At 47.4% G+C, this 144179-nt stretch overlaps 1 protein-coding gene across 4 annotated transcripts; it reads left to right on the top strand.

The window, feature by feature from the left end:
• The first annotated feature begins 25137 nt into the window (after nucleotides 1-25137).
• MORC2 (MORC family CW-type zinc finger 2) lies at nucleotides 25138-138381 on the top strand. 4 transcript variants are annotated; one of them, XM_073313587.1, is made up of 26 exons: nucleotides 25139-25558; nucleotides 34489-34542; nucleotides 35618-35652; nucleotides 37096-37164; nucleotides 49426-49516; nucleotides 59474-59582; nucleotides 59985-60144; nucleotides 60249-60360; nucleotides 61820-61945; nucleotides 83744-83823; nucleotides 93017-93099; nucleotides 94149-94234; nucleotides 109463-109603; nucleotides 110586-110740; nucleotides 110891-111019; nucleotides 111853-111958; nucleotides 122042-122174; nucleotides 123039-123113; nucleotides 123236-123622; nucleotides 124190-124333; nucleotides 124431-124485; nucleotides 125517-125658; nucleotides 125988-126176; nucleotides 126279-126372; nucleotides 127382-127570; nucleotides 138047-138381. In XM_073313587.1, the coding sequence occupies exons 1-26, from the start codon at nucleotides 25491-25493 to the stop codon at nucleotides 138113-138115; spliced, it is 3081 nt and encodes a 1026-aa protein (XP_073169688.1). In that variant the 5' UTR covers nucleotides 25139-25490; the 3' UTR covers nucleotides 138116-138381. The 4 variants fall into 4 exon arrangements, with proteins under 4 accessions (XP_073169689.1, XP_073169690.1, XP_073169688.1 ...); XM_073313586.1 differs by having other exon boundaries at nucleotides 25140-25558; nucleotides 124187-124333; XM_073313588.1 differs by lacking the exons at nucleotides 127382-127570; nucleotides 138047-138381 and adding an exon at nucleotides 126898-127360 and having other exon boundaries at nucleotides 25138-25558; nucleotides 124187-124333.
• The last annotated feature ends 5798 nt before the right edge of the window (nucleotides 138382-144179 follow it).

Here is a 144179-nt window from a genome sequence, read left to right as displayed (position 1 = left end):
ACACTGGACCAGAGGAAATCAGGGACACCATCTCTCCTGTGCTCTCAATGCCTCCCTGCTGGTGTCCGGACAGTGAGGAGGAAGAGGGGAAGGAAGAAAGCCCCTTATTCAAATGCAGCGGGGTGAGGGGGGTTTGGGTTGATAAGGGTGGGAACAGGAACCAGAAGGCGGGACAGAGGCAAGAACAAGGGGGAAGAGTCAGAGACAGAGGAGGGAAGAAGATCAGAAGGGGGACAGGAGCAAGATTGAGGAATGGGGGAAGGAGAAGACTGGGGGAAAGACAGAGACAGGGGTTAGGGGAACCATGGGCTCCACCCCAGAAGGGGGAAACATGCACAGTGACCTGGCAGAAGGGCCAAGTCACAGAGAGGGAACACCCTGTGCCACAGAGAGTGAGAGAGAGCGCAGCAGCAGGGTGTGCAGTGAGCAGCAGAAGATGGTCTTGGGCCTGGAAAGAACTAATCCCCAGAGCAGCCAGGAAGAGGCACCACCTGTGATGAGTGGACCCCGTGGCAGGGATCAATCTGTTTCCATGTGATATTTTTTTTTAAAATGTTAAAGTTTTATAAAAACCTTAGGTTTCAGAGTAGCATCCGTGTTAGTCTGTATCCGAACAAATGACTGGAAAGCTTATGCTCTAATAAAAACCTCAGAAAACTACATCCAAAAAATTTACATTAAAAGAACATTAAGGTTTCAAAGTCAAACATGCAAAAGTTAGTTAATACCAGAATTAAGGTTTGCCCATTCATATCCCTCCATCTTCCTTCATTTTCCACCTCTGTCCCATCAAAAGAATCTTTTGGTGACCATTCCCTTTGGTCACAATCTGATTGGGGTTCCTGAATCTCTCTTTCAGTGACTTCAATTTCCCTTCCACCTTTCCTCCAGAACAAATACCACTCACATGTTGTATTTATGAAGCCCTCAATCTTTGCTCATAAACAGAATACTACACACATACTACCCAATCAGATTGCCTTGGGTTTCTTCAGGAGTGTCACATTGTGAGCTCTTACATACCCAAAATAAAGAGCTGCCCTTCCAGGAAACAAATCTCAAAATACTCAGTCTGAACAGCCCACTCTCCCCTCTGGCCACGGTAGCGTCTTCCTCACTCCGCTGCTGTCTTCCTCCTTAGCAAATGAAGCAGCTGGGCCTGGTAGACTGACATATTCCAGCTGCCTTGATTTTCCAGGCCTTTAACTCTTCCTTGCCTGGCCCATAAATAGGGCAGACAAGCCCAGGAAAGATCGTGAATCTGACTTCTCCCAGGTGGTCTTAGCTCAAGGTCATCACACAGGGCCATTCCACATAGCAAGCACTTTGCAGAAGAGTGAACTCCCCGTTGGTGTGTCCACCCATGGCAGGGTGTGGTGTAGCAGATTTGCCTCATCTAGCACTCCCCTGCCAACAGCCACTCCGATTGTGCAGTGGTCTGTCTCTTCTCATGACTCAGCCTTCCCATCAGGTCACTGGAAAGTCTCAGCCCTTCTGATGTAACAATAAATGCCAATAAACAGAAGTCCAACGACGTTGTGTCAGGTCTTTGGTCCCTGACTCTGGGCCCAGATTCTCAGGTACCCCCTTGTCTCAGGGCTTCATGACTATCCTCCCAGGCTCCAAGGTCTGTCTAGGTTCATCCTTCTTTCAGGGATCCTGGAATACCCCAATAAATCCCGAATGAAAATATAAATTTTAAACCATGACTACCCTTCCTCAGTCTTGAGCCTTCATCCCTCTTGCATTTCTCCCATGCTCTGCTCCTCAGATGAACCGCTCCCATGGGTTCTTGCCTGGAGGCCTGGCCCCTGCCCTTTAATCAGGGCTCACCACCAAAGGTTGCTTCATCTCAGTGGCTTTTCCCTGTCTACCCTGGCTCCACTCTCTACTGCCAAGGGAAGCACTGAAGAGTTCTTTCCCCCTCTCCCTGCAGCTCCCTTCTGTTCCAGGCTTCCTCTCTTTATAGTAACCACCCAGCTCCCCCCACAGCTGGGATTCATCTTTAATTGGGCCTTATCCCCTAGGTGTAGAGTTGCCAGTTTTGGTTGGACGTATTCCTGGAGGTTTCATCACATGATATAATCTTTAAGTAAAGATTAATCTTTAATTCCTGGAGAATCCAGAACAATCCCGGAGTGTTGGCAACCCTATCTAGGTGCCAACAGGAGTGCTAATGGAGCTCTGTAATGATGCTGGTTCTGGCAGGATCCAACTGAGAGTGCCAATTCAGGACAAATTGCTTAAAGCAGGGCAGTTACAGCCCAACGCTGGGGTTTCTATGCACACCAAGGCAAACCAAACCAGCCAGACAGGGAAGACTTTGGTTTTACCCCACTGGCTAACCACAAGTCGCACAAGCAATTCCCCCAGACACTCCAGTTTCCCAGTATCACCACCAGTGCCACTTGTTATGGGGATGACGGGTTATAAAAACCAATACCCCAGTAAAAGCAAAAAGGTTTTCTAGATCCCAAAGGACTAAGCCCCAGACCCAGGTCAATATACAAATCAGATCTTTCCCACAAATCACGCTGTTGCCAATCCTTTAAAATCTAAAATCTAAAAGTTTATTCATAAAAGGAAAAACATAGAGATGAGAGCTAGAATCGGTTAAATGGAATCCATGACATACAGTGATGGCAAAGTTCTTGGTTCAGGCTTGCAGCACTGATGGAATAAACTGCAGGTTCAAATCCAGACTCTGGAGAACATCCACAGCTGGGATGGGTCATTCAGTCCTTTATTTAGAGCTTCCATTTCTAGTGAAGTCCCTCCAGAGGTAAGAAGCAGGATTGAAAACAAGATGGAGGAGCTGCAGCAGCTTTTTATAGTCTCTTGCCATGTGGTCCGTCTTTCTTTGTTCCAAAGACAAGCCGTCCAGCACGTGGCCTGGAAACACCTCAGAGTTCTGTCCATAGGCATGTCCTCGTGTCTGCCTTCTCTCAGTGGGTCAGTTGAATAGCTGACGGTCCTTAATGGGCCATCAAGCAGGCTAGGCAGAGCTGACACCAACTTGTCTGGGGTGTCACCAGGGGTGAAAGGAAGGTGGTACGGGCCAGTACGGCGTCCCGATAAAAAGTAGCCGCCAGTACTGACCCGTACCGTGACTTTAAAGCACTGTCACAGCAGCGCTTTAAGGACTGTGGCAGCGCTCTAACGCTTTAACTGGGTTCCTACCGGCAGGGCCACCGACATGGGGCGCAAAAGGCGCAGCGACGTTAAAGCGCTGCCATGGCAAAGGACCCCGCTGAAAGCGCTGCTGTCGCTTTAATGTCGTTGCCCCTTTCAAAAGAAGTAGCTGCCCCAGGCCCACAATTTAAAAGGGTGCGGGGCTCCAGGCCCTTTAAATCACCACTGGAGCCCTAGGTGGCGTGGGCCAGATGGGCTGGCTGGGGGACGCTGACCCCAACCCTGCCCCTTCCACCTGAGGCCCCGCACCTTCCAGGGAGGGCGGGGGGCACAGAGCCGGCCCCATATCAGTAAGAGCTCAATTTTACTTTCACCCCTGGGTGTCACCCAGAATCATAGCATACATTTGAAATACAGACAGTATAGAGCCAATATTCATAACTTTAACTACAAAAACGATGCACACATATAGATAGCATAGTCATAAGCAGCAAACCATAACCTTGTCTGAGACACCTTATTTGACCCCCTTTATACAAGTTTTGGTGCCATTACAGGACCTTGGTTGCAACAATGATCTATATGGTCCCAGATTATGTCAATGTCACAAGCTCTCTCAGCCTTTTGTGCAACCCTCTCACTCTCTCAGCTAGTTCAGATTAGCTCGAGATCAGTGGTCACTGGCAAAGCTGAGCCTCATTCCCCTTAAAGGGCCAGCCAGCGACACACTTCTTGTCTCTTACTACATGATGTTGCTTTGCTTTATTGGGGTCTACAAAGTGTACTAAGTTAACCTGCCTAAAGGCACTTTTACTATGCAGTGAATGTCCACACAGGAACTTGTAACAGGGTGGGACTCACCTCTTGCAGTGTGTACGTGAAGCACAAACCAAAACACCACTTCTGGGATAAACAGTCCAAGTTCCCAGATAAACAGTCCCAGTTCTGGGGCCTATCCTAGTACCCCTCAGTTGGTGTTGGCCAGCAACCCTCTCTGGGCTCAGGTTCTTAAATAGTCCAACAAGGGCCTGTCCCAGTACCCCTCTTCCATTGGTGTCTTCCTGAAGCCCTCCCTCGGCTCAGTCCTTATTCAGTCCTGCAGCCCCTTCTGGGCTAACCTTCTAATAGTCCCTTGACTTTGGTATGGGCTATGCCCACAGGGCTTCCTCCCTGGAGACTCTTCACCCTTTCTGGGCCTTTCTGGCCCCAGCTCTCCAGGTAGGACAATAAATAGTTCAGGGCCCCTTCCCCACGGCCCCAGCACCTTCACAAACACTTCACCTTTACCGTAGGGCTGATGTCTTGTACTCAGTCCCAGCAGCCAGCCAGAAGCTCCTTCTTGCTCCCCGGTCCCTGCCAGCAACTGCTCTATTCACAGTCCTGCCACTTCTTCAGACAGCCAGCCAGGAACACCATCCTTGCTCCTCTGGCTCTAGGCAACAACTGATTATCTCTCGCCCTGCAGCTCCTTTTATGTGAGTTTGCTGGGCCCTGACTGGCTGCTCCTCACAGCCTCTCTCTGATTGGCTGTTTCTCCTGCAACCTCTCTATGCAGCTTGGAGGACTTACCTCCACTGCTCCTTTCTGAGACAAGGTGTGGCAAGACCAGAAAGCTTTCAGCAGACGGCTTCAGAGGGCCTGGTTCACCCCATCACAGGAGTTCACGTGGAGAAACTAGTGTGCTGTAAATTCACACCCTAGCCTGCTCTGCACTAACTTCCCTGTGAAGACAAGCCCTAAGTGTCCAGATTCTACTCCACACCTACAGCTCTTATCTGCATTCCCCTGTTGACTTCCATACAAACTTCAGAATACTCTGCATTTCCTAACACTCACTTTTGGCAGCCTCTATCTCAATTTTCCATTCCTAGACCAACACTTTCCAACCTGGCTGAATAAAGTTAGGCACTTACATACCTCTTTAGGGACCAAAATCAGTGACCTGACTTTCAGAGGAACTGAGCACCTCTAGCTCCTAACTAAGTCCACACTCAACACTGTGGAAAAGGCCCTCAGGCTTTTATTTAGCTGCTCAGATATGGATTTAGCCATCAAGTTTGTACATTTTGAGCTCAGTGTCTCATGGAGAGAGGTTCTCTTACCTCTTTGTTAAATCAGGCTGTTCTAGAGAGTAGTAAAGCACAGGAAAGAAGCTCCCTGAGTAAGAGAAAAGAAGACAGTTCCATAAAAAGGGGGTTCATGGTATTTCCCCTTTGAACTAACCTGCAAATATAAACTGCTGCCTGAGGCAGGTGAGGGCAGCAATGAGCAATGTTCTTTAGGGAGTGGCTGGGCAGACATGCCTACAGATAAAAGGAATGGGTCCACATTCACCCAGCTGGGGCAAAACACCCCATTAGCAACAATTAGGGGGAAAATACTTGACTCTTCAAAATTTCTGGGCTCACATGCAGCAAATCAAACAAATCCTCAGAGATTCCACATATGTCATGTAAACTACAGAGTGTTTTCACTGAATGCTGTGGTTCATTTATGGGCAGGAGGGATGAGCACTGCCCATTTAAATAATACAAGGCAATCTGGGGTGCTTTGTGGAGTACAGAGAGCTGAGTTGCATGTTCCACTCTAGAGAAGAGTCAGATTCCAAGAGGAAAGCACCCAGAGGGAATCTTTCAGTGAAGAGCCTGGAGTGTGGCATGACATCACTGGAACAAGTACAGCCAGAGCACTGTGAACCAACACAAGGCTCTCAGTCTTTAATTATGCTCCTTATGGGAGACTCTTTGAAGTTCCTTGTAAAAAATCAGGGCAATGGAAAAACAGAGCCCTACTACTGAGTTGCCTGTGGCTGTGCTATAATTTCTCATGGGAAGGACCTTGTAAATGAGGTCAGCACAAAAACAGTATGGGACCGTAACTCTTGCAACACCTACCCAGGTTCTTCCAGGGGCTCTTACGCCCAAAGCCAGAGGCAGAGTATTGCTCAATAATCACACTTGTGGAGAATGTTAAGTAATGTGTTTACCTAATGTTATTTTACATAGGGGGTGCGGGATGTAAAACCTGTGGTTGGCTACGAGATGGTGATTTAACATCGGGGGATTCTGTAAAGGCCCATTTGGTTGCTAGGAGCCACCATGGAATGTCTGTTCAAATGCCAGCAGCTGAGTGAGGATTGTTGGAGGGGAGAGTTGAAGCCAGCTGGCTGGAGGTGGGTTGTTCCAGCATCTCAGTGAAGGTGCCAGGAATGGGGTCTCAAGACACCAGAGATCATCCAGTGGCATTGGGGACTGTATGAGTCCAGGCTACTGGGAAAGTGGCTTTGAAATTAGTCCAGAGGAAGCAGGACTCAGCAGCTTCTGCGAAGGAAGTCTGAATTAGGATCTGCAATAAAACATTCCTGTGCTTGAGAGGGTAAAGAAGGCACCTCTAGATGAACAATAACTGATGTCATTCATGGGTTTATCTGTAAGTAACAAAGTAAAGAGTTTGTTAACCAAGTCTTGCTTTTCCTGCAGTGGAAGAGCACCTATCATATGTACCAGTGAACACACACTTCTGGGGACCAGCTCCTTGGAAGAAGTGCATAGAGTGAGTGGGGACATGATATAAAATTTCAAAATATGAAGCTTAGTGGTGGCAGCAGCTACCCAAGCCTGGGACACTAGATACCTGGAGTTGTGACCACACTGTGTTCTCTTTCTGGAGAAGTTGTGGGTCACTTGCCAGGGAGGTGTTCCAAGACATTTTTACTTTCCTAACCATGCTGCAGGTTTCTGAGTGTGTTCGTCTGTGCACATACACAGCACAACAGCATCTGTAAACAACTCAGGAAACACTGTACCAGGGTTGGACACACTTTTCTCAAGATTAAATATGAGTCTCTTAAGAGGGTCTGGTTACTCACTTGCAGGCTGAGACTTCTACCTCCATGGGATTCCCACTTGAAATAGCTCCTCTGGGAGATACCTAACAGAGGGTCAGCTGTGACAGGTTCAACCCCCTCATTGGTTTGGCTCACCAGCCTACAAGTAGTAACATAAGGTGAAAAACTAAAGTGCTGGTGAATCTAAACTAAATCTAAACTAAACTAAATCTCCGTTACCTGAAATTGCCTTTGTCAAGTGGCAATGAAGCCAACCTTGCCTACTCCAATACTAGGCCTTGGGATAGGGCCTCCATCACGCAACCAACCCCCTTGACTGCTTAGGCAAAGCCACTCATAACAGTGGCACTCAGATGGAGTGCCCTGACGTTACCAAAGGCGAGGGGTGTCCCACCATGGGGACCCGGCAGACAATGAACACTGCAGGGCCAGGCAGTAGTGCTACTATAACACAGACTAAGGCTGTGTAGTTCATCCCAGTCTCTTTCATGGCGATTTACAGCTAGGGGTTTGGTGAGTCTGCGAGGCTCAGCATATATCCTAAATCTTGTGTCCAAACAACTCCTGCCATGGAGAAGGAGGGAGCTATGGGCTGTCCTGTAACTGTGGCAGACAGAATTGATGACAGTATCCCCACAAATTTTAGCAGTCCCTGTTCCACCCTCATGGTGACAGGAGAGGAACATGAGAAAAGGGCACAGCCAAAGGTTCTGGTGCATTTGCCTGATCATAACTGAGTGTGCCCCTTCTGTGGAGAACACATGGAAAGACAGCTGCTCTGAACAGCCACCTCAAAGTAAACATGGTAAGGAGGGTGTGGAATTTCAATGCTCCCTGACTGAGATGACTAATAGAAATGTTCACATCAGCCTCTGTAACATCCTAAAATACCATGGGGTGACACCACAGGTGCCAGCCAGCAACTGGATCTGAGAGGTATGTGCAAACAATTTGGTACCAAATCTAGTCTTTCCCAACATAAGAGATGGCCCATCCAGAGGCAGAGCACATCGAAGCCAGTCATCCTAAACGAAATTCGCAATGTGGAATGCACAAAGTGGTCAGCTGAGGAAGTTTCCTGATCTCAACAAAAGGCTGCAGTGTCAGAGTAACATTAGTATCTTGATTTCAAAAGAAATCAAAGGCAAGATGCCAAAACAAGTTAGTGACAAATGAAGGGAGCTGAGCCTGGTGAACAACAAGGACCAACCTGGAGCTCATCGACACGGGATTCAGAGGGAACACGCACGCAGCCGACTGTTATCATCATTGAACAAGAGCAGAGCACCACACCGGTAGCTACTGACAACAAGGAAGATCACCTCTGAAGGACTGGGAGCATCTAGAGTTTGAAAGTGAGGTCCTGCCCACGTGGGTTCAGGGAGAGCCAAATATCAGGTTTAAGGAGCCTGAGTCCACACAGGGACTCAGGAATGCTCTAAAGTGAAAAGGGGTGTAGTAAGAGGAGGCCCTGAAACAAACTGTTGTATCAGAGGCCCAGTCTGACGCCTGAAGCCTGAACCAAAGTACTTCCAGGCAGTGATAAGCAAAGCTGGGCTGTGAGCCAGAGGCAGGTCCCACCCACAGAAGTTGGCAAGAAAAGGTTGTTAGAAGCACGTGCACACACACATAAGGGCTAATGAGAGGAACTTGCACCTAGACGGCATCAGAACACTCCACAGACATAACAAGGAACAGGCAGGTGCATCTTAAAGACAGGGTCAAAAGGACAACATGATGGATAGATTCGTTTGAAGTATGATGAGTAATCTGTCCTGCAACGGTATAAACGTAGGTCCAGGAGTGCACATCCTTGTCCAGCCTAGGGGGCAGTGAAGTGTCCCACCACTGACTGAGCTGTGTCCATTGCCAGGGAGCACAAATTCGTAGTATGCCCTGTAGAGTCTATATGGAACTATCACTGTGCTTCATTTGACAATAAACCTAGCCGGGTGCCTTCATACCTTACTAGAGTCTGTGGTCATTGGGGGTTCTCTCAGAGTCTGCTGTGCCAGTGATCTGCGAAGAGCCGGGGGAGCACACAAAGGGAACACGCATGCAGCCAACTGTTATCATCATTGAACAAGAGCAGAGCACCACACCGGTAGCTACCGACAACAAGGGAGATCACCTCTGAAGGACTGGGAGCATCTAGAGTTTGAAAGTGAGGTCCTGCCCATGTGGGTTCAGGGAGAGCCAAATGTCAGAAACTTTGATGACACTGTTTCCATTTCCTCTCAAAAGATCCCAAGCCAGCTAAGAGACTGAATGAGAGAGCCAGCAGGGTCAAGGGTGGAAAGGAAAAATCTTGGATGAGAAAAATACCAACCAAGAGGGGCACTTACCTGCTACTGTGAAGGAGCATGACCTCCCACTGGCCAGGAAGGAGGCTAATGAGCTCCTCTGGGCCTGTGCTGCACTAACTGCACCTTCACAGCTTGTTCAGCCTGGAGGGGTATAAAAAGGAAAGCTTACCATAGAAAGGGTGGTGACCAGGAAGAAGACTGCTCCACACAGAGACTGCTAATAACAGAGGTAGGCCAGTCGAACAGGAGATAGCTGTCATAAATATAAAGGGAAGGGTAAACCCCACAAAGGGGCATTGACTTTCAGAGGCTGAGCCTGTGAAGTCCTATCCAGGGGCTGTCTGAGAGGCAGACCCCTGTTCCAGCCAGACTCTCCTCTCCCGCAAGAAGGAAGGAAGAACCAGTCCTCTGCCAGGGTGCAACTGCTCCAGAGAACTCCCCCAAGTGCAGACACTGGGGAAGTAGAGGGTAAAGGGCAGACAGTGGGACCTAGGGACAAGTGGCCATCTCTGTCTGTACAGTTAATGACAGTGGTCACCAGACAAAACACTTAAGAGTGGACAAGACACGTATGGGTCAGACAAGCCACCCAAGACAACCAGCCACAAATAACTCAAAACACCAATTTGCAGAAACAGGGACCTGCTATCTATTATATCAGTTATCTCAACAGAGCCACACGTCTGACTGTCCCACATTCCAGACATTTGGGAAGTTATTCTGCCTTAACGCTGCTGAGGGTACTGCTAAGGATTTGCGTTAAGAGTGCAAGTTGGATGAAGCTGGGGTAAATATTGCTATTGGGTATCTGTTGGAGATGGAAGTACAAACCCTGCAGAGTGCTCGAGTGCGAAGTCAGTACATAAGAACAAACATAAGAGCAGCCATACTGGGTCAGACCAAAGGTCCATCTAATCCTGTATCCTGTCTTTCGACAGTGGCCAATGCCAGCTGCCCCAGAGGGAAAGAACAGAACAGGTAATCATCAAGTGATCCACTCCTTGTTGCCCATTTCCAGCTTCTGGCAAACAGAGGCTAGGGACACCATTCCTGCCCATCCTGGCTAATAGCCATTGATTTTATATGAATTTATACAGTTCTTTTTTTAACCCTGCTATAGTCTTGGCCTTCACAAAATCCTCTGGCAAGGAATTCCACAGGTTGACTGGACGTTGTGTGAAAAAATACTTCCTTTTGTTTGTTTTAAACCTGCTGCCTATTAATTTCATTTAGTGACCCCTAGTTCTTGTGTTATGAGAAATAATTAACACTTTCTTATTTACTTTCTCCACACTAGTCATGATTCTATAGACCCCTTAGTCATCTCTTTTTCAAGCTAAAAAGTCCCACTCTTATTAATCTCTCCTCATATGGCAGCCATTCCATACCCCTAATAATTTTTGTTGCCCTTTTCTGAACCTTTTCCAATTCCAACATATCTTTTTTGAGATGGGGGAACCCTAGCTGCACACAGTATTCAAGAAGTGGGCATACGATGGATTTATGTAGCGGCAATATGAACGTAAGAACGGGTCAGACCAAAGGTCCACCAAGCCCAGTATCCTGTCCTCTGACAGTGGCCAATGACAGGTGCCCCAAAGGGAATGAACAGACAGGTTATCATCAAGTGATCCATGCCCTGTCACCCATTCCCAGCTTCTGGCATCAGAGGCTAGGGACAGCATCCCTGCCCATCCTGGCTAATAGCCACTGATTGACCTATCATCCATGAACCTATCTAGCTCCCTTTTGAACCCTGTTATAGTATTGGCCTTCACAACACCCTCTGGTAAGGAGTTCCAGAGGTTGACAATATGATATTTCCTGTCTTATCTATCCCTTTCTTAATGATTCCTAACATTCTTTTTGCTTTTTTGACTGCCGCTGCACATTGAGTGAATGTTTTCAGAAAACTATCCACAATGACTCCAAGATCTGTTTCTTCAGTGTGTAACAGCTAATTTTGACCCTGTCATTTTATATTGTGACGGGGCAAGGCCAGATGCCTATAGTAAAGTAGTGGGAGAAAGATATATTAGCCACAGTCTAAACAAATCCCTGTTACCAGAATAAGCAAATGGCAGCTTTCCAGGTCAATTAAGACACCTAGGGCCAATTATGATCTTTCCAGAAGGCAGGAAAGACAGCTGATTGGGACACCTGAAGCCAATCAGGGGCTGGCTGAAACTATTTAAAAGCCTCCCAGTTAGGTGGATGCGCATGTCAGGAGCTGTAGGAGGAAGCCGCGCTGTGGGAGAAACTGAGCAGTACCAGCCATGGCAGCCCAGCAGGTTCAGGTAATGGCGCAACAGGAGTCTATGAGGCTACAGCAGGAAACCAATCAATTATTAATGGGCCAGGAGACCCAAGATCATGCCCCCTTTGAAGAGGTGATGGACCAGCTGAAGATCCTCACCAGTCAGGCCCGGGGGTCCGGCGAGATGTGCACCCTGAGGGCCACTGGCTATCTGCCAAAGATGACATTGGAAGATGACGTAGAAGCATACCTCCTCTCATTCGAAAGGACTGTTCAGTGTGAGGCATGGTCCCAGGAGCAGTGGGCCAGCATTCTCACCCCTTTTTGGTGCAGAGAGGCCCAGAAGGCCTACTTTGACTTGCCTGCCACAGATGCCACTGACTATAGAATCACAGAATATCAGGGTTGGAAGGGACCTCAGAAGGTCATCTAGTCCAATCCCCTGCTCAAAGCAGGACCAATCCCCAATTAAATCATCCCAGCCAGGGCTTTGTCAAGCCTGACCTTAAAAATATCAAAGGAAGGAGATTCCACCACCTCCCTAGGTAACGCATTCCAGTGCTTCACCACCCTCCCAGTGAACAAGTTTTTCCTAATATCCAACCTAAACCTCCCCCACTGCAACTTGAGACCATTACTCCTTGTTCTGTCATCAGCTACCACTGAGAACAGTCTAGATCCATCCTCTTTGGAACCCCCTTTCGGGTAGTTGAAAGCAGCTATCAAATCCCCCCTCATTCTTCTCTTCTGCAGACTAAACAATCCCAGTTCCCTCAGCCTCTCCTCATAACTCATGTGTTCCAGTCCCCTAATCATTTTTGTTGCCCTCCGCTGGACTCTGTCCAATTTCTCCACATTCTTCTTGTAGTGTGCGGCCCAAAACTGGACACAGTACTCCAGATGAGGCCTCACCAATGTTGAATACAGGGGAACGATCACGTCCCTCGATCTGCTGGCAATGCCCCTACATATACATCCCAAAATGCCATTGGCCTTCTTGGCAATGGCACACTGTTGACTCATATCCAGCTTCTCATCCACTGTAACCCCTAGGTCCTTTTCTGCAGAACTGCTGCTGAGCCATTTGGTCCCTAGTCTGTAGCGGTGCATGGGGTTCTTCCATCCTAAGTGCAGGACTCTGCACTTGGCCTTGTTGAACCTCATCAGATTTCTTTTGGCCCAATCCTCTAATTTGTCTAGGTCCCTCTGTATCCTATCCCTACTGAAGGCAGAGATCCTAGCATGATCAGGGGTGAGAGCAGCAGTATGGGCCCAGAGGTTCAATGAGTGGAAATACCAGGAGAAGAAACCCCCAAGCTCCCATCTATTCGACCTCATACACCTTGTGTGAAAGTGGTTACAGCCTGAGGTATGCAGCCTGGAGGAGATTTTGGAGACCCTGGTCATGGTCCATTACATGCGGGAACTACCACCAGATCTCCAAAAATGGGTAGGCCAGAACGAATCGTCCACCTACGACGAGATGATCACGCTGGTACAAAGATGCATGACAGCCAGGGAACTGACCCGACTACCCAAGGAAGGCCCCTTTCGAAGTAAGCACCCGACCCTAGTCCTAGAAGGTCCTAGAAGGCAGCCAAACGCCCGAGGAGTCCTAGGTGGAAAAAGGGAGAGGGGAGGGAAACCAGCGGGGACCCCAGAAGGAAGGGATTGGCCTGAGTGGGGGGAACCCTGGGACTAAACCCCCTAACCCCCGTGATAGGGGAGTAATTAGAAGCAGTTATAGAGGTTATGCACCTGGGGAGTGGGTACACATAGCAGCACAGTGTCCCAGCACCGAGGAGCCTATGCAATGTAACTTGGGGTATTGGGGGGTCCCATGCTCCCTTATCCACCTTGCGGGGGTCGCATTAGCCCCGCATAACTACACCAGGCCAGTGAGAATACAGGGAGCAGAGACTACAGCACTTTTGGACTATGGGAGTGCTATCACCCTCATATTGGGTAAGCTGGGAAAAAGTAGCCAGCTTCTACAAGCCAAACACGTAGCAGTGACGTGCATGCATGGGGCCATGAGCCATTACCCCACAATCCCGATGGAGACAGAGGTTCAGGGGAACTCCATTGACGTGACCGTGGGTGTAGTTCCTAAACTCCCATATCCTGTAGTCATTGGGAGGGACTATCCAGGATTTGATTGTTTACTCCCCCCCGGAAAGGCTGGAGGGAGGTGAGGACCCTGAGGGGAGCAACTCATTGCCGGGGGAATGTCAACCCCTGATGTTCGCTGAGATTTCTCAGGAACTGTTCTCAGCCCCCCGAAAGACAAAAAAAAGAGACGAAGGCCACAAAAGCCTTGGGAACCCAGATCCTGGCCCAGGGCCAGAAGGCTGCCCTAGTAGGCAGATGGATACAAGCAGCCATCAGAGAAACCACCACAACAGAAGGTGAATCAGAGACTGGCCCCAGCTGTGACAGTGGCGAGCCGTTGGAAGGAGAAGCTGACCCCTGGGAGCTCGGGCAGGTTAGTCCCAGAAGAGAGATTTTCAGGTAGGACCAGGCGGAGGACCCCAGATATGATAACTCCAGGAAAGAGGTGGCTGAGATAGATGGGATACCCGTGGATGGGAAGGTCCGGGGTCCCGGACCTTACTTTATAGTGAAGAAAGATCTGTACCGCATGGTGCAAATGCAGGAGCAAGAGATACATCAACTCCTGGTGCTAGGAAAACATCAAAAAGCCATATTGAGCCTCGCCCACAGTCACCTATTTGGAGGACACCTAGGGGTAGAGAAAACCGAGGCACGGATCCTGCGGAGGTTCTTCCAGCCAGGAGTACATGAAGATGTCGAGCGATACTGCACCTCTTGTCCGGAGTGTCAGCTACATAGCTGTCGCCTGCACTTGCAGGCCCCTTTGATAGCTGTTCCAATAATAGAGCTATCATTTGAACGCATAGCCATGGATCTGGTAGGGCCCGTAGAGAAGAAAGCTCGGGGCCACCACCATGTGCTTGTTGTACTAGATTATGCAACCCGACCCCCGGAAGCTGTTCCCCTACGCAACACAGCTTCCAAGACAATAGCTCAGGAGCTAGCACAGATCTTTGCCTGGGCTGGGCTACCCAAGGAGATATTGACTGATCAAGGGACACCTTTCGTGTCCAAGTTGATGAAAGATCTGTGTTCGCTACTCCACGTACAAGCCCTACGGACCTCTGTATATCACGCACAAACAGATGGCCTTGTGGAAAGATTAAATAGGCCATGATCAGAAAAGTGGTGAGCCGGGATGGGAAAGATTGGGATACCCTATTGCCTTCCCTCATGTTCGCCCTCCGGGAGGTTCCGCAAGCCTCCATGGGTTTCTCTCCATTTGAACTACTATACAGGTACCACCCTCGGGGCATATCGGATATAGCCAGAGAAGCCTGGGAGGAGGAGCCAAATCCCGAAAGGAACATAGTCGAGCATGTACTGCAGAGGAGGGATCGGATAGCCCGAGTTACGCCCATTGTATGGGAACACTTGGAGAGAGCACAGGACACTCAACAAACCCGTAATAAGCACTAAGCAAAGCTCTGATTATTCCAACCAGGGGATAGAGTGATGGTACTGGTTCTCACAGCAGAAAGTAAACTGTTGGCCCAGTGGCAGGGTCCCTATAAGTGATCAAAGCCGTAAAACAGATGAATTATAAGCTGCGGCAGTCACGCCGCAGGAAACCGGAGCAAATTTACCACATCAGTCTTCTAAAACCTTGGCACGTTGAGAGGCAAGCTTAGTCACCTAGGAGACCCTTCCCCAGGAGAATAATTTACACGAGCAAATGAGGATATCACCCGACTTGATGCCGATCCAAAAGATCGAGGCAGCCGACATGATTAGTTGCAACCAAGATATGTTCTCCACAAAACCGGGGCGGACAACTGAGACCTATCATCATATCTGCATGATCCCCGGAGCCAAGGTAACACTGAGACCCTACCGAATCCCAGCAGCCAAAAGAGAAGAAATCAAGGCCAAAGTAAAGAAAATGTTAGAATTAGGGGTTATTGAAGAATCTTACAATCAGTGGTCCAGTCCAATTGTTCTAGTGACTAAACCTGACGGTACCATGAGATTTTGTAATGACTTTCAGTGATTGAATGAAGTATCCCAATTCGTTGCATACCCCATACCACGCATCAACGAACTGGTTGACCGACTGGGTAGAGCCCGATTCTTGACTACACTGGATCTGACAAAAGGGTATTGGCAGATTCCCCTGACCAAAGAAGCTAAAGAAAAGACAGCATTCTCCACCCCGGACTCGCTATTCCAGTACTCCGTCCTCCCTTTTGGACTACATGGGACCCCAGCCACATTCCAGTGCCTCATGGATAAGCTGCTGTACCCCCATTCTAGTTATGCAGCCGCGTACCTAGATGATGTCATCATCCATATGCCAGACTGGGGAACCCACTTGGAGAAAGTTGAAGCAGTACTGCACACCTTAAGGCAGCGTGGTCTCACCGCTAATCCTGCTAAATGTGCCATAGGGCTAGCAGAGGCTAGGTACCTGGGATATATTGTAGGAACGGGCATAGTGAAACCCCAAACCAATAAGCTAGAGGCGATTCAAAACTGGCCCTAGCCGATCCGAAAGAAGCAGGTTTGCGCATTCCTAGGCGTGGTAGGCTATTACCAACGTTTTAGTCCCCATTTTGCCACTAAGGCAAGTCCCCTAATGGACCTGGTGAAGGCCCGACGGCCAGACATGGTGAAGTGGACCGACGCAGCAGAGGGGGTGTTCACAGACCTTCGGACGGCCCTCTGTAATGACCCTGTACTCATAGCCCCACACTTTAACAAGGAATTTATTTTACAAACAGACGCTTCCAAGGGGAGGTTGGGGGTGGTTCTATCACAAATGGTGGGAGAAGAGGAACACCTGATCCTCTACCTAAGCAGAAAGCTGCTCCCAAGAGAACAGAAGTATGCAGTAGTTGAGAGAGAATGCCTTGCCGTCAAATGGGCCATGGAAACACTGCATTATTATCTCTTAGGCCGGCGATTTACTCTTGTGACATACTGTCAAGGTTCCTTCCCCACTCTGAACTCCAGGGTACAGATGTGGGGACCTGCATGAAAGATCCCCTAAGCTTATTCTTACCAGCTTAGGTTAAAAGCTGCCACCACCAAAGTGATACACAAAGAACAGGGGACATGCCCACTTGGAAACATCTCCCCCCCAAAAATATCCCCCCAAGCACTACAGCCCCTTTCCTGGGGAAGGCTTGATAAAAATCCTTACCAATTTGCATAGGTGAACACAGACCCAAACCCTTGGATCTTAAGAACAATGAAAAAAACCAATCAGGTTCTTAAAAGATAATTTTAATTAAAGAAAAAGTAAAAGAAAAACCTCTGTAAAATCAGGATGGTAAATACCTAACAGGGTAATCAGATTCAAAACATAGAGAATCCCTCTAGGCAAAACCTTAAGTTACAAAAAGACACAAAAACAGGAATATACGTTCCATTCAGCACAACTTAACACAAGCACTGCCTTCCAGGCCTCCACAGGCTCTCTCCACAGGCTCTATATAGCGAGCATTTAATGCAGCATCCAGCCCCTTATCCACTGAATACTCACAGAATTACCAGATTTGCCATTCCCAAATGAACAGTACACACCAGTTTGTAAGATTCAACTCAGGCCAGCACTTAACACCACAGCACTGAGGTATATTTATAGTGAAAACAAGAGTAAGTTTATTATCAAAGAACAGAGAGTCAAGTGATAGTGAATAAGGATATTGGAAACAAAAGGTTACATATAAAACAAAATCATCAACACACTTCGTAGAGAGTAACTTTAACTAACAGGTTAACCTCCTGTCTAAGGAAATGTATCTCACCCAAAGTTCTCTTCAGTATGTTCAAACAAGGTTGGCTGAGGCCCCACTTTCATGAATGCAAACACACTGTTTACTTCCTAGATGCTGGGTGCCAGGATGTCTGCCTTCTAGAAATATCTCCAAAGTTCATTGTCTACTTACAGACAGGATAACCTCCCATGGATTGTTTTTTTTCCTGTGTTCCTTTCCTGTTAATTCACATCTCTACATTAACATTTGACTTTGTATGTAAATGGATCTCTATTGTGTAAGCTTACCATGCGTAATTTACATATCGACAGAGATCAGTAAACATTTTTGTCTGACAGAATACCTGTTTTTCACCTCCGTTCGTAACTAGTACCATGATACAGACTCTAAGCACATATTTTAGTCTCTTTCTCTCTCTCTCTCTTCTTACTTGGTACCTGTATGTACATTTCACAATTATATTCATAATCAGCATGAGCCTGGCTTTCATTTGCGACCTCACATGACATTCTGTGGTGAACCGGAATGTACATGCCAGCATCAGCATATTCCTGTAACCCCCTTGTCAACTGGTATTAAGAGATTCTTAAATTACACAACCTTTGGACAAGTGTTAGTATCAGTGAATGAGACTCCACTAGAACCTGCTAAGACCATTGACAGACTCCTGCCTTGGCACTGCCTGTGTGTAAACTGAAAGGCAATAAGTATCAGATCTTAGCAAAAAATTCAGAATTTTTCTCATCCCACCTGCCACCAAATTCTTTAGTTGTGCAAATGGTTAACGAATGTGGCAGGCCACACCATGCAAAATCTGTGCCTTACTATAAAGGCCAGAAATGAATTGATCTCTTTGGGTGTAAGATCTACTCCTCAGCAATGCTGTAATTCAGGATTGCAAATTATCAAGTTCTGATGGTGAAGTAAAACCACACTAATTATAGTAAATTCAATAATTTTATTGAACAACTTCCCAGGAACTTCAAGAGCAGTTCAAGTATATCATAGCTGAGAGTCAGCTCTTAGCGAGGATATCATTGCAAGCTTTCCTATATAAAGTTGACCGTGCAGCTCAATCAATTTCCACTGTCAACATCATAGATTCATAGATATTAAAGTCAGAAGAGACCATTATGATCATCTAGTCTGACCTCCTGCACAACGCAGGCCACACCCACCCACTCCTACGAAAACCCTCTCACCCATGTCTGAGCTACTGAAGTCCTCAAATCGTGGTTTAAAGACTTCAAGGAGCAGAGAATTGTCCAGCAAGTGACCTGCGCCCCATGCTACAGAGGAAGGCGAAAAACCTCCAGGGCCTCTTCCAATCTGCCCTGGAGGAAAATTCCTTCCCGACTCCAAATATGGCGATCAGATGAACCCTGAGCATATGGGCAAGATTCACCAGCCAGATACCCAGCAAAGAACTCTCTTTAGTAACTCAGATCCCACCGCATCTAACATCCCATCACAGGCCATTGGGCCTATTTACCATGAATATTTAAAGATCAATTAATTGCCAAAATCATGTTATCCCATTGAGTACATTAAGTGTCATGGCTGCAGCTGTCTGGTTTTCCTAGGGAGCTCCAAAATACCGTGGAAGAATTCCCCTTCAATGGACTTGAATTTTTTTTCAGTGTACAGACAAATCTCTTTGTAAAGCTTTAAGGACTCAAGGGACACACTCAGGTTGCTCAGTATCTACATACCTGCAAATAAGAGTAAATGTAGTAGATCTCAAACTGGACAGAGATCCTGACTGGTTTGGTTCTCTAACTATCATAGATCTATTGAACCATGTAAAGAAAAGCTGAGGTTTCAAAGGAAAAAACTTCCTATCCATGCGTGCTACCACCACCCAACCATCATTTGTGACCAACTATCAATTTTGATGGTTTAGTCAAGGGCCTAGAACATATCTGCTTTAGGAATCTTCAGCTGCAGTCTACCCACCTTCCACCCTTTGGAGATCAATTTTCCCATGGGAACAGATTATGTCTGATAAATGGTTTCTGGAAGTTATAACATCAGGTTACTCTGTCCATTTTACCTCTATCCTTCCTCCAGGACCCATCTTGCATAGAAGGGCAGACGTAGGAAGTCATCGCCCTTCTATGCAAGGGGGTCATAGAACCAGTTCCAGTACAGCACCAGGGGAAGCGATTCTATTCCCAGTATTTTCTGGTCCTCCAAAAGAACAGGGAATAGAGACCGCTATTAGAGCTCAGATGCCTAAACACCTTTGTGAGATCACAGAAATTTAGGACGGTAACTCTTGCAGCTGTAATTCCTACATTATATTCTGGAAATTGGTTCATGACCCTCGCCCTTTGGGATGTGTATTTTCATGTTGCAATTTACTGGTCTTATAGGAGGTTTCTTAATTTTACTGTTAACAGGATCACTTTCAGTATCGATGCCTTTTGGCATCTCCTCTGCCCCCTAAGGGTGTTCTCAAGGGTCATGGCAGTGGTATCTGCTCACCTACACAAGCTATAATCATCTTCCCTTACCTCAACAACTGGCTGCTCAACAGCCGGTCGTAAGATGAAGTTCCTTCCGCAGTACAGACATCCATGTCCCTATTCTACAGGTTAAGTCTTCAATTTAGTATAACGGATAGATTTCATAGGGGGCTTCTCTGCAACCAAGGCTTACCTACCTGTGGACAAACTTCTAACAAACTTCATTTCCAAGGTTCAAATAAGCACCCAGATGTTGACAAATTGTCTTCAACTCCTAGAACATATAGTAGCTTGTACTTTCATAACACAACATACCAGGTTTCATCCTTGCTGCTTCCAGGGAGGGCTCAGAACAGTCTATCACAAACAAACAGACTGGACAAGCTGGTGTCTGATTCAGGCTGAGTACTGAACTCACTCAAGTAGTGGACAGACTTGTCTAAAGTCTGTGTTTTTCACACCCTCCCCCCATTCGTTTCACCCAACCTCTTCCTACCATAGCTATAATGTGGGATGGGGAGCACACCTAGCCATGCACAACGTTCAGGGCAAACTAACTGCCCAAAAGCCTGTTCTGCGAACCAACCCCCTGAAACTAAGAGCAGTCAGGAACACATAAACCTATATATATATATCTTTCTTCCATTAATCAGGGGAAAATTTGTCAAAGTCATGACAGAAAATATAGCCTGCATGTTCTACATAAATCATTTGGGGGCGAGGGGGCAGGCAAGATCCTCCTCCATTTGTACTGAAGGAATACAACTATGGAACTGGTGTACAGCCAGTTACATCCTCATCTCAGTTTCTTACCTTCCAGGCGTACAAATCACCATAGCTAATGATGTTAGCAGATGCTTCTCCCAGGATTATATGTGGAAGCTGGACCCTTGCATTCTGAAACCTATTTTCCTGACCTGGGAACTTCCAGAAATTAATCTCTTTGCCACCACCATCAATAGGAAATGAAGGAAATTCTACCTGAGAAGAGGGCTGGATTGCCAGTCCATGCCTTCCTCATTCCTTAAACAGTCTTCTTTATGCATATCCACTGACATCATTGGTCCTCAGAGTGTTGAACAAGATCAAACAAGATAAAGCCAGGGTCATTCTCGTTGTATCAACTTGGTCAAGACATGTATGATATCCTTACCTGATTCATCTACTTCTCGTCCACCATTAAGACTTCCACCCATTTCCTATCTCCTGTCTTAGGACCCTGGTCGGATTCTTCACCCCAACCTGAGAATTCTTCAGCTCAGAGGTTGGCTCCTCAATGATTCTCACGGACACAGACTTCATATTCAGCAGAAGTGTAACAGGTACAGTTAAACATCAGGAATATATCTATGCAAAACACCCTAACAAATGGAAGCAATTCCACCACCGGTGTGTCAGGCAACAGTTTTTGCCTGTTGGGATTTCTCTCTCTTTGCTGTTCTTGATTGCATGTTGGAATTAAAAAAATCAGGTCTTTCCATGAGTGCCGTCAAGGTTCATCTGGCCACTATCAACACTCTTCATTCACAAGTAGAAAGATCCTCAGTGTTTGCCCACTCCACGACAAGAAAGATTCGTCAAGGGAATGACAACCTTCTTTCCTCAAATTAAAGAGCCCACCCCAGTATAGAACTTCAACTTGGTTCTTAATTGCCTCCTTTTGAGCTATTGGCTATGTATTCCCTGCTTCCACCTATCTGTGACTTTCTGGATGGCCATCATTTCTGTCTGGAGAGTCGGAGAAAAGCGGGCTTTAATGGCAGATCCTCTCTTTACAGTATTCTTCATGGAAAAAATTTCATTGCAGCCACATCCTAAATGTCTACCTGAAGTATCTTCTGAATTTCATATTAACCAGGTTATTCATCATCCCCCAAGCCACACCCACACCTGGGAGGAAGCTGCTTGCCATACCCTGGATGTCAGAAGGACATTAGACTTTTGTGTGGATAGAACCAAATGCTTTAGAAAGTTTCCCAGATCTTTTCCACCCAAAGACTCTCAAGGTAGATCTCTAGTTGAAAATCTCTTATTATGAGGCTGCCAATGTTCAACCTCCTTCTAGAGTACTAGCCCATTCTACAAGGTCACAGTCTACTTCAATGACACTATTGAAAGATGTTCCAGTTGTTGAAATTTGCAGAGCTGCAACCTGGACCTCAATACATACTTTCTCTAAACTTGATTATCTTGATTCATACTTTCAGATCAGATCCTATGGCTGGCAATTCAGTTCTCTCTTCTGTGTTAGATACAACTCTGAAGCTCCCTCCTCCTCCTGGGGATACTGCTCGGGAGTCACCCAAAGTGGAGCACCCACAGAAACACTTCTTGAAGGAGGAGAAATTAATAATCTTGTGCGGTAACTGGAGTTCTTTGAAACATTATGGGTCCCTATGGGTGCTCCACTACCAGTCCTCATTCCCCTGAGCTTTGGAGTTTCGGCCTATGGGACTTTGAAGTAGAGAAGGAAATGATGGTGGTTTGCTGGTGCACCAGTATATATATATATATATATATATTCTGTACTGGGCACAAGGATATCTGGAGTACAGACGTGGGCCAAAAAGGCATTGCTACTGAAAATCTCCGAACAAAGGTACATGGGGTGCATGCGCACTTGAAGTGGGGCACCCAGAGAGCCACATAACTCAAAGAACTCCAGTTACTGCACCAGGTTAGTAGCCTCTCCTTTCAAAAACTTATTATTTGTCTTGGGATCCGTTTATTTTTTTTATCAAACCACCATGAAAAACTCAAATAATGCTCAACATATGGTATAATTTGCTTTTTGCCCTTTTGGTGAGATATTTACAAAACTGTGAAAACTGAACTCTGTGACAATATTAACTATAGTTAGGCTTGGCAGAATTCAATTTTTTTTTTTTTACAATTTTGATGGATGTTTATTTTTAGGCTTTTTTCAAATTTTTATCAATTTAAATTTTCACAGTTGAACAAAATTATGGGCTTTAAGCATTTTTAATTTTTAAATCTTCAGTTGTGAGAAATGATGGGCGATCAGACAATTATTTAACAGCAGACACTGAGATTCAAAAAGGTAAAGCTTTATAACCATTAAAACACAAATTGTCAACTAAACATCACATCAAAATATACAAAGTAAACCTCCTTACATAAAACGCTAATAAGTTCTCAAGCAGCATTCTTCTTACTTTGCCTAAAATATGATTTATTGGTGGAAATATTTTTTCATCAGTTTGGTACATACAGCAAATTTGACATTTACTGACAGAAAAATTGAATCCTTCCAGACCTAATTATAGAGCAGGTACCAGTAAGGAGTCACCTTTGTCTGGCAAAATTTGTTCTTCATACATCTATGCTGGCCAGAGTTCCTTTACTCTCCAAAGGTTTAGTGATTGTTTTTATGATTTTACTAGAAGTAAGCAGTTACAGGAAGAGAACGGCCAGAATCACCCTGCCAAAGGTCATTACGTTTGACTTTCTCTTATCTTCTTGTCCCTTTCCAGTTTCCTACCACTTTTCAAAAAATTATTAGTAGGGCAGTAGTGTTAATATCTTCAGATTCCTGTCATGGGGCTGATCCATGTATGCTTAATTTCTTCAATTATGTCCTTACCATCTCTTTCTCAGTAGTTTTTTTTAATAAAAGGGATCTTTCACTTCCTAAATTATCCAAACTCTTCATTTCTTGTTGCAGACTGAATGACAGGAGCCATGGGGTAGGGGGTGATGCAAGTGAAAATGTTTTGTAGCAAAAGTTGATCTCTTCCATCAAAGATGACAAATAAATGAAAACTTGGTTCCTTGACTAGTCTGGACCAAGCTCTTTTCTGTCCTTTGGCATCTCTCTCCTATTTGAATGGCTGTTAAAATCTGTTTTTACAGCAGTAGATTCATTAAGCGATAAGGCCCAAAACTTTTGCCATTAGATCCATGGTAGCTTTGTCCTGGACTTCAACAGTTGGTAAGAGCCATATAGAGAAGAGACACTGCAGCCGATGAAGTGAGCTGTAGGTCACGAAAGCTTATGCCCGAATAAATTGGTTAGTCTCTAAGGTGCCACAAGTCCTCCTGTTCTTTTTACTGTTTTTAGGATCAAGTTTGCACATTGTAGCCTGCAGAAATTACTATAGTGAGGGTGGCAGCATAGCACCAGGGGTGGGAGGCATTTGCAGAGGCAGCAACACACAGCAAGGCACATGGGTGTGTGTGTGTGTGTGTAGGGGCACCAGCATATTGCCAAGCGTTGGGGGGGGGGGAAGTTGCAAGGGCAGCAGCGAGTAGCCACGCATGTGTGTGTGTATGGGGGGGGGGGTGTTGCAGGATACCAGCATACAGCCAGCCACGTCATGGGAGGTTGTAGGGGCAACAGACTTTGGAGGCAGATGCAGAGAGGGTGTTGCAGGGGCAGCAGCTCGCAGCCAGACACGCGGCGGGGGGGTGGGGGCAGCCAGACACGCGGTGGGGGGGGAGATGGCGGGGGCAGCCAGACACACAGGGAGGGGGAGGGGCAGCAGCGCGCAGCCAGACACGCGGGGGGGGGCAGCCAGACACGCGGCGGGGGGGGGCAGCCAGACACGCGGCGGGGGGGGGAGATGGCGGGGGCAGCCAGACACACAGGGAGGGGGAGGGGCAGCAGCGCGCAGCCAGACACGCGGGGGGGGGCAGCCAGACACGCGGCGGGGGGGGGGCAGCCAGACACGCGGGGGGGGGGGGGCAGCCAGACACGCGGCGGGGGGGGAGGGGCAGCAGCGCGCAGCCAGACACACGAGGGTTGCAGGGGCACGCGCTGGGGCGGACGGTATACGGGCGGGGGGGGGCACCTGCGGTGGCTGGCGCTTGATCCCAGCCAATCAGAGTGCAGGAGCGGGTGTCCCCCCAAGCAGAGGCTCCGCTGCCGCTGCTACGCCCCACAGCCCCGTGCGCGCGCCAGGCGGCCAGCCCCGCCGCCGCGCTGTCTCGAAAGGACGGGTTCGTCACGTGACGTGAGCGAAGCCGTTACGGCTGGCGCCATGCCTCACCTGTCACGTGCTTCCGGGCCCGGCCAATCATTGCCGAGCGGCGAGGCCCCTCCCAAGGGGGAGGCGGGGCCGGTGCGGGCGCAGCCTGCGAGCGCGGCGCGCGCGAGCGAGCCAGCCCAGAGCAGACAAAGCGGGACCGGCGGCGGTGGCAGCAGGGCCTGGCCCGCTCGGCGAGGAGCAGGCGGAGGCCGCGGGGAGGGGCGGCGGGGGACTCGGGCACGTGCTGCCGGGGGCGGCGAGCGGGAGCGGGGCTCCTACGCGGCGGCGGGGGCAGGGGGGGCGTTGGCCCCAATCGGCGGCGAGGCGCGGGCTCGGGGTCCGCAGCGGCGTTGGCGTGGGCGGACCCCCCCCCGCATGGCGGCTCCGCCCGGGGCAGGTGGCGCCCCCTGCGACGGGCCGTGACGGGCGGCGGGGGAGGGGCGGGCGCGGAGGCCTCGAGGTTCCCGCCGAGGTGCGTTGATCGGGGAGCGGGAGTGGGGCCTCGCCGCGGCGGCCGGCGCAGGGAAGCCCCGCAGCTCGCCCCGGCTGGGAGGCCGTGCCAGCGGGCTGGGGGCCCGGAAGAGCCCGCTGGGCGCTGCGCTGTGCCCGCCTGAGGTGGGGACCTGGGGCAGGGGCTGCCGGGCAGCCCGGGCCAGCCATGGCTTTTACCAATTATAGCAGCCTGAACCGGGCCCAGCTGACCTTCGAGTACCTGCATACCAACTCGTGAGTATCCTGGCGAGGGCAGAGCCCTTCCTGCCATTGACCAGCTTGGGCCTGGAGGTTTCTTTTCGCCTCTCGGTTGCCCTGTGGCGGCCCACCCACAGCCACTCGCGGCCAGTCTTGAACTTTGGACACTCATTTTACAAAGAACCGATGCCAAATTGCCTTGCTAATCCAGAAAGGGTCCCCAGAGTCTTCCCGTCTCCAGGCTACTCTACAGTGTTTGAACACAGGCTTCAGCTACATAAGCATGATTTGTATCTTCAGTATAATTCAAGTCAGCTGGAGCCATTTATATCAAAACCAGATGAAACTCGACGGTGGATCTTAAGGAATGAAATATTTATGCTGCTGCCGGTTACTCTTCTTGATCAAAGAATCTTAACAGCAACAGAAAGGCAGAATCCTTTAAAGGTGTCTTCAGGAAAGGAAACCAAACAGTTGAAGGCAGTTTGCAAGAAGGATGTTCTTTGTGTTTGGTTTTCTCCCAAAAATAACTTGTCTGCTGAGGAAACTGATATTTGTCTTTTCCCTGAAGGATCTGTAGATCACAGGGTAAGGAAGACGTGCAATAATTTTTGCACATGCATTGTGCCTTTCACTCAAGGATCACAAAGCACTTACCAATATTAAGTATTACAACACCTCTAAGAGGTAGGTAGGTATTCTACCCATTGTAAAGATGAGCAGACCGAAAGATGACATGACATGTCTGAGATCATACGTCAGTAGCAAAACTGGGAATAGAATCCAAGAGCCTTAACACCTAGGCCCCTGCTTTAAATACAATATGCACTCTCTCACTGGAGCATTTATTAACAAAGGGACTCTTTTTGTGTATCTGCTCATGTGTGCATTGTTTTAGAAAAATATAAGCACTTTACCTAAATATCTGATATTGTAGGATAGCTGTTGGAAAGTGTAATACGTGGAGAGAGATTGGAAAAAAGTGGACTTCCTAGAGTTTATAGAATGTGCTTTTGTGTAGAGTAATTTGAATATGAGAAGTCATTCTCTTGTTGCCTCTTTCTTGATAATGGCAGTTTTTCCTTTAGAACGTTTTGTTTGGTTAACACTTGCATGTTTTATTCAGTTGTATTTTTGAATATGCTAAGTTTCCTTTCTGCCCCCAATTGGCTTTCAGGGATTGTTGTGTTTTGGTACAGTGTATTGGAAGTCCACAAAAAGGAAAATGTTCTGATAGAGCTGATTCAGCTATTTTGAGTTTGGCTATTTTCATCTAAGTGTCAGAACAGTGGTTCTCAACCTGTTTACCATTGTGTGCTGCAACCAAATACTACCTCAATGGCCCTGAGGATGTCACATGGGTCGCAGCTCTGTGCTGATTGGGCCGCAAGTGGCCCGCGGGCTGCATGTTGAGAACCACTGGTCTAGAACTGGTTCTCAAAGCTGGTCTGCCGCTTGTTCAGGGAAAGCTCTTGGTGGGCTGGACCGGTTTGTTTACTTGCTGCATCTGCAGGTTTGGCTAATCGCGGCTCCCACTGGCACGGGCCAAGGGACGTGCTGGCCGCCCTTCCTGCAGCCCCCATTGGCCTGGAGCAGCAAACAGCAGCAAGTGGGAGCTGCGATCAGCCGAACCTACTAATGTGGCAGGTAAACAAACCAGTCCGGCCCACCAGGGGCTTTCCCTGAACAAGCAGTGGACCGGCTTTGAGAACCACTTGTCTAGAACATACGCAGTGTTGCTCCTGGAGTCAAAGTGACATTGGTATTTTAGGAAAATCAAATTTGGTATACTGACACCTGTCAGAAATCTGCAGATTGCAAGTAATCAGCTGTGTAATGCTGTCTAGGAGGGAGGGAATTCCATAAAGCACGAGGTTTTGTTATCCTTACAGTAATGTTTGGGCATAACAATACAAACTAGTGATGGATTCTCTGCATTTTGGTCAGTTGGCCATTGGAGGAACCATACCTCTTTGTCTTTATGGCCGCTTTGTAGAAGGGGGAACAAGTAGAAGAATTGGCTATGTCTGCTTGTGTTAATAGGAGAAATATAGTGCAAACGTAGGTTTTGATGGTTTGTCTCATCTGTTACCTTTTTTCAAATACTGAGGCAAAATGGGAGTGAGGGAGCCTCAATGGTATGCTATGGCATCATCTGGCTCCTTTAGACGTCTACGGATAGAGCCAGAGCACAGAACCTTGACTGACTTTTACCTTAAGTTTAGTTCTAAATTAAATTGTGAAGTTTTTTATTAATAGTACTAGATATAGAAGAGAGATGGATTACTTGGCAAAGTTTTGAGTCTCTATAATGATTGCTCTTGGCAAACGGTAATTATTTCCAACCCATGGATTGAAAAAAATAGCAGTTATACCTCTTGGGCACAGGAGAAGATAGTGCCACTATGTCATTTGAGGGACAATGGTGCTGTGGTTCCAGTCATTGCTTTGCCCTATAAGTGGTACAGTTACTTTAAATGTTGTGTTAGGTCTTCTGGTTGGTGTATGAAGACCGGGAGTTGAGACTCTTGAGTTCAGTTCCTGGTGCTGACATTGACTGACCAAGTGACCATGATGTCAAGTCGCTCTACCTCTATGGCTCAAGTCTTAAATATCCAACTCCATGGCAAACTGGATCTAAATTGTGCTTTGAGGTCCCAAGATTCTGCAGTGCTCCAGTATGGCAGATTGGAAAGTCTGCAGCATCTGCATTTCAGCTACAAAATGTAGATTTCTAATAAATGAGATAAACTAGTACAGTCATTATAGTGATGCATGTTTATTTTTATATTAAAGTAATTTTATGTTGTCATCACAGTTTCAGTTCTTCATGGATTTTGCATCGCATAATTGCATGATAGAAGTTGTTTGGAGGGAAGATGGAGGTTTTGGAAAATAGGTGAGGCACAACTAGGGCGTTTGACATCCAACAAGTGATGAGAAGCATTTTGAGATTGTGGAATAAGTACCTTAGTTGGTTGTTTCTCTTCAAATGATCAGTAGTAAAATTAAGAAGTGACATTTTAAATTTTAATCTGTTTCAGAATTAACTCTGAGATGAGTGAAGTATTCATCTTTCAGAACCATAGTCTCAGGCAATTGCAGATTAAGGAAGACACTGTCATGTTTTCATGGTTGTTTTCACAGTCATGAGAGCTAGAAACTTTTTAAATGACAGATTACGTTTTGAAGCACAATCTCTGGCTGTGGAACTGAAAAATACATAGTTCCTGATTATAGCTGTTTACTTCTTAGGTTTTGTCTACTGGGAAAATGAGCTGTGGTTTTAAAAAAAACCTCAACCCGGCATGAACTAGTATGTTTTAGTTAGCACGTTGCTAAACACTATTTACCAGTTCAGGTAGATTCATGTTTTTTAAAAGGGTTAGCTGGTCGCCATTAGTCATGACACTAAAGGTCAACCTTAGGGGTCATGGCTAATGGACGAACTTGTTTTCAGACATTATCTGGTGTGTTTGACAGCTTGCTAATTAAAGCATTTAAATATAACTCATTTTCCTAGTATAGACAACCTAAGAGTTGTATTAAGGCATGTAAAAGCCCTTTGTGATCCTTTCATGAAAAGCTCAATGTAAGGTTAAAGTATGGTTATTATTAACACTTAATTATGGATCCCTAATACAACAGATGCTTTAAAATTAGCTGGTCTTTTTTCCTTTTTGAGAAAAAGTTAAACTGTATTAACTGTTAAAAGCTATTGAGTAACCTGGTACAAAATTATATTTTAAAATGCTTGAAAACTTTTTAAAAAGAGATGAACACAAAAATGCACATGGATCTGGCTAACTTGTCTCTCTGTATGCTTGAATGTGTTTGCTTCAACCAACTATGCATTACAATTTGTTAAAATTTGTACCACTAAATTTATCTTTGGAAATAAATCTTCTAATGACAGCCTGCGGTCAAGAGTTAATATTTGTGGCCAAGTTAAAACGAAAGCTGGCCCTTTAACTAGAACTGACCTGTTAGACACAGGTAGAATGACAGATGTATATTTAATTGGAACAGAAGTTTTATTTTTTTTCTCCGATAGCTGCTCAATAGATTTGAGAAATTAAAAAAAAAAAAGCAGCTTCTTTACGTGTTAAAAATATTTTCTGCCTACAAGTGAAGGATACAATAAGCCAATGGATGAAGGTTTTGTTACAGTAATAACAAGAGAAGACAGCTCTGTTTGCTAACAGGATGCCAAACTTCCAAAGTAGAATTTGGTGCATTGCTGGGACCTCCTTTGCTACAGAGAAGATGACTTATCATGATTCTGTGGTATTAATTAGGTGTCCATTGCTTTTACATACCTGTAGGATCAGGAGTCAGATTGGTTGTTGGGTAGGATAGGCTACCCTTCCAAGCTCCACTCACAAAATAAGTCCTGTTCACTTCAGATGTTGCTCTCAATAGACTGTGCAGATGTTCAGAATATAATCACACCCGCTTTCCGGGTTGCTTGAATTTGGCTTCCGTTCAGTGTGGTCTGAATACATCACACCCATGGCATTGTTGTGTTCCTTAGGGCTTGGCTCCCTCTTGGTGGTGCTCATTTTTGAGTGGGAGGTTGTAGTAATAGTACTTTCCCAAGCCCACCTATTCGTGCTGTCAAAATGAACTATGCCTCAGAGTAGATTTTGTAGATCTTCACAATATATTTCCTCTTCTTACGTGATTTGACTGAGCAGTGAAATAGCAAATAATGAAGACACTTAAAGTAGAGACATCTGAGTAAATATATACACTGAAATGAAAGGGAGAGTTTACACCTCTCAGAGCTACTGTTTCAGACTCTTATTGCAAACTTGGGCAGATATTACTGCATTAGTTAGATTTGATTCATGTTTTTTGACATGTTTACAACCGAAACAGCTCATGGGCTTTTTTCTGTACAACAAGAAAGCATCTTGTGAGAGAACCATTACACTGTCAGGCCTTGCATAGGATAGATGGAAGTTAAGTACTTATTTGTCAGGTAGTTTTGACATGGAGGAAGTAGGTGTGTTGTTGCTATGAATGAAGATACTTAACAACAATGCAAATCAGCTTCTTGGCTTGGTTTTTGAGTTAACATTCGACTCTGATGATCTTTAAGATCATTTTGAGAAGATGCCATTTCTGAGAGTAAACTTTTTGATACATACTCCAAAGAAACATACATGTTAATATGCCCTAACTAGGGATAAATATTTTTGGATTTCATTTCACCTCAGTTTTAGCGAGGTTTCGTCTCTTTGCCTCAGTTGATATGAGGGGACTACATTGTTGATAGGCATTCAGATACCACTGTGATGAGTGCAGTGGGAAAAAGTTATTTAGAAAAGGGTTAATCATTTTGTCGCTCCTTAGATTATGGTGTGATGGATCTGTTTTTTCAGCCCTTTCATTCCTGTGATCGTTTTGTTTCTAAATCCATATTTATCTTTTTTCATAACACAGCAAAGCATATTCTTAAATATTTGATTCACTAAGTTTTAGTTTGAAGTGTTTTGGGATGTAGTGTCAAAGGTGCAGAAGTATAACGTATATTAATTCTGACTCATCCGTTTGCTTGCGACTATCCACTCTGTGGAACATTCTCCAGATACATTTTCAGTGGACTGTGTTTGTGGGTTTTTGTAATTGTCTTTAAACTGATTGGAGTACTAGAAATCTGTGCATGAGGGAATTTCCACACTTTCTGTGGATTTAGCGATTGTGGTACTGGTATTCCTGTGTTCTGTGCAAATTTTAAGCTTTCATTCTAAAAGAAAATAAAGTTTCTAGCTCTTCTGGTTATGAAGAGAACCTTCGAAATGTAAACTGATACAGGGCTCTCTCATCCTTAGCCTGCAGGTGAACTGAAACAGTGTCTGAAAGATGTGAAGGGCTGCATTCGTATAAATGGAGTGATTCCTGAAAGCTAATGTCAGCTTCTTCATTGCTGATTACTTTACCAGAAACATCCCATCCTTCTGAACCTATGGGTGCAGCCTGAATACTACTACTTTTATTTTAATCAGAGTTCAGATGATAGGTCCGTTCTAATGATTTTTGTAGTGGATATGAAAGTTTAATTATAGTTATATATCTGGCAGGCTCATTTGGACAAAGTACCTTTATAATTAGGTGTTAGTATTAGGGCTGTCGTTTTAATCGCAGTTGACTCATGTGATTAACTGAAAAAAATCGTGATTAAAAAATTAATTGCGATTAAGTGCACTGTTGAACAATAGAATACCAATTGAAATGTATTAAATATTTTGGGATGTTTTTCTACTTTTTCAAATATGTTGATTTCAATTACAACACGTACTCACTTCGTATTTTTTTATTACAAATATTTGCACTGTAAAAATAAACAAATAGTATTTTTTTAATTCACCTCATACAAGTACTGTAGTACTGTAACAAAAAAAGTGACATTTGTAAGTTGCACTTTTACGATAAACATATTGCACTACAAGTACTGTAGTGCAATATGTTTATCGTAAAAGTGCAACTTACAAATGTCACTTTTTTTGTTACATAGCTGCACTCAAAAACAAAACAACAACGCAAAACTCTAGAGCCTGTAAATCCACTCAGTTCTACTTCTTGTTCAGTCAATCACTAAGACACACAATGCTGCCCACTTATTATTTACAGTGTCACCAGAAAGTGAGAACAGGCATTTGCATGGGACTTTTGTAGCTGGCAGTGCAAGGTATTTATATCCCAGATATGCTAAACATTCATATGCCCCTTCATGCGTGGGCCACTATTCCAGAGGACATGCTTCCATGCTGATGACACTCCTTGAAAAAAAATGTTAATTAAACTTGTGACTGAACTTGTTGGTGGAGAATTGTATGTCTCTGGCTCTATTTTACCCACATTCTGCCATATGTTTCATATGTTAGTAGTCGCAGATGATGAGTCAGCACATGTTCAATTTAAGACTGCTTTCGCTCCAGATTTGACAAAATGCAAAGAAGATACCAATGTGAGATTTCTAAAGAGAGCTACCGCTCTTGATCCAAGGTTTAAGAATCTGAGGTGCCTTCCAAACTCTGAGAGGGATGAAGTGTGGAGCATGCTTTCAGAAGTCTTAAAAGAGCAACACTCCGATGCAGAAACTACAGAACCCGAACCACCAAAAAAGAAAATCAACCTTCTGTTGGTGGCATCTGACTCAGATGATGAAAATGAACTTGTGATGCTCCACACTGCTTTGGATTGTTATCGAGGAGAACCTGTTGTCCGCATGGACGCATGTCCTCTGGAATGGTGGTTGAAGCATGAAGGGATATATGAATCTTTAGAGCACTTGTCATGTAAATATCTTGCGAAGCTGGCTACTAAGAGTGCCATGTGAACATCTGTTCTCACTTTCAGGTGACGTGAACAAGAAGCGGGCAGCATTATCTCTTGCAAATGTAAACAAACTTTTCTGAGCGTTTGGCTGAACAAGGAAATAGGACTGAGTGGACTTGTAGGCTCTGAAGTTTTACATTGTTTTGAGTGCAGTTATTTTTGTACATAATTCTACATTTGTAAATTCGACTTTCATGATAGAGATTGCACTACAGTACTTGTATGAGGTGAATTTAAAAATACTATTTCTTTTTTACAGTGCAAATATTTGTAATAAAAAATAAATATAAAGTGAGCACTGTACACTTTGTATTCTGTTATAACTGAAATCAAGATATTTGAAAATGTAGAAAGCATCCAAAATATTTTAAAAAATTAATCACAATTAATCACACTGTTAAGTGATTAAATTATATTCGATTATTGTTTAACAGCCCTACTTAATGTTCTTGTAAAGTTCAGAGTCAATAAACGTGCATTTTTAGCTCTAGATGTGGCCCAATCTATACTGGTCATTTAATTTAACCTGGGAAGGAACACCATTCATCCAGTTTCTGCATTTCCCATAGTTTAGCTGAAGTTATCACAGGGTCATAGCTAGTCTGCATTTGAAAACCGATTAGCTTTTGAAGATGCAACACCATGTTGGATGTACAGCAGAAATTTTACATCTATTGGTCTTTGACAAAAAAAGAAACGAAGGTTTTAAAGAAAACGGAACAAGAGCCAGTAAAAGGTTTTGCTGGAAAAGAGTACCGCAGAGCAACCACGTGGAATGTTACAATTTTGGATTGGGCACCTCTTACGAATTATGACAATTAAGAACTTTGGACTCAAATATTCTTCAGGATTATAGTGAACTGGGATTCAGTCAGAGAAATTTTGACATTGAATTCCTAAGATCATACGATTAAACATACCATGCTGGCTCATGAGCATCTTTTTCTGGATTAGCAACAGCTGCAGCTACTGATTTCTCTGGCAAATATCACCTGATTTGTGCAACAGTAGTAAGCATATGAATGCATACCAAGTTCATATTTATCAGAAATTTAACTCTTGGAATTTGAAGAGATGCTTTTAAGGAAAAGAAACCTCCAATTCTGTGCAGTGTAGTCATTGCCAGGGCATCTTTTATTAGTTAAAATGATTTAATTAGTTAATTTAAAAGAACCAGTCAGTATAGTAAGTAATCAAGGATTCACATGTATTGATTACTTCTTGCTAGAAGAGTGCCAGTCAGTGATTCACTGTTTTGACACCTCGTAATAAGGGGAACTGGAATATAATTTTCCCCTTAGCTAATACTCTTAATGCCACTACACAAAGATCACAGTTTGAATCAAGAAAATCTAAACTTAATATTATTTAATCAGTAGCTGTTTTATTTGTCCCCTGTTTTTGACAGTACTAGATGACCTCCTGAGGTCTCTTCCAACCCTAATCTTCTATGAATAGTGCACCACTAATTTCTAGTTTTGTTATATTGATTGGCGAGGAAGTATGTTACAAATTAGTTAGAAACTTGATAAAAATTAGTTTGACATACATATTAAATTGAGAGATATAGTCTCCTTCAATATTGCAGTAACCTTCCTGACTCTCAGTGTTTGACATTTCAGAACCACTCATGAGTTCTTGTTTGGTGCCCTTGCTGAGCTTGTAGATAATGCCAGGTATGTATTTGAGATTGTGTTTGTATTGGGAGCTAATTAAGTTGCTGTGGTTTATCTAGCCTACATATTTAGGGTAAGCAGCTGAGTGACCTTCACTACCAGTAGATCTTAAGAAGAAAGATGTAATGCAGAAGCTTATAGCTGAATGGTGATGGTGCACCTGTGTCCTACATAAGATACAGGCCCTGCCCAAGAGGAGGACAGGGTCCCATCTTGAAAAACTGATAGTATAAACAGCTAGAAAACACGAAGTGTGTTGGGAGACCAAGAAGGATCAATCTTACATCCTTTTTTTCCTTAGCCTTTTGATGTGGTTTTGCATTCTTGTGCTTTGTAAAAGTGAATTTTATGGCAGTTTGAAGAATAGGAAGGGCATCTGGTGCATTGGGATAGGGAGGGGGGTTCCAGACATGAAGGGGAGCACAGACTCTGAAGAACTCTTGCTTGAGTAGAAGGTAAGTGATGTCTTTCAAAAGCTGAAAGAATCTTGAAGTTGCAGGCTTATTCCATCATGATATACAAAGATATTTTTTTTCTTCATGTACTTGTTTCTCTCATGAAATGAGTGTCTGTTACAGAATAGGTATTTGCATTGTAACCAGGTTTAATTAGTATGCAGCATCAGTGTCTTGTGGTGGAGTTTGGATCTGAACAAGGGAAGGCCAAAAATGCAATGGTACACCAAAGTCTCTTCGATTTCTTTTAGGGGTGCTGATGCTTAGCCTTAGAGAGACATGGTGTGTGAGGTAATATCTTTTATTGGATCAATTTCTGTTGAGAGACAAGCTTTCGAGCTTACACACAGCTCTTGAAGAAAAGCTTTGTGTAAGCTCGTCTCTCACCAACGGAATTTGGTCCAATAAAAGATACTACCTAACTTGCTTTTTCTCTCTAATGTCTTGGGACTGATGCGGCTACAACAACACTGCATACTTAGAGAATTACACAGTTTTTGATCCATAATGATCGCTCCTGTTGAAATTCCCACTCATACATGCAGAATCCTCTCGGGCTCCTAGAATGTTTCACCTTCATTCGCTCTTTGGACGCTGATTGTGTTTTTGTTACTTTGTAGAGATGCTGATGCCACGAGAATAGATATTTATATAGGTAAGTCAGACTTGTCTTTCCTTCGATGCCAGCAGGACTGCAAAATACACCCAGCAAATTACGGATTTACAAGTAGATAAAATGGTACTGGACACACTCCCTAAGGTCAAGTGTCCCATTAGTAATGCCTTCAAATCTATTACATTTCTAATATCAAAAAATCATTCAGAAGGAGAGGTGAGGTGTAGGAGGGTGGTGAGGGGAGCCTTGCATTGTCTTTAGATGGGTCTTGAATTGAATCTACTAGAATCCTGTACCAGAGTAAGGGAATCTTATAGAATTTAAGGCCAGAAGGGACCAATAGATCATCCAGTGTGACCTCATGTAGCACTGGGTACCAACACCACCCAGCACCCGCCCACTAACCCAACAACTGAAATGAGACCAAAGTATTACAACCCACAGGAGACCAGAGTATTATGTGATATAGGCAGAGAATAGGAGGGACCAAGATGTACCAGTGCCAGAGCCCTCTGCACTGGCAGGGAAATGATTCCTTGAGATAAACCCAGATAATCCTGGCAAGTGACCTGCACCCACATGCTGCAGAGGAAAGTGAATAACCTCCAAGCTCACTGCCAGCTCTGACGTAGGGTAGAATTCCCTCCTGACCCCACATATGGTGATCAGTTAGACCCTGAGCATGTGGGCAAGAACCAGCCAGTCAAGCACCTGAGAGAATGCGCAGTGTCACCTCTGAGCCCAGGGCCTCTCCCAAGGTCTCATTTCCAGCTCATTTCAAGGTCTCATCTCTTAATGTTGTTTGCCCCCACAATTTCTGTTTGGAGACTGTTCCAGAACCTCATCCCTCTGATGGTTAGATACCTACTTCTAATTTCCAGCCTGGATTTGTTCATGGCCAGTTTATATCCATTTGTTCTTCTGCCTATGTTGTCATTTAGCTTAAGTAGCTATTCACCCTTCCTGGTATTTATCCCCCTAATGTATTTACAGAGAGCAGAAAACCCCCTGCAGCCTTCTGTTAGCTTTACTAAACAATCCAAGCTCTGGGCCCTTCATTCCCCTGATCATCCTAGTCGCTCTTTTTTGCACCTGTTTCAGTTTCTCATTTTGGAACATAGGTGACCACAATTATACACAGCTTGATTATTTACTTCTCAGAAATTTAAGATGTAAGCTTCCTCTGCTTGCCTTGATTTAGCATGTGAGCTTAGACTACCTTTCTTTCCTGATGAAAGAGAGTAATAATTTTTCTGTAATAAAAACACCCACAATGTCATCTGCTCCTGTTTTCTCTACTAAGAGATGTTATTGATGGTGACTAACCATTTTGTAGTTGTACCACACAAAAGTCAGCTTGAAGTTTGAGTCCTACTTGCTGTACTACTCCAGTCATGAAAACTGTTTGGACGCTTTCAAATAATTTTTAATTCCCCTTCCTATTTGCGTGTAATGGTTCTGTTAATTCTTCTCTTGTTGTAGAAAGACGAGAGGACCTGAGAGGTGGCTTCATGCTATGTTTTTTGGATGATGGAGCAGGAATGGATTCAAGTAAGTGACAGGAAGTTGTATTTGCAGTGTCAGGCTGAGGAAAAATAACTTTAATCCTTACAAGTATTCTGCCAGTGTCACATCCCTATGGTTTTGGTGGGCGCAATGAGTGATGCATGTGGTATAAAAACTTAGGTCAGACAATTAAATCAGCAGTGGCACAAGACAGAAATTGAAACTGATTGTCACACGGAGTCTATACAAATCCATGTCACATCTGCAAGGGAGACTAAGAGCCACCTTTGCCTCTGCCATGGAATCAGCGAAACGGTGACGAGAATAATTAAACCACACTTCCTTCAGTCTGTCTTGGACCCAAATATGTCCTGCTGAGGAGTTCTCTGCCTGCTTTGCAGAAAAGTCTGGCTAAACTCAGGAAGCTTTTCCAGGACCAAGCAGATGGATTCTGAAGACCCTCTTTCACAAGTTTGACTCAGGCACATCACTACTGGACCTCTAAGAACTATGGGAAGTCCATGCCACCAGATAAATGAATCCTTTACTCTCATGATTAGTGACACCCACCTAGATCATCTGCTGATCCGAAGCATATGAATACCTTATCCCAGAATGGTATTGGCTGCCATAAAATTTGCAATAGTTTAACATGGGTTGCAGAAGATCTTACCAATCAAAGCCCTGTCTGTCTTCCCTTCTTTGAGTAAGGTTATTAAGAAAGTGGGGCAAAAAAGATTCCAGGAGCACCTGATATATCAATAACTTAGAAGTTTCTCAGTCATTTATTTGATTAATTGAGGTTTGTACTAACTACATAAGGGCATCTATCCCAGGCTCTGGGTACTCTTGGCAAACTATACAGTTAATAGCAGACTCAGCAGTTGATTTAGTGAGAGCACAGTTACAGCAGCAACCTATCAGCATAACTACCTCTGAAGTGCCAGCCTCAGCCTTTCCCTCAACTTCCTGTGGGCCAGGGAGACAATTTGGGTCTTACAGTGTGTCCTGAAGGTTAACACATGTTCGTCTTTTGGTCTTGGACAGAAGGCAGACATCCATCTTAATATTTTAAGACTTACCAGCAACTTTTGACACTGCCTCTCTGTATTACAGCCTTGTCGGGGTGACCTGGCAGGATGGGTGGAGTCACACTGAATTGGCTAAGTGTCATTTCTTGTGGACCTATCCGACAGGGTTATGGTGATTGGTTTCTAGTCTTCCCTGAGCGCTCTCATCTGTGGAATCTTGCAGTATTCAGACCTGTGTCTATCTTTCAGCATGTATATTGAATTACTAGAAGATATTAGAGGATGATATGGGCTTCAGTAGTAACAGTTCATGACAACGCTGTGCATCAGAGATGAATTATGTCCTTTGCCAATTGACTTGGTGCTTGAGTGAAAGTGTTGGTTCATCCTTGGTCTGGGAAGGATAAATGCGATGCTTGTAGGAAGGGGGAGGGGAGGTGCTTTGAAGAATTGGATGGAACCAGGTCTTTGCTCTTTCAGATCATCTGCCATTTAAGTTGATATGCAGCTCTTACTGACTCCTCAGCAGGCCAGAAGAGTGATTCTTTGTGATGCAGACCTAATCACAGTGATCTGTGTCTTCATTGCCTCCAGGCTGGATGACCACAATGGGTTCTGCCAGTAATGAAGGCCACATAGGAGCCATGTGGAAGCTCTACCTCGTTCATTATGCAGCACCAAACTTGAACGGAACTGCTGAAAAGAGCATGTCGCTGTGCATGCTGCACTGGATCCCCATCCAATTCCAGATCTTCCTGAAGGTCTCAGCTCTTGTATGTGATGGTTTAGGATCTAGCAATCTCAGAGATGATCTCTCTCTGATACCCGCTCAGGGCAGATGTTGCAGCCAACTGACTTCAGGATGAAACTTGCAAGGGCCTGTAGAAGGTCATCTACCAGACTTTTCTACCACCAGAAATCAGGCTGAGCCTTGTGTTCAGTGTAAAACACTTCTCTGTACAAGCCTCCCCTCCAAAAATGTGGTCTTAGAATGGCTTGGCAATGTTTGCCCTGTAGACAGACCAGAACAATCTCACTTAAACATGGAACTCAACAAAGGAAGGATGAAATATATGATGTGTTGGAACAAATGTTTGCTTTCCCTGGCTGTTCATGTGGCTCTTTGCTACAAAAGAGATGAGCATGTTAGAAATACCTTCATAACTCTCCATACTTATGGCATTGCAGCCCAGATATACTCATAGTATCTTCTAGTAGCTTCATGTACACATTGAACAGAACAGAACCCTATGGTACTCTTGTTCTCAGCTTGAGCTCTGGCTTCAAGTGCCATTGTGGGAAGGCATTGGTCTTGGAAAACCGTTCTTGAATCCAGTGAGCTTGCAACATCGTAATACCTGGCAGATGTTTGGTGAACACTTGGCTAAGGCAGTGGCAGATGCATCAAAAAAAGGGCCAAGAAATCTTGCCTCCCTTTAAACAGACAAGAGAATACAGGACATTCCAAAAGAAGAGTCTGTTCCTCTAGAGCCTGTTCTTTTCCAGGTACCATAGACAGTGTGGCAGTTCTCAAGAAAGATTAAATAAACCTGATAGGTGAGGTAGAGGTTAGGGGAGACTTCAAACCAGCTCCCTCCTCCAGAAGATGTCAAACACCTAGTTTTGACGCTCAGTGTCTGAGGCCCAAAGCCAATTTGAGGAGAGACTTCTCTTTATGGATTGGTGGGTGCAAATGTCTTTGACAGAGCAACCTCAGAGAATGAACCAATTACTCTCTATCTTAGAGCCGTGTTTAATCTTTCCTTATGGCTAGGAACATCCAAGACAGTCAAGATATGCACAGGTTTGTTACCTATCTTTTTAAAATTGAGCTATAGAAGGAGTTTCCCAAAAGAGGCTCTACTCAATTTTATTCTTAATCACTGGATGTTTAGTGGCATCTGGGTGGTGGTGGACCTCAAAGACATGAAGCAATACCTGCAGAGACAAAGGGCTAGTCTACACTGAAAACTTTTATCGACATTACTGTGTCTCAAGGATGTGAAAAATCTACACCCCTGAGAGACATAGCTATGCTGATTTAATCCTTGGTGTGGACAATGCTAGTCCAATGGAAGAATTCTTCCATCTGTCTAATTACTGCCTCTCAAGGAGGTGGAGTCACTACAGTGACGGGAGAACCCCTCTCATTGCTGTCGTGTCTACAGTGAAGCGCTACAGTGGTGCAGTTGCAGTGCTGCTGCTATGCCACTGTAGTGTTTTTTAAGTAGACATTCCATATGTAAACCCAGAACCCACTCTCCTTGCAATCTCTGAAGAAGGCATATTTACATATTCCAATCAGGGCCTCCGACAGAAAATGCTTGAGATTTGCAGGGCTCAACCCACTCATATTGCTACCTCCCTTTAAGTCTGTTCAGAAATTTTCCAGTGTATTGATACCTGCCTGGACACAAAATGGTATATATGTGTCTGTCCTTTCTCAGATAACTATTGATCTGTGCTCCTTTAAAAGAGAGAGCCTTCAGGACACCCTTGTAACTGTTCATCACTTGGTGCATCGTGGTATCTTAGTTGAGAGTTGGTCAGCCAAGAACAGGTTCTTGCAAGGGCAGGCGAGCTCCGATCTAGTATTGACAGAGGAGACCACAGATGGCAGCCTATATGGCTGGGAGCTAACTTCTAACAAGACCTGTACCAGTATTTAGAAAGCCATAACACTGATTACAAACACAACAGCTGATCCACACATTAACAGACAGTGCTCTTCTACACAAAGAAGCTCATTCCCTCGTAGTTTGGGTGGGAAAGTTGCCTGTCCTTGTGTAGCCTCTGTCAGGGGTTCTCGAACTGGGGGTCGTGACCCCTCGGGGGTTTTGAGGTTATAAGGTGGGGGGTTGTGAGCTGTCAGCTGCTACCCCCAAATCCTGCTTTGCCTCCAGCATTTATAATAGTGTTAAGTTAAAAACACTTTTTTTTTTAAATATTTATCAGGGGAGGGGGGTCACACTCAGAGGCTTGCTGTGTGAAAGGGATCATCAATACAAAAGTTTGAGAACCACTGCTCTATTTGAAGGGTAATCTCAATTTCCTGGCTAAGCTGGTAGCAAGTAGATCCTGTAGAGTGAAGCCTTCACCTATTCCTCTTCTCAACAAGAAAATATGGAGAGCCAAGGAGAGGGGCAGGTAGCTGTTTCACCCCCCCCCACCAAAAAAAAAGAAACAACTTTGTTCCCAAGAGACCCATATTTTTTGCTCACCTATAAGGTTTTAGAAGCAGCAGACATGGGTGGTCATATGCAAAATATCACCTTTAAGTCTGTCGTCTCTTCCTGCTCATGAACTAGGGTTCTCCGTAAGCTCAGGGGAGATTGGGTCTAATCATTCTCATCTCATTATGGCTGAGAAAGCTGTAGTTCTATGACATAACAGACTAGGCCATGGAACATCTAGTGTGCTTAACATACAGAAAAGCTCCTCTGGCTTATCCAGACCTCAGAGGGCTCAGATTTCAGAGGAAATGGTTACAGAAAAGAATATTCTGAATAATTTCTGTTCTTCTCAAGGAACCATTCTACCAATAGACAATATTCTCTGCATGTCTTGACATTTAAACACTGAGGCAGAAATAAGCAAACCTTAGACTAATGCATGCCTCTCAATGGGCCTGAAAATTCCTCAATAGGCATGTGTCCTGAGAATTTGTAGACCAGGCAAGATTTACTCCCATACAGTCATCCAGAAGGTTTAGAATCATTCATACTTAAGATGGTCACAGACCTCCATAATAAACTGTTATCAAACTGTTAACTTTACCAGATGCCTAGTTAAGCCATTCCATTGGTCCCTCCTGTCATCTAAGGTTATGTTCATGTCTTCCATGCTGAGGCCTTATTCAAAGAATGCTGATAGAAGCACTTGCCACACCAAAGAAGCGATACTTTAATTTTGGAATGGATCTGATTTTTTTTTTATTCGAACATCAATTTAAAGGAAGGGTTTAGACATCTAAATCCTTCATGACCACATGGCTATGGTGTTGTGTGTTGGAAGCATGTAAAGCTAAGGTTTCCCTCTGAAGGCTAATTTGTTTATCCTTCATCTTATGATTCATGAGGTTGTATCTCTTTTATGAAGAAATCGGCAAGGTGACTACATGGTCCGGAGTTGTACCTTTGCTACACTTGAAATTAGACATCCAAGTGTGTTCCAGTTTGGTCTTGGCAGGAAAGTGCTGGATGCCATAGCATCACAATGAACTCAAGCCTCTGTTGTGCCTAGTTCTTTTTTCTGTGCGTAGATACCAATGAGCCTTAGAAATACCATGGATCAATGGGTAAATTCTGGCTCCAAACTAATACCTTCCCTGTACAACTGCATTTCTGATTAAAATCCCGTTATCGGGATCAGTGGACCTGAATATGAAGAATGGGAAAAGGCGTCTATCTGAAAATTTTCCTTTCTTCAATAATTCAAGTCCACTAACTCAACCACTTGCTATGTGGTTCTAGGTACTGGGATATTTGTTCAGTGGTTCTTTGCTCTGTGCCCTGTGGACAACAAAACAACAACTAAGCTACAAATAATATAGCTAAAGTTATAGTATAAACAAGTTCTATCGTTACTGCTCACTCCAACTAGTTTGTGCTTCAGTGCCAAAGTTACAGCACTCACCCTGTGATGTGTAGGTCTGTCTGTCTCTTCCCTCAATGCTTCATGGAATCCAAAAGCCTATTGAGGATTAGTAGACAAAACAAGGAGCCTTGTTAGGTTTTTCAGACGTGATTCAAACACTCTGCCCGTTTGCTTTGGCTAATGAGGACCAATTAGTGGACTGGTAGCTGGTCCCTAGAGGTAGATCCCTGAGCAACTTCCTTTAGAATACAGTGCGGTCAGAAAGCAATGCAGCTATACCATTTATTCACCAAAAACTTGCATGAAAAGGAACATGAACATAAAGCTTAACTAAAGATATTTGTCATGCAGGCTGGAAACTTAATTTAAAAGGACAGGCAAAGAACCATACACACAGATGGGGTCTCTACTGCTATGACCACAATAAAGCATCAGTCTGTTTTCTTTGGTCACGCATTTAGAGATTTCAGGGTTCCTGGCAGGTTGTTAGGGGCAGGGAGATGAAGGCACTCTTTAGCCCCCTCTCCCAGAGGAGAGAGATCACTGCAGCTCTTAAAAGCTGCTCTGAAGTGTCTTCCCCTATTTAGTTTGACTTGACACAAGATGGAATTTCCATGAGTAATTAGACCTTTAGAGCCAGTCATATTGATCCCCTTGGCATTCCAGTCGTCTTGTCTGAACTAAGGAATTTCACATAGTCTTTGCATTTGTAGATTTTCTTCCCAATAGATTCTTTGTGATAACTCTGTTCTTCTTTGAGTGATGGTTCCTATATGTATTCCAAACACAGGTGCACATATGCGCTGGAGCTGGAAGTTTTTTTCAGCAGTGTCAGTTGGCCCGCATGTGCATTGTACATAGCCTCATGGTGCAGGCAAGGTTATATGAGACTGTGCGGGACAATGCCCCCTCAGTTCCCTCTTACCGCTGCATGGTTGGAGTTGGAATCCTTGTTCCTCCATACTCGTAGCTTGCCTGCAAACATGCTTGTTCGTTGTACAGTGTTAGTATTTCTGTCTTTTTTCTATAGTTTTAATCCTCACCACATCTGGGGCCAGGCTATTCCCCTGCTTCTCCCCGGGACTATGCCCCACGTTCGGCAGTTCAAAAACTGTTCGTCGTGCCCTTGCTCATACTCCATGAGTCATGAGTACTACCACTCCCTTTATTGCCTTGGGGAAGCCCATCTAGCTGCCCATTGCTAAATCTGCCACCCCTTCCTGCTGTGGGGCTCAACTGTTCCGCCTCCATATGTTCCTCATGGAAGAGACTCCCTGGCTGCGTGCCCAGTCTGACCAGGAACTGTCAGTTCTGATGGTGCAACACCCTTCACCAGTGGTGAGCCCCCCACCTAGCACTTCTCGCGCCTCGGATCCAAAGTTGCCGCCGGTGCCAGAGAAGTCCCAGTGGGAGTCGCAAACACTCTCATGGGCATTGTAGCAGCCCCTGTCACAGACTGCTGCCAAGCTCAGTGTTCCCTCTCCAAGCAGCGCCCGGTCAGGTGAGATATCCTGTGCAGACACATGGTGAGCTTCCCCAATCTGAGAGCAAAGCTAAAAAGAAGCGTGAGGTGTCAGTAACATCGAATGCACCACTGGCCTTATTTACCTTCTCAGGGCACCTAACCTTCGGTCTGGGCCCCTGCACCCCAGACCCAGACAGCTCAGACTCAGAAGTGGAGCCGGTATTGATGGGTTCCAACAGTCCCTACCATCACCTGCTCCTTGCTGGATGATACCCTGATTTCCCCCCACCCTCTCGCCTCCTGACAGTCATAAGTAGTATCAGGAGCTGCTGCAGAGGGTTGCTAGTAACTTGGGCATACCCCTGGAGGAGCTCCAGGACCACTACCACCACCAGTTGCTGGATATCTTCCAGTCCCAGGGACTGGCTTGCACTGTGGTGCCCATCAACGATGCTGTCCTGCGGCCAGTGTGGATGGTCTGGCACATGCCGCCTCCCATGCCCAAATGGGCAGATAGCCGGTTCTTTGTTCTGTCTTAGGAAACAGACTTTCTCTTCTTCGCCCCCCCACCCCACCCCTTTCCTTGGTGGTTCACACGGCGACCAAATGCTTGAGGCATCATATGCATGGCCAGCACACAGGGTGGCCAAACGCCTGGCCCTTCTGGGCCAGAAGGTCTACTTTTCCATGGTGTTGCGGTTTTGCATTGCTAATTACCAGGCTTTGCTAGCAAAGTATGGCTTTAACAATTATGCCAAGCTAGCAGAGAGTTCCTGGATGACTTGCCATTGGACAAATGGCAAGGCTTCCAGGCCCTTGTGTAAGAAGATCACCTGACTGACCAGATGAGCCGCCAAGATGTGGTCGATGTCGCAGATGCATCCTCCTGCTCCCTTGCGACTGGCGTAGGCATGCACAGGGAGTCGTGGCTGCCATCCTCTCGCTTCCAACAGGAGGTCAGGACCTCCCCTTTGATGAAGACAAGCTGGTCTCATCAGTCTTTGCCAAGTCCCTTCGCTCCCTGAAGGACTCAAGGGTGACGCTTTGGCCTCTAGGCATTTACATCCCAGCACCCTGGTGGAGACCAGCAATAACAACCCTCCCAGCCCCAGTCCTGTGCACCATACCAGACCACTATCTCCACTGTGAGGATGCTCCACCTTGAAGACACTGATCCCAGTGGCCCCAGACCTCTGCTCCTGCCACAGCCACCTCTTCCTTGCCTCATCAATCACATTTTTTTTTACGCACAAGTTTGACGCTGAGAGTCCCCTGCATCACCACCCTCGTCCTCCCATCTCCCCCGTTACCTTTGGGGCTGTCTTTCCCCTTTTCCCCACAACAGGAGCAAGATCACCATGGACTGTTGGGTGCTGGGGGTTGTACAGCATGGTTACTCTATCAGGTTTCTCACCTCCCGACTTCACTGGGCTCCCACAAGGGAATCCCTGCCACAAAACGAGGCAAATGCCGTCATCACCAAGGGCATGATAGAACCGGTGCTCCACCCCTTCATTAGCTAGGATTTCTACTCTCCGTATTTCTCATCCCGAAGAAGGGTGGAGGGCTCCGCCCTATACTCAATGTCCAGATTCTCAACACCTTCATCTGCAAGACAAAGTTCTATACGTTCATTTCACATTGATTATTCCCTCCCTTCTCTGAGGAGTCTGGTTCACAGCTCTCAGTATGAAAGATGCGTACTTTCATATCAACATCCACCTGGCTGACCACAAATTTTTTCGCTTCCGTGAGGGCCCTAACACTACCAGTTCAGGGCCCTCCCTTCGGCATTGCGACAGCCCCCCACGGTCCTCACAGAAGAGTTTGCAGTAGTGGCAGCACAGCTCCGGAGTCTGGGATGCTCCATGTTCCTGTATTTGGACAGCTGGCTTCTCGTCACGCCTTCCTGCACCAGGCTACATCCGCCATTCACGCTCTGCGCTCTCTCCTCGCCACTCTGTGTCTGCATTAATGAGGAGAAATCGGTGCTCATCCTGACGCAGACGATCCACTTCCTTGATGCTCCTCTCGAGTCCATGGCAGTTGGGGCCTTTCTCCTGGCAGGCCGCCTCGCCGCCTTGATGGCTGTAGCTGTGGACCTTCACCGCAACCCCCGCACCACAGTTCACCTACGTAACGATGTATACCCAATTACACATGTGCTATCTACAGCTGTAGCTCCTGTCAGTTGCCTGACGTCATGCAACCCACTTGGATGACACACTGCTTGTTCCCTGCTCGGTTTGGGCCTCCCTGATCTGGTGGATCGACTCTCCAAGGTGTTCTTCAGCACTCCCTTCACCACACCTGTCCCAGCTGTCACCTTGACCACAGATGTCTTCCTCACCGGTTGGGGCATTCTCTGAGTGAGCACATTGCCCAGGGGTTTTGGATTCAGCATGAGGCACACGAGTGCATCAATGTCCTCCAGCTTCGAGCAGTCCGCTTGGCTTGCCGCATGTTCCTGCTGCTCATCTGTGTCAGGTCAAATCCTCTGACAAGATCACGGTGGTGGCTTACATAAACAGGCATGGTGGCACCAAGTCTCTGTCTCTTTGTACAGAATCCATCCACCTCTGGAACTGGTGCATCCGCCATCATGTCACGCTGAACGCAGCATATCTCTCAGGCACGCAGAACTCCATGGCCCATGTGCTCAGCCAGCACAGATATCTCAATCACGAGTGGGAACTCCATGACCCCACTCTCCATTCACTCTGCTATGCCTGGGATACCCCTTGCTGGGATCTTTTTGCCATGTGTGAGACCCACAAATTCCTCCTTTACTGTTCCTGGGGGGCCACGGAGCCCAGCTTCCAAAGTGGTGCTCTCCTGCCTTGGGGTGGCAAACTCCACTATGCCTCTCGCCCCATTTCCCTCCTTCCCAAGGTGCTACAGAAGATCTGCCAGGACACAAGCCACAATACTGCTGATCGCTCCATTTTGGCCCGGTCAGTTGTGGTTTCCCAACCTCCTCTGGCTTTCTGCCTGATCCTGGACCTCACCCCAGACCAGGGTACTGTCCACCACCTCAATCCTGGCCCCCTTACTCTCATGGCCTGGTTTTTGGATGGGGCTTGTGTGTGGTTAACACCTGGTTGGCACCAGTGTGCCTCATCCTTACCCACAGCAGGCGGGCCTCCACCAGAGTGTGCTATATAGTGAAATAGGCCTGTTCCATCTTCTGAGCTTGGCGCCATAACCTTTCCCTGGATGCTTTCTCCATCACCTCCTTGAACCTTAGGCCTTGGGCCTTTCCCTTAGCTCTGTCCTGGTCCACCTGGCAGTCTTCCATAAGGACGAGGTCTCCTTATACCTTCAGGAGAAATTTGGTGAAGGTGGTTTCAGATTTCCACATCAGGCAGTCGATTTACCTACCAGTCTTACATCCTAAGCCACATGCCAGTCTGGGAGATAGAACTTGCACTCACTTGATGTCTGTTGCAACCTCACCTTCTACCTCGACAGGACCCGTGACTTCCGTGCTTCTCCACGCCTTTGCAGACAGATCCCGAGGTCAGGCCCTCTCCTTCTAGTGTGTCTCGAAGTGGGTCTTGGCCTGCATACGTGCATGCTCTCTAATGCCATGCCGCCCAGCTGGATTATGGCACACTTGACATGGACATAGGCGGCCACTTCCACCTCCTTGGCAGATGTATCCTGGCATAACATCTGCCAGGCAGTGACATGGCATCCTGTCCTTACCTTCATGGCCTGCTATGCCATAGCCCAGGGGGCAGTAGCAGATACAGCCGTGGGTTGTGCCTTCCTTCAGACTGCAGTACCTCTTGCATCCTTGCAACCTTCTCCACATTGATCACTGCTTGGTACTCAACTGCATTTGGAATACATATAGAGACCATCACTTGAAGAAGAGGAGGAGGTTACTTATCTGTAACTGAAGGTTCTTCAAGATGTATAGTCCCTATTTGTATTCCAATACTCACCCTCCGTCCCCTCTGTTGTGGTCCATGTTGCTCGATGGTGAGAGGGTGACTGTGGTGGGGTGTCATCCCTCACAGCTTCATATAACTTCGCCTGCGGCATGTGCAGGCCAATGGATACTGATACAACAATCTTCTGTCTCTGGTGCACGGCGCACATGCACACTCGTGTTTTGGAATACAAATAAGGACCATGCATCTCAAAGAATCCCCTGTTACAGGTAAGTAACCTCTTATCTCAGTAAAGAATTTATTGAGGATTCAGTTACCTCACAAAGGAATCATTTGCTGAGCCATTATCCCTTGGACTTACAGAAGCTTAACACTTTGCGTGTAGTTTCAAATGCTGGCTTCCCATCTCACATATAATGGAAGACCTGAATTAATGTGGTGGAAAGCAAATAAAAAAATAGTCCCCAAAACCTACAACCTCAGAATAATCATATTCTCTTATCACGTCACATCCTTTCCATTGTGATTGCACCATGTATCTAATGCTAATACAACTGTAATATTTAATACTCTTTGTTTACATATTGGAATGATACTACTTTAATACCATTTAAGCATTCTTGAGCCAATGCTCTAGAAACCTGCCAGTGAATTTACAATTGTTTTATCAGCATATCTCTGGTTAGTAGTGCTATTTTGTTAAAATGATCATTGTTTCATTAGAGGAAAGACTTGGAAATGGGTGCAAAGACTTATGTGGAGTTTTATGCTTTTGTATTTTACAAAATGTTGATGATATTGAATAATGTTTGCAGCAGAATCTTTGCTGTAGGTGTCCTGCTGGGTTCTTTTAACCTGAAGGTATTTGGAATTGTTTTGGACCTAAGAACAGAAGAAGATTTCCCTATTTTGTGAGAGAAGAACAGTATCTCTGTGGAATTCTGAAGGGTCCTGGGTCTAGTCTACACTAGAAAAGGTTTGCTTGTATAACTATATGAGCAAACCATTTTAAAGTAAATGCAGCTTCAACTAGCAGAATAGTTTATACTGTTTCACCGAATGAAGTAAGCGTTACTCGCAAAGGTTCTTTTGCCATTATAATTGAATCTGCATTATTCCTTTTGCTGGTATTAAAATATCTTTTAAAAAATCACAGCCATAACCAACCTTTTTTCTGGCCTCCAGTGTTTGGACTGTGTAATGTAATCTGTCACTGTGTAATGTAATCATGATAGTCTTGTAAAAAAACTGTGTGTGTGAGAGAGAATATATGTATAAAATATTTTTTACATACTTTTTCTGTCTGTCATTCCAGGTGATGCTGCAAGTGTGATTCAGTTTGGTAAATCGTCCAAACGATCACCAGAGTCTACTCAAATTGGGCAGTATGGGAACGGCTTGAAATCGTAGGTATAACAGAAGCCAGCCTTCTGAGATCTTGAAGTTTGGCTTATAGAGGGCCAGCAAATGTTGAGCTTCATGTTCTTCTATAAAAAGGAAACACTTAAAGTCCCATTTAAAAAGCTACCATAAGGGAGTTATGGGTGGCTTTATTTGTTAGCTTTGGATACACTCTCTGTATGTCTGTCACTTTCCTTGTAACTCTTTCTCAGGCAATGAAGTTGGTCCTAGGGCTATGACATCACAATAACTTACACTACATGGCAATATCATAATGAGGTTTGAATTGACCATTTGCTAATAGGAGGCTATGGTGGTGACCTCTAAAGATGAATCCTGTAGATACAACGTGGCTACCAGTGCTGGATTCCCAAAGACTTTTCTGGGATGATTGTGAATCTTTATTGGGAATGAAGTTCTGATTTTCTCAGAATTTGCTCTTTTGGTTTGGGGCACATACTACTGGGAGAATTCTGTGCCAAAAAAAATAAAAATTCTGCAAAAAACCTAAAAATTCAGTGCCAGAAAATTAAAAATTCTGCATGTTTTAGTTGTCAAAATAACACAATAATGCCAGTTTCAATTATTTTGGTAATTTATTTCAAAATATCTGTTAACAAGTATGTCTAACAATACAGACCAAAAAAAAAAAGATTCAGGTAAAATTTTTTTGACAAATAATATTAATACAGAACTTTGACAGGTCTCAGAGGAGCAGCCGTGTTAGTCTGTACCCGCAAAAAGAACAGGAGGACTTGTGGCACCTTAGAGACTAACCAATTTATTTGAGCATAAGCTTTCATGAGCTACAGCTCACTTTATCGGATGCATGCAGTGGAAAATACAGTGGGGAGATTTATATACACAGAGAACATGAAACAATGGGTGTTACCATACACACTGTAACGAGAGTGATCACTTTGAGTAATTCATTTAAATTACAATACAGAACTGTATTTCCTGCATTTGTCAGAAGCAGTGCAAAGACTTGGGGGTGTCGGGTAACTGAGGAGCTGAGGGAGAGGGAAGGAGCCTGGGAGTGAACCTGGAGGGTATTGGGTGTGGTTGTGAGAAGGTTTTTTTGGTGGGGTGGGAGGGATTGTTAGGGAGTTGGGAAGCCTCCCCCATGCAGACCCTAGCTGACCACAAGCCTTTCCCATTCAGTCAGACGCATCTGCCCTGTCCCTGGATCCCTCCATCCCCATGGGTCTCTGCAGCCTCCTCCCCCATCCCCAAGTGTTCCTGCAACCAACCTCCTGTGGCTCAACACTGTCACCCCACAAGCTCCTGAGCCCATGCCCAGTCTGTCTCCCCTCCCACCCCCACTAGCCTTTCTGAATCCCAGTCTGTGACACACGCACCCCCAACAGTCTTGTGTGCCACACTCTGTCCTAACCTGACTCTGCAGGCAGGGTGCTGTGATGAACTTCTTCTCCTGGGGGAATTCTGCAACACTGGGCACTCACAGAAATTTTTTTTCCCCATAGAAAATACATTTTGCCCCAGAAGTGCTGCAGTTCTGCCTTTTGCACACCAGGGGCTGTTGGGGCACGAGAACAGCTGGCTGTGTCCATGTGGCTGGCTATTCTGGGCTAGAGCAGCCTCTGGTGGGCAAAAGGTGGAAATGCAATACTTCTTGGGCAGAATGTATTTTATGCGGAGGGGCGGGGGAGGGACAACATGACAAAATTTATGCGGGACGGATGAATTCTGTGTATCCACAGATGTGCAGAATTCCCCCTGGAGTAACATACCAAAATGAAAGCTTATTTTGGGGACACCAAGACTTTAAAAGTGACTATTGGGTGTCTCAATTTTAGGTGTCAGCTGGATATCTAACATCACTAGTCGCCTCTGAAAAGTGTGGCCCGGACCACTAATTTTTCCACTTTTTTCCTCTTTTAAAGTCTGGTGAATTTGGGCAATTGGACAGGGGGAAATGTCTGACCCAGAATTTAGATTAATGGGTTTCTGTATTCCAGTAGTTCCTAGAGGCCCCAACCAGGATCAGAATCCCATTGTGCTAGGCACTGTACAAACAAAAGCAATAGTAATAGACAGTCCCTGCCCTGAAGAGCTCACAGTCTAAATAAACGAGATGGACAAAGGGTGGATAGTGCACAAAGAGAAGTGACTCACCCAGGGTTATGCAGCAGGTCATTGGTAGAACTCGGTATAGAATCCAGGTATCTTGAGTCCGGTCCAGTGCAACATCTGCCGGAGCATGCTGCCTCTCAATTGAACAGTTTTCTAATGCAAAGGCAAGTTACAGAAATTCTAGTTTTCTTCAAGTGATGGTCCTTATTTGTATTCCATATATGGGTACACAAGTGCACTGTATGTCTGAGTCCAGAGATTTTTAGTAAAAAGTGTCCACTGGTTCACACATGCAGTTACTCTCCTTGTGTTCTGAACCAAGAGTACAATGGGCGGTATGGACCAACCCTCTTCCAATTTCTTTTTACTGTCACATGACCTGAGTCAGAATCTTCTGGGTCTGCAGCTGCTTCTGTCATTTTCTTTAATCTGTACTTATATATTGTAAATAGTAGTATTTTAGTATTTTCACTATTTGTTCCCTGCCTTGGGAAAATTCTCTCCTGAAGGCAAGGACTATGCCTTGTGTCCTGGGGTTTAAGAACTGTTTCCGTGTTTCCTACCCCTGCTTCTTTTCAGTGTGTGACTAACACCAGCACTGCCTTTACTGTCTCAGTGAGGTTCACGTCTCTGCATCTGCCATTGCTTCCCTCCTCAGACTTGGGGTTGAGAGCTCAGACTGAAAAAGCCATGAGACCCCAGTTGATCTGGGCCAAGGAGCCCCCTCTGTACACTGGTCTCAATAAATTGGCAGTGCCCCTCTGAACATGAGCTCAGGAGCTGAGACTACAACTTCCAAGCCTAGAGAATGAAAGGCTTCTTATTAGAGTAAGGGGCACTGTCACAAGCATCGGTACAGATCCTCTGTAAAATATGCTCTGAAAAGATCCATCCCTGATTCTGTCCAAGTCAGGCGAGTCCGTGCACATGGATGATAAGGACTTAGGCCCAGGTAAACAGCCACTGCAGGAGAATGTGGCCCATAGGAGTATGGATCCATTGGTACCAATCTTGATGCTGATGTATAAGCCAAAGGACACATCCAGATCAGACTCTGTACCGATACCAACAGAGCCCCAAAAGGATTCAATGTCCACTATATCCAGGGAAGTCTCGGGTCTAGCGGCCCAACCACCCATACACCTAGCACCTTGAGGTGGTCTGAGACCTATGTTTCCCTGGAGTACATTTTTGCTCTCCCTGTCCTCAATCCCCTCTCCTCTTAAGTCCAACTTTATTTAGATATAGCATCACACCTGGAAGAAACCACCTCGAAGACACTGGGGTGATCTCTACCATCCACAAATCTGAGTATCCATCTGTTGGTACTGATGGTTCTGCTTGTCAGTTGGGAACCTACCTTCTGATCTGATGAGTCAGAGGCTCCAGATGAACCTCTACCCTTCATAGGGAGATGAGTCTGATCAGAAGTTCCAGTAGATCAGGGTCCTGTCTCTGCCAAGATATGACTTCCCAGTGCCATGAGGTTGGCTCCAACTGGTTGACTGCTCATGCTGGCATTACTGGAGTCATAGAATATCAGGGTTGGAAGGAACCTCAGGAGGTCATCTAGTCCAACCCCCTGCTCAAAGCAGGACCAGTCCCCAATTTTTGCCCCAGATCCCTAAATGGCCCCCTCAAGGATTGAAGTCACAACCCTGGGTTTAGCAGGCCAATGCTCAAATCACCGAGCTATCCCTCCCTCCCTGGGACCCTTACTCTCTAGGCACCTCAGATCTGTGCATGAACCTTATCTACCCTCTCTTGGCTGACACCAACTGGCTTCATCAGAGTGTGAAGAGGAGGAAGTTGCGCCAGATTCAGGAGTTTCAGTGGCCATTTCATTGTCCTTGCCAAATGAAGTAGTCACCCCATCTTCACCAGCTCTGCCTGATGATCACAGGCAATATCATGAACTCTTACAAAGAGTGGCATCTGAGCTCCAGATCCAGCTCAAGGAGGTTCCAAGAGCCTCAGAATAGACTATTGAACATTTTACAACCCTTGAGTCCCAGTCGAGTGACCCTCCCAGTCAGTGAGGCCAGAGTAGTGTGATGAACTCCTGCCTTGTGCATACCCTCCCCAAAAAGGGTTGAGAAGTGCTACTTCATTCCACCAAGGAGTGACGTTTTGAATGATGGTTCCTATTGGATTCCACTCAAGGTTATGTGTCTGGAACCTGAGAATTTAAAAGTAGTAGTTCTGTTGGTCCGCACATGTGCCCTTGCTCCACCTCATGGCTTCATCCGAGGCAACAAAGGATTGGGCAGGCTGACTGTGCCCTCAGTTCTTTCTCACCACCACATGATCCGAGTCAAAGCTGCTGCTGTCCTCTCACCTTTCTCTGATGCACTTAAAAAAAAAACAAAAAACCACCACCTGTTTTTAGAATTATACATAGTTTTGGTTGCTTTTTTTTTTCAGTAGTTTTAGTCTTTGTGTTAGTTTTCAGGATTAAGACACTTGGGGACTCCATTTCTCTGGTTCCCCACCCCTCAGCATCCATGCCTGGATTATGCTGACAACATCGGGATTCAAGATCTGCTCCTCCTGTCCACATTTGTTCTTGGTCAGTGATGAGCAATGTTGCCTGTACTGCTTGGGAGAAGCCCACATTTGATCTAGGTGCAGTATCTGCTTGTCCTTCCCAAACTGTACCTGGGAAGACTAGGCTCTCCACCTCAAGAAGCACCTCATAGAGGTTATCATGAGGCTGCCGTCAGATCCAGGCTGGAAGCGTCAGTCTCTTCGCGCCCCGCCCCATACATCAGCCTGAGAAGCCCAGGAGCGTGCCTCCTGCCATGGAGATTGTCTGGTTCTGCTGGTACCAGTATTACGGACCCTATGCTGGGGCCCGGTAGGGGGGCAAGGAAGCATGGCCGTAAGTCTCCCTCCAGGCTCAAGAAGGATGATGCATCTTCTATGAGTTCTAGCCACAGAGAAACAGGTCATAAGCACGATAAGAAGTTTAACAAACTGCCAGATCCACCCGTTATGTGCCCAGGGAAGTGCAGAATACTATAGAGGACCTTCCTTTCAGTCCCTCGTGGATTCCAGAGCCACTTTATGGTCCCCAAGGTATCTACACCCAAAGTACAAGTTCTTCCCTCAGGCACCTGCATGTTGGTTCAGAGCTCCTCATTTCTTCCATCAATGGCCCTGTGAACCTCCTCACAAGCAGCAGAAGACTCAAAGAGCTCGTCCTTCAGGTCTGTCATCACAGTATTCAACATTACATGCTCAGCCTTTGCTGAAGAAATATTTCTGAGTGCACCTAGAGAGCTGCCAACCACCTTGTCTCCTGCCTTACACCTGACCCACACCCTTTAGGGGGGTGTCTAGTACTCTTTTTACCAGATTGGAGTATAACAATGGACAAGTGCATCCTGGATGTCGTTTGACATGGCTATGCAATCAAGTTCACAACGCTTCCTCATCACCTGCCCTGATCCTGCCTCAGGGACCACTCCCATGACAGTATCCTCACCCTAGAGGTGGACTCCCTACTGAAAAGGGGAGTGATAGAAGCAGTTCCTCCGACCTATCGGCGCAGGATTTTACTCCATTTATTTCTTTGTACCCAAGCAGAAGGGTAGGTGGAGACCAGTCTTAGACCTCCATCTCAGTCGGGTCATATGCAAAACAAGAAGTTTTGCATGGTCACCTTAGCAGTCGTCATCCCTTCGCTAGAAAAAGAAATGTGGTTTACAGCTCTTGATATGCAGGACACCTATTTTTACATAGACATCCATCCAACCCACAAGAGGTTCTTAAAGTTCACAGTTGGCCTTTGGCACTTCCAATACAGGGTCCTACCATTTGGACTCACCATGGCTCCATGAGTCTTTACCAAAGTTTTGTCTGTACTATCAGCACACCTCTGGCATAAGGGGGTCCTTATATTCCTGTATCTTGGTAACTGGCTCTTAGCAGAATGATCCACAAGGGAGGCTCGAACCTCGACCTCCATGTTGCTTATACTTCTCTCTCTTCCCTGGGGGTGAATGTAAACATTGAAAAATCAATTTTGGACCCCAACAGTTCCTAGAATTCATTGGGGCATCTATTGATGTAGTTTTGGCACAAGCCTGCCTACTGAGGGACAGATTTCAGATGCTGCAGGAGCTGATTGCCAAGTGGTCATCAGTCCTTTTGTTCCAGTCAGTACTTGCCTTTCTTTCCATGGCCATATGGTGGCCTCACATATATCACTGCCTTCGCCCATCTGTACCTTCACCTGTGGCTCCAGAAGGTCTATTCTCCCACGTGACGTACCATGGACCTTCTGCTGACAGCTTCCCCCAGATGTACTATCCTCCTTCCAATGGTGGACAGACTCTCTCGTCAGGTCTGCAAGAGATGCCCTTCCTTCCATCCTTCCCGGCCATGAAGATCATCGTAGATGCATCACTTGCCAGATGGGGTGCCCATATGAGCGAGCACATGACGCAGGGGACTTGGACCACTTGGGGATCCAGAGTGCATATCAACAGTCTGGAGCTTTGAACGGTACAGAGGGTGTCATGTATTTCTCCCATCGGTTTGCTCCCATCATATTCTCATTATGTTGGACAATAATACTATTCATCGGAATGCATCCGATTATTTGAGCAAGCTTTCATGAGCTACAGCTCACTTCAATTCATTAGTCTCTAGGGTGTCACAAGTCCTACTTTTCTTTTTGCGGATACCGACTAACACGGCTGCTACTCTGAAAATAACACTACAGTTTATTATGCCAACAAATGGGCATGTGGTCACTGGCGCTTTGTGCAGAAGTGCTCTGGTTGTGCAATTGGTGCATTGCCAACAAGATCTTGTTGTTGGCGGCCTATCTTCCAGGGACTCAGAACATGATTGTTGGCTCTCTCAGCAGGAAATTGGTGACTGACCATGAATGGCATGACACCGTAGGTCAGCGACATTTTCAACCAGACCAGATCTGACTAGGGATCTCTTTGCCTTCTATGGCAATAGCAAATCATCACATACTGCTCCAGAGGGGATCTTGGCACGCATTCCCAAGGCGAAGCCCTTGTCATCCGCTGGTCAGACCAGATCAATTACACCTTCCCCCCCTCAACCCCTGCTTTCGCGTTTCTTCTGCAAGATCAGGAGGGAGAGAGCCAGAGTTACTCTGATAACCCCATTCTGATCTTGCCAGTTCTGGTTTCCCCACCTTCTCTGCATGTGAGCATCTCCCCCATGAGACCATTACCAATTCAGACTCCTCCTGTTCAGACTAGCTATGGCACCTACCGTCTTGCAAAAGTCTTTTTCAGTGGTGGCGACCTGGATGAGAAGAAACAGCTTTATTGTCTTTCCAGATTTCAGCGACTGGCTACTGATGGGCAGATCCAGCATGGAGATCCAGTCAGCAACCCCATTTCTAGTCTATTATCTCTCCTGGGAATCTGTATCAGCGAAGAAAAGTCAACTTTGATTCCCACAAGGACCACATATTTCATAGAAACTATTCTGGACTTGACTACAGCAAGAGTCTACCTCTCCTGATGGAGAGATTCCGCACCAAGAGCAATATGATAAAATAGGTCTGTATCAAACCTCAGACTCCAGTCAGTGTCTGCCCTTCCCTTCTAGGCCATGTGGCCTCATGCACTCACGTAACACCATTTTCCAGGCTCCACCTCCACTGTCTACAAACCTGACTTCAGTCCGTCTACTTACCAGACGACAGGGCTGGGGCTTTGAGCAGGAGATTGGACTAGATGACCTCCTGAGGTCCCTTCCAACCCTTATATTCTATGTTTCTATGACAGTGCCAGAATAACAATCCCGGCCAAGATGATGGCTTCTCCTGCCTGGTGGGCAAACCCAGAAAAAGTTTGTGAGGGTTCTTTTTCTCACACCCTTACCCGAGGTGACTGTTGTCATGGATGCTTCCCTCTTATGTTGGGGAGCCCACATTGACAATCACATTGCACAAGGCACCTGGACCCCTTGAGAAGCCAACATGCATATCACCAACCTACTGGAATAAAGTCCACCTCGCAGCAGTGAGCGCCTTTCATCCTGTGTTTGAAGATCATACGATCTTCACTCCTCCAAAGACAATTAGATTTCTGATTGGACTAATTAGAATTTTCCCACCAGTGGTTAAACCAACATTACAATGGGATCTTAATCTAATACTTTCAGTATTTACCACATCTCCTTTTGAACAAATAGCCACTTGTTCCATGTCCCACCTGTTGATGAGAGTTGCCTCCCTAGTTGCCATTGCATCAGCCAGAATGGTGAGCGGGCTGGGAGCACTCATGGAAGATCCATTATATACCATTTTTCATAAAAAGGTCTTTCTTCACTTCCACCAAAATTCATTCCTAGAGTAATTCCTGAATTTCACATAAATCAAACCATCCACTTATTGGTACTTTTTTTTTTCCAAAGCCTCATACTTCTGATGAGGAGAGAAGACTTCACTCTTTCTCTAGATGTCCAGCGGGGCACTGGCATTCTATCTGCAGAGAACAAAAGCAGTTAGGAAAACATGTAGACTATTTATTTATTGCATCAGCAAAGTGATCAAGGGTCAAGCATTATCATCTACCCAGAGACGCTCTCTGAATGGAGCTCAAGCGGCATCATCCTTCTTTACCAACTAGCAGATATCCTTCCTCTAACCCTGGGAGGGCATGAGAATCCACTCCATTAGAGTACAAGCAACCTCTTGAGACATACCTCTATTAGATGTGTGTAGGGTGGCTATCTGGAGCTCTGTCCATACTGTCACAAAACATTATGCATTAGGCCAAACCTCTGCTGCAGATAAAGCTGTGGGAATGGCAGTACTGCACATATCCATACCATCTGCATCCTTGCACCCACCTCCTGTTTGACTCCTGTTTGCTAATCTCCAGTCCATCTCGAAGAAATGGGGGTTGGTTACTTGTAACTGGAGGTTCTTCAAGATGTGTGGTCTGTATTCCACTATCTGTCGTCCATCCCCGCATTGCGTATCATGACTGGATTCATGGTAAGAGGAGGAACTGGAGTATCATCATTCCACACTTCTCTTCTATCCTTGGTTCAGGGCACGAGGAGAGCAATTGTGCATGTGCGGACCAAGGGACACGGCTTACTAAAAATCTCCAGACTCGGGTATACACGTACACAATGCACCTATGTGTGGAATCACAAAGGGACCACACATCTCAAAGAACATCCAGTTACACATAAGTAACTTCCATTTTCCTTTACTGGGGGAGTGCTTCAGGGGAAGCAAATGGTGAAAGAGTGGGGGAGAAGGAAACTGGCAGAGAGAGGTAGAAATGGGAAAGGAGAGTAAGGTTGGGCAGGGCTGTTCAGGAGGCCACTGGGTCCAGTGCCCTGGAGCTAGTGCTGGCCACTGTGGGCAAGGAGCTCTGAATGTTGTAGTGATTCCATAGTTTGCACCCTGTAAGCTCTTCTGGTTGCCGCTGCTGCTGCCCACATGGCTGGAGAAAGTGATGCCCACTTGGCCTTATGCTGTATATGCATCCACGTGAGTCTGGAGCAGGTTTTCTGTGGAGCTAGAAGATCCTACCTTTGGCTATAGCTGGTGCTGGATGTTTTGGGGAACAAGCCCACAGGCCTCCATCTAATCCTACGAAAATATGTCCTTTTCTGGATTGTCATTTTTGTGGGGTGAATCAAGTTATTTCGGGCCTGAATGATTTTTGTTTGTATAGCATGACAAGATGTTTGTCTTAAACCATTTTGAGATATTCAGATATTATCTCATGTTTGTTGCATTTCAAAATGAATATAGTTGAGGGGAAGGGACCCTGGTAGCCCGGGACTTGTAGTAGGAAGTGTTGAGTTTTTCAGACTGACTTTCCACACGCTCTAAAATCTGCCTCCAGGGGTTCCATGCGGATTGGGAAGGATTTTATCCTCTTCACTAAGAAAGACACCACCATGACCTGCCTCTTCCTGTCGCGCACGTTTCACGAGGAAGAAGGCATCGATGAGGTTTGCATGCCCTTTGTCAGTCTAAAATAGAATGCTGGGTATTTGCTAAGATGAACCTTCTGTTGTTCTCTGTACCTCATCTGAGCTTCTAAGAGGAAAAGAACCTGTTCTGAGGTTGATTTTTCTTGTGGTTTCCATTGTACTTGGGGTAAAATATCTTGGTCTGAGAAGATGAACTGTATAAGAAGGTAACTCTGAGGGGATGGGAAACCATGGTTTTTGGGTGTTGGACACTGAGTTAATACCCCCTCCATTAACAGCTGAGTAGGAAGGGGATCAATGCTGTAGGTAGAGGCCATCAGAAGAAATAACTTAACCCAAGCATGGGAGCCAGTGAAGTGTGCCTTTCTCAAGAGAAAGGGTTGGAGCTTTATCTTAATCCCCATCCAATCCTTTCCACAGGTGATTGTCCCACTGCCCACCTGGAACACACGTACCCAGGAGCCCATGACCGACAACATGGAGAAATTTTCTATTGAGACTGAGCTCATTTACAAGTATTCCCCCTTCAAGTCGGAACAAGAGGTGATGGAGCAGTTTAAGAAAATCCCTGGGGAGAAGGGTAAGTGTAAACTGGTGCTGGGCATGTGGCAATTGGAGATGAAACAGGAGAAGAAATTTGGATGGCATTAGATGGAGCTAATCTCAAGTTTGTCACCTACTCAGGGACCTTGGTGATTATCTTTAATCTCAAACTGATGGATAATGGGGAGCCAGAGCTGGATGTGACCTCCAACCCCCGAGATATCCAGATGGCAGAAACACCCCCTGAAGGAACGTAAGTGCAACAGATGCTGGGGTTGTCTGTATGAATGGCTTGTGGTGGTTGTAGGTTGATGTGTCCTGTTTATGTGGTGAGTTGATGAGAATTCTGCATTTTGGAGTGCATCAGGTTGGGATTTCAGACTTTCCTTGGCTCTCCTGCTCAGTGTTCCCTCTAATTTTGTCCAAGAATGTGCAGAATGAAATTCATTGGGTGGGGGTGGAGTGGAGGGATTCGGCGTGTGGGAGGGGGCTCAAGGCTGGAGTAGAGGGTTGGGGTATGGGGGTGGGAGAGGGCTCCAGCTGGGAGTGTGGGCTCTGGGGTGGGGCCGGGGTTGAGGGGTTTGGGGTGCAGGCTGTCCTGGGGCTGTGGTAGGGGGAGAGGACTCCCCCCAACTCTCTCTCCCCATATTGGGCTGTGGGGGGAGAGGTGCCGCAGCTGGGTTGGGTTGGGGCCGGGGGAGGAGCGCCTCTCCCCTAGCTGCGGCAGGTTGGGGCAGGGGCGCCTTTCCCCAGGCTGGGGCCGGGCTTGGGGAGGGACGCCTCTGCTCCAGCTGCAGCAGGTCCGGGGCTGGTGGAAAGGCATCTCTCTCTGCCACAGCCCTGAGCGCCTGCCTGTGTGGTGCTTAATAGGCTGCTATGCAGCCATGCATCTTAGATGCACTTAACAGCTCATGTAAGTTATTCTTGTGCTTTGGATGCCCAAAGAGGACAATAGCACATTAGCAAATGTGGCACTGATACTTGGTTAATTCAGATGTGGGGAGGGAGGGACGGACCTGGGGTACAGAGTGAGTTTTATAATCATTTGAAAGAAGGGATTCCTGGGACGGAAGGCAAATCTCTAGCCCTCCCCTCCCCCCCCCGCCCCCCGAACTGTTTGAGTGTGACTGAGTTGGGTGGCTACACCTACATTGTGACCAGACATGGAGTTCAGGTGAGGCTAGCTGCCTAACCAAGATGAGGGGGCAGTAGGACTGGATTTGAATGTTGGGTTCTCTGTTCAAAGGACTGCGGGTGGAGCCTTTTTGGGATGTGAACCGTCTGTTCAGTGTAAGGGAGTCTGGTTCACTGGTCGGACACGCACAGTTAGAGCTCTTTGCTCAGTAAAGGGGAGACTGATATGGATGGGCAAAGGCTTTCTCAGTGAAGGGGAACCTGGGACAGTGCTCAGGGTGGCTCATCATGGTGGAATGCAGACACGAGCCAGGTAGGCTGTTTTGTCCACCCTTCAAGCTGGTTTATAGCAAGAAAATAAACAAATTGGTCCTAAACCAATTAAATAGATCCTATCCAAACCCTGAGCAGCACCCCAACACTCTCCCCATACCAAGTCATAAACTTGGTATGGGGAGAGTGTTGGGGTGCTGCTCAGGGCTGGGTAGGATGGGCTGTCTTCTCTGGTAAGTGGAGTAGAGGGCACTGCTTGGGTTTGACTAGACTATCTCGTTTCTGTAAGCTCCCTCCTCTTGCAGGAAGCCGGAGCGTCGCTCCTTCCGTGCCTATGCTGCTGTCCTTTATATTGATCCCAGAATGAGGATCTTCATCCATGGACACAAAGTGCAAACCAAGCGACTTTCCTGCTGCCTCTACAAGCCCAGGTAGGAGCCATGACTTAGGGGACCATGTTGACCCGCAAGGCCCCTGTGGTCCCATTATATCCCTGGTAGCTTGCTGGGTGTGTTTGCCATGTATAAGACCCTGTAGAAGCCATAAAAATCAAGAGACGGTGGCTAATTTGAAGTCCTGGAGCAAGATTTTCAATAGTGATCAGTGTTTGCCTACTTCTGTTCCCATTAAAGTCAAGGAAAAGGCCAAGGCTTCTGAAAATCCTACCTGGAACCCATGGGGTTCAGTTCCATTTCAGGGAATACAAAGGAGTGAAGGTCATGTTCTTGGCCATGTCACAACTTTGTTTCAGACAGCAATAACCAGTTTGGTATGGCTGGGAAATTCCCACCTGGGGTATTATGAAAATTATATCACGTGGAAATGAAAGTAGGCCGAATGTCTAGAAACACTAAGTGTGTGGTGGTGGTGTTTTTAAGATACAAAAGTTAAAACTGCTGTATGATGTCTGGGCAAAATTGGTTTTTCCTCATTTTAAACTCACTCAGACATCAACTTCCAAATCCATGGAATCAGACTATGGGGGGGAAAAGGTGATGTCATGGTAGGGGTCTACTATAGACCACCAAATCAGGAGGAGGACATGGATGAGGCATTTCTAAAACAAATAACAAATATCCAAAACTCAAGACATGGTAATAGTGGGGAACTTTATTTATCCTGACATCTATTGAAAAGGTAACACGTCAAAACACAAAATATCCAATAAGTTCTTGGAGTGTATTGGGGGCAATTTTTTGTTTAAGAACATAAGAATGGCCATATTGCCTTCCGACCTTGGCTGGTGCTACACGCATCAGAAGGAACTAACAGAACAGGGCAATTTATCAAGTGATCCATCCCCTGTTGTCCAGTCCCGGCTTCTAGCAGTCGGAGGTTTAGGGGCACCTAGAGCCTAATTTAATACCAGGCGCTCAGATTCATCCTTCTTAGTATTTATACTACTTGCATTTGTATACAAACATTTATAAAATTTGTCAATATTCAGATGTCTGCCTTCATGTGATATAATTGAATAGCACTCTTTTTCATTTGACCATTTCTCTTCAGTTCCTATGTGTATTTTATCCACTTCTATCCTCTCTTCCTCACTAGGACATAGAGTATTCTCTTTAATGAATCCTCCACTAAGGGATGTGTCTGTCTGAACCATGTGCTCCTCCACACTTTTTGGCTTTCCCCCAGCTCTTAGTTTAAAAACTCCTCTATGACCTTTTTGATTCTACATGCCAGCGTTATGGTTTCGGTGGAGCCCATTCTTCCTGTATAGGTGCCTCCTTTCCCAAAATGTTCCCCAGTTCCCAATAAACCTAAGTCTCTCCTCTGAGCATCATCATCTCATCCATGCATTGAGAGCCTGCAGTTCTGCCTGTCCGTCTGGCCCTATCCAGCTGGAACTGGAAGAATTTTGGAAAATGCTATCCTGGCAGTCCTGGACTTTAATCTCTTGTCTAGCAGCCTAAATTTGGCCTCCTACATTTTCCATATGTCATTGGTACCTACCTATACCATGAGCCTCCCCAGCACTGCATGTACATCTGTCCAGATGGCTTGAGAGGTTTGCAACCTTTTCACCTGGCAGGGAGTTTACCATGCAGTTCTCCCGGTTATCACAAACCCAACTATCTTTATTTCTAATAATCTAATCCCCCAATCCAAGTCAAAAACATGGAGACCTGGGAGAAGGTTCGGAATCTGGGGGTAGCATGGGCCATTATAGCAGGGTTAAGGGAGAGACGAGAGAACATGGGGGGGGAAATCAAATCAGTATCTTAGATGTCTGTATACTGATGCGAGAAGTATGGGGGATAAGCAGGCGGAACTTGAAATACTAGTTAATAAACACAACTGTGACATAGTTGGCATCCTAGAGACTTGGTGGAATAATACACATAACTGGAATATTGGTATAGAAGGGTACAGTTTGCTCAAGAAGGACAGGCAGGGGAAAAAGGGAGGAGGTGTTCCCTTCTATATTAAAAATGTATACACTTGGACTGGGGTTGAGATGGAAATAGGAGACAGACTTATTGAAAGTCTCTGGGTAAAGATCAAGAGTAAAAAACAAGGGTGAGATCATGGTACTACAGACCCCCTAGCCAGGAAGAAGAGGTGGAGGAGGCTTTTTTTAAACAAGTAACAAAATCATCCGAAGCCCAGGATTTGGTTGTGATGGGGAACTTCAGCTACCCAGAAACCTGTTGAGAAAATAACACCGCAGGGCACAGATTATCCAACAAGTTCTTGGAATGTATTGGAGACAACTTTGTATTTCAGAAGGTGGAGAAAGCTACCAGGGGAGAGACTGTTGTAGATTTCATTTTGACAAATAGGGAGGAACAGGTTGAGAATTTGAAAGTGGAAGGCAGCTCAGATGAAAGTGATCACGAAATGGTAGAGTTTATGATTCTAAGGAATGGTAGGAGGGAAACCAGCACAATAAAGATAATGGATTTCAAGGAGGCAGGCTTTAGCAAACTCAGGGAGTTGGTAGGTAAGATCTCATGGGAAGCAAGTCTAAGGGGGAAAATGATTGAAGACAGTTGCCAGTTTTTCAAAGAGACATTATTAAGGGCACAAGAGCAAACTATCCCACTGCGTAGGGAAAATAGGAAGTATGGCGACAGAGCATCCTGGCTTAACCAGGAGATCATCAATCATCAAACTCCAAAAAAAAAAAAAAAATCCTATGAAAAGTGGAAACTAGGTCAAATTACAAAAGATGAATATAGACAAATAACACAAGTATGTAGGGATAAAATTAGGAAGGCCAAAGCGCAGAATGAAATTAAAATAGCTAGAGACATAAAGGGTAACAAGAAAACATTCTATGAATACATTAGAAGAAAGAGAGAGACCAAGGACAGGGGAGGCGCATTACTTAATGGGGGGGAGGGGAGAATAACTGAAAATGGCAGAAATGGTTAATTACTTTTTGTTTCAATTTTCACCAAAAAGGTTAGAAGCGGTTAGACATTGAACATAGTGAATGCCAGTGAAAATGAGGTAGGATCAGAGGCTGAAATAGGAAAAGAGCAAGTTAAAAATTACTTAAAGTTAAATGTCTTCAGATCACCAGGGCCTGATGAAATGCATCCTAGAATACTCAAGGAGCTGACTGAGATGATATCTGAACCATTGACTCTCTTTGAAAAGTCATGGGAGACAGGAGAGATTCCAGAAAACTGGAAAATGGCACTATATTTGCCCATTTATAAAAAGGGAAATAAGGAAAATCCGGGGAATTAACCAGTTAGCTTAACTTCTGTACCCAGAATGATGATGGAGCAAATCATTAAGCAATCAATTTGCAAACACCTAGAAGATAGTAAGGTGATAAGTAACAGTCAGCATGGATTTGTCAAGAACAATTCGTGTCAAACCAAGCTAATAGCTTTCTTTGACAGGGTAATGAGCCTTGTGGAGATGCGGGAAGTGGTAGAAGTGGTCTATCTGACTTTAGTAAGGCTTTTGAAACCGTCCCGCATGACTGTCTCATAAAAATACTACGGAAATACAGTCTAGATGGAGCTACTATAAGGTCGGTGCATGACTGGTGGGGAAACTGTTCCCAGAGAGTTGTGGCTCTGTGGCTCACAGTCAAGCTGTAAGGGCTTATCAAGTGCAGTCCTGCAGGGATCAGTTCTGGGTCCGGTTCTGTTCAATATCTTCATCAGTGATTTAGATAATGGCATAGAAGAGAGTACACTTGTAAAATTCCCAGATGATACCAAACTGGGAGGAATTGCAGGTGCTTTGGAGAATTAAAATTTGGACAAACTGGAGAAATGGACAAATGCAAAGCGCTCCACTTAGGGAGGAACAATCAGTTTCACACATACAAAATGGGAAATGACTGCCTAGGAAGGAGTACTACAGAAAAGGATCTGGGGGGTCATAGTGGCTCACAAGATAAATATGAGTCAACAGTGTAACACTGTGTTGCAAAAAAAAAAAAAAAAAGCAAACATCATTCTAGAAAGTATTAGCAGGAGTTTTGTAAGCAAGACACAAGAAGTAATTCTTCTGCTCTACTCTGCACTGATTAGGACTCAACTGGGGCATTGTGTCCAGTTGTGGGCACCAAATTTCAGGAAAAATGTGGACAAATTGGAGAAAGTCCAGAGAAGAGCAACAAAAATGATTAAAGGTCTAGAAAACATGACCAGTGCAGGAAGATTGAAAAAAATTGGGTTTGTTTAGTCTGGAGAAGAGAAGACTGAGAGGGGACATAAGTTTTCAAGTACATAAAAGGTTGGTACAAGGAGGAGGGACAAAAGTTGTTCTCCTTAACCTCAGGATAGGACAAGAAGCAATGGGCTTAAATTGCAGGAAGGCAGTTTAGGTTGGACATTAGGAAAAACTTCCTAACTGTCAGGGTAGTTAAACACTGGAATAAATTGCTGAGGGAGGTTGTGGAATCTCCATCATTGGAGATTTTTAAGAGCAGGTTAGACATACACCTTTAGGGGTGGTTTAGATAATACTTAGTCTTGTCTTGAGTGCAGGGGACTGGACTGGATGACCTCTTGAGGTAACTTCTAGTCCTATGATTCTCTGATTACTATTATTTCTCTCTTCCTAATAAGAGGTGGTCCCTCCCCTGGAGAGAAATCCTCAGCGCAAGAGGATACCATGACATCATCTGGAAGGATGGTTCCAATTATGGGATCAGTTCCCTCTGCTGCTGCATGATATTCCTCCTTCCCTGAGACTTTCATCCTCTTGAACAGCACAGAAGCTATCAGACTGTGGGTGGGATTGTTCTGCTGTGTTCAAGAACATCTTGTCTGTGTATCTTTCTGTCACCCTTAGTTCTTCCAGTTCAGCCACTCTGGTCTCAAGATCCTGTACTTGGTCTCTAATGTCCATGAGCCTCTTTCACCAAATGCAGGGGGGAAAAAACCCTTTGGAAGATGGAGGAAGTAGCCAGGACGGCAGCCATTTTAGACTTGATTCTGACTAAGAGGAATTGGTTGTAAATATGGATGTTGAAGTCCTTTTGAGTGAAAGTGATCATGAAATTATAGATTTCATAATTCTAAGGAAAGGGGAAAGAGTGAGAGAAGCAGAATAAGGATTTCAAAAAAGCAGACTCTAGCAAACTCAATTTTCTTTCCATGGACCTTACCTATTAGTTCTAAGGGATAAAGGAGTTCTGTAGAGCTGGTAGTTCTTCGCGTAGATGCATGTATTCCACTCAGGTGTGTGCATGCCCACCATGCTGGAGCTGGAGGCTTTTGTGTAGCAGTAACTGTAGAGGGGTGATGCTCATGACTTTGACTCCTCCCCTGGCTATATGAGGTGGCACTGCCCTGACCCCTATGTTTTCTCACCACCTGTAGCTGGAATCGGAGCTTTGTATGGTTGTAGTTGCACAACCTTGCATTTAGTCTTAACTTAGTTTATTGTATCTTTAGTAGTTCGTCGATAGCGTTCCCCATTGATGCCCTCACCGTGGTCCCTCATGTGGAGGGACGATCCCCAACAACAACCCCCGCACACTGTGCCTGCTTTGGCTTGGTGAGACCCACCTTAAAAAGCATTGGCCGTTCTGTAGGTTGTTCAAGAAGTGGACTCAGTTGGCGTGGGACCTTCATCTCAAGCAGCACCTGATTGAACAGGCCATTCAGCCTGATCCGGTACTGAGGCCCTACTTGGGTCGAAGATCACCCTTGGGTTCAGAGAGTGCTGCTGCCTCTTGGTCCGGGGCAGGCGACTCTCCCAAGATGTTGAGGAGCTGTTCTCCATTGTTGGCGCCGAGGAATAGATGTCATAAGACTAGTGGGGACCACTCCAGGTTGCGGGCAGACTCCTCTGCCTCCCCAGAAAAAGCACAGACCAGCACAGGACCAGTTCCGGCATGCAGGATGGTGCAGGTTCCTCTGACTCTTCCCAAGAACCAAGTGGCAAGGGCAGAAATCCCATATTGTTGACTATGGTTCTGGCCTCCGGGCGTCTGTTGAGTCCGGTATCGACGTCTGCAATGCTGGTATTGACTATGCACTGTGTCACTGTATCAGGCTGTGGCGGACATGCTCTGCCTTTCCCTTCCATCCTCTCCGCTGGTCCAGGGTTTTCCAAGGCTTGTGCCATTGGCAGCCCCTCCAATATAGCGTGCCACTGAACCTTTGTTCCTCTCGGCACCGTACCTAGATGCTTCTCTTCCTGTGATGGGCATGAAGCTAGTATTGGAATCAGTGCAGGGGACCTCGGCACGGGGACTATCTTTGGACCTGCTGCAGTCAACACCAAAGATACTCCCATGGCAGCTCACACCACTCTCAACATAGATGCACTCGGGCACTCCAGTACCGGTGTTTGCGCTGGGACTGACGCTGCCTTTGGCACCAGCATGGTTGGTGCCAATAGTACTGCCATCACTGGGGGCACCAATTCCCACCTCATTCTGGACAATGGATGAATCAGAATGCCTGTTGACGCCCTTAGGCATCGCTCCTCCCAGGCCGCCAAGATCCTGGGTCTCTGATTCCAAGTTGGAGGCGTTATCCTCCCACTCTGCATTACACGATGAACTCTGGGGACTGCCAATGGACCAATATGACTCCTAGAGTTGGCACGTGCCCCGTGGCTGAGACAGAGGTCCATGTCTTGGTTCCTACTGGCCACCGTATCAGTGGCCTCCTTGGACTTGGTGGGATGCTCCTTGCTTTCAGAGATCCTGCTCTTGGTCCAGTTCAAAGCTGAAGTCACGTGGATTAGCTGTAAACCCAGGTATCAATGGTCTTCCCCTCTGCTGAGCTGCCGGGGTCCTCCCGGGTCTGTCTTCCTGGGCACGAGAGACTGTTCTGGCTCAGCCAAGACTCTCGTCCTTGTCTCCAGATGATGCCATATTTCCTTATTCATCCTCCCCTTCTATTCCGGAAGACTTCAAGGTGTATCAGGACCTTTTACGCTATGTAGCTGCATCCCTGGGCATCCAGGAGGAGTTTCTCCAAGAGAACACACCAAACCGGTGGACATTTTACAGCTCGCCATCCCTGGGAGAGTGGCCCTCCCAGTCAGCGATGTGCTCCTTGAGCTGGTGAAAGCCCTGTGGAGTACACCACCGGCCTGACTAAGTGCATGAAAAAGTGCTATTTTGTTCGCATGCAAGGATTTGGGGTGTTCTATTCCTTTCGGGCCCTGAATTTCGTGGTGGTAAGAGGTTCCAGCAGAGTAGGTTCCAGTCTATGCCCAAGGACCGAGACTCCAAGCGATTGGTTCTTCTGGGCAGGAAGATCTATACCTCATCATCCCTGCAGATGAGGATCATAGATCAACAAGCTTTGCTGTACAAGTATGATTTCCTCAATTTGTCAGCCATGTCTAAATTCAACAACCATTTGCTCAAGGCCTCACATGAGGAGTTTTGGGCATTCATTGTGGAAGACTGCTTGGTAGCCAGAACATCCCTGAAGTCCACCCTCAACCTTGTGGACTCCTTGGCCAGGGTGATGGCCTCAGCGGAACCTATGAGGATGGCTTCTTGGTTGCAAAACCCTGGGATTGCTTTGGATATCCAGCAAACCACTGAGGACTTGCCCTTTGACAGCTGAGTCTTATTCCCAGACATGACAGATGGGTCATGCTGCTGCTTTAAGGGTTCCTGGGTTCCTGTGAGATCCTTGGGCATGTACGTGCTATCTGCACAAAGACACCACTATGGGGTGCAGCAATAGTATTGCCTGCAGCATTCCTTTGCGCAGTCTTTTCCCCCGAAACAGTGGGAATACCCTAGAAGAAGGGATAGATCCCAAGAGAGGATGCAATCAGGCTCAGGCTTCGGGCACTCAACACTCTCTCCCCCTGGTGCTGTCTGAGTACCCATTTTGACTCTTTTTATCCAGAGCACTGGTCCAGTCATTACCCCCACCCTCTCTGTTCCTCCATCCCTTTGAGGACAGGCTGGCCCACTTTTTTACAATGCTTGGGACTTGATTACTTCTGATAGCTGGGTCCTAGACACCGTCATATCGGGCTACATAATCAAGTTCCTCTTCACAGACCCTTTTCACACCCCTCCCCATCCCTCTTCAGGGACCCCTCTCACAAAACACTCTCATCGAGCAGGTCAGCTCTGACGTTGGAAGCGGTGGAGGAAGTTCCGCCAGAACACTCTGGCCACAGCTTTTACTTCTGGTACTTCCTGATACTGAAATCCCAGGCCAGGGTGGAGACCTATTCTTGACCTTCGCAGCCTCAGCAAATCCATCAAGTATGTGAGTTCCGCATGATCACTCTATTAGCTATCTTCCCTGTGCAGTTTCAGAATGACTGGTTTGCTGCTCTGGATCTACTCTCATGTGGCAATTCTTCTGAGTCACAGGAAGTTTTTGTTTTGTGGTAGGAGAATGACACTTTCAGCATACAGTTCTCCTGTTCAGCTCCCACTCAAAAAATCGAGTTCATTGGAGCCCTGTTAGATTCCATGAGGTAGAGGGCGTTCCTGCCAACCGACTGATTCCAGGCAATGCAACAGCTCTTCCTCAGTCTGCAATCTCAGCCCTCCACGACAGTCCCCATGTGTCTGAGCCTATTGGGTCGCATGTCCACCAGTGGTCCAGTTTTGCAGGCTATGCCTTCTCCCTCTTCAGATGTGGTTCAGGACAGTCTACCACCCTGCCCTGCATTCTCTGCACAGTTTGGTTCACCTGCATCCACCAGTCCTAGATTCTTTGCCTTAGTGAGAGTCCCCACACAACATGTGCCAAGGAGTCCCCTTTGCTTGACCATCTCCAACTGACACTTCCCTTCTGGGTTGTGGGGGGCGCATCTGGACTTGTTGAGGTTGCAGAGCCTCTTGTTGGAACAGGAAGCCTCACTCCATATCAACGTGTTGGAACTTTGGGCCATCCACAATGTATGTTGTGCCTTCAGGGACCGCATAAGACACTCAATGGTTCACATGTTACCACTATGATGTACTATGTGAATAAACAAGGGGGAGCACATTCCAGGTTACTCTGCCTGGAGGTGACCAATCTGTAGCAATTTTGCGTTGAAGAAGACATCTCTCTGGTAGCAGTCCACTGGCCACGGGTGCAAAATCATCTCACCGGCCATCTCAACAGGGTCTTCTCCCTAAACCAAAAGTGACTTCTGAAGGAGCGTGTCCTCCAGGTCATCTTTGCAACATGGGGGCGCAACCTGTTTGTGAGAAAACAAAACAAAGGGCTGGTCTACACTACACAGTTAGTCACTACACTACACTAATTATTATGTCAATGTCTACACTCTAGCCTTGTTCCCACTGATGTAAGTGTCCTCCTACACTGACATCATAACTCCACCTCTACCAGAGGCATAGGGCGTATGTTGGTGCAGTTAGGGCAACGCAGTGTAGACACTGCATTACTTACATTGGCTGCTGGCTGTCTTGTCAATTTGTGGTCAGTTCACTAAGTGTGTTTGGCAGCAATATCAACGTTTCATCCCCCTGTTCAAGAGAAGTCCATTTTTTCCAGTGCCATGGTTGACGGGATTTTGGAAAGGGTTTCTCCGCTTTCATTCTCCAGTCTGAAAACCGGTGCCCCTTTGGGACCTAAATATGGTTGTGGCTGTTCTCATGGGCCTGTCATTCACGCCTCTTAAGTCCTGTCCACTGCCTCTCCTGTCTCAGAAAACTGTGTCCCTGATAGCTATCACATCTGCAAGAAGGGTGTGTGAATTGCAAGCGCTCATGGCCAAGCCAGCCTACACGCAGTTCTCCAAGGACAAAGTGACACTTCAACTGCACCCAAAGTTTTTGTCTAAGGTGGCATCTCAGTTACACCACCTGATTCAGTTGAATTTGCGACTTAGGGAAAAACACGGGTCCTCTTCCCCTGAGGAACAGCCTCTCCATAACTGGGATGTCTGGCGATGTCTGACATTTTGTCTAGACAGGACTTAAATTGTTTCATGCTTTACCTTGCCTGTTTGTCCCCTATACGGACTGCACGAAGGGGCAAGCAGTCTCTGCTCAGACCATCTCTAGATTGATAATATCTTGTATCAAGACTGCGTATGAAATAGCTTTGGCTATGCCTCCTCAGAGGATATGGGCTCACTCCATGAGGGTGCAAGCGACGTTCATAGCATTCCTCAATGACCTTTCCATACTGGACATTTGGAGGCTGGCTGCATATATGTTTACGGACCATTATGTTATTACTGCATTGTCCAGAGCAGACGCAGGCCTCAGAAGTGCAGTTCTGTGATCCCTATTCCAGAAGACTCCAAGCCCTGCCTCCAGATTGGGGTACTACTTGAGAGTCATCTAAGTGGAATACATGTCTGCATCTACTCAAAGAAGAAGAAATGGTTACTTACTGTAACTGTGGTTCTTTGAGATGTGATGCAGGCATGTATTCCACAACCCATCCCCTCTGCATGAGACTTTCAGTGCAAAGGAACTGAGGGAGGTTGGGGTGGCACTGCCTGATATAGCCAAGTGAAGAGCCACAGCCACGAGGCGAGAGTGCCATCCCTTTGTGGGTATAGCTAGACAAAAGGTTCCAGCACGCTGGGCGCACACACTCCAAATTGGAATACACATCAGGGACACTTAAGGAACCAGCTGAAGCAATCTCAAAACTGTCAGCAGTTATCTTTGAGAACTCATGGAGGATGGGTGAGGTCTCAGACGGCTGGATACATGTAGGATACATTGTAGACCCTATCTTTAAAAAGGGGAATAAAAAGCACCTGGGGAATTTTAGACCAGACATCCTAACTTTGATACCTGGAAAGATACTGGAACAAATTATAAGTCAATAATTTTGTAAGCACCTAGATGAAAATAGGGTTATAAAGAAATAGCTGGTTCGGATTTGTCAAAGAACAAATCATACCAAACCAGTTTAACTTCCTTCTTAGATAGTTACTGGCCTAGTTACTGGCCTAGTTACTGGGGCGAACGCTGTTGACATGATATATCTTGATTTTAGTAAGGTGTGACAAAGTTCCTGCTCTACCTTGGTGGGTCTTGTGCTTCTTGGCGGATTTGCTCGTCTTGGTGCTTCACGGCAGCCCTCAGCTTGGCCGTTTTTCTGAATTCACAGTCCAGGTAGACTCCTCCTGGGTCTGACCAGGAGTTGGGAGGATTTGAGGGGAACCTGGGCCTGCCCTCTACTCCAGGTTCCAGCCCAGGGTCCTGATTAGCCTGCCTGATTTTAAAACCCAGGTGCCCTGATTAGCCTGCCTTAATTGATTCCAGCAGCTTCTTGATTGGCTGCAGGTGTTCTAATCAGCCTGTCTGTCTTAATTGTCTCCAGAAGGTTCCTGATTGTTCTGGAACCTTCCCTGTTACCTTACCCAGGGAAAAGGGACCTACTTAGCCTGGGGCTAATATATCTGCCTTCTATTATTCTCCTATAGCCATCTGGCCTGACCCTGTCACATATCGCCTCACCCCGTAGTGCTGGGGGGGGGGGTGGAATTGGGACGTCAGGCAGTGTACTCATGACAAGCCATCTGCATTGCCATGGTGGCTTCCAGCCTAGTGTTGTATGGTGAATTGGAAAGGTTGTAGGGACAGGAACCATCTGGTCACCCTTGCGTTCTTCTCTTTATTTCACTGCATCCACTGGAGGGGTGCATGGTCGGTCACAAGGGTAAACCGTCGTCCCAGAAGATAATAACATAGTGTTTCCATGGCCCGTTTCGCAGCTAGGCACTCTCTTTCAACCACGGCATACTTCTGCTGTCTTGGGAGGAGTTTCCTGCTGAGGTAGAGGATTGGGTGTTCTTCATCTCTGACCATCTGCGATAGGACAGCTCCCAATCCTCCTTCAGATGTTTGTAAAACGAATTTTTTGTTGAAGTCTGGGGCTATAAGCACGGGGTTACTGCAGAGGGCTGTCCGTAGATCCATGAATGCTTTCTCTCTGGCATCTGTCCACTTCACCATGTCTGGACCCCAGGCTTTTATCAGGTCTGTCAGGGGACTTGCTCGGGTAGCAAAATGGGGAATAAATCATCGGTAGTACCCCACACACCCAGGAATGCCCGGACTTGCTTTTTCCAATTCGGCCGGGGCCAATTTTGGATAGCCTCTAGTTTGTTTAGTTGAGGCTTGATCATAGAATCATAAAATATCAGGGTTGGAAGGGACCTCAGGAGGTCATCTAGTCCAACCCCCTGCTCAAAAGCAGGACCCATCCCCAATTAAATCATCCCAGCCAGGGCTTTGTCAAGCCTGACCTTTAAAAACTTCTAAGGAAGGAGATTCCACCACCTCCCTAGGCAACGCATTCCAGTGTTTCACCACTGTTCTCTGAGCTCATGCAGTCCTCCCACACTGAAAGAGCCCAGCAGAATGTGCGGAGTCAGACAATGGCAGAATCCAGGAAAGCACAAAATGAACGCGAGGAGGGATGCACGAGAGGACAGATGGCTGGAGCAACAAGAGAGGTGGTGGGATCAAGAGGAAAGGTGGTGGCAGCATGATGAAAAGAGGCAGGATGCAATGCTGAGGCTACTGGAGGATCAAACTGATATGCTCCGGCATGTAGTTGAGGTGCAGGAAAGGCACAGACCGCCACTGCAGCCCCTGTGTAACCAACCCCCCCCCACCCCCCACCCAAGTTCCATTGCCTCCTCACCCAGATGCCCAAGAATGCGGGGGGCCCTCCAGGCACTCAACCACTCCACCCCAGAGGACTGCCCAAGCAACAGAAGGCTGGCATTCAATAAATTTTGAAGTGCAGTGTGGCCTTGTGCTTCCTTTCTCCCCCACCCCTCCTGGGCTACCTTGGCAGTTATCCCCCTATTTTGTGTGATGAATTAATAAAGAATACATGAATTTGAAACAATAATGACTTTATTGCCTCTGCAAGCAGTGATCGAAGGGCGGTGGGAGGGCGGTTGGCTTATAGGGAGAGAAGTAGCATTAACCAAGGGGGTGGGTTTTCCTCAAGGAGAAACAAACAGGACTGTCACACTGTAGCCTGGCCAGTCATGAAACTGGTTTTCAAAGCTTTTCTGATGCGCAGCACACCCTGCTGTGCTCTTCTAACCGCGCCAGTGTCTGGCTGCATGTAATCATCAGCCGGGCAATTTGTCTCAGCTTCCCACCCCACCATAAACATCTTCCCCCTTACTCTCACAGAGATTGTGGAGCAAGCAGCAATAACAATGGGAATAGTGGTTTCGCTGAGGTCTAACCGAGTCAGTAAACTGTGCCATCATGCCCCTTCCTACAATGTAGCCAAGGTATTTAGCCTCGGCTAGCCCTATAGCACACTTGGCTGGGTTGGCTGTGAGGCCAGCCTATCTTAGCGTGTCCAGAACCACTTCCACCTTTCCTAAGTGGGTTTCCCAGTCGGGGGTGTGAATAATCACATCATCCAGGTTTGCTACTGCATAACTGGTATGGGGCCGTAGGAGCTTGTCCATAAGACGCTGGAAGGTGTCAGGTGCTCCATGCAGTCCAAAAGGAAGAACAGTATATTGAAACAGACCCTCTTGTGTTGAGAGTGCCATCTTTTCTTTCGCATCTTTGGCAAGGGGAATCTGCTAGTATCCCTTTGTTAAATCAAGGGTGGTCAAAAATCGGGCATTGCCCAGGCAGTCGGCTAACTCATCGATATGGGATATGCATCGAATTTGGATATTTCATTCAGCCCAGTGAAAGTCATTACAAAACCTAGTGGTGCCATCAGGTTTGGGCACCAACACAATCGGGCTTTACCACTGACTGTGGGACTCTTCGATGACTCCCAGCTCCAACATCCTTTTTACCTCTGCCTTGATCTCCTCCCTTTTTGCCGCTGGGACCAGATAGTGCCTTAAAGTTACCTTTGTGCCAGGGTTTGTGATAATGTGGTGATATGCTTCAGTGGTCCAACCTGGTTTGGTTGAAAACACATCCTGGTATCGGTTGATCATCTCAGTTACCTCCTTCTTCTTCTGGTTTGGTGTCAGATCAGTGGATATCCTGATCTGCTCATTTATGTTATTTCCCTGGAGCGGGGTCTCTTGGGCCACTACACACGTCTCTCGTTGGTGCCAAGGCTTTAAGAGGTTAATGTGATAAATTTGTTTCTGGCGTCCTGGCTGCTGCATCTTGTAGGTTACTTCTCCCACAGGTTCAACCACATCATAGGGCCCCTGTCATTGGGCCAGAAGCTTGCTTTTTGCCATGGGTACCAACACCATCACCCGATCCCCTGGTTGGAACTGTCAGACTTTTGCCTGGCGATTGTAATGGGTTCGCTGGGCCTCCTGCGCCTTTTCCAAATATTCCCGTACAATAGGGGTGACCCAGGCTATCCGTTCTCACATCTGCTACACATGGTCAGTTATATTTCTTCCCTCATTGGGTTCCTCCTCCCAGATTTCCCTTTTGCGATATCTAGTATGCCACGGTGGTGGCGTCCGTATAATAATTCAAAGGGGGAAAACCCAGCTGAGGCCTGAGGTACCTCCCGGATTGCAAAAATAATGTAGGGTAGTAGGGTGTCCCAATCCTTCCCATCTCGACTTACCACTTTCCTTATCATTGCCTTGAGGGTTCGGCTAAACCTTTCTAACAGTCCATCGGTCTGCAGATGGTAGACTGAAGTTCTCAGGGTATGTATATGGAGTAGCGTACAGAGGTTCTTCATTAGCTTCAACAAAAATGGGGTACCTTGGTCTGTTAATATCTCCTTTGGTAGCCCCACTCAGGCAAAGATCCCCACCAACTCTTTAGCTATCGTTTTAGAGGCCGTGAGGGGGACGGATTCTGCATAGTGAGTAACATAATCCAGAACGACAAGTATATATTGGTGGCCCCGGGCTGTCTTCTCCAGGGGTCCCACAAGATCCATGGCTATTCGCTCGAAGGGGACCTCTTTAATGGGAAGGGGTACTAAAGGTGCCCTCAAGTAGGGACGAGGACTGTGCAGCTGACACTCCGGGCAGGACACACAGTACCTCCGCACTTCTTCATGTGCTCTGGGCCAGAAGAATTGTCGCAGGACCGTGTCAGGGTCTTCTCTACCCCCAAATGCCCCCCCAAAAGATGAGGATGGGCCAGACTTAATACGGCATTCTGGTGTTTGAGGTACTAGGATCTGCTGTACCTTCTGCCCCTGTACTGGTGCAACCCGGTATAAGAGATTCTTTTTCATTATGAAGTAGGTTCCTGGTCCCTGGGTTTTCCCTTCCACGGGGACCCCATCTATTTCGGTCACCTCCTTCCTAATGTTGTCGTACCTTGGGGCTTCAGCCTGGTCCTGTCCAAAATTTCCTCTCCTGGGGCTAATCTGCCAGAGAGCTAGGGGGCCAGTCTCTGTTGCATCTACTGGTTTAGAGGCGTTAGGGTGTGGGTCAGACTCGGGTGCTTCTCCCTCCTGGGTGGCCTCCTTTTCAGCTTCTCAGGTCCGCCTACATACGAGACAGACCCTCTGGCTTTGGGCCAGTATTCAGGTTCCCAAGGCCTTAGCTGCCCTGCTTTCCCTTTTCATCTTTCTATGCTGTCTGGGAGTGGAGAACAAATCTGGGGTATTTCAGAGAAGGTTGGGGGTTGACAGTCTACTGTGGATGCCTCACTACTTTCAGGGCTTCCCCTTTTCTCCAATTCCCCTACCGGGAGTAAGTCTCCAAACCCTGGGAAGTCTCTTCCTGTGAGCACCAGGTATGGGAATTTAGGGACTATACCTGCTGCTACCTCAGTAATGTTCCCCTGAATCTCGATTTTTACTGGAATGGTGGGGTAATAACCAACTGTCCCATGGACGCATGTTATCCCCGTAAGCTTAGCCCACAACAGCTGACTACGCTTCACGAGCTTCCCCGAGAGAAGCGTGATAGCACTCCCCGAATCAACCAGTGCTGTGGTCTCTACCCCATTTAGCTTCACTGGTCTAGTGTACATATGTGGGGTTAGTGAGACCCCCACAAGGTGGATTAGGAAGCATGGGTCTGCCCAGTTCCCCAGGTTACACTGCATAGGCTCCTCGGTACTGGGACACTGTGCAGCTGTGTCCCCCCACTCCCCACAGGCGTAACGTCTGTATGGAGTCCTAGGCGTTCCCCCGGTCTCTTGGTTTGGGTAGTCTAACATCACAGTCCTCTTCCCCCTTAGTGCTCCGACTCTTTGTGGCTTCTGGTGGGCCTTCAGCCCCTCTCTTTTTCCACCTGGGCTCTCCTGGTGGCCCAGTCACCTGAGCTCTAGGGCTAGGTGCTGCTAGTTTAACCCGGGGTGCTGCTTAATTGGTCGGGTCAGCTCCCACGCCGTCCTTCGCCTTTCTACCAGCACGACAACCTCGTCATAGGTGGAGGGTTCGTTCTGGCTTACCCAGGTGCGAAGGTCTGGCAGTAGTCCTCTCATGTACCGGTCGATGACCAGAACCTCTAGTATCTTCTCCAGACTCCGGGACTCAGTTCGTAACCACTTTCATGCGAGATGGATGAGATCATATAATTGGGACCGCGAGGTTTTGTTTTCCTGGTACCTCATATAATTGGGCCCGCACTGCGGTCGTTACCCCAGATCTGGCCAAGATCTCTGCTTTCAGCTGGGGGTAGTCTGCCGCAGCCTCTTCAGGCAAATCATAGTAGGCCTTCTGGGCCTCCCCACACAGGAATGGAGCGAGGAGGACAGACCACTGTTCTTGGGGCCAAGCCTCCCGCAGGGCTGTCCTCTCAAAGGCCAGGAGGTATGCCTCTACATCATCCTCCCGTGTCATTTTCTGCAGCCAGTTACTGGCCCGCATGATCTGCTTCCCATCATGGCCGCGGTTCAGCTCTGTAAGGGCCTTTACCTGGTTTACCAGTTCCCACAACATAGCCCGGTCTTGAGCGGCCTGGTCCATCAGCAGGCGATTAGTCTCTTGCTGCAGCCGCACGGCCTCCTGTTGGGCGGCTGCCTGGACACGGGTAGCCTGCTGCTGGGCAGCCGTGGCTTGTATCAGTGCCCGCACTACCTCCTCCATTGTGGTGAGAAAAAATAAAAATAGATCCTCTTCCTTTTTTTTTTTTTTTCCCCCTTCCAAACATCCTCCTCCTCCTGCCACGCTGTGGACACCAGATCCCACTTCCAACACCAGTTGTGACAAAGTTCCTGCTCTACCTTGGAGAGTCTTGTGCTTATTGGCCAATTTGCTCGCCTTGGAGCTTCACGGCAGCCCTCAGCTTGGCTGTTTTTCTGAATTCACAGTCCAGGTCGACTTCTCCTGTGTCTGACCAGGAGTTGGGAGGAACTGGGGGGAACCCGGGCCCGCCCTCTACTCGGGTTCCAGCCCAGGGCCCTGTGGAATGCAGCTGTCTAGAGTGCCTCCTGGAACAGCTGTGCGACAGCTACAACTCCCTGGGCTACTTCCCCATGGCCTCCTCCCAACACCTTCTTTATCCTCACCAAAGGACCTTCCTCCTGGTGTCTGATAATGCTTGTACACCTCAGTCCTCCAACAGTCCGCGTTCCCACTCTCAGCTCCTAGTGCCTCTTGCTCCCTGCTCCTCACACGCATACCACAAACTGAAGTGAGCTCCTCTTTAAAACCCAGGTGCCCTGATTAGCCTGCCTTAATTGATTCTAGCAGCTTCTTGATTGGCTGCAGGTGTTCGAATCAGCCTGTCTTAATTGTCTCCAGAAGGTTCCTGATTGTTCTGGAACCTTCCCTGTTACCTTACCCAGGGAAAAGGGACCTACTTAGCCTGGGGCTAACATATCTGCCTTCTATTACTCTCCTATAGCCATCTGGCCTGACCCTGTTACAAGGGCTTTTCATACACTTCTAAGTGACATTCTGATAAGTAGGGAAATAATGTCTAGATGAAATTACTATATGGTGGGTATAAAACTGCTGAAAGATTGTACTTCGTAGTTATCAACGGTTCACTGTCAAAATGGGGGGATCTATTTAGTGGGGTTTCACAGGAGTCTGTTCTGAGTTCAGTACTATTCAATATTTTTGTTAATGGTTTAGATAATGGAGTGGAGAGTGTGTTTATAAAATTTACAGATGACACCAAGCTGGGAGGGATAGCTTGCGGTTGGAAGGACGTGATTAGAATTCAAAATGACATTGACAATGAATACCATAAGATGAAATTCGATGAAGTACAGATTACTGCAATTGGGAAGAAAAAATCAGATGCTCCAATACAACATGGGGAACAAGGATCTGGGGGCTGTAGTGGATGACAGATTGAATATGAGCCAACAATGTGATGCAATTGCAAAAAAGGCTTGTGTCATTCTGCAGTGTATTATCAGCAGTATCATAGGTAAGACAGGAGGCAATTGTTCTCCTCTACTCAACTCTGGTGATGTCTCAGCTAGAGTATTGTGTCCAGTTCTGGATGCCACACTTAGGAAAGACGTGGACAAATTGTTGTCCTCTGGACTCTCCAACAAAAATGATAAAAGGCTTAACAAACTTGACCTATGAGGAAAGGTTAAAAATAACTGGGCATGTTTAGTCTTGCAAAAAGAAGACTGAGGGAGGACATGTTAAGTCTTCAGGTACGTTAAGAGCTGTTATAAAGAGGACAATGATCAATCCTCTGTCCACTGAAGAATGGACAAGAAATAGTCAACTTAATCTGCAGCAAGGGAGATTTAGGTTAGATACAATGGAAAACTTTGTAACTATAAGGATAGTTAAGCACTGGAATAGGCTTCTAAGTGAGGTTCTGGAATCCCTGTTGTTGGAGGCTTCTAAAAATAAGGTTTCAGAGTAACAGCCGTGTTAGTCTGTATTCGCAAAAAGAAAAGGAGTACTTGTGGCACCTTAGAGACTAACCAATTTATTTGAGCATGAGCTTTCGTGAGCTACAGCTCACTTCATCGGATGCATACCGTGGAAACTGCAGCAGACTTTATATATACACAGAGAATATGAAACAATACCTCCTCCCACCCCACTGTCCTGCTGGTAATAGCTTATCTAAAGTGATCATCAGGTGGGCCATTTCTAGCACAAATCCAGGTTTTCTCACCCTCCACTCCCCCACACAAATTCACTCTCCTGCTGGTGATAGCCCATCCAAAGTGACAACTCTTTACACAATGTGCATGATAATCAAGTTGGGCTATTTCCTGCACAAATCCAGGGTTTCTCACATCCCCCCAACCCCCATACACACACAAACTCACTCTCCTGCTGGTAATAGCTCATCCAAACTGACCACTCTCCAAGTTTAAATCCAAGTTAAACCAGAACATCTGGGAGGGCGGGTAGGAAAAAACAAGAGGAAACAGGCTACCTTGCATAATGGCTTAGCCACTCCCAGGCTCTATTTAAGCCTAAATTAATAGTATCCAATTTGCAAATGAATTCCAATTCAGCAGTCTCTCGCTGGAGTCTGGATTTGAAGTTTTTTTTGTTTTAAGATAGCGACCTTCATGTCTGTGATTGCGTGACCAGAGAGATCGAAGTGTTCTCCGACTGGTTCACGAATGCCATAATTCTTGACATCTGATTTGCGTCCATCCATTCCCCTACGCAGAGATTGTCCAGCTTGACCAATGCACATGGCAGAGGGGCACCGCTGGCACATGATGGCATACACCACATTGGTGGATGTGCAGGTGAACGAGCCTCTGACAGTGTGGCTGATGCAACTAGGCCCTGTGATGGTGTCCCCTGAATAGATATGTGGGCACAATTGGCAACGGGCTTTGTTGCAAGGATAAGTTCCTGGGTTAGTGGTTCTGTTGTGTGGTATGTGGTTGTTGGTGAGTATTTGCTTCAGGTTGCGGGGCTGTCTGTAGGCAAGGACTGGCCTGTCTCCCAAGATTTGTGAGAGTGTTGGGTCATCCTTTAGGATAGGTTGTAGATCCTTAATAATGCGTTGGAGGGGTTTTAGTTGGGGGCTGAAGGTGACGGCTAGTGGCGTTCTGTTACAATGTGGTGTATGCCATCATGTGCCAGCGGTGCCCCTCTGCCATGTGCATTGGTCAAGCTGGACAATCTCTGCGTAGGGGAATGGATGGACGCAAATCAGATGTCAAGAATTATGGCATTCGTGAACCAGTCGGAGAACACTTCGATCTCTCTGGTCACGCAATCACAGACATGAAGGTCGCTATCTTAAAACAAAAAAACTTCAAATCCAGACTCCGGCGAGAGACTGCTGAATTGGAATTCATTTGCAAATTGGATACTATTAATTTAGGCTTAAATAGAGCCTGGGAGTGGCTAAGCCATTATGCAAGGTAGCCTGTTTCCTCTTGTTTTTTCCTACCCCCCCCCCCCCCCCAGATGTTCTGGTTTAACTTGGATTTAAACTTGGAGAGTGGTCAGTTTGGATGAGCTATTACCAGCAGGAGAGTGAGTTTGTGTGTGTATGGGGGTTGGGGGGATGTGAGAGAACCTGGATTTGTGCAGGAAATAGCCCAACTTGATTATCATGCACATTGTGTAAAGAGTTGTCACTTTGGATGGGCTATCACCAGCAGGAGAGTGAATTTGTGTGTGGGGGGTGGAGGGTGAGAAAACCTGGATTTGTGCTAGAAATGGCCCACCTGATGATCACTTTAGATAAGCTATTACCAGCAGGACAGTGGGGTGGGAGGAGGTATTGTTTCATATTCTCTGTGTATATATAAAGTCTGCTGCAGTTTCCACGGCATGCATCCGATGAAGTGAGCTGTAGCTCACGAAAGCTCATGCTCAGATAAATTGGTTAGTCTCTAAGGTGCCACAAGTACTCCTTTTCTTTTTTCTAAAAGTAAGGTGGATAAGTACCTGTCAGGGATGGGTTTAGGTATACTTAATCCTGCCTCAGCCAAGGGGGTTGGACTAGATGGGCTCTCAAGGTCCCATCCAGCCCTAGGTTTTTGTAATTGTTACATTCGTGTTCAGTTTAGAGAGTATCAGGTAGGAGGAGTGTTAATGAAAAGAGAATCTGTGCCATATGTAGGGCGCACACACCGGTCCATGTGTGTGGGGGGAAGGGGGGGGTTCTGTCACTAATACAAAGCACAGGCTGCCCTCTAGCTAGTAAAACATGCTTTGTTCTATAAATGGAATCGCAATGTGATAATAATAAAATACTTAGCTTTGATTTCTCGTTTTGCATGAGAAGTGCTGTGCAAGGGAGGCCAGTAGTATTATCCCCATTCTGCAGGTGGGGAGGAGGATGCACAGAGGCTAAGACCCAGACTTTCAGAAGTAGCCAGTGGTCTTGGTGCCATCTGAGAAACCCTAGTTCCCATTGGCTTTGGAGTTGTGGGTTCTCTGCACCTCTTAAAAACCAGACCCAAGGGGTATCAACTTAGGTAAAAGCCAAAAATCCATGACTAATTTTGAAAATGGACTCCTTAGAGATTTTTGCAGGTCAGAAAGTGAGTCAGTGGGAGAGCTAAGAATAGAACCCTTTTTCTTGATTCCCAGTCCTGTGCCCTGGCCACTGGACCATGTTGCCAAATGGGATGGATTTAAATGACAAGAAATGAAGTTCACAAATTCTGGTTTTGCCAGGTCAGAAATTTGTTTGAAGTTCCCAAACCTCCATGTTTGCAATGTTTGCCCAGCTCTACTTTAAATATGATATAATAGCATATGAAATGCAAACTTTCGGGGGGAGGACTGCTTGAGAAGTCAGCATAACTTGGTCAGGGGGCTCTGGGTTCGGTGGGGAAATGGCTGGATGAAGGATCTCCATTCTCCACACCAAAAGGGAATGCGGAGACCTTTAGTCTCCGGACAAGATAGTTATTAAGGCTGATGGTGGCCTCTGGCACATTGCATAACCTGTGGACTGTTTTGCCATTCCTGCTATATGTAGCCTTTGTATAGTTGTGCCTGAGCTGGCTGATGGGATCGCTAATGAATAAATTCTGTTCATCACAGGATGTATAAATACACTTCAAACCGCTTCAAGACCCGTGCGGAGCAGGAAGTGAAGAAAGCAGAGCACATGGCTCGGATAGGTGAGTCCCGGGTGTGTGCATGGGTCCTGCATTAGTGCAGGAATGATGAAGCCAGGATTGCCCCCCTGACTTGCCCTATAATGGCAACTGCTGTGGTGAACACCATGATTGCTCGGGTGCCCTGCCTGTATGTTTATGATAGTCATATGGATAAGCCTAGCCTTTTCCCTCTGTTGCACAGAACTAGCTTTCCAATTGATTCCTTCTGTGAACATTCTATATAGAGCTCAGAGATCCAGAAAATAACACTTTCCTTAAGCACGAAACATTCTCCTCTTTCTGACACTAATTGTCTAACCTGTGCATGTATTAGAATCATAGAATCATAGAATATCAGGGTTGGAAGGGACCTCAGAAGGTCATCTAGTCCAATCCCCTGCTCAAAGCAGGACCAGTCACCAACTAAATCATCCCAGCCAGGGCTTTGTCAAGCCTGACTTCAAAAACTTCTAGGGAAGGAAATTCCACCACCTCCCTAGGTAGCGCATTCCAGTGTTTCACCACCCTCCTAGTGAAAAAGTTTTTCCTAATATCCAACCTAAATCTCCCCCACTGTAACTTGAGACCATTACTCCTTGTTCTGTCATCTGCTACCACTGAAAACAGTCTAGATCCATCCTCTTTGGAACCCCCTTTCAGGTAGTTGAAAGCAGCTATCAAATCCCACCTCATTCTTCTCTTCCGAAGACTAAACATCCCCAGTTCCCTCAGCCTCTCCTCATAAGTCATGTGTTCCAGTCCACTAATCATTTTTGTTGCCCTCCGCTGGACTCTCTCCAATTTTTCCACATCCTTCTTGTAGTGTGGGGCCCAAAACTGGACACAGTACTCCAGATGAGGCCTCACCAATGTCGAATAGAGGGGAACGATCACATCCCTCAATCTGCTGGCAATGCCCCTACTTATACATCCTAAAATGCCATTGGCCGCCTTGGCAACAAGGGCACACTGTTGACTCATATCCAGCTTCTCGTCCACTGTAACCACTAGGTCCTTTTCTGTAGAAAGGCTGCCGAGCCATTTGGTCCCTAGTCTGTAGCGGTGCATTGGATTCTTCCGTCCTAAGTGCAGGACTCTGCACTTGTCCTTGTTGAACCTCATCAGATTTCTTTTGATCCAATCCTCCAATTTGTGTAAGTCCCTCTGTATCCTATCCCTATCCTCCAGCGTATCTACCACTCCTCGCAGTTTAGTGTCATCTGCAAACTTGCTGAGAGTGCAATCCACACCATCCTCCAGATCATTTATGAAGATCTTGAACAAAACCGGCCCCAGGACCGACCCCTGGGGCACTCCACTTGATACCGACTGCCAACTAGACATGGAGCCATTGATCACTACCCGTTGAGCCCGACAATCTAGCCAACTTTCTATCCACCTGTTAGTCCGTTCATCCAGCCCATACTTCTTTAACTTGCTGGCAAGAATACTGTGGGAGACCGTGTCAAAAGCCATCAGGCTTTGGATGTGCTATCGTCAACACAAAGTAACCACATTGGCTGTACATATTCCAGGGATCAGCAGTGACCTAGCAGACTTGCAGTAACCTACCATCCAGTGGCTGCTGCAGAAGTCGGGCCTAGAGCCAGTATTCCATCAGTGGGGACTCCAATAATAGATCTGTTTGCCACAGAGGACAACACCAAATGCTCATACTTCTGCTCCAGAGCAGGTGTGAGCCCTGGGTCTTTGCTAGATACCTTTTTCCTTGGGTGGGCTCAAGGACTCATTTCCTTCTCTAATGCATCCCTTGATCCCCAGGATAATATCTCAGATCAGGCTGGATAAGGCTATGAACTTCTGTTACCCCATAACCTCTTACTGGCTGAGACAGTTTTGGCTGGCTGACAGACTGTTGCAGATGTCCAGGCGGCTTCACATACACCTCCCATTCTGCCCAGACATAATATCTCTATAAGCAAGGTCAGATCTGCAGTCATTGCACCTGATGCCTTGAATGTTGACTGGTTGAGCACTAGTGACAGACTGCTCTCTGCAGGTTCAGTAAATTCTCAGACTAAGCATAAAACCTTTTGCTAGAGAGACCTACTCTTCAAAATGAGTGGATGGGGAGGAAATATCCACATAGGCAGCCCAACACAATCTGGACCCAGTAGAGGTTCTGATATTGAAAATGCTCGACTACAAACTGCACATGAAATATGGTGGGCTAGCATTGAACTCTCTCATGGTTTACCTTGCAGTAATAATGGTGTGTCACACTCCAGTGGAGTCATACTATTTTCCCATGCGACAGTAACAAAATACCTTAAGGGCCTCCGTCATATCTCCCTTCAGTTAGAGAGCCAACTCCCATGTGGGAACTCAATGTTGTCTTCCTAAAATTCACAGAGCCTCCACCGCTGTCAGATCGCTCAGTACACCAGTGACCATCAAGAAAGTCTTTCTGATTGAGTCAGTGAGCTCCAAGCCCTCAAGGCTGATCTGTCTTACACATCCTTCCATAGGAACATGGTGGTGTTGAGACCATGTTCTAAGTTTCATCCTAAGATGGTTTCAAAATTCAGCCTGAACCAATTACTTTGCAAGTCTTCCTGAAACCACACTTGATGCTGGGAGAAAGAGTATGGCCAGAGTTTGCTCTTTTACCATAACAGGACCAAACTTTTCGCTCTTTGTGGCCATATCTAGCCTATCAAAAGGACAACCCATCTGTGGAGCATTTTTGTGTGCCATCGTGTTCAGACAGCTGGCGAGCCTCTGTCTGAACACCGGGGGACACTCCACCAGAGCACAGGCAGCGTTTTCTGCCTGCTTTGGGAATGTGCCAGTCTCTGAGAACTGCAACGCTGCAACATGGAGCAATTCACTGACTTTTCTTGTTTTTTACCTTGACATGGCAACCAGGTCAGATGCCACGGTCAGAAGAGCAATACTGGAATAACTGTTTGACTGATAGAGCTGAAATTCCTTACTCTCGCCATCCAGGGAGGATGCTCTTTTCCAGTCGCTTGCGGTGGGATCCACACTGATACACATTTGAAGAAGGAATGGTTTCTTACCCTACATTAATTGCAGCTCTTCGAGATGATGTCAGTGTGGATCCCATGACCTGCCCTCCATCCACACTTTCTGGAGTTCTCAGAAACACGGGCTTTGAATTGCAAGGGAACTGAGGGCAGGTCGGCCACCCTGTCCTTCATGCCTTTGTGTGGGAGTATGTGCAGCTCCTACAGACACTGCTGTTCAAAAAACCCTCCAGCCTCACATGCGTGAGGCACATACACACACACCTACAGTGGGATCTACATTGATTACCATAGGTACTGTAATAAACAGTTCTCTTTTGAATGCTTGTCCATTTGCATGTTTCACTGTAGGTGCTTGCAAAACTGGTGTGGAAAGCACCAGCATTTGTGACTTCCTCCTCATAGTGTCAAGTCCGATAGTGTCAAGTCCAATCTCTAAAGGGGTCAAATTCTTTTATATCTACCCAATGCCCTCTTCCCTGCTGATGAGAATGGACAATGAGAAACCATGCCAGATTAGAGCAACACCAAAGACTGTGACCAAAGAAATTAGATTTACTTGGGAGAAAAGCTTACTACTTGGTGAGGTTGCAATTTAGGGTGTCATACTACCAGGCCCTTCTGGCCAGGTGTGACCTCAGGATCCCTGAGAAATGAATGTGCTTTAGAGACAAGGTCCTGCCATAAATGAAAGAGGAATTCATGCCTCTAGTGTCAGATGGTGATGAGAACCAGTCTTCCGGCGGCCCTAGATGCAGTGGACTCTGCTACAAGATCCATGGCTATAGCTGTAATCATGAGATGATCATCGTAGTTGCAGGGCTTGGGCTTCCCTTGCAAGGCACAGACAATAGTAGAGGGTCTTCTATTTGGAGGATCAGAGCTCTTCAGTTCAAAGACCAGTAAAAGTCTTAATAGCTTGAAGGATTTGCAGGCTACCCAATTGTCCCTCAGGGTCTACACACTGACCCCAAAAAGCAAGCACATGAAACAGCCATATGTGCCTCCGAAGGTCACCCCTGCCTACATTTATTAGTCAACTCCCTGCTGAACACCCCCCCCACCCCCACCCCGGTCAATTATTCCAGTGACAGACTGGCCACATCACAGACCTCTCAACCTGCTGTGTTCCAGAAACTTAACTTTTGACGGGACCTTTGAGAGGTCTGAATTCACTCCCATAGCTCCAAAGACTCCATTCTCACACTTTGGAAATCATTTATCCCTATTCCTGGTGGTTAATCACCACAGACCTATGGGTTTTGGATACTGTGACGTCAAGGTATCTTGTCCACTTCCAAACAACGCCTACCCCCAAATCACCTTCTCTGTCCCTTTTCAGGGACCTTTCTCCCAGGGCTCTTTTACAAGAGGTTCTCTTGCTACTTTCTTTTGGAGGGATCAAGATGGTACGTCCTTGTTATCAAAGGAAGGGAGGTCTACCGAAGAGATGTCCTTCTTCCAAAAAAAAAAAAAAAAAAGGGAGGTGTGAAATATATTCTGGATTTAAGAGACCTTGATGTGTTCACACTCAAGTTTGAAGTTCAGGATGGTCACCATAGCATAGATAATTCCTACGCTGGAGTCAGGAACCTGATTTCCATCTGTCTATCTACAAGATGCATACTATCACCTATTAATCATTCCACAGCATGGGAAGTACATGATGTTCACGGTTGGCCACGAGCACTGTGTGCTATCCTTCGGACTGTCTCTCAAGAGTATTCACCAAAGCACTAGCAACAGTAGAGGCATACTTAAGAAAAAAAGGTATCGTGGTATAACCCTACCCAGGCAATTGGTTGATTTGAGAACAATCTTATCAGACCTCGGAATCATCTGCTTCACATTCAGTCTGTTCCACACACTAGGCCTGAAAGTCAACATACAGGAATCAAACTTGAGTCCAATCCAGAGAATCATATTCATCGGCGTGATCCTTGACTCCACCAAATCCATGGCCTGCTTTCCGCAAACACATCTGAGAATCTGTCAACCTTGGAATCTGTTGATTTGGAATCAGACTTACCACTGTAAGGATATGTCTTGCCCATCTGTGTCACATGGCCTCCTGTTCCTTTGTGACGCTGCATACCAGACTTCACTTTCACTGTATGCAGGGTTGGTTCAGGCTGGTCTGTGTGCCCGCCAGAGCCTCAGCATGTGTTTGTGTACTCCCTCTAGTACTGTCATCTCAGAGAAGGTGAAAGGATCTAGCAAATGCCTGCCCCCTTCTAGCTGCTTTTCCATCCCATATTATGCTGACAGAAGTATCACTTGTGGTATGGGGAACACACATGAAAGACTTTTGGGTACAAGGCTGCACTACAAGAGAAGCAAGGATACACATCAGCCTCCTGGAACGCCGAGCCATGCACAAGGCTTTTGAGTCCTTTCTCCATCATATCAAAGGGCAGATGGTCCAAATAATGACAGACAACATAACCACCATGTTCTACACTGAACAGGTCAGTGTGAGGTCTTCCCTGCTCTGCCAAGAAGCTGTCAGACTTTGGAACTGGTGTATCAGGCAACAGTTTTCCTGTAAGTGTACAGCTGACCAGATCTGCAGAACACCTTGGCAGACAACCTGAGCAGACACTTCTCTCCCAATCACAATGGGAGCTGAAGAATTCCATTGTTCAGAACGTCTTCTCACGTTGGGATCACCTCCTAAGAGACCTATTCACAACACAAGATGGCAAAAAGTGTTTGATGTTCTGCTCCAGGGGAAAATAAAACCAGATTCCCTAGCAGATACATTCCTAATCCAGTGGCTGGGAGCCTTGATACATGCCTAGCCTCTGGCCCCTGCTCCAAAGGTCAGATAGGACTTAACCAGGTTGCACTTGACAGCCCCAACATGGCCAAGATGATTCTGGTTCCTAGGCCTCCGGAGGCTATCAGCTGTTCAGCCCAAGACTTTACCTCTGCTTCTGGGTTCTGGTGTTGCAAACTATGGGAGAGAGCCTGCATCCAGAACTGAGATCCTTCCATCTCGCAACTTGGGGCCTCAATGGATGTTGGCTATAGAGTAAGCCTGCTCTTCTCCAGTCAGAAATGTTCTCATGAATAGCAGAAAAGACTGAGACAAACTTACCTGGCGAAAAGGATGATAGATTTTCACTGGCATCAGTGAGAAAACATCATTTCTCATCACTCTTCTGTGCCTGTGTTACAGGGTGACCGTTCATTTTGAGAGGAAACAAGTCCAGTGCACCTCTGATTCATCTGCTCACTCCAGTTGGGGTGTAAAAGAGGTAACTGGGCCCTAGAGGGGGAAGAGACCTTAGCACGCCAGTGGAGTCAATCAGGAAAAGCCCAGGTGAGCGCTGTATGGGAGTGAGAGTTTTGGCAGGTGATTGCTGCCTGAGACCAGGAGATTGCAGAAGGTCCCTGAAAGAAGCAGAGGGTATCTGAAAGCAGGAAAGTAGCAAAGAGTGGTTTGATGACTCATCCTGAAGCCAGAGAGTGAGGGCTGAAGTCAGGAGAGTAGCAGAGGGAGTTGCTTGCTGCTGGCTTTTAAACTGGAGAGAGAGCCAAGGGCAAAAGAGGGCTGAAGGCAGGAGAGCAGTGGAGGGGCTGGAGCCAGAGGACCAGAGAATACTGAAGCTCTCCTAGCCGAGGGGGTAGTTCCTGCTGGGAAGAATGGTGTGACACTCCAACTGGAAGGGCTGGGGTGGCTATCCTGGTAAAGGAGAAGAGCAATAAAAGAGCTGGTGTATAGTGGAAGATGCTGGAGAATGGCAAGGAAGCACTCCCAGTAGGAGCTTCTTCCTGAAAGAGTGGGGTTTTAAGGACTGTATGCTCTGTGTGAGAGAAATTGATTGTTTGGGATTTTTGTTATGGGTCATTTGAACTGTTTTTGTAATAAACTATCCCCTAAGGAGGGTATTACCAAGTCAAGAAAGCTTGAGTGGAGTCACTGGGGACTCTGAAGGAGGGAAACTGAGGCAGACGTGCCTGTTCTGCCTCAACCTGCTGCTAGAGGGCACCTTAGGACGGGCAATCTTATCACACTCAAATCCTGGATTATCTTCTGGAGCTGAAACAGAACAGCCTGTCCTTGAACTCAGTGAGGGTACATTTCTTAGCGGTTTCAACCAATCACTCTGACAGAAAACCAGCGTCTCTTCCTATCCGACTAAATACGTTTTTAAAGTTTCTGATTAAGGTATTTCCACCGGAACCTGTTTCCCCATGGGATATTAATCCAGAACTTTCAGCTCTCATGGGTACATCCTTCAAACCAGTGGCATCCTGCTTTCTATTACGCTTGTCTATGAGGACGACATTTCTGATTGCCATTATTTTGGTGAGAAGGGTCGGTGTGAGATCTAGGCACTGATGGCTCAACCCCAACCTCACACATTCTCCCTCTCCATTATCTGGACAAGGTATCTCTGAGAACACATCCCAGATTTCTACCTAAGGTGGCCATGAAATTCTGCTTAAACCAGCAAATCAACTACTGGTGTTCTTTCCTAATCCTCGCACAAAAAGGGTGGAGGTGATACTTGACACCTTGGAAATAAGAAAGGCTTTGACCTTCTACTTCCAGAGGACAAAACTATTCAGATCTTCACCTAGACTGTTCATCTGCATGGCAGAGAATGAATGTCTCAATTATATCAATGCAAAGATTGTCAAACTGGATCTCTGTGTCAATGCCTGCTACAAGGTGGCCAAAGTAAACTAGCTTACTACACTCAAGGCTCTCTCAACTAGGGCTCAAGAAGCATCACTAAGGAATGTGCTTACCTCTGACATCTGCATGGGCAACCTGGATGTTGGTTCACACATTCACAAAATGTTCTATCTGGCCTGAAGCCCTCCAGTTCCGATGTTGCCTTTGGTGAAGTGGTGCTGCAGTCCTTGTTTTATTGAAGACTCCAAGCTCCATTGCACAGGGTCCCTGCTTGGGAGTCCCCATTAGTGGCCTGTGTATATGGACAAGAACCTGAGAATGACAAGTTACTTACCTTGTAGTAATTTGAGTTCTTCAAGATGTTTTGACTGTATGCATGTTCCACTGCCTGTCCTCCTTTCACTCTACCTCAGAGTCCTTACACCTTGGATTCTGAAGTTGAGAGGAAATTAAGTGGCAGTTGGCTTGCACTGCCCTCGTATGCCTTTGACCTGGAGCGTGAGGACTCTTGGCACATTTGCATTTTACAGACACTGCTGGCCAAAAAACTACAAATTGCAGCACACGAAGTGCACGTGCACCCATTAGTGGAATATGCATATGGACCGCACATCTTGAAGATCTCCTCTTATTGTACTTATTTTTCTAACTGAGGTATGCATAGAGACAGCTGTGGCTTTGATTGGAGTGTCAAGTAGATGGTCTGAATTTTGATACCACGAGCTAGAGTCTGGAACTGTCCTGTCTCTCACTCTTCTCACAATTCAGTCTCTAAGGCTACAAAATGGGCTTTGAGTAGATGCGAGTGTCAGCTTCTTCATGGACAATGAAGGACAAAAACGCTCTGATTGCTATTTTAGATTAAACTTCATGCTTTTGGGTTCCTTGTGCTTTGTACATAACACAAATTTGAGCCTTTCCAGGCAAAATCCCCTTAATTCCTCTAAGATTCTCCCCTCTTCAGTCTTTCTAAGAAATTACTGTTACAGTAACATTTTCCCACCCCACCATGTGCCCCCTCCACACACATACAACTCAGGTCTCTTCGCTAACTTCTTGCCTCTTTCCACGTCAAGTTTTTAAACTCTTCGCTTTCACAACATTGCACAGTTCTGCCTCTCAGTCCTTCTCTTTCCCTGCTCACCTGCTCTCTGCCATCCTTCACACTTTGATGTTCCCTTTGTCTCCTACTTGTGCTGTTGTGCCTCTTATTCTTTCTACTTCTTGCCCTCACTCCCAGTGCCCCAAACACCCTTGTGTCTGATTAGGGATCCCTCCTGACTCACTGGTGGCTGGCTTTCCTCCACTCTCCTTGGGTCTAGCACTAGCTTCTCCTCCTCTGCCAGCCTTAGGCTCACATTTGGTAGTCTGACCTCTCATGTCCAAGATTTTATTTTGTACCTTCTTATGTCAGCTTGTCATCTCTCCCTTGCCTGTATTAGTGAGATGTAGACTGTAAGCTCTCTGGGGTCTATATTTCTGGGAAGTGCCATGCATGCTTGTGGTGCGTTCTTGAGTATTCAGTATTAATATTACTTCTTTGTATGTCTTCCAGCGGAGGAGAAGGCTCGAGAGGCAGAGAGTAAAGCCCGTGCACTAGAACTTCGCCTGGGCGGGGATCTCACACGAGACTCCAGGGTGAGATTTCTGCATTTCTCTGTCTGTTTGCTGAGGGTTCAGAGCCACCCCTCCCTAAGCTAAGTGGAGTTGGCAATACCAAGTACTAACCAGTGTTTCAGTGTGGACAGGTGGCCATTCCTGCTGGAGATGCTATTGTGCTGATTCTGTGTTCAGTCTTCCCAGGCATCCTTAATGTCTGTTTTCTTCAACAGATGTGCTTACATTTTGCAAGGTTTGACAGCGGCTTGTTTCTACTCAGTTGAGGGAGCCATGTGAGCATTGCTTCTGCCTGGGGTGAAGTACCCCAGGATGTATGTGCAGTGGGCAGGCGAGACTCTGGCAAAGTGTCAGTATAGGGTCCTGGTGAGCTTGATTGTAAAGGTCCTTTGTTCAATGCCATTGCTCTAAAGAAGAGAGCCTGGATAGTAGTAAATTTCCAGATGTTTTTGTGGCTACCACTCCTGTTGGGCTTACGGTTTGGTCCTAAATTTGCCCTCTTCGTAGCTAGAATTTTTTTTTTCTTTTCTCACAAGCGGTATTCCTCCGAAGCCACACCTTGTGCAACTTTCATGCCAGCTCTGAAAGCTAAGCTAAGCAAGGCTAGGCCAGTCAGTACTTGGATGGGAGACCTTCAGGGAAATACCAGGTGATAAGTAAGGTGGCACTCAGTATTAAAAATGCATCAACCTACTGCTAGATGTTGCTTTGATTTTTTCATGAGAAATACTGTAAAACCACATTCCTTAACCCATAGCACTATTTGTATGAGTTGGCGTATTAGTCCCAGTGTCTTACCCAAATTCCATTTTGTCTTCCTAAATTCCCCTACTGTTTCAGTTGGATACAGGATTCTTTGTTTCCTCTTCTAATCTGTCGTGTAATGTTGCTGAGGGTGGTTAAACAATTGTTGTGCTTCACCCCAGAGGTAGCTGTTTTCATTGATTTACTGTGGCTAGTGAGAAGATTTCTGTGTCTAAGTCTGTAAAATGCTTTGGGATCCTTTGGAAGGAGAGGTGCTACAGAAATGTTTAATTTTGGTTTTACTGTGAGGTGCTTTGTGTCTGCAGGTGACTCTACGGCAAGTCCAGAACACAGCCATAACCATGCGTAGAGAGGCTGATGTCAAGCGGCGGATCAAGGAGGCAAAGCAGCGGTGAGTACAAGGCCGCTTGGGGCTTCAGTTGTCCCGAGCTGTTGCTCTGTAGCCCTCTCAGGCTTGAGCAGGTGTCTGTTATCTTGGCTCACCCCCAGGGACCACCCAGTTGACCTTGTTGGAGGAACATAGCCAGTTCTACTCTGAAGCCCATGTAGGTGAGGCTATTCAGAGCTTTGTACCTTTGACCTTGCAAGGTGACCTTGAGAGGAGTTTGCTGTTCTGATAGCTTGGGGCTCTCCAGGCCCCTCTTCCTTACTGAACTTGCTAAAATGTATTTGTTGTGGCTTGCGAGCCTGGTTTTCTAGAAACCCACACTGTTTTGTAATCCATATAGTAATCAATTGGGATGGGCGATTTTGATGTTGATACCAAGCTACTTAATTGTCCAGCAGTGAAAGGAATAGTGGACTATTTGTTTAGACAATACTGGCATCCTTTCAAATGAATGCAAAGTCAGGACCTGCGGAGTCCATGAAGCCATTCTGGATAAGCATGTAAGCTGGGCATTTTCAGTATGATGATACCGCAGAGGTCATCCTAAGTGTTCATAATTAAGTTCACCTCCCGTTGAGGTGAATGGGGGGTTCCCTGCTCTCTTGGTGATACTTCTATTATGTCCTGAAGGCTTCCTTTACTACCAGAAGATGAGGTTAGGGCTGCACTAGCATGATCAGGGGGTTGCGGTGTAATGCAATAGCTACTCCAGCATGACTTGGCTTTGCCTGAGTGGATGGGACCAAATCATACTATGACCAGGCTACCCAGTGGTGGCACTAGGTCTGTAATAGGACTCAGGCACAGCTATGGCACTGCAGCTATGCCGTCGTAGCTCCATTGTGTAGAAGGTTCCTGCTTTGACCAAAGGCATTTTTCCATCAATGTAGTTTATCCATTTCTGTGGGCGGTTGACTGAAGAATTCTTTTGTTGAACTAATAGAATCTACAGTGGGAGTTAATCGACCTAACTACGGTGTACGGGACATGAAATTTTTCACAGCCATGAGCGATATAGCTATGTCAGTCTTAATTCACAGGTGTAGACATGGCCTCAATAACATGTCACAGCAGGATTGGGTGACTGTTGTCCTATAACCTGACTTATGGCTGACTTAGAACAACGCTTCCTCAGCTCTCATCCCCTAATGCCCCTACTCTACTTGCGCTACATTGATAACATCTTCATCATCTGGACCCATGGAAAAGAAGCCCTTGAGGAATTCTACCATGATTTCAACAATTTCCATCCCAACATCAACCTCAGCCTGGACCAGTCCATACAACAGATCCACCTCCTGGACACTACGGTGCTAATAAGCTACGGTCACATAAACACCACCCTATACCGAAAACCTACTGACCGCTATACTTACCTACTTGCCTCCAGCTTTCATCCAGACCACACCACACGATCCATCGTCTACAGCCAAGCTCTACGATACAACCGCATTTGCTCCAACCCCTCAGACAGAGACAAACACCTACAAGATCTCTATCAAGCATTCTTACAACTACAATACCCACCCGCTGAAGTGAAGAAACAAATTGACAGAGCCAGAAGGGTACCCAGAATTCACCTACTACAGGACAGGCCCAACAAAGATAATAACAGAACACCACTAGCCATCACCTTCAGCCCCCAACCAAAACCTCTCCAACGCATCATCAAGGATCTACAACCTATCCTGAAGGACGACTAATCACTCTCACAAATCTTGGGAGACAGGCCAGTCCTTGCCTACAGACAGCCCCCCAACCTGAAGCAAATTCTCACCAGCAACCACACAACAGAACCACTAACCCAGGAACCTATCTTTGCAACAAAGCCCATTGCCAACTGTGTCCACATATCTATTCAGAGGACACCATCATAGGGCCTAATCACATCAGCCACACTGTCAGAGGCTTGTTCACCTGCACATATGCCATCATGTGCGAGCAGTGCCCCTCTGCCATGTACATTGGTCAAACTGGACAGTCTCTACGTAAAGAATAAATGGACGCAAATCAGACGTCAAAAATTATAACGTTCATAAACCAGTCGGAGAACACTTAAATCTCTCTGGTCACTCGATCTCAGACCTAAAGGTCGCAATATTAAAAAAAAAAAAACTTCAAAAACAGACTCCAACGAGAGACTGCTGAATTGGAATTAATTTGCGAACTGGATACAATTAACTTGGGCTTGAATAGAGACTGGGAATGGATGTGTCATTACACAAAGTAAAACTATTTCCCCTTGTTTATTTCCCCCTCTGCTCCTTGGACATTCCTGTTAACTGCTGGAAATGGCCCACCTTGATTATCACTACAAAAGGTTTTCTCCCTCCCTTCCCCCCCCCCCCCCCCGCACTCTTGCTGGTAATAGCTCATCTTAAGTGATCACTCTCCTTACAGTGTGTATAACACCCATTTTTTCATGTTCTGTGTGTATATAAATCTCCTCACTGTATTTTCCACTGAATGCATCCGATGAAGTGAGCTGTAGCTCGCGAAAGCTTATGCTCAAATAAATTGGTTAGTCTCTAAGGTGCCACTAGTACTCCTTTTAGTCTTATAACCTGATTAATCTTGGTAGTTTCACTACTGTAGATGAGCCCAGAGAAGAAAACAGTAGTATGCCGGTGGGAGCTTTGTTGACCTTTTTTGCCACTGCAAATTCATATGACGAGATCAAAAGCTGAGATTCCTTCAAGAAAATGGATTCCCCCTGCGACTCCACAAGGTGGTGTTAGACTTAACCGACTTGCTTAATGTGCATACCTTCTGTGCTCACACATCCTGATAAATTGCCTTCCACTTTGGGAAATGCAGGTATAGATCTTAATATACCTTTCTTACACGCTTTCATAAGCAGTGAAATACTTTTAAATATCATTGTTGTTAATGGTCATCATTGTCATTGAGTAAGCATCCATATAAAATGACCGGAATAGGCTGTGCTAGGATCTGTTGATTCAGGCTTTCTGCAAACTCAGGCAGATGTCTATGAATTGGTTATACTCACTTCACATTTTGAAGATTTTTTTCATAACCATAATAGCTAGAGACTCAGCAATTTAGAATGAAAGCTGAGACTTTGAGAACAATTGAGAGGTCTGTCTGCCTGCCCCTCCTCCCACACAAATTCTCTTGTACGCCCCCAGGGTACTGCACTTTGGGAAGCACTGACCGAAAATCTTTGCTAGATGTGGACCTAGATAGACTCTCCCACAGACAGCAGGAGGAGAGAAAATAGTTTGAATTTAAAATTGATCTTAGAAGAGTTGACTTCAGGGATGCAGAAATCCATGTGGGAGACAGTTTTCCTCCTATTCCCATGTACATAACGTCTTTTCCTTATTAATTATTTCTTCATTCTGATGGAAGTGCTGCATAAAATAGAATCCTATGAATGGGGCCCAAGGGGATGTTCTACTCTCCCTTATTAATAGACATAAAACACCTAGTGAATTCCAGCAAACAACTCCTCTTGGAAATGCATCATCCCACTATTAAACAGCAAATGTGAAACTATAAGAACTAAAATTCAAGAAATCTTTAGGAACAGCAACATTGCACTTACCCCCGAGTGTAGCTGGGAAACCTTTAAAGCTAACATACATGATTATACTTCCCTACGTAAAAAAGTTTTAAAGAAATATTGAAATCAACTTCAGAAATCAAAAATAAATACCTTGGCTGTAAAATCTAAGCAGACATTAAAGCTCTCAACTGCAAAAACAAACTTAGCTCTAGTAGATAGCCTAACCCTGGCTAAACATGTCTGAAAAGTTTCAGAGGGTGGGGAAATGAATATGTGAGACAAAATGAAAACTCCCAGCCTGATTAACCAGACACAACGATTTGGCCAAATTTATTTCTGAGCTAGAATTAGTGAATTGTCAAGTAACTTCAGGTCTGCAAATAATAGAGCATAAAACCCTATGTGCTGTTTCTCTCTCTCCTCCCCCCAAGTCCCCAGGTAAGCAAAGACTTTTTAGACAGGGCAGGACTCTCCCTAACTGAAGAACTATACAAGTCTAGAAAGCGAGATACTGAGCAAGGTCCCAGGATGTAAAGGGAGCCCTATTGTACAAAACAACACCTTTCCCAGACTCCCAACAAACTCTTCGCTTAAAAAAATGGAATTATAGGTGACTTCTGAACTCCTGCTAGATAATCTTCCTACTGTTAACTTGCTTTGGTTCTGATTTCGTTAATATACTAAACCCGATGCACCTTCTCTAGCACAAGCCCTGATAGTCTTATGAAATGTCAACAAAAATATAGCAAATGGGACAGAATTGATATTACCAACAATAACAGGCTTTGTATGATGAAGTCCACTGTCTGTCTGGCAAGGTAAGTCAACCTACTCTGTCCCCTTGTAACAGGGAAGGAGGAGGAGTTCTGTTGGGAGCTCACATTGAAAGAGGTTTCCATTAACCTGCTTACTACCCAGTGAAAAATGAAACTTTCTCTTAAATTGGTACAGTGAGACAACTACTGCATACCCCGTCCAGAAGCCTTTTAGAAACTGGAAATAACTCTCCTGCCTTTGAGCTCCAGAGGGGAACCAGGCAATGGAGGTGCACTGTCCCCCTTCCTTTTGTCACAGAAGCTCACATCTGCATAAATTCTCAAGTCACAGGAGTCCAACTGGCAAAGTTTTAACACCAAAACTCTTTGTGTGAATTACCTGTTTCTGTGTTATCCTAACCCTGACATCTCTGCCTGCAGTATTCAAAATGTTGGCTCCCTTCAATAAATGTTCAGGATTAAAAATCAATTGGGACACAGATATTCCAGGTAGTCTCCCAACAATTGGTTCAATCAAAACTTACCCCAATAAAGAATGTTCTGTCTCTTAAATATCTGGGCATGAATGTGACAATGAGATCGATCCAATTTACAAAATGAATGATCACTTAACACTAGATAAAGTCTGTCAACTGCTAGCCAAGTGGGCACTTCTTCCGATATTCCTTATCTCCAAAGTTAACGTTCATAAAAATGTTCATCTTAGTAATGTGCACTTCTCTTTGAAAAAGTTGCTGTCTCATTAACAAAGAATTTCTTTAAAAGGCTGCCATACCAGCTTTGCTCTGGGCCAGCAGAGTCCCAAGTAATGACTACAACACAGGAAGGAAGAGATTGCTGTCCCTAGCTTCTGCCTTTATTACTTAGGGTACATCTACACAGCAAAAAAACCCCAAACCCTCTGCAGCAAATCTCAGAGTCCAGGTCTACAGATTTAGGTTCGCCGGGCTTGTGCTACAGTGCTAAACGTAGGTGTGTAGTTGCTGCATCTTAGCCTGGAGCTTGGGTTCTGAAGCCCAGGGAGGGGGTGTTTCAGAGCCCTAGCTCCAGCCTGAACCAGAGCGTCTTCATGGCTATTTTTAACACTGTAGCACAAGCCTCATGAGTCCAAGTCAGTAGATCCAAGCTCTGAGACTTACTGCCGCAGGTTTTGTTGTTGTGTAGATGTATCCTTAGCCTCCCAACTGTGATATCTTGATTCTAGGACAACCCAAAACCTCCAGAAAGTGAACTTAAAAAGGATTTAATGGATTGGTTTTGTTAGGAGATATTTTGTGCCTTTGATCTATCGGGCCATGAAGCAGAGCCCTGCAGTTAAAAATATCTCTGTATCTCCTAGTCTGGCTACACCTAGGAGCATAGAATCACATTAATACAAATAATAAGAGAATGGACATTGACTAGATCAACTTGTCAGGCATTTATTCTAAAATATTTCAGCAGCATAGGATAACCTTCCATCTAACAACTGCAAATCATCAGAACTGACACATACATGGCACATTTCATACTCTTAGGTCTGGTCTACACTAGTTGGCGGGGGGATTGATCTAAGTTACGCAACTTCAACTATGTGAATAGCACCGCTGAAGTCGACGTACATAGATCTACTCACTGCGGCGTCTTCACTGTGGTGAGTCGACTGCTGATGCTTCCCGGTCCACTCTGCCCGCACCTCTTGCTCTGGTGGAGTACCAGAGTCGATATGAGAGCACTCGGCAGTCGATTTATGGTATGTACACGATTGACTCTCTCTGGATCGATCACTGCCAGTCGATCCAGCAAGTAATGTAGACAAGCCCTTAAAGAAAACAAGAGAACGTGAATTAAGATTATGAACAGATAGTTGAATAGCTCCAAAAAAGGCTTCCATCTTTTCACCAGATTAGGCATGAAATGATTAATCTGGGTGAAGCACATGAGAGCTACAAATCTTGATGTAAACTGGGAAACAAAAATTGGATACATTATGCTCTGTAACTATTACTGATGCAAGTGCTGATATAGCAATCAGTGCTGTACAAGACCCAAAGGAACACTCAGTCTGATCCTGGATCTACCAGTCTAAATTCTACAAGGTGCTAAGTATGGATTGCACAGATGGCTCATCACTCTGCATCATTGGACAGTAATTTACAATTTAATTTAGAGAACCATAGTTTATGTAAAATGTAGACAAGTACTTTTAAATATTTTGCACCAAATGTACATCAGTACAACCATGGTGGTTCTTGGAATCCATTCCAATCAGGTGAGTGTGTGTGTGCTGCGTGCACGCCAGTTGGAAGATTTTTCCCTTAGCAGCATCTGTAGGGTCGGCCTGGGCGCCGCCCTGGAGTCGCACCTTCATGGTGCCCAATATAGGGCCCTGCAGACCCACCACCCCGAGTTCCTTCTTACCATTGGTGACGTCTAGCTGGAACAAACTGTTGTTTTTGCTTTGCAAACGCGTTTGGGCAGTGTCCACTCTTTGTGTTCATAGTTTGTAGTAGTTTCTAGTGTGTGTTAGTTAGTTAATAGTATTAGTAGTTCTGAAGTTTCCTTTTGGCCTCCCCCTCACCCCCAACAACTCTTCCCCAGTACCGGGGTATGCTCCAGTCCCCAGGGTTCAAGCTCTGTAAGGACTGTGCCTAAGAGTGACCCGCACTCTTCCTGTCTGTGGTGTCTCGGGGAGAGCCACCAGAAGGAGAAATGCAGAATTTGCAAAGGATTCCAAAAATTAGGACCTTAAAGGACCAGGATCAAAGACTTACGATCCTTCTAATGGAAGCGGCACTCTGGCTGCAATCCGGGGTCGGCAGAATCCACGCCCAGCACCTCCTCGTCGGTGCACAATCCAGTACCGAGGAAGGACCCCAAGGAGTCACAGCTCTGCCCATAGACAGTCTTCTGTGAGGCACCGGTCTCAATCCTCAGTGCCCCAGAAAAAGAAAAGCCTGGAGAGCCTCCCCCATCCAAGCCCAAGAAGCCTGCAGCAGGGAGACCTGATTCGGGCAACATCACCTCAGCTCCTCTACCTCCTAGGGTCTCATCGACTCTTGCCCTCCTCTGGGTCCAGTTGAGTCTGAAGCCTCATCGCTTTCCGGACCGACCGGGCAGGCAGCTACAGCACCCCTCAATGTCAGAGGCATTCAGTGCAGCTCAGGACTTTATGCATCTCATGGCACTGTCCTCCCTGCAGAGGAAAAACAAGTTGCCGCTGACTCCCCGGCCCCTGTTCCCATCAAGGGGCAAGCTGGCAATGATGGCGCATTGATTCCCATCTCCAGCACACCTCTCCCCGGCACGGTCCACCCACATGGGGGGGCCACACTCGGAACAGTTTCTCTGCATTGTTCGTCAGCACGGCGGAACATTGCTCCTCTCTGGTCCTCCTTCTCGGAGACCTTGGAGTCGGAGGTGGAATCCTACTGCTCTGATAGGACCAGGAACGGTCCAGGTCCCACCGTGACCACCAGCCCTATCCGGCGCTGTGGCCACCGAAGTGGCAACCCTCAACTAAGTGGCATTGGACCCGGCAGATGTGGCTTCCCGCACAATGATCACAGGGGTTGCAATGAGGAGTTGTTCCTGGTTGCAGGTCTCAGGTCTCCCCTGTGAGGTCCAACAAACCATCCAGGACCTCCTCTTCGAGGATTCAACCCTCTTTTCTGATAAAACGGACAAAAGACTCCACAGTGTAAGGGACTCAAGAGCCACCCTCAAGTCCTTGAGCCTCCACACGCCCGCCACTCTGTGCAGGCACTTCTGGCCGCAGCCTCCCTCGTGGTTCTACCAACTGCAGAACCGTCAGGATTCTCCTCGGAGTTGGAATAGGAGCGGCATGAAAAGACAGCACCCATCCTCAGGCCAGGGCTCTGGCCAGTCCAAACCACGTCCTGGCCCCAGACCGGCCTTTTGAGGGTGATGTCGAGGGCGACGCACCAGTGCAAGAACTGGATCTACCCAGCCTTACCTTTTCATCCTGACTATCCCCTTTCTACCATGCATGGTCCCGTATCACTTTGGACCAGTGGGTACTCTCCATCCTGCCCTTCCAGCCCCTTTCCCCATCCCTCTTCAGGAACCCCTCTCACAAGCAAATCTTTATACAGGAGATTCACTCTATGAATCATAGAATCCTAAATGATCTGGAGGATGGTGTGGATTGCACTCTCAGCAAATTTGCGGATGATACTAAACTGGGAGGAGTGGTAGATACGCTGGAGGGGAGGGATAGGATACAGAAGGACCTAGACAAATTGGAGGATTGGGCCAAAAGAAATCTGAGGTTCAATAAGGATAAGTGCAGGGTCCTGCACTTAAGACGGAAGAACCCAATGCACAGCTACAGACTAGGGACCGAATGGCTAGGCAGCAGTTCTGCGGAAAAGGACCTAGGGGTGACAGTGGACGAGAAGCTGGATATGAGTCAGCAGTATGCCCTTGTTGCCAAGAAGGCTAATGGCATTTTGGGATGTATAAGTAGGGGCATAGCGAGCAGATCGAGGGACATGATCGTTCCCCTCTATTCGACATTGGTGAGGCCTCATCTGGAGTACTGTGTCCAGTTTTGGGCCCCACACTTCAAGAAGGATGTGGATAAATTGGAGAGAGTCCAGCGAAGGGCAACAAAAATGATTAGGGGACTGGAACACATGAGTTATGAGGAGAGGCTGAGGGAGCTGGGATTGTTTAGCCTGCAGAAGAGAAGAATGAGGGGGGATTTGATAGCTGCTTTCAACTACCTGAAAGGGGGTTCCAAAGAGGATGGCTCTAGACTGTTCTCAATGGTAGCAGATGACAGAACGAGGAGTAATGGTCTCAAGTTGCAGTGGGGGAGGTTTAGATTGGATATTAGGAAAAACTTTTTCACTAAGAGGGTGGTGAAACACTGGAATGCGTTACCTAGGGAGGTGGTAGAATCTCCTTCCTTAGAGGTTTTTAAGGTCAGGCTTGACAAAGCCCTGGCTGGGATGATTTAACTGGGAATTGGTCCTGCTTCGAGCAGGGGGTTAGACTAGATGACCTTCTGGGGTCCCTTCCAACACTGATATTCTATGATTCCTCTCGCTAGGGGCAGTGGAAGAGGTTCCTCAGGAGCAAAGGGGCAAGGGTTTCTACTCTCAGTATTTCCTAATACCGAAAGCCAAGGCTGGGCTCAGGCCCATCTTAGACCTGCGAGAACTCAACAAGTTTGAAGAAGCTCAAGTTCTGTGTGGTCTCTTCGGCCTCCATTATCCACTCATTGGATCCAGGGGGCTGGTATGCTGCCCTCAACTTGAAGGATGTATACTTCCACAAAGCAATAATTCCACCCCACAGAAAATACCTCAGGTTTGTGGTGAACAGCAACCGCTATCAGTTCGCAGTCCTCCCTTTTTGCCTGTCAGCAGCTCCTCGAGTGTTCACCACCTGCATGGCAGTTGTGGCAGCGTTCCTGCACAAATGGCAGGTACAGGTGTTCCCATACCTCGACGACTGGCTGCTCAAGGGCTGCTCCAGGTCTCAAGTGGAGGCACAGGTCGGCTTCATAAGAATGACGTTTGGCAAACTGGAAAGGAGTACTTGTGGCACCTTAGAAACTAAGGGAAATCAGCGCTGTCCCCCGTTCAGAGGATAGAGTTTATAGGGGAAGTGCTGGACTCGACACAAGCCAGGGCATACCTCCCAGAAGCGAGGTTTTGGTCCCTGGGTGACGACATACAAGGTCTCAGGCAGTTCCCCACCGCTACACCAAGGAATTGCCTGAAGCTCCTGGGATACGTGGCGGCTTCTACCTACATAGTACAGCAGGGATCAGCAGCTACCTTTGGCATGCGGCCCGCCAGGGAAAGCCGCTGGCGGGATGGGCCAGTTTGTTTACCTGCAGAGTCCGCAGGTTTGGCTGATCACAGCTCCCACTGGATGCAGTTCGCCATCCCAGGCCAATGGGGGGCTGCGGGAAGCAGCATGAGCCGAGGGATGTGTTGGCCACCCTTTCCGCAGCTCTCATTCATAGAATCATAGAATATCAGGGTTGGAAGGGACCCCAGAAGGTCATCTAGTCCAACCCCCTGCTCAAAGCAGGACCAATCACCAACTAAATCATCCCAGCCAGGGCTTTGTCAAGCCTGACCTTAAAAATATCGAAGGAAGGAGATTCCACCACCTCCCTAGGTAACGCATTCCAGTGTTTCACCACCCTCCTAGTGAAAAAGTTTTTCTTAATATCCAACCTAAACCTCCCTCACTGCAACTTGAGACCATTACTCCTTGTTCTGTCATCAGCTACCACTGAGAACCGTCTAGAGCCATCCTCTTTGGAACCCCCTTTCAGGTAGTTGAAAGCAGCTATCAAATCCCCCCTCATTCTTCTCTTCCTCAGACTAAACAATCCCAGTTCCCTCAGCCTCTCCTCATAACTTGTTTGCCCCAGACCCCTAATCATTTTTGTTGCCCTCCGCTGGACGTTTTCCAATTTTTCCACATCCTTCTTGTAGTGTGGGGCCCAAAACTGGACACAGTACTCCAGATGAGGTCTCACCAATGTTGAATAGAGGGGAATGATCACATCCCTCAATCTGCTGGCAATGCCCCTAAATATACATCCCAAAATGCCATTGGCCTTCTTGGCAACAAGGGCACACTGTTGACTCATCCAGCTTCTCGTCCACTGTAACCCCTAGGTCCTTTTCTGCCGAACTGCTGCCTAGCCATTCGGTCCCTAGTCTGTAGCGGTGCATGGGATTCTTCCATCCTAAGTACAGGACTCTGCACTTGTCTTTGTTGAACCTAATCAGATTTCTTTTGGCCCAATCCTCTAATTTGTCTAGGTCCCTCTATATCCTATCCCTACCCTCCAGCGTATCTACCTCTCCTCCCAGTTTACTGTCATCTGCAAACTTGCTGAGGGTGCAATCCACACCATCCTCCAGATCATTTATGAAGATATTGAACAAAACCGGCCCCAGGACCAATCCTTGGGGCACTCCACTTGATACCGGCTGCCAGCTAGACATGGAGCCATTGATCACTACCCGTTGAGCCCGACAATCTAGCCAACTTTCTATCCACCTGATAGTCCATTCATCCAGCCCATACTTCTTTAACTTGCTGGCAAGAATACTGTGGGAGACCGTGTCAAAAGCTTTACTAAAGTCAAGGAACAACATGTCCCCCACTTTCCCCTCATCCACAGAGCCAGTTATCTCGTCATAGAAGGCAGTTAGATTAGTCAGGCATGACTTTCCCTTGGTGAATCCATGCTGACTGTTCCTGATCACTTTCCTCTCCTCTAATCGCTTCAGAATTGATTCCTTGAGGACCTGCTCCATGATTTTTCAGGAGACTGAGGTGAGGCTGACTAGCTTGTAGTTCCCAGGATCCTCCTTCTTCCCTTTTTTAAAGATGGGCACTACATTATCCTTTTTCCAGTCGTCCGGGACTTCCCCCGATCGCCATGAGTTTTCAAAGATAATGGCCAATGGCTCTGCAATCACATCCGCCAACTCCTTTAGCACTCTCGGATGCAGCGCATCCAGCCCCATGGACTCGTGCTCGTCCAGCTTTTCTAAATAGTCCTGAACCACTTCTTTTTCCACAGAGGGCTGGTCACCTCTTCCCCATGCTGTGCTGCCCAGTGCAGTAGTCTGGGAGCTGACCATTGGCCTGGGACAGTGAACCGCGGCCAGTGGCAGCTGTGATCGGCCAAACCTGCTGATGCTGCAGATAAACAAACCGGCCCTGCCCGCCAGTGGCTTTCCCTGGCGGGCCGCATGCCAAACATTTCTGATCCCTGTAGTACAGTGTGCTAGACTCAGATTTCTACCACTTCAGTTGTGGCTAGTGTCAGTGTATTGGCCAGTCCGGACAAGATTATAACCCTGCCTCGCCCAGCACTTGACTCCCTCCTGTGCTGGCTCAACCCACAGGTGGTAGGTGCAAGAGTCCCCTTCACTAGCCCTGACCCATCATTCTTGTTAGTGACAGACATGTCAGACTTGGGCTGGGGGACACATTTGGGAGACCTCAGAACACAAGGCCTCTGGTCTCAGGCGGAACTCGCTCTACACATGAATGTCAGGGAACTGAGAGCAGCGTGCCTGGCATGCCAGACTTTCAGAACCCACCTAGCAGGGAGATGTGTGTCTGTCAGGACTGATACACAACACCACGGCAATGTTTTATACCAACAAACAGGGGTACACGCTCCTCTCCCGTGTGTCAGGAAGACTTGTGCTGTGGGACTTCTGTGTAGAGCACTCAGTACACCTCCAAGCATTGTACCTCCCTGGAATACAGAACGAGCTGGCGGACTGTCTTAGCAGGTCGTTTCATGGCCACGAGTAGTCCCTTCACCTGGACGTAGTAAACTCAATCTTCCATCGATGGGGCTTTTCCCAAATAGACCTGTTTACTAAGTGACACAACAGGAAGTGTCAGCAATTCTGCTCCTTCCTCAGTCACAGCCCGGGCTAAATCACGGACGCATTCCTCCTCCCATGGGGAGGTCATCTCCTATATGCGTTCCCAACTGTCCCTCTTGTTCACAAGGTGCTCCTCAAGATTCGCAGGGACCAAGCTTTGGTGATATTGATAGCTCCAAGCTGGCCCCACCAGCACTGGTACACATCACTCCTGGAAATGTCCATGGAAACCCCGGTCACCCTGCCGCTGTTCCCGGACTTAATAATGCAGGAACACACCTGCCTCCAACATCTGAACTTAGAGTTGCTCCACCTCACAGCATGGAAGCTCCATGGCTGAACACAGTGGTGCTCTCTTGGTCTGATCAGGTCAGACCAGTTCTCCTTGGCAGCAGGAAACCCTCCACAAGAGCTATCTACCTTGCCAAGTGGAAGAGATTTTCAATCTGGTGCAGCACCTTCCATCCCCGATGCTCGCCTCGGTGCAATTTATACTGGACTATATTCTCCCTCTCAAGCAGCAGGGGCTGTCCATGTCGTCCATAAGGGTTCATTTGGCGGCCATCTCCACTTTCCACCCAGGCGCAGAGGGCTTCTCGGTCTTTGCTAACCCAATGGTCAACCGTTTCCTTAAAGGTCTCGACAGGCTATATCAGCAGGTCCGACAGCCTGTCCTAGCTTGGGACCTCAATCTGGTCCTTTCCAAACTATGGCATCGCCATTTGAGCGCTTGGTGACATGCTCCCCATTCTATCTCTCAGACAGGGTGACGTTTCTGGTAGTGATAACCTCAGCTAGGAGGGTGTCTGAGTTCAGGGCCCTAAGATCAGAGCCCCCTTACGCTGTATTCCATAAGGACAAGGTTCAGCTCAGGCCTCACCCGGCTTTTCTCCCAAAGGTTGTCTCACAATTTCACATCAACCGGGACATCTTCCTCCCTGTATTCTACCCTAAGCTGCACTCCAGGGATGTCCGCAGAGTGCTAGCCTTCTACATGGAGAGAATGAAGCTGTTCAGAAAATTGGAGCAGTTATTCGTGGCAGTGGCGGACAGAATGAAAGGTCTTCCTGTCCCCGCTCAACATAGCTCTTCATGGATCATGTCATGGATATGGGAGTGTTACCGCTTGGCAAAGGTGCCCGTTCTTTCAATCACCGCGCACTCCTGCAGGGCTCTGGCCTCCTCTTCAGCATTCTTGACGCAGGTTCCCACCCAGGAAATCTGCAGAGCAGCAACGTGGTCCTCCATACACACTTTCACCACGCAATCACCCAGCAAGCCAGAGACGATGTGGCCTTTGGGAGAGCAGTGCTACAATCAGTGGATGACTCCGACCCCACCTCCTAAACTTGGGCTTTTGAGTCACCTGATTGGAATGGATGGGAACAAGGACTTGAAGAAGAAAAAACAGTTACTCACCCTCTTGTAGCTGTTCTTCAAGATGTGTTGTTCATGTCCATTCCAATACCCACCCTCCTACCCCTCTGTCGGAGTAGCCGGTAAGAAGGAACTAAGGTGGGTCGGTAGGGCCTAATATTAGGTGCCATGAAGGCGTGACTCCAGGAGGCACCAAGGCTGACCCTACGGATGCTGCTAAAGGAAAAATCTTCCGGCTAGTGTGCACACACCTGATTGGAATGGACGTGAACAACACATCTCGAAGAACAACAGTTACGAGAAGGTGAGTAACCGTTTTTTTTCTACATGCCAACCGGTATAATCCCCAGTAGTCAAAGATGTGGGGTCACGTTTTCAAAAGTGCTCAGCAGTTACAACTGGAGACAAATTTTCACTGAAGCTGCTTGCTGAAAATCTATGCATTTTATTTAAGTACCTATATGGAAGTGGAATTCTCCTGAAAATTTGGCCCATAATGCCTAGAAAGGAGCTCTGCTCTGTGTGCTGTGTGGGTATGTCTGCAGCTTAAAATCTGTTGGAACGGTATTCCAAAATAAGTATCCATAATAATGTAAGCTCTCATCCCCAGGAAATCCAAGGGCTATGTACTAAAATTGTCGGGTATAATGCTATGTATGTACTGAAACATTTGAGTCCAGTTTTGCCTTCAAAGCACAGTTAGCATGTTCTGCAAGCCACAAATCATGAAACAATGAATGTGTTACCATTAAAGGGCATAATCTGCTACAAAACATATAGACAAGTTGCAGACTCTGATCAAATCTAACTCCTTTGCCTTGACATCTTAAAAGAAAAATACTTGGACCAGAAGCTAGAACCATGACCCCTTCAAAAAACGTCAAAAAGTATGATGTGCCCGTTCTATAGTTAGCTCAACAAATGTACGTGTCAGTGTTGCAAAATGTAACCTGTAATTTGAATTCAGTAAATAATTTTTAAAAAATGTAAACAGTGACATCAGGAAATACATAAGGACAGAAGTAGTGGGCATTTTATGGCTGTTGGTTTAGCATCCCTGGATGTTGCAAAGAGCTGGTCTAGGTCACTTGGGCTGGGGGTAGGGGGGGTTTCTTCTCTGTATACCATGGAGGTTTCTGATTCTTGCTGCCTCTTGTTCCAGGGCACTGAAGGAGCCTAAAGAGTTGAACTTCATCTTCGGGGTGAATATCGAACAGCGGGATTTGGATGGCATGTTCATCTATAACTGCAGTCGGCTGATTAAGATGTATGAGAAGGTTGGCCCACAGCTGGAGGGTGGCATGTGAGTTCCTTTCAGAAATCATCAGAGTTCCCTTGGCTTAAGACTGAAATTAGCTTATACAACAGAGCTAGGGAGGCAGCATGAACCATTCCCTCCGTATACAGTACAGTCACTCAGTATCAGCCACAGTCATAGTCTGTTTTGTTTTATTATGTAATTTAAAGCCCCAGATTTCCCAGTAAAAATGAAGTTCTGCATGCAGAGACAGGAGTTTGCCCTGCAGTGACATAAGGTTTTTCTGCTCTGCCAGCATTTGGTACTGAGCCCTTCCCAGAGGTGCCAAATGAAAGTTGACAATTCCTCACTACTTACTAACCACTTCTCTGTCACTAAGAAGACTAACCCTTAGGGCAAGGCAGGATTATTGGGGCTAGTTGAACATTCAGTACTTGAAAGCAAAGATCCCTTTTTGTGCACAGTGAGGAAAACAAAGACGTTTACTCCTGCTGGAATTCTGCGCAATGCAGAATTTGTGCAGAATTAATGTTCCCCACAGAATTTTATTTTTTCCTGCAGAATTTGATTTCTATGTGGGGGAAAAAATAATGGCAACCCACGCATGCAGGGAACAGTAATGGCAGCCCAGCCATATTCCTGCTGTTAGCCCCACGGTGACTGGGACTCCTGATGATTATATTGTGTTATTTTTGACAAATAAAATATACAGAAGTTTAAAATATTGTGTAGAATTTTTAATTTTTTGGCACAGAATTCCCCCAGGTGTGGACATTTCACACTAGAAAACTTTCTTCAGAGTACAGCCCTAAATCTGTGGTGTTAAGGGGTTGATACTATATTAATATTGGAAAAAGCAGCACCAGGGTTTCACTGTCTGAAACGCATATTGCTGCAGGAGGTACTCAGTGAGCCAACTGGTTGCAGTCGGTGATTGGTACTGGTGGTGGTTCAATGCTGCTCCCTTGGACAAGTATCTTGGTGGGTGTTAGCAGTGTACAGTGTTACAGTTGTTTCTCACCCCCAGGGCATGTGGTGGAGTGGTAGGAGTTGTGGACATACCCTACTTGGTTCTGGAGCCCACCCACAATAAACAGGACTTTGCAGATGCTAAAGAGTATCGACACTTGCTGAGGGCGATGGGGGACCACTTGGCTCAGTACTGGAAGGATGTTGCTATTGGTAATGAGGCTTCACAACTTGACAGGGATGGGGAGGGGACTCTGGGTGGCTGGTGGGACAGGGGGTAGAGCTTACCAGAGAAGGAGGACTTCATTTTCATGCTGCTGATAGTGGCAGCATGATGAATGTTCTTGTTCTGTTTTTCTTCAGCCCAGAGAGGTATAATCAAGTTTTGGGATGAATTTGGCTATTTATCAGCAAACTGGAACCAACCTCCCTCAAGTGATCTGCGCTACAAACGCCGACGAGCCATGGAGATCCCCACCACAATTCAGTGCGGTGCGTCTCTACCAGGCAGAGGGAGCAGGGTGGCTGGGATTAGGAGATTGTTCTGCCATGTGGGCTAGGGAATAGAAACTACTGTTCAGAAGGCAAAGCAGCTCATGGGCAGGAGATAGCTAGTTAGTTTTTCTGCTACCCAACAAAGCCAATACAGCTCTGGGAGCTGGATGCTTTTCTGACTCATGCTTCATAACCAGATATCTTCCTGGTGACGATGCACAAGCTAGACATTCAGAGCCCAGAGAGATTTTGAGGCTGGCAGTTTAATTTTTTTTTTTTTAATAGTCTTATCTGTAAGCTGGGAATACGGAGTAGTCATCACAGAGGGGCTGAACATAAAGCTGCACAGGGCCATTTTTACAATCCCTCACTAGGACAGAACTGCACTTCGGTTCTCGCCTTCCTCCTCCCCCCCCCACCCCCCGTGCTACATTTTCTAGGACCTTTGGGAGTGTTCCCTCCCTATAAGTGGGAATAGCCTGAGTATCAAATGGGAACATCCCACACAATTGTCTTTCTTCTCACTAAAGGAGACCTTGGGCATTAACTGGTCTCAGCCTTCTTGATCACCATTTCAATTATTTTTATGGTTTTGTTTTTTAAAAGAAAACAAAACTTTGCAACACAGTGGAGTGTCTTGGAGGGAGATGGAAGGTGGTCCCTGATGCCAAGTGCTCCAGCAGCTGGAAAGGGTTGTTGTCACCAGACTAATGCCCTGGGAAGTCGTGAGGTCCTCAACAGCCAAATGTGCTTGCTGTGGACCCAGAGGACAGGCTATGTGGATGGCTTAGAATCTGTGTGCTGACTGTGTAGTGTGTTCTGTGTAACAGATATGTGTTTGAAATGGCGGACCCTCCCATTCCAGCTGAGCTCCGTGGAGAAGGAATACCCAGATACTTGGGTGTGCTCCATGAACCCTGACCCTGAGCAGGATAGGTGAGTATGAATGCGGGCCATGGTAGGGAATTGGCATTAATGTGCCTTTGCCATGCTGTTCTGGGCACTTGACTGGGTAGCTAATGGCATTCTGCCTACATCAGAAGATTCTGCTCACAATCCCAGTGAATCCGGATGCTTCTACTGAAAATGAGCCTCAGTGAGCCAGTTGATGTCCCTAATGGCAACGCTGTTGTTCGTTTGAGTCAACGCAAATGAGGGATTATCTTCTTTGATGCTTTCTTCCTCTGGGGGGACCTTCCTGCTTTCCCCCACACACACACACTTTGTTGATTTCAGTTGGGATGTCTGAAGCTAAGAGTGGTGTTGGGCTAATGACTGGGGACATCCACAGAACAAAGCTGAGGCTACAAGTTAAGGGTTGCAAAATGCTGGATAAATTCAATTAATTTTAACGACATGGAAAGTTTGAAGTGTCTGTGTAATTCTGTTAACATCCAGGAAAATAAAAGCCTGACGTAGGTGCTAAATTTCTTAAAGGACTAGTTTTCAATTAATTCATTCTGTACTCAAAGTAAGCACACAAATTTGGGGGGGATGGGTTGTATTTTTTCATAAAAACAAAGTCTGAATCTCTGCTTTAAGTGCAAAATGGAACTTAGCCTTAGCTATGGAGTTGGTCAGCACCTCCATAAAAACACTAACACACACAGTCTCAATGGTAGATTCACTTTCCAGGGAGGAAGAAAATTCAGAATCCCTATTAGAGGGGTGGTGGATAAGAGAATTCTGAGATGTCTTTTAAAGAAGGATAAATTACTTACCTGTAATTCTGTTTCCTTAAATATGCTATTATCATAGGATTCCCAGTCTTGGAAAATAAGTAGGTCAAGGGGTGTTTCAAATGGAAACAAAGAACCACACAGGCAGTGATAAAGGCCATATTAAGTAAGCCAGAATTTAGCTTTATTGGTGATTTGTTTGGGGGAAGGAGAGAAACCTCCAGACAAGCATGAAGTCTAAATACAGAAATACTTGAGGATTAGTTGAACAAAATAGCCACCTTAGCTAGCTCAGAATAAGAAAGTTCCTGAATTAAATAAAAACTTTAGGAGGTGAGAGAACTTGTGCTACCCTATTTTGTGGAAACTTAAATGGAGACCCATTCCTTTTATGTAGGGTGAATCATCGCTAGAGTGCAAACCTCTATACACTGCAGCATCCCTGAGATTGGCAGGAAAAAATGTTTATGATATGAGGGAAACATGAGTTAGGCCATAATAGTGAGGAATGCGATAGAAGTCTTCATACACTAAGAACTGGTATCTAGTAAACTAAGAGTTGCGTGAACTGTGGTGCTTCTAATCTGTTTCAAGTAGAACTCTTCAGACTTAACTGCTTCTGACAGTGTGGAGGAGGGCCTCGCTGGGATAGTCCTGTGGCATGAACAGTTTGTTGACAGTATGATAGGTTTATTAAGGTTAGAACACTAACACCACCATGTGGATAAAACTTAGACATTGTGATGAATCAGACTTATCCTTCTAAAATCTCCTCTAAGGCTGGTTATTAGTACCTGAAACTTAGCAGCTCTTAGAGCTAAAGATGCTGCTACTAGGAATAAGATCTGTTTGTACCCTGCTGTAAACCTTTACATGCACAGTGGAGGGACTTGCAGGTTGGCCTCACTTATTTGGAGGTCTTTGCCTTTTCATGAGCCGAGTTCTTCGAGTGATTGCTCATGTGTATTCCACCAGAGGGGTGTGTGCTCGCCACATGTACCGGTGCTGGAAGTTTTTCCCCTAGCAGTACCCATAGGGGAGCACCCCTAGCAACCCCTGGAGTGGCACCTCCATGGCGTGGTATAAGGGGTGCTGTGCGCTCCCCCCACCCTCAGTTCCTTCTTGCCCCCAGTGTAGGTGCTCCGGAACTGCTCTGCTTTGCTGTAGCTCGTCCCCAGAACTGCTTGTTCATTCAGTGTGTGGTACCTGTAGTTGGTTAATTGATTAGTTTAGTTTAGCTAGAGTGCCCGGGTTTTAAGAGTTTTAAGTCGTGCGACACTTGTAGGCAACGTATGCCAGTAAAGTGATCTGCACGCAGACTATTTGTACTGTTTGGGGGAAACCCATCTCAGTGATAGCTGCAAGATTTGCAAGTAGTTTAAGCCTCGGACCAAGAGAGAAAGGGACAGTAGGCTCCGGGCTACTCTGATAGAGTTGGTGCTGACCCCAGTTCTGGAGGACCGCTCCGAGTCAGCACTGTGCTCCGTGGTGTAGGTGTGCAGCGACCCTTTGGAGCCATCAATTAGTCGGCACCGCTCCCTGTCCGCGGGGCACGCCAAGAAGGCTAGGAAGAGGCCACCTTCGCCGCAGCACCGGAGTAAACCTGGGACAGAGGCTAGACCCATGTTGGACAGTCCTCGATCCCCCACCAGCCTCTAGGCCTCTGACTCAAGTCGAGCGAAGTAGCCCGGCTCATTTGGAGCGGGCCTCCCCAGATGTCCGGATGCCCTCCACAGCGGAGGCCTTGCAAGTGGCCTAGGATGTCATGTCCATGCCGGTACCAGGAGCACCGCTGATGTCGGCCCCACGCTCCATAGGCAAGCCACCGCTGAGATCTCCGCAGTTGCCCTGACTCGGTACTGGTCTCGGTCAAGGGAATGTTCCTGACGCTGTTTGCCGCCCAGCAACCGTTCTGTGCAAAGTCCACATGGGTTGTCCTCAACTCCCACCAGATTGTCTGGCTGGGTTCCATTTGTCAGAGACTCCCAGCACCACTCCGCCTCGAGGAACGAACACCGATGGGACTGAGGCAGATGACGCCAGAGGTCCTCGTCTTGGAGGGGCTATTGCAGCCAGTCATGACACGAATGTCGACACCGTTCCCGTTTGTCATCCCGCTCCAGGACCCCGCCATGGCACTGCCCCGCAGCCCCAGGCGTCAATTGCCGGCCCGCCCGCCGGAGCCGATCGCAGAGCAGCTATTACCAACAGTACTGGTCCTTCACGTTGGGATCGCGGTCCCATGGTCGACATCGCTCCCAGCACCGCCTCTCCTCCCCGTCCAGGGACAGTGGCAGGTCGTATGTCAGCCCGGCCTCCATTCAAAGTTTTCTATTGATGGGCCAAGCTGAACAGACAGCTCCGCCGCTGCCACAGTAGGTGTAGTGGCACCGGGCCCCGTGGCCGGCCCAGTGGTACCAGTGGGCACCGTGGCCCCCGATGCAGCCCCCGGTGGGGACTCACTCGGTGATCGGAGCCTCAGAAGGACCATCGGCCTCCCTCTCCAGACCTATGAGGAAGGAGTAGGTGGGACATACATCCTCGGCACCGTGCCCGGAGACTGAGCAGGTGGTGGATCCTCCGGTGCTGGTGGACACACAAAGTACCCCATCAGCCTCCTCGCCCTCTCCTGATGAGGCAATTACGGCCCCTCTTCCCTCCATCCTGTAGGAGGACTTTTGGGCCCACCAAGAACTCTTTAAGAGAATGGCATCAAGCCTCAACCTCCAGGCAGAGGAGGTGGAGGAACCCTTGGACTCCGTTTAATGTACTGTCCACCTCGGCACTGGGCAGGGTGGTCTTACTTTTCCATGAAGGGGTGGCAAAAATTTCAAATGCCCTGTGGCAAACCCCAGTCTGATTGGCCCCCATCTCTAAGAGAGTGGAACGCAAGTATTTTGTGCCCGCCAAGGGTCATGAATACTTGTACACCCACCCTGCTTCTAACTCCGTGGTGGTCGAGTCAGTCAACCACAGGGAACGGCAGGGCCAACCGGCCCCTACCCCAAAAAAAAAAGATTCAAGGAGGCTGGATTCATTTGGAAGAAAAATTTATTCATCCTCGAGCTTCCAGTTACGGGTGGCGAACCACCAGGCTCTCCTGGGCCAGTAGGAGTTCAATCTATGGGGCTCCCTGTCCAAGTTCGAGGATTCTCTCCAGGAGTGCGACAGGAAGGAGTTCAAAGCGCTGGTGGAGGAGGGTACAGCGGCTGCCAGGGCAACCTTGCAGGCAGCTTCGGATGCAATGGACATGGCCTCTGTGGTGTCCATGAGAAGGGCACCATGGCTCCTGCTTTCTGGGCTGTCCAGCAAGGCGCAGACCTCCCTGCAGGACCTTCCATTTGACGGCAAAGCTCTGTTTGCGGAAGAAACGGATACAAAGCTGCGTGGCCTGAAAGACTCCCGCACGCCGCTCCAGACTCTGGGTCTCTGTATTCCGGCTCCGGCTAAACCTAAGTTCAAGCCACAGCAGACTCCTGCCCAGGCCACCCGCTCAAAATACAAGACCACAAAAAAGTCACAGGACAACAAGAAGCGCCTACAGAGGCAGTCTCGACCTGCCCCCCAGCCTGGGTCCTCCAAGGACAAGTAGGTGGAGAAAAGGCAGTTTTGATGGGACGCCCAGGGGCTCCTTGCAAGTTCTCATCAGGGATCCACCCTCAGTAAAGTTTCCTTCTCCAATCAGTTGTGTGTTTTCCTCCCAGAGTGGTCGTAGCTGACCTCAGACTGATGGGTCCTCAACTCCATCTCCCGGGGCTACACCCTCCAGTTTACTTCCACCCCTCCCAACCACCCTCTGCCCCCGTCCCTCCTGGAGGACCCCTCTCACGAGGCTCTGTTTGAGTAGGAGGTGGGGTGGCTCCTGGGCCTAGGAGCGGTGGAAGCGGTGCTGGGGGAGTTCAAATGCAAGGGGTACTACTCCCGCTATTTCCTTACGCCAAAGGGGAGCTCAGGCCCATCTTGGACCTGCAAGGTCTGAACCAGTACATGGTGAAGCTCAAGTTCCGCATGGTCTCCCTGGCCTCCATCATCCGCTCCCTGGATCCCAGGGACTGGTACGCCGCCCTCGATCTGCAGGACGCGTACTTCCACATTCATATATTCGAGGGGCACAGATGCTTCCTCCATTTCACGGTGGGGCAGGAACACTACCAATTTACGGTCCTCCTCCCATTTGGCCTGTCCACTGCCCCCAGGGTATTCACAAAATGTATGTTGGTGGTAGCGGCCTACCTCAGGCGCCGGGGGGTCCAGATCTTCCCGTATCTGGACAACTGGTTGGTCAAGGGCAGCTCCTGGTCGCAGGTGCGGGATCATGTGGCGCTCCTTCTGTCCATGTGTACCACTTTGGGCCTGTTGGTAAACAACACCAAGTCCACATTAGTCCCGGTTCAATGCATAAAGTTTATCGGGGCGGTCCTGGATGCCTTGACAGCCAGAGCCTTCCTCCCACCAGACAAGTTCGAGACCCTGAGGGGACTAACCAACACGGTCACAAGGTTTCTGGAGACCACATTCAGACCGTGCCTCCAGCTCTTGGGTCACATGTCGGCGTGCACATGTGTGGCCTGTCACGCCAGACTGAGGATGAGGCCCCTCCAGCTCTGGTTGGCCTCAGAGTTCTCCCAGGCCAGGGACAGGATGGAAAAGGTCCCCACGGTGCCCAAGCCAGTGATTGCCTCCCTATGATGATGGTCCTTCCCAGGAAACATACTCCATGGGGTCCTGTTCAGGAGTAGGGCCCTGTCGCTGAAACTGGTGTCCGACATGTCGAACTTGGGATGGGGGCCCATATGAGGAAAGTTCAGACCCAGGGTCTGTGGTTGGCTCAGGACCTGACCCTCCACATAAATGTCAAGGAGCTCAGGGTGGTACAGCTGGTGTGCATGGCCTTCCACTCACACCTGGAGGGCCGTGTGGTCAGGGTTCTCACAGACAACACGGCCTCTGTTTTACATCAGTAGGCAAGACGGGTCCCGATCGTCTGCCACGAAGCCCTCAGGCTGTGGGACTTCTGTATAGCCCACAGCATCTGCTTACTGGCCTACCACCTACCGGGCGCCCAGAACTCACGGACAGATCGCTTGAGCAGGGACTTCTCCTCTCAACACGAGTGGTCTCTTCACCCAGAGGTGGTGCATGGACTTTTCCAAGTGTGGGGAATTCCCCAGGTGGACCTGTTCGTGACTCGGCAGAACTGTCGCTATCCCCGGTTCTGCTCCAGGGGGGCTGGGACGGGGCGCTATCTCAGATTCCTTCCTCCTGTCCTGGTCAGGCCAGTTTCTCTATGCCTTTCCCCCATCCCGCTGATCGGCAAGGTCCTGGAAAAGATAAAGACAGAAAAGGCCTGGGTCCTTCTGATTGCCCTGGCATGGCCCAGGCAGGATTGGTACGGGATCCTCATGGGGCTGGCAGTCACCTTGCTGTGGCCATTGCTGTCCCGCCCAGACCTACTCTCCCATTGCTGCCTCCTCCACCCCAACCTAGTGGCACTCCACCTCATGGTGTGGTTGCTCAATGGTTAGGCCAGGAGATAAGGATGTGCTCAGAAGGGGTTCAGCACGTCCTCTTGGAAAGCAGGCGACCCTCCACGCGCCGAGCCTACTTGGCAAAGTGGACTCAGTTTTCCAGATGGGCGGATGAGCAGGGTGTTTCTCTGGTGGCTACCCCAATCCAGCTGATTCTGGACTATCTCCTTCACTTAGAGTCAAGGCGCACCTGGCGGCCATATCAGGCGGCCATATCAGCCTTCCACCCACCGGTGCAGGGCCACACTGTATTCTCCCATGCTATGACTGGCCGATTCCTTAAGGGATTGGATCGTCTCTTCCCATATGTTAGGCCCACAGTGGGACCTAAACCTGGTGTTGACCTGCCTCACGGGCCCCCCATTTGAGCCACTAGCTATGTGCTCCTGGTCGCACCTCTCATGGAGGGTAGTCTTCCTGGTAGCAATCATGTTGGCTAAGCGGGTCTTGGAACTCAGGGCACTGACCTCCGAGCCCCCATACACAGCGTTTCATAAAGATACGGTCCAGTTCCTGCCACACCCTTCGTTCCTCCTGAAGGTGGTCTCCGCCTATCAGATGAGTCAGGACATTTTTCTGCCAGTCCTCTACCCCAAGCCCCATGTGTCCAGTGAGGATTACCGCCTCCACATGCTGGATGTGAGAAGGGCTCTGGCTTTTTACCAGTTACAACCTGGCGAGAATCCCTCCGCCACCAATTGTGAGGCTACGCTCGATTAGGGTTCAGGCCTCGTTGTCTGCCTTTTTGGCCCATGTCCCCATTCAGGACATTTGTAGGGCTGCCACATGGTCTTCAGTTCACATGTTCACCTCACATCATGCGATCGTCTCCCAGACCAGGGAGGATGCCGGGTTCGGCTTCGGCAGGGCCGTGCTCCGTCCCGAGAGTTTATGAACTCCTACCCCCCTCCAACAGATATAGCTTGGAATCCCCTATTGTGGAATACATATGAGCAATCACTTGAAGAAAAGACAGTTACCTTTTCCATAACTGGTGTTCGAGATGTGTTGCTCATGTCTATTCTACATCCCACTGTCCTTCCCCTCTGTCAGAGTTGTCCTGCAAGAAGGAACTGAAGGTGGGGGGAGCGCATAGCACCCCTTATACCATGCCATAGAGGCGCCCCTCCAGGGGTCGCTATGGTGGCTCCCCTTCTGGTACTGTTTGGGGGAAAACTTCCAGCACCGGTGCACATGGCGAGCATGCACAGCTATTGTGGAATAGACATGAGCAACACATCTTGAAGAACACCAGTTACGGAAAAGGTAACTGTCTTTTCTCAGGGATGGAGCTGCTAAGCTGGGGGCAGCGAGGTGCACTGGCTTTGATTGAGGATCTGAGGCTCGACTCTTTGCCTGATAAATTCGTCTTTGGGTATCTGCCACAGAATTAGGAACCAGACCTCCTTGGCCCACGGAAGGCTGTTGGGTTATCGGATCCTTCAGTTCCTCCTGAATTCTTTCCAGGATCATTGCAACCTAATCACGGATGGAAAAGCAGCAAGGAGTCTCCTTCCCAATGGAGAGAAGTGTTCCATGCTAAAACAGTCTCTTCCTAAAGCCAAGAATAGAAATCTGCACAGGCAGCCTAGGAGATCCATCTCTTGTATTCCCACTGGAGAAAGATTTAATCCAATACTCTCCGATTAAGAAAGTATTCATGAGATTATATCATTAATGGACTCCAACTGTCTGCAGCCATGTTTTCCTTATACACAGTGCAGTGGGCTGATTGTCCATGTTAGTGAGGGGATCGCTCTCTGGATTATCCAGTGTCTGAAAGTCCTTAGAGCACCGGGGACTGCCCTCCTCTCCAAAATTTGGGGTGTTCTCATTAACAAAGCTGCCAGGATCCCTGGGTATAGCGTATGTCTGTGTGGGCTCTGCAGCACAGGTGAACACATCTGATCACTGTAATCTGGATGGGCAGCGTTTGTAAACCCATTCCTAATTGGATATTTTCCCTGGACTGCTTGATGGAACACCTTTTGCATCCGCTGGGGAAGACAACTTCCATATGCTTTAAATACAGTACCTAAACTAGGAAGGCCCTAGCAGAAGTTCAGGAAAGAGAAGGATCCAGGAAGCTATAATAGCTTTACACTGGCCTGTTTATCAGAGAGGCCTAGAAGTCGCCTGCAGACGTCCCAGTGTTGCTTGCTTCCACAAGGATTTCTAGGGTCAAAGAGATTTTTCTAATGCATGTGTTGGGTATTCCCAATGCATTTATGGCCATGGGACAACATCCATAGTATGGTTCAAGCTACTCATCACCCTTCCCCTTTGTTCGTTAGCATGAGGGAGGACACTGATCTGTCCACCACATTGACCACTTTCTGCTACCCTCTCCTCAAGGGAGACTGCCTCAGCACAGGTGTTTCCTTAATGCTGTTCCTTCAGTGCACTGGCATAGGGAAGAGGAGTCCTTACCGTCCTCCCATGGCAGCTGTTCTAAGGTGTTCTCGGTGAAGCTCAGTCTCCACAGCTTGTAAACTCCAGCGCAAACCACGACACACACATCAACACCAGTCAGGTTGCAGTACGAATTAAGCCGCTGGAGTCTGGCATATCATAGAATCATAGACTATCAGGGTTGGAAGGGACCCCAGAAGGTCATCTAGTCCAACCCCCTGCTCGAAGCAGGACCAATTCCCAGTTAAATCATCCCAGCCAGGGCTTTGTCAAGCCTGACCTTAAAAACCTCTAAGGAAGGAGATTCTACCACCTCCCTAGGTAACGCATTCCAGTGTTTCACCACCCTCTTAGTGAAAAAGATTTTCCTAATATCCAATCTAAACCTCCCCCACTGCAACTTGAGACCATTACTCCTCGTTCTGTCATCTGCTACCATTGAGAACAGTCTAGAGCCATCCTCTTTGGAACCCCCTTTCAGGTAGTTGAAAGCAGCTATCAAATCCCCCCTCATTCTTCTCTTCTGCAGGCTAAACAATCCCAGCTCCCTCAGCCTCTCCTCATAACTCATGTGTTCCAGTCCCCTAATCATTTTTCTTGCCCTTCGCTGGACTCTCTCCAATTTATCCACATCCTTCTTGAAGTGTGGGGCCCAAAACTGGACACACTACTCCAGATGAGGCCTCACCAATGTGGGGCCTCACCAATATGCACAACAGGCCAAGTGTGGAGTCTAAAACTATCAGTGTAGAGTACGTTTGAGGACAGTCTGAGGCGAGCAAGGCTACCTGCCTCAAGACGCTACCAGCAGAAGCACCACAGAGACCTTTCATGGGGTTTGTGGTAGCCAGGGCAAAGTTTCTGTACGGAAAATAGAGAAATACCAGATCATTAACCCATAAAGTATCACCCTCTGCAGTAGAACTGATGGGCAAGAAAATTGGTGCCAGTCAGCTTTAAAATTCAGGAATAGATGGAAAACCAGTTAAAAGGGGCTCTGTAATGGTAGCCAGAGGGATCTCCTCAGTTGTCAGCAGTAATGAAGGAACTGACAGTTGGAGGCATCATTGGCTGGAATAGTTGCCTGTGGCATTTCCCTGTGTGGCTCCTGCTTTCTGAATGGGCGGCTCATGCCAGTGGGCTCCCAGCGTAAATAGGTTTATTTTAAAGACTTTTTTTAACACTTCAATTGTAAAGCCAGTAAGCTTCTGTGTATGCATTTCTGCCTGGCTACAATGTGTGAATCTTTCTGATTGTCCTTGAGATTAGGGTATTGCAGTAATAGGGAAACAGCTAGGTTTCCTTGAGGCCGATATTGCTCTCCCTAACTGTAAAAGTTTGTTGTAACTCACGTTTTGGTCTCTTGCTGAGCTTGGCTATTATCATTTTCTCTACTGTAGGTGTGAAGCTTCAGAGCAGAAGCAGAAGGTACCCCTGGGAACACTGAAAAAAGACATCAGATCACAAGAGGAGAAGCAGAAGCAGCTGACGGAGAAAATTCGCCAGCAGCAGGAGAAACTGGAGGCTCTGCAGGTGAATCTAGAGACCTAGAGCTGAGCATGGTGGAGAGAATCTGAGATGCCTCCTTGGGCAAACGAATTTTGCTGAGTTAAATGTCTTTCTCAACCCTCTCTCATTTTATTTGTATTACTGTAGTGCTTAGGAGCTCTAGTCATAGCCTCGCCCCCTTGTGCTAGGCTGTGTAGAAACAAAACAAAAAGACATTCACTTCCCCCAAGGAAATTCCCATCTAGGTATAAGACAAGACAACAGATAGATGCAGATAGACTAGAGAGTACAAGGAAACAACAACAGTAGTCGTCAGCATGATAGGCAGTAGCCTCAGCATACCAGCAGACTAGCCACTGTAAATTTTTTTTGTAGGCATAATGGAAAAAGAGAATGTTAAGGAGTGTTTTGAAGGAGGTTAGTGCATTCGTTTTGTGGATGTTTATGGGGAGCTCCTCCCACGTGTGAGGGTCAGCACAGGAGAAAGCATGAAGGTGCTTATTTGAAAATTTAATAATTGGACGATGGAGGCATCATGGACGAACTGGAGAACATATGCTGCCTAGAGTCCAAATCCTGTTCCTCACACCTCCTGGGGTTTATTTTAGTTAAAAGAATGAGCAGCAGTAAAACAAAGTTTAGCTCAGACTTCAGGCTTCACTTCTTTTTGGACTCCTCCCTTTGGACTGCTCAGCCCACAGCCTATGTCCTCTCTTTATTGGGCTGCTCCCCCTTTTTTTTTATGGTTCGATGCGGGGTGAGCCACCTGCCTTAGTGAGCCAGCAGAACCCGTTTAACATTCCCCAGCATGATCACCACCTGCTAATGTTGGGTTTTAGGGAAACACTGACAGCTTTTAAAATGACTGTGTTCCTGTTTTTACCACAGAAAACTACTCCAATCCGGTCCCAAGCTGACCTGAAGAAATTACCTCTGGAAGTGACCACGCGGCCTGTCGTGGAGGTAAGTACCACAGCTCCTGTACTGCTGCAGACCTGTATGCTCCAGTGCCATACTGAACTATTCTGTGAGCAATTCCTGTCTCTTTATTCTTCCTCTCTCCTGTGCGCTCTCTCTTCTCCCAGGACTCCCAATCACTGAGCAGACCTCAACGCCCGCGATCTCCTCCTTTACCCGATGTAATTAAAAATGCTCCCAGCAGGCCGCCGCTGCCTCCCCCCAAGTCCATCAGCCAACTGCGAAAGGCCCCCCTGGCTCGGCCAGCCATCAGCACCCCCAAACTGGCAAGTGTGCTGTCCAGGGAGGAAGCTAGTACTTCCAGGACACAGCAGCATATTGTGACTGCGGGAAAGTCCAACAGCACAGTTGTCAGGACTCCTGCCAAACCGATCCATGTTGGGAGGCCACCCCCCATGCTTCTGCAGAACTCCATGAGCCAGCGTGAGACTCCCAGCCCCAAAATTATAAAGACACCGGTGCTGAAAAAACCTGCAGCACTCAAACCTCCACAGGTGAGTCCATTATTTGGTAGGACGGGAAATCATCAAAGCCCTACCCCTCAACCTGGACAAACCCAGTGTTCACCCAGCATCTTCCTCACCTTCAGCTGTGAGACACCCCTCCCCCACACACTATAGTAACTGCATAGGTTGGAAGAACTGTACTGTGCTAGGTGAGAGCTCAACGATCTATCCTTAGTGGGATCACTTGCCCCAGCTGCTTCGTGTGAGACCCCAGTGATTTCCCTGCATGGGGTAGAAACATGACAACAGGTTCATGGTGATGGATACTGGTGGTATTTGTGGCTATCCCTTGTGGCATGGGATGGATATATGTGTGATATATATGTGCTAGGACCTTCTGTAGAAAGTCTTATGGTCAGATTTTCAAAATGGCTCTGCATCCAGCTGCTCCCATTGTTCTTAACCGGAGCTGTTGGGTGCTGAGCTCTTTTGAAACCCTGGCTCCTTTGTTTAGGCGGCTGTAGAGGCACTGAGCTCGTCTGAAAGCCTACCCCCTTGAAATGGATGGTTGGTGGCATTCTTGAGATTCAGCCAGAAATCACTTGCTCTCAGCAGGCCTCCAGCATCCGCAAGAGGACATTTAACACCATGGAGGATGGAGCTGAGGAGGAAGCGGAGCAGAAGAAGGAGAAAACGAAACGGGGCAAATTAGTGGTAGTGAAAGAGGAGAAGAAGGACTCAAACGAGGTGGTGGTTGAGGTGAGGATTGCAGTGAGTTCCCTCTGGCAGGAAGGGAGCTAGTGAGCTCTCATGATCTTCCTGGGAGATGGCTAACACGAGCTCTTTATGCTTACAGCTCACAGACAGTGCAGGGGAGGAGGAGCTGGCAGATCTGAAAAGAGCCCAAAAAGGTGAGGAACAACCCATTAAACTCGAGTTACCATGTTTGTGCCAGAAGTGACCATGTTTTTTCCAACCCCAAGGAATTTACATACAGTTTAACTGATCGTGGCTAAGGTTGCTTTGATAGTGCTGAAATATGGCATGCTGGGACCTGTAATCTCTGGGCTGCACATTTATATTAACGGTGAAGGAGGCTTTGGGCCTCATTGCATGAATCCGTGAGTCTCCCTTGTTTGTGGTGTACTGCAGCGGAGAGTCAGCAGGGCTGTCTGTGGAGTATAGCCCCCTCACTTGTTCCCAGGCAGTCCCATCCCTGTTGTGGGTTACAAGAAAAACTTCCACAAAGGGGAGTGACTCATGTCCCATTCCCAGGACACGTGAAGGGTGGTGACAACTCTAGGTTCTTCTTTGAGTGATGGTCACTGTCTGTATTCCATATGTGGGTGTGCATGCGTGCCATGTGCCAGAGCCTGGAAGCTTTCCTTAGGAGTGTCCGTTGACCCGCACATGCGTCGTGTGTCCCCTTGTGCTCACTGCTGAGGGGATAATAGGTTGTGCAGGTTGGTGCTTCTCCAATTCCCTCTTACCGCTGCGTGGCCTGAATAGGAATCCCTGTTCCTTAGCACTTTGAGCTTGACTAAGAGTGTGACCTTGTCCGTTTGTGTAGGTAGGTGTATGTAGTTGTTGCTAGTGTATATAGTAATTATAGATTAATTAATTAGTAAGTTAGTTAGCATTAGTTTCTCTCTGGGGACCTTTCTTCCGCTGGGACTATGCCCTGCATTCTGGGGTTTAAGAACTGTGTTTCCTGGCCGTGCTCATTCTCTGTGAGCGACAAGCATCAGAGATGCCTTTACTGCTCCATCTGTAAGTCTTTCCTGCCCCACACCTGGGAAGCTCGGGAGCTTAGCCTCCGTAAATTTAGGTTCATTCCCAGCAGAGTACTGAGGAAGCATGAGCTTCCCTCTGGAAAAAGCTGAGTGAAATGTGCTTTCAGCGTCAGTCCAAACCCCCTAACACCTGCCCTTCTGTGTCTCAGACAAAGGGCTGCATGTGGAGGTACGAGTGAACAAGGAATGGTTCACAGGCCGTGTCACAGCTGTGGAGATGGGCAAGCATGCCATACGCTGGAAGGTGAAATTCGATTACGTACCTACAGACACCACACCAAGAGATCGCTGGTAATTAACCATTATCTTTGGCTGCGGGGGCTCTGGAGATGCTCCCCCTTCAACAGGAAGGAGAGGTGGGACCCTGTTAGCTTTTCACAGGTGCTGAGGAGAGGAATAATCCATTCTTACGTTGGGAAGGTTGTGTACACGGGAATGTTTGGAGAAGGCTGCTCTGTGATTGTGAAGGGAACAGGCATCTGTATGTAGGGGATGGCTCTGGAAGAAGAAGTGTAATCTAGGAGCTGTTGTCAGAGTGACGGGGGATCTGCGGCAGGGGCTACTAACAGGGTCTGGGTAGTCTGCAGAAGGCTGTATGTGACTCCCTGCTACCCCCCTAGGGTAGAGAAGGGCAGTGAGGATGTACGGTTGATGAAGCCTCCCTCTCCAGAGTATCAGAGTCCAGACACACAGCAGGAAGAGGAGGTTGCAGCTGAGCCTTCTACCTCAGACTGCGCCCGAATTGAGCCAGACACCACCGGTCCCAGCAGCAACCAGGAGACTGTGGATTTGCTAGTCCAGACACTCCGGTGGGTTTATTTGGTGCTCACAGCAGTTATGATTTCTGAGTATTTCAGTCTCCAAACAAGACTTTAAACTCTATTTGTGGCTGCTTGTTTTCTCTTGGGTAGGAATTGTTTGCGGTACTTCTTACCTCCAAATTTTCCCATCTCCAAGAAAGAGCTGAGTTCCATGAGTTCAGAAGAATTGATGGCTTTTCCTCTGGTGAGTTCAGTGCTTCTCTTTTACACTAAACTTGTGCTGGGTCTACAAATGGAAAATTTTCAGATCCTGGGTTTCTCTGCTTTGGGAATAGAGGGGTCAAATGGATGTTTCTGGAATCGTAGAATATCAGGGCTGGAAGGGATCTCAGGAGGTCATCTAGTCCAACCCCCTGCTCAAAGCAGAACCAATCCCCAGGAGTGTTCATCCTCTTGAGGAAATGTGGACACAATGTTTATTTTATCAAATCATAGCTCTTCAGAGATCTGTTGGGATGCCAAATGGTGAACGATCATGGAGTTCTGCTGATTTCTTCCTCTCCTCATCCCTCTGTCAGTGGATGGAGTGTGAGCCAGCAAGTGCCTCTTGTGATCCACTGAGGGTCATGCTGCTCAAGTTTAGAAATGCTAGGACGTTGTTGTCACAAGGCAACCTTAACTAGCCTGTGAAACAAAGTTTTCGGTTTTATTACTGGATTTGCTCAGGGTTTTTCCACCCATCTTTTTTCTTTCTTTTTTTTTAAATCAGGCAAATGAAGGCACAGTTTTTATAATGCAAACAAATGGGATGGATGGTGACCAGATGCTAAAATAAAAGGAGTGGTATCCTTTGAGAGGCAAATCAACTTCATTTTAGCTTTGCCTAGATGCTTCTACCAGTAAATCAGGGAGGAAACCATAATGGAGTGGTGGGAGCAGGGTGTATGGGACTCTGTGGCCGCAGACAGAGGGAGGGTACACGTTAGAGTCCATCTCTGAGCTTTGGGCTCTGCTCTTGGGGGACAGGGCAGCCTGTCTGTCTAATGTTTTGTGGTAAAAGCCAGAAATGAACAGTCTAATTGGTGACTTTCTGTTGTTTTCCTGTCAGTATCAGAGGTTGGCATCTGGAGTTCCCTTCATTACTATTGGCAGATTGCAGCTGTTGGGGGAATGCTGCTGGGGGTGGGCCTTTGGTGTTTCTTGATCTTGCCCCTTGTCACAGGGTATTGACTCACTTTTTCGTCTACCCACAGAAAGAATATTTCAAACAGTACGAGATGGGTCTGCAGAACTTGTGCAATTCCTATCAGACTCGTGCTGACGCCCGCGCCAAAGCCTGTGAGGAAAACCTCCGCAGCTCAGAGAGAAAACTTAAGGAGACAGAGGAGAAACTGCAGAAGCTGAGGACTAATATTGTGGCACTTCTGCAGAAAGTGCAGGAGGTGGGTGAGACCCCAGGTGCAGATTAAAATTACTGAGTGCCACTGGATTGGGGTCAGCTGAGACACTGAGGAAAGTTAAGACTTCACTTTGCCCACAACTTGACTTCCAGCTTTGTCTTTGGTCCTCAGTAACTCAGGGCATGGCTACACTTGCAGATGTCGAGCACTTTGAGTTAAACGAGCCTTCGCAGAGTGCAATAGGGAAAGCGCTGCAATTGGTTCAACACTGACAGCTACAAGCGTACTGGCGTGGCTACAAGTGTATGTGAGGGGAGAGAGTGAGTGTTTTTGAGGGGCTGAGAGCATGTCAGCACGCTGTCTTGCAAGTTCAGACAGCATCACACACACACCTCGCCCACCCCACCCCCCTCTCTCTCACACACAGCATTCCACAGTAATGGTTGCATTGTCCTGGAGCAGATAAGCATGCTGGATGTCAGAAACAGAGCTTTCAAAGGTAATATCCGCATTCCTGCAGCGATTCCAAAACCATGAAAAGAGTAGCCACTTGACTTAAGGGGATTATGGGGTGTTTCCGGAGGCTGATCAAAGCGCAGTAATGCAACACCTCATTCACACTGACCCCCGGGTATTTCAGCCAAGGCGCAACAAGCGTTAATCTTCTCGCCAAGGGGGAGTACCAGGTTGTGGAGTCAGAGCGCTCTACGTGCCTTGCCAGTGTGGACGGGTAGTGAGCTAGGGCACCTGGGGCTGCTTTAATGCGCTCTAACTCGCAAGTGTAGCCAAGCCCTCAGTGTTCTATGTTGCAGGTGGGGTTAAATTCCCAGAGCCTGATTCTTCACTGCTTTATACCTTGTGTGTGGGTGCGTGATGCTGCCCCTTGTGTGAGTGATTGGGGAGTTCTGATTTACACCCCACTGTCCTCCGGTGTCAATGACTATACCAACAGCTAGGCAGAGGAGAAACATCCCTTGGCTTTGGCTTTCTGTGCCACCAGAGACCACGTGTGTAGAAGAAGCTCTGTGCACCACTCCTGGGGAAAGAGAGTACTTCATGTCTCTCAGTAGCAATCCTTGGGGCTGGTTAAGAAGTGGTGATGTGCTCTGGAGGGAATTTCTGCCCAGTTCTAAAGCAGGATGGTGTCTGCTGTGGAAACTTGAGCGTAGGGTTGTACGGTGGGAGCGGAGCCTCAGGGCTCCAATAGGGTTTGGGGGATGGCTGGCTATTAATAAGGCCACAGATAGGAAAGCTGGCAGTGCTACCGGTAAGTAGCACTGCCAGCTACAGTGTAAACATCTGCAGTGTACATCACATCTGCACATGTACATATCACATGTACATCTGCAGTGTAAACATGTGAAGTTCTTAGCTCCTGGAATAGCAATGAATCCTGCAGGCCGGGCTTGAGGGGGATTGGCAGGAGTGTTATGGCAAGGGTTGCTGCAGAGATTTCCGAAGAGAGAGATCACAACATTTCTCTCCCTGCTTCCCGTCCCCTGCTCCTGATGTATCTGCTGTAACATCTCTTCTTCTTCAAGTGATGGTCCCTATTGTATTCCACTGAGGGTTTATGTATGTGCTATGCGTCCGGAGCTGGAGAATTTGAAAGTAGTGTCAGTTGGCCCATGCATACGCCCTTGCTTTGCCTTACGGTTTTGTCTGAGGTGACAAAGGGCGAGGCAGACTGACCGCATCTCCAGTTCCTTTTCACCGCCACTTGGTCTGAGTCATACCTACTAAAAAAAGAAAAGAAAAAATTAGAACTGTACATAGTTGCCTTTAGCCTAGTTTTTACTGTAGTTTAGTGTCTAGTAGTAGTTTTTAGGAGATAAGAGACTGGGGAATCCATTTACCTGTCCCTCCACCCCAACCCAGCACCCATACCTATACTGGATTATACCAAAGACGCCAGGGTTTAAGGTCTGCACCTCCTGCCCACGCTTGTTCTCAGTCAGCGACGAGCAACAACGCTGCCTCTACTGCTTGGGAGAAGCCCACGTTTCATCCAGGTGTAGCATCTGCTTGTCCTTCCCAAGCAGTAACCAGGAAGGCCGGGATCTCTGCCTCAAGAAGCACCTCATGGAGGTCTCCATGTGGCTGCAGTGAGATCCAGGCCAGGGCACCCCCGCTGTACATCAGCCTGAGAAACCCAAGAACGCGTCTCTCACCACCGAGATAGAGTCCAGTTCTGCCAGTACTACGGACCCCGTGCTGGGGCCTACTCAAGAGGCAAGAAAGCATACGCCATATGCACGCAGTAAGTTTTCCTCCAGGCCCAAGGAGGAGGATGCACCCTCCACAAGTTCCAGCCACAGAGAAGCAGTGCGTTCCAAGGCTCACAAGCTTGACAAGAAATCACACAGGCTAGCAGATTGGCCAGTACCGAGCACCGAGATTCCCACGCCTTCTGAGTCAGCCCGCCCTAAGTCAAGAGAACTGGCGGCTTTGAAACTGTCCTCCGCTCCAGCTCCACTTCCAGCTACAGAGCACATGCCACTGACTCTGGAGTGGTTGGAGATGGCGTCTGGGCCTCATGAACTCTTTGCTCTAGGGGAAGCAAGATCCTAAGCCTTCCTCTACAGTCTGTGCCTAGGGAGGTACAGTTTCCAACCCAGGACTTACCTCAGTCAGATCGTGCTTCTGTCCTTTCCCCTGTAGTTTATAGCAGGGGTTCTCAACCATTTTCTTTCTGAGGCCCCCACAACATGCTGCAAAATCTCCACGGCCCGCTTGTGCCACAGCTGTTTTCCTCCATATAAAATCTACAGCTGGCATTAAGGGGGAGGAAGCAGGGCCATTGCCCGGTGGCCCATGCCACAAGCAATTGCGAAACTAAGTTGCTTAGGCTTCAGCTTCAGCCCCAGGTGCTGGAGCTCAGGGCCCCAGGCTGCAGTCCTCCATGGTGGGGCTTCAGCTTTCTGCCCTGGGCCCTAACAAGTCTAACGCCAGCCATGCTTAGCGGACCCCCTCAAACCAGCATGCGGGTCGTGTCCCGCCCCCCCCCCGTGTCCCGTCCCCCCCACCCCCGCCCCACAGGAGCCCCAGACCCTGGTTGAGAAGCACTAGTTTATAGGGTTCCAACAATACCAGCTTTGGAACCGGAATCCTAGTTTTCATCATCAGAGGATATGGATGGAGCACAAGGGCCACCCATCCACTGCTGCCACTACGAGTTACCCGAAGGGGCCTCCTGGCAGTACCCTCCTCTCCCCCAGCAGAGAAGCCACTGGTAACCCACTCCATGGGACCCTCTGCAGCATCTGCTGGATCCATCCCGTTGGCCACACTGTGGGTCCTGGCCTCAATATTATCCCCCGCTTACATGAATTCTTATGGGGAAATTAGATTTCCTTAACATTGTTTCACCTAAAGTAGCATTATTCAGGAACATAACTACAACGTTAAGCGAGGAGTTACTGTACCTACAGCTAAGGGGTCTGAGTTTCTATTGTCCCACTCCTCACCCAATTCCATTGTGATCCAAGTGGCAATGGAATAGGCCAGGCAGCAGCACTCACACTGCACCCTGGCAGACGAGGGAAGCAACTGGACCTTCTGGGTCGCAAGGTCTTCTCATCAGCTAGCCTCCAATTTCAGATCTCAAACTACAAATATGACTCTCAACTATAGTAAATTGGAAGACTTTACTGACAAACTCCCCCAGCAAGGTCAAGCCCATTTCCAGGCTATCCTGGAGGAGGGCAAACTGGTCATGAGAATGGCGCTGTGGACACGGTGGATACCTCTTTGCATGTGATGGCTATGGGAATCCTAATGCAGAGGAAATCACAACTACATTCATCTGGTTTCCCCAGGGAGGTACAGAATACCATAGATTTCCCCAGGGAGGTACAGAATACCTTTCGATTAGTCTCGCCTGATTAACTAGAAGACAATTCCATCCACTCCTTCAAGGATTCCAGACCCATGCTACGATCTCTGGGTAACTACACACCTGCACCCAAGCGAAAATTCTGCCACCTGCAGAGCAGTTCAGGACTCCCCAGTTCTTCCAACAACAACCCTATGAACCACCTCACAAGCGACAGAAGACCCAGCAATCCCATCCTACGTGACTGCCTTCACAGCCTTCAGCATCACATGATCAGTCCTCCCAGAAGCGATTTCTCTGAGTGTACTTAGAGAGCCACCAACTGCTTTGCCTCCTCCTGCCATGCACTCAGCCCACCCCCTTTGGGGGTTGTCTAGCGCTCTTTTTAACAACTTGCAGTGCAATAACAGCAGACAAGTGAATCCTGGATGTCATTCAACATGGCTATACAATCAAGTTCACAACACTACCTCCTACGCATCCCTCGCCCCAATCCGTCCTCAGGGACCAGTCTCATGACAGCATCCACGCTCTAGAGGTATACTCCCTACTGCAAAGGGGGGCAATAAAACACATTTTGCCGGACTATCAGGGCACCGCATTCTATTCCATGTATTTTCTGGTATCCAAGAAGAAGGATGGGTGGAGACCAATCCTGGACCTCCAATGGCTCAATTGTTTCATATGCAAGCCGAAGTTTGGTATGGTCACCTTAGCAGCCATCATACTGTCACTAAAAAGAGGCATGTGACTTACAGCACTTGGTATGCAAGATGCCTATTTTCACACAGACATCCAACCAACCAACAGAAGGTTCTTGAGATTCACGGTGGGCCCTCAGCTCTTCCAATACAGGGGCCTACTGTTCGGATCCACCATTACTCCACGGGTCTTCACCAAAGATTTTTCTGTCATAGCGACCCACCTCTGGCATCAGGGGGTCCTGATATTTCCATCCCGATGACTGAATGGCTGCTAGCAGAGCAATACAGGGTCAAGCCTTGAGCCTCAACCGCCACGACACTCAGACTCCTTTCCTCCCCTGGGGGTGAGTGTAAATGTCGAAAAATAAACTCTGGTTCCAACACAGTCCCTGGATTTCATAGGGGCCTCCATCAGCATGGTCTCAGCATGGCCCTTCTTACCGAGGGACAGGTTCCAGACTGTGCAGGAACTCGTTGTCTGAGTAAACGGTCCTTCTGTTCCAGACAGGAATTGCCTATCCCTCCTTGGCCACATGGCAGCTTGCACATATGTTATCACCTTCGCTCACCTCCGACTTGGCTGTCTTTAACTGTGGCTCCAAAGAGTCTGTTCACCCACGCGACGTACCATGTACTTTCCACTGTCAGTCATAGAATAATAGAATATCAGGGTTGGAAGGGCCCTCAGGAGGTCATCTAGTCCAACCTTCTGCTCAAAGCAGGACCAATCTCCAACTAAATCATCGCAGCCAGGGCTTTGTCAAGCCTGACCTTAAAAACTTCTAAGGAAGGGGATTCCACCACCTCCCTAGGTAATGCATTCCAGTGCTTCACCACCCTCCCAGTGAAAAAGTTTTTCCTAACATCCAATCTAAACCTTCCCCACTGCAACTTGAGATTCCTTGTTCTGTCATTTGCTACCACTAGAACAGTCTAGATCCATCCTCTTTGGAACCCCCTTTCAGGTAGTTGAAAGCAACTATCAAATCCCCCCTCATTCTTCTCTTCTGCAGACTAAATAATCCCAGTTCCCTCAGCCTGTCCTCATAAGTCATGTGTTCCAGTCCCCTAATCATTTTTGTTGTTCTCCGCTGGACACTTTCCAATTTTTCCACATCCTTCTTGTAGTGTGGGGCCCAAAACTGGACACAGCACTCCAGATGAGGCCTCACCAGTGTCGAATAGAGGGGAACGATCACGTCCCTCGATCTGCTGGCAATGTCCCTACTTATACACCCCAAAATGCCATTGGCCTTCCTGGCAACCAGGGCACACTGTTGACTCATATCCAGTTTCTTGTCCACTGTAACCCCTAGGTCCTTTTCCGCAGAACTGCTGCCTAGCCATTCGGTCCCTAGTCTGTAGCTGTGCATTGGGTTCTTCCGTCCTAAGTGCAGGACCCTGCACTTATTCTTATTGAACCTCATGAGATTTCTTTTGGTGCAATACTCCAATTTGTCTAGGTCCCTCTGTATCCTATCCCTGCCCTCCAGCGTATCTACCACTCCTCCCAGTTTAGTATCATCCGCAAATTTGCTGAGAGTGCAATCCACACCATCCTCCAGATCATTTATGAAGATATTGAACAAAACCGGCCCCAGGACCGACCCTTGGGGCACTCCACTTGACACCGGCTGCCAACTAGACATGGAGCCATTGATCACTACCCGTTGAGCCCGACAATCTAGCCAGCTTTCTACCCACCTTATAGTGCATTCATCCAGCCCATACTTCTTAAACTTGCTGACAAGAATACTGTGGGAGACCGTGTCAAAAGCTTTGCTAAAGTCAAGAAACAATACATCTACTGCTTTCCCTTCCCTTGGTGAATCCATGCTGACTGTTCCTGATCACTTTCCTCTCATGTAAGTGCTTCAGGATTGATTCTTTGAGGAGCTGCTCCATGATTTTTCCAGGGACTGAGGTGAGGCTGACTGGCCTGTAGTTCCCAGGATCCCCCTTCTTCCCTTTTTTAAAGATTGGCACTACATTAGCCTTTTTCCAGTCATCCGGGACTTCCCCCGTTCGCCACGAGTTTTCAAAGATAATGGCCAATGGCTCTGCAATCACAGCCCCCAATTCCTTTAGCACTCTCGGATGCAACTCGTCCGGCCCCATGGACTTGTGCACGTCCAGCTTTTCTAAATAGTCCCTAACCACCTCTTTCTCCACAGAGGGCTGGCCATCTATTCCCCATGTTGTGATGCCCAGCGCAGCAGTCTGGGAGCTGACCTTGTTCGTGAAGACAGAGGCAAAAAAAGCATTGAGTACATTAGCTTTTTCCACATCCTCTGTCACTAGGAGTATCTTGCCTCCCTCATTCATTAAGGGGCCCACACTTTCCTTGGCTTTTTCTTTTTGCCAACATACCTGAAGAAACCCTTCTTGTTACTCTTGACATCTCTTGCTAGCTGCAGCTCCAGGTGCGATTTGGCCCTCCTGATTTCATTCCTACATGCCTGAGCAATATTTTTATACTCTTCCCTGGTCATTTGTCCAACCTTCCACTTCTTGTAAGCTTCTTTTTTATGTTTAAGATCCGCTAGGATTTCACCGTTAAGCCAAGCTGGTCGCTTGCCATATTTACTATTCTTTCGACACATCGGGATGGTTTGTCCCTGTAACCTCAACAGGGATTCCTTGAAATACAGCCAGCTCTCCTGGACTCCTTTCCCCTTCATGTTAGTCCCCCAGGGGATCCTACCCATCCGTTCCCTGAGGGAGTCGAAGTCTGCTTTCCTGAAGTCCAGGGTCCGTATCCTGCTGCTTACCTTTCTTCCCTGTGTCAGGATCCTGAACTCAACCAACTCTTGGTCACTGCCTCCCAGATTCCCATCCACTTTTGCTTCCCCCACTAATTCTTCCCTGTTTGTGAGCAGCAGGTCAAGAAAAGCTCCCCCCAATTGGCTCCTCTAGCACTTGCACCAGGAAATTGTCCCCTACACTTTCCAAAAACTTCCTGGATTGTCTATGCACCGCTGTATTGCTCTCCCAGCAGATATCAGGAAAATTAAAGTCACCCATGAGAACCAGGGCGTGCGATCTAGTAGCTTCTGCGAGCTGCCGAGTAAGTAAGTAACCTTGAACCTTCTCTTCCAATATGGAGACCAGCTTGCACTTTGTACAGACAAAGTAGCTTCTGTCCTGTGGAAGAAAGACAAACATGGCACATCCAGTGCAGGTCACAACAGCTGAACACTCTCCATCCATATTATCGTCCTTCTACGAGCTTCCACAGGAGTTGTAGTAACTACTCAGAAAAGCTGGCAAGATGTACACCTCAGTGGGCTCTCCCCAGGCAAACTCCCTCTGTTAGCCTGTCTGCTGTTCGCCGCTCAGCTGATTCGCAGCTGGCTGGCTTTTTATAACAGTCAGGCCTACTCAAGGCTCACCTGGAACAAAGCACTCCCAATTCACGCTTTTCAAACAACCAATCAAGCACACGGTCAAACTGTCCTCACAACAGACACGCAAGATACTCACCAACACAGCCTCCCTAATGCAGCCCTTAGTGTACCTCCTCTCAAACAGATCCCAGGCAAACTCCTTCTGTTAGCCTCTCTGCTATTTGCCGCTCAGCTGGTTCGCAGCTGACTGGCTTTTTGTAACAGTCCCCCGAGAGGTGCTTTCCTCCCTCCTCTGGTGGATGGACCTGAGCTAGGTCTGCACTGGGATGCTTTTTCTCCCATCATTCCTTGACACAACAATCGTCACAAACACATGGTTCGCCAGGTGGGGCGCCCACATGGGCGAGCACATGACACAAAGGTCTTGGACCCCTCGGGAATCCAGAATGCACATCAATATCCTGGAGCTTCAGGTAGTATGGAGAGCGTCTCGCATTTCTTCCATCCATTTGCTCCCATCATGTTCTCATCATTTCTGACAACACCACCAGTGTTTGTTACATTATCAAACATGGGGGCACGAGATCAACTACACTCTGTGTGGAAGCAGTTGATCTGTGGGATTGGTACACTGCCCACAAGATCCTGTTGTCAGCAGCCTATCTTCTGGGGACTCAGAACATGATTTCAGACTCTCTCAGCAACAAATACATAGTCTATCACGATTGGGAGCTTCACGACACCATAGTTAACGACATTTTCAGCCTATGGAGGACTCCAACCAGGGACCTTCTTGCCTCCCACACCTACAGCAAGTGCAGCACATACTGCTCGGGGGCGGGGGGGGCTCTGCACCCATTCCTGAGGCGATGCCCTTGTTCTCCACTGGTCAGACCAGATCAATTACTCCTTTCCCCCTCTACCTCTGCTGCCACAAGTCCCCCACAAGATTAGATAGGAGAGGGTCATGATTATTCTGATCACCCCTTTCTGGCCAGGCCCGTTCTGGTTTCCCCACCTTCTTCTCCTGTCAGCTTCTCCCTCGCTTCCTCTGCCAACTTTCCTGGAGCTGCTCACCCAACATGGCAACAGGATCAGGCATCCTGATCCACAGATGCTTCACCTCAGAGCTTGGTTTTTGGATGGGCATCTTCGCTAGAATGAGAATGTTCGTTGGCAGTACATCATTTGAGATTTCTAAGAGCAGATTAGACAAACACCTGTCAGAGATGGTCTAGATAATACTTAGTCCTGCTGTGACTGGGGACTGGACTACATAATCTCTTGAGGTCTCTTCCTGTCCTATAATTCTAAAACATCCTCTCAAGCAGCAGGAAAGAGTCCACAAGAGTCCACAAAGCTCAAGCTAGTGGGCCAAATGGAAGCGCTTTGCCTCCTGTCCCAACAGAGGGGCCTTGTCCCTGTGGACTTCCCCCCCATGGAAGGGCACTCCCTATTTACGTATCCATTGGCTACCAGGTTTTGAAAGTGTCTCCTCAGAACCTTCCCGCCCATTCAACTTATTGATCCCCAATGGGACCTCTACTTTGTTCTCTTGACATTTAATGAAATTGCCCTTTGAGCCACTGGCTTCATGTCCCTGTCCCTCCTTTCCATGAAGGTTGCCTTCCTGGGGTTATTACTTCCCATGAGAAGGATAAGTGAACTGAGGGCAATGAGGGCGGACCCCCCTTTCACCAAGTTCCATAGTGACAAAGTTGCCCTGGGCCAGTACCCCAAGTTTCTGCAAAGGTTGTTTCTTGCTTTCATCTCACCCAACCAATGCACTTACCTGCTTTCTTGCCGAAGCCTCATGCCTCAGCAGAGGAGTGGCGCCTTCACTCCCTTGATCTCTGTAGGGCCTTGGCCTTCTACCTGCAGAGGACGAGACCATTCAGGAAGTCCTCTAGACAGTTTGTTGAAAGGATTAAGGGGCAGGCAATCTCCACACAGAAGATGTCTAAGTGAATTTCAGGGTGCATTATGCTCTGCTGTTGGTTATTGGGTCAGCCTCCACTCCTTGGGGGGAGAGCCCATTCCACAAGAGCTCAAGCATCTACTATGCTCTCCCTTCACAATGTACTGCTTCCAGACATATGCAGGGCATCCACGTGGAGTTCAGTATGAACGTTTGTTGCTCATTACACCTTGGTGCAAAACTCTGGGATGGATGCCTTGTTCGGCACAGCTGTCTTCTGGACCACCATTCCATTCTCTTCCTTGCACCCGCCTCCAAATTAGGTACAGCTTGTTAATCACCCTCAGTGGAATACAGTAGGGACCATCACTCAAAGAAGAGGAGGCGATTACTTACATGCAACTGGAGGTTGTTGGAGATGTGTGGTCCCTATCTGTATTCCACTTCCCACCCTCTTTTCCCTCTGCTGTGCATCTGTTCAGTTTGTGGTGAAGGAACTGAGGCCAGGGTCAGTCCACCCTGCCTTTTATTGCCTTGGACAAAACGATGAGGTGTGAAGCAAGGGCCCATGAGCCTACCAGCAAACATTACTACTTTCAAATTCTTGGCTCTGGGCACGCGCTTAAACCCTCAGTGGAATACAGATAAGAGACCATACATCTCGAAGGGCCTCCCATCCACGTAAGTAACCTCCTCTTGCGCCTTTGGTTTCAGGACATCGATATTAATACTGATGATGAGCTGGATGCATATATTGAGGATCTGATCACCAAGGGAGACTGAGCAGTCCAGACCCCGCACTGGCAAGCAGCATGGAGGAGTTGGTCCCTGTGATCTCTGAGATGTGGATTCCTGCAGTGGAGGGGACCCAAGCAGCGCATGAAAGGGGAGGGCCATTAGACTGTGTATCATATTGGTGTGTCGATGTACAACCTGTTCTTGTGATTTTACATGCAAAAGACATTGGTGCTGTTGGCAGGACAGTTTTTAACATTGTAGTTCTTCAAATCTCTTCCCTTTGTTTATAAATATTTATTTTTTAAAAGAAACAGGAACTGTGCCTGGTATGACAGGAGGGTATCTGTGTTTGTGTTTTGTTTGTGTTTTTTGTTTTTTGTTTTTTCCCCCTTCAGTGCAGTAAAAGTGCAAGAACCTTTTTCCTTTGGCGGTATGCTGGTAATCTGTGCCCAGTTCTTGGCACCAGAACATCCTCTCCAGCACCTTGTTCCTGATGCCTCTTCAGATAAAGAAAGGAAAAATCTAGCAACAACTTAATGGAAACACCTACTCTGAGGCCTTGAGTGACTGAGCAGAAGCTGGATGGGGCTTGGACCCTCAGGCCTATGGTAACTGGGTCATAGGAGGCTCAGAGCTAGGGATTCTAACTACACAAGGAGATCAGTGCACACATTCTTCATTGATGGGATGGGGTGCGAACCTTAAGGACGCTGTAGCTGAGCATGGATGGTGGGGTCTTCAGAGCCCTCATTACACAGCCATAGGATCAAACAGGGGGAATGGGGCTCTGTTAGCAGGCCTAGGAAGCTTAGACCTACTGATGCTTTAATGGGGGGTGGGTGGGGGGAGAGGCTCTCAGTGCTGGGACTGAGCCTGCTGGGGTCCTGGTACCTTGTGATTTCTCAGGGCAGGGAAGTGCAAGGGTTAGAGTGCAAGGTTTCTACTACTTCTACAGCCCCATATTGCACATTCTTCACCAGTGCTGCCATTGTTTGAGATGTGAATTGTGAGGGGCAGATGGACTCCCTGACTAGCTCAAAATAAACCTGACCCTGTGTTCTAAGTGCCACTCCCTCTGCTCTTTCTTGCTTTGCTCCACTTGGTCTCTTCCAGTTGTTTTTAACTAGAGCACTGGAAATGGAGCTGTTCCCCCTTTAAGTCATTGGATTGCACCCAGCCCCAGCTCAGCAGGAAGGATGAGCCCTGTCCTCTCTAATGTGGGGGTTGGAGGCTGTATTTAAAACTGGTAGGGCAGTGGCTCTCAACCAGAGGTCTGGTGCCCCGTGGGGGATCACATGAAGGCTTCAGAGGGTCTGCAAAGCAGGGCCAGTGTTAGACGTGTTGAAGCTTGGGACAGAAAGCCCCACCCCTACCTCATAGGGCTGGAGCCCTGCCACTTGGGGCTGAAGATGAAGCCTGAGCAACTTAGCTTCATGGGGCCCTCTGTGGTACGTAGCCCCAGATGGTTGCTCTGCTTACTCGCCCCTAAGGCCGGCCCTGGCTTTTCTATGTGGAAAAAGCTGTTGTGGCACAGGTGGGCCATGGAGTTTTTATAGCATGTTCCGGGAGCCTCAGAAAGGAACAAGTGGAGAACCCCTGTGCTAGGGCCTAGGGTCTGTCACAGACATGGGGCACAACAGGCAGGCTCGTGGTGTGTTTATGCAGTAGCCATCCATGTTCACCAAGGGGGCTGACTAAGCCTCATCACTCCCCTTCTCTCTGTGCCAAAACTGCTCTAGGAAATGCCCCTTCGCTTTGGGGAAATGCAGATTGTGTTAACCGAAAAAGCTCTTGGTATAGGCACTGGCGTTCTAGCAAGAGTGGCATGCTCACGGTGACCTCTTCCCACAAGCAAAAGCTCAAGAGGGGAGCTTATGTTATAACCCTTAGGGCACTGAGAAGTGTGTTAACTCCCAGCACATTCAGCCTCCCTTTCTCTCCTGCACCCTCACCTTACTCCAAAAGCTTCAGCTGCCCTGCCCAGCCTCCCAGCTGACTTGCGTGTCTGCCTCTGAACTGCTGCTGCCTCCCTTGGCCAAAACCCTTCCTCTTCCTTAGCACAGTGTCGCCAGTAGACTCCTATCCCTGGGCCATTCCCTGGATGGTGTCCGTCTCATTGGAGGGATGCTACTTTGTGCCTCCCCCAGTTAACCAGAGGGCGGCTGGTTTCCAAAGGGTTAGATTAAGTGCCCAGTCTCCAAAAGCTTGTTTGGCCTCAGTACGCACTGCTGCAATACGAATAATTGGACGGCCATCATTTTCCTAGCTAACAGCTACTTCCTGCTGGGCAAACTACTGTTCTAATGGCCTCATGCCGTGTAGCAAACAGGAGCAGGATATACTGCCCTGCTCAGACTCTTCACTGTGATTCCAGTAATAAAGCCTACAGGCCCCTCATCCAACAGCTGGACAACACTAAAAGATGTCAGCAACAGAAACCTCTCCAGGGAAAGTACTTAAATCCAGCAGATATTAACAAGGCCTGTAAATAATATGAGGCCAACACTGTGGCTCTGTGAAGCTGAGGGATCCTTTGCATTAGGGAAAATTAAAGCTTTTGTTGCGGGGGAGGATTTGTACACACAACCAAACACAGCCTGGATTGCTGAGGAATGCACAAAGAAATGTCCGAGAGGTGCAGAGCCCTCTGACCCCACAGCTGTAAGAAATGTTCAAGCAAATACTAGGAAAAATGTTTTCCTCTGGCGTAGAGGAGGTTCTGCCAAACTGACGCCAAACCAGAAAGGGAACAAGAGATCCATCTTCATTATATAGGGTCAGCTATTTAAACCCCTCTAAAATCTGAATCCTCACCAGCCCATTTGTGAAGAGGTGTAAAGAGTTAAACTCATGTAAACCGATGACCAATGGTGAAAGGAAGAAGCATCTGTGTGCTGCTTTGGTCTCCTGGGTCCATAGCCATTGCTTTCACAGTTGGTGGCCTGTATCCTCTGCCCTTCAGGTAGGTTAAAAACTAGCTCAGAAGTCAAAGCTGAGTGAGTGCTGCACACTGGCTAGCCGGGCAGTTCTGTGGGGAGGGGAAGCTAGTGCTGCTCCTGGCAAAGACAGGGGAGGCTTCAAAATGCTGGCGGCTCTTCGAGAGCAGTCAATAGTGTGGGGTCTCTACTAACCCTGGGCATGCGCTAGACAAGTACTCACCCTGGACATTCTGCACTATGTCTGCAAGGGTGGGTGAGTTCCCATGGGCATTTCGGCTCCCTGCACTGTAACCTCCAGCCTCCCTCCTATCCAGGTTCTTATACCGCCTTCAGCCTTGTGTCCCAGCTCCTTCCAGTGGTGACTGACATCTGTCCGGTTTGCTCCCTCCCTTGCGAAGGGAACTCGCACACAATCTGCTCTCTGGTCACTGTCCTCTTAGCTCCTGGACGTACTGGCAACGCACTGAGCCACCTGGCTTACTGAGAACCTAACATTACAGTAGAACATCAGAGTTATGAACTGACTGGTCCACCACACACCTCATTTGGAACCAGAAGTACACAATCAGGCAGCAGCAGAGCCAAAGAAAACAAATACAGAACAGGACTGTGTTAAGTGTAAATTACTAAAAAATAAAGGGAACGTTATAAAAAGGATTTGACAAGGTGAGGAAACTGTCTGTGCTTGTTTCATTTAAATTAAGATGATTAAAAGCAGCATTTTTCTTCCATATATTAAAGTTTCAAAGCTGTATTAAGTCATTTTTCAGCTGTAAACTTTTGAAACTGTATTTTGTTCAGTTACAAACAACCACCATTCCCGTGGGGTTTGTAACTCTGAGGTTCTACTGTACCAAAACACCAAGCAGCTGTTGTGAGAAAACAGCCCGCAGGTGGCGCCCAAGGCAAGAAGCATGACACGGCCCCTTGGCCAGGAATTTACTGACGGTGCAGGACTGCTCTCTTACCCAGAGCGCTTCTGCACCAGCCGTTTTCACACAGACTCAGATTTTCCTAAGGCCAGAAGGGACCATTGCCATCATCTAGTCTGACTTCCTGCACGTTGCAGGCCCCAGAACCTCGCCCACCCACTCCTATACTAGACCCCTGAGCTCTGGCTGAGGTACTAAAGGCCTCAAATCCTGATTTAAAGACTTCATGTTACAGAGAATCTGCCATTTACACTAAACCTGCAAGTGACCTGGGCCCCATACTGCAGAGGAAGGCAAAAAAACCCAATGTCTCTGCCAGTCTGACCTTCCTGACCCGAAATATTCACATCAATTAAACCCTGAGCATATAGGCAAGACATGGTCCAGAAGGCACAGCAGAAGGGAGGGACTGGCGGGTGGGTGAGGATCCAATGCCTCTGGCTGGGTGTGGTAGTTTTCAAGTGAATATAGTGCTAAGGAAATTTCAGCCCTGAAGGCTGGGCGCCTAGCCACAGGAACCATTCTGGGAAGCAGCAGTGCTGCGAGTTGTCCCCACCCTCCCCTCAAGCGTCAGAGAGTTTAAGAGGAGAGGAGACAAACGAACCATCCAGTCTGACCTGTATAGCAGAGGCCACTAGCCTCAGCCAGCACCCACACACTAACCCAGCAGCCGAATCGAGACAAGGTATTACAGCCCACAGGAGACTTGGTAGGTGCCACAAGCTGAGACTAGAGGCCCCCACGCTGGCCAGGAAACGATTCAGTGAGGAATACCCAGATAATCCTGGCAAGTGACCCACACGCTGCAGGAGGAAGGAGAAAAAGCTGAGCTGGGGGGAAATTCCTGCCTGACCCCACATATGGTGATCAGTTAGCCCCTGAGCATGGGAGGAAGAACCAGGCAGCCGAGAGAGAGAGAGAATGCTCATACCCTGTCAGTGCCCTGGCCCACCCGCCATCCCTGATGCAGCCGAAGACTACACTGGGGTGGGAATCCCTTCCTGGCCCCTGTAGGTGATCTGAAGCATGAGCTTTTAGGATCATAAATCATAAACTGCGACTGAGCCCCAGGGCTGCTGAGCCCTGCTCCCCACCATCACAAGCAATCGGGCTGAGGGGCAGTGCACTCTCGATGGCCCATTCAGTTCTTGCAGTGGAGGTAAATAGTGACAGCTGGGGCTCGTGTACAGCAAACACCTCCCTGCTGGGAGCTGCGCTGAGACCAGGTAAACTCATTGCACAGTGACACAGGACACTGAGCCTCCAGCAGCTGGTGACCATGGCTGGCTATTGCTGACCTGCACCATGTTTGACACGGTGCCCTAGAGGTTAAAGGCCCTACTTCCTGATTAGGGCTCTTTGTACTAGGGAAATGATGGGACAAGGCACGGGAGGATGGAGAGTCCAGCCCAAGATCTCTCCCTCCCCCTGAACCAGCCAGTGGCTTTGGAAACTGTCCTAACCTTGTCACCATCACTGTCCCCATTCTGCCTTCTCTGTGCCCTGGTATGTGACTGCTGCTACCGCTGTGAAGGGAGGGGAACGAGGTGCAGTTCAGCTGCTAGGATCAGGGCTAAGCAGAGCAGAGAAGCCCCCTCTGAAGGAGCAGCCAAGGAGCAGGCCAATGAAGCACCGCATTGTCCTGGTGGTGGGACCGTCAGCCATGTGGGTGGAGATGTTAATCCCCACGTGCTGCCCCATCACCGGGGAAACCTCCTGCAGAGGGAGAGGCATCCCCAGCCCCTGCCAGGGCACCCTGGTGCTGACCCTGCCTTTGTTGGCTCCACTGGGTTTGTTTGGGGAGATAAGCAGAGCCTCTTCCTCTTCCTGCCAGCCGCCAGCTCCCTGCTGCAGCTGTCTGGAAGCACCCGCTTCCCCTGCAATGAAAAGGGTCAGCTGGTGCCTCCCCCTCCACCCAGAAGGGAGCGAGCCAGGCCCAGCACACATCCCAAGGTGCAGCAGGACGGGCGCAGCCAAGCCACACACACTGGGCCCTTGTCTTATGCTGTGAGCTGCTGGCATCCTCTCTCCACTCGCAGGGCCCCTGCCTGGGGGGCCAGCACTGGGGGAAGAGGAGTGAGCCCCTATCGGAGGCTCTATCTGAGGGCTGAGATCAGAGAGCTCTGCTCCATTCTGGGCAGTCACCTGCCCAGCCCAGAGAGTATCTCCCTGGCCCACCTACCCGACCGACTGGGGTCACCTGCCCCCCATCACAGCCCCCCTCAGCTCTGGGCCAGT

Source organism: Lepidochelys kempii, chromosome 15, assembly GCF_965140265.1.
Source record: "Lepidochelys kempii isolate rLepKem1 chromosome 15, rLepKem1.hap2, whole genome shotgun sequence".
In the NCBI taxonomy this organism is placed as follows: domain Eukaryota; kingdom Metazoa; phylum Chordata; order Testudines; family Cheloniidae; genus Lepidochelys; species Lepidochelys kempii.
This window is presented reverse-complemented; position numbering and strand designations above follow the sequence as displayed.

What these genes read in the sequence shown, in the direction of transcription:
- MORC2 (XM_073313586.1), top strand. Translation starts at nt 25,491, where the DNA reads ATGGCTTTTACCAATTATAGCAGCCTGAACCGGGCCCAGCTGACCTTC. An exon ending in AGGAAGAAGGCATCGATGAG is followed by an intron (nt 59,583 to 59,984) that starts GTTTGCATGCCC and finishes TCCTTTCCACAG; the next exon opens with GTGATTGTCCCACTGCCCAC. An exon ending in CCACAGCTGGAGGGTGGCAT is followed by an intron (nt 109,604 to 110,585) that starts GTGAGTTCCTTT and finishes TCTCACCCCCAG; the next exon opens with GGCATGTGGTGGAGTGGTAG.